The sequence below is a fragment of the Canis lupus genome, chromosome 9, assembly GCF_011100685.1.
Source record: "Canis lupus familiaris isolate Mischka breed German Shepherd chromosome 9, alternate assembly UU_Cfam_GSD_1.0, whole genome shotgun sequence".
Taxonomy (NCBI): Eukaryota; Metazoa; Chordata; class Mammalia; order Carnivora; family Canidae; genus Canis; species Canis lupus.
Genome location: NC_049230.1, coordinates 21488421 through 21630656, shown reverse-complemented (window position 1 = coordinate 21630656; position 142236 = coordinate 21488421). Strand labels below are relative to the sequence as shown.

The following is a 142236-nucleotide window of genomic DNA, read 5'->3' as shown; positions in this document are numbered from 1 at the left end:
TCAGATTTACTTTCAGTATTAAAAATAAAATCTAAATATTTAACCCTTACAAACATATATGAAAATGTCAAAATTCTTTGCTTATGACTAAAAAAAGGAAACTTGGGCATATTAATCCTAAAATTCTCACCAATGCTTATGAATGTATTTATGAACAAACATGAAGGAAGAAATGGGTTATTTTACAAAGGTATGTGGAAAAAATAATATTTTTCAAAGAATAAGAGGATGCCTTTTGGTGCGAAAGCTGGGAACCATTATGTGGCAGTAATGGCGAGTGTCTGTCACCATTTAGAATGGGGCTGTTGACATGTTGGGTCATCTGAGTCTCACAATAATCCTGAGGCCAGGATACAGGCAGGGGTGGGAGTATTATTTCTGCTGTGATGACGAGAAAACTAAGGTTGAGAGAAAAGTGAATGGCCCAAAGTCCCAAGACAAGTCCAAGAAAATAGATGAGATTGTTCTTTGGATACTTCCTGTAAAAACCTTATACATTTGGAATTTTCCAGGACAACTGAGGAGATGAATTAATGGTCATCATAAAAGTTCTATTCTAACAGGAACTGTGTTTTTGCTTCCAGAATTGTGTGCCATTTCTGGTGGATGGATAATACTGTGCTATAGCCTGGCATTTTCAGCTTATTTCAACACCATGATACTATATGTTACTTGGACTACTAAACTTCTTTGTTCTTTTAAAGATTTTATTTATTTATTAATGAGCGACACACAGAGAGAGACATAGACAGAGGGAGAAGCAGGCTCCCTGTGGGGAACCTGATGTGGTACTTGATCCTAGGACCCCAGGATCATGCCCTGAGCCAAAGGCAGACACTCAACCACTGAGTCACCCAGGTGTCCCTGGACTAGTAAACTTCTAAAGATAATTCTTACAAGTAAAACAAGCCTCATTTGAGGGTGCAAGGAATAGCCAATAAATATGAATATTTTTTCGGAATTGACTTTTCTAGACAGCATATATCAAGTAATGGGTATATGTTCTTCCCCAAATTACGTTTGCATTTTGAGCTTGGAATTTCACCAATGATTATAACTAAAGCAATCAAAATTGTTTCTACATGACAGCAAAGTGATCAATTTGTTTAGCCAGGTAAGGAAGAAAGAAAAATCAATTTCAGGGACAATGGAAATTAAATTAAGTAAAACATTTAAAAAACATTATATTAATCTCCAGGTTCCAGCAAAGGGCTTGGCATAGTAGTTGTCTTCAAAAAATACCTATTGAGTAAAAAGATTCTACAAAATGGCATAGTGAATTTTTTAGTTTTCAACCCATCACAAAGAGCTAGTATGTAATTTTTCAGTGATTCCACCACAAATGTGCTCCTTCTGCTGGGGATAAATCTTAGATATGATGACCTGCTATTCAGGTTTAGATAGGCATTCCACTTTCGCCAAGAAGAAACATGAGAACAAATCATCACAAGGCCAAATTTGCTAAGCCAGAATAAAGTTTATTAAGGAATAGTCAAAATGGTTATATCTCAAAGAGCAGTAAAATGGCCTAAAAGACAGAAAGAAGGTCTCCAACTCCACTCAAAAGAGGAGAGGAGAAGTTGGGTGAATTCATGAAAACATGGCCCAGGGGCTTGGGATTGATTGAGCCTGAGACAGGTAGTAGTGGGTGTTGAAGGCCAGATGGTGAGCAGCATCCCACACCTGTGCATGGCTGCTTAGCAGGGCTCACAGGGATTCTGACAGCCAGACTGAACATAGGTGGTCAGGTTGATCCCACTCAGTCCAGGAGTTGGGTGGGAAGAATTGAGCAGCCAGCAAGTTGGCACATAGGTGTCAGGCTCACAGCAGGGTGGAGGGCAGGTGTCGCAGCAGGTGGGCTGAAGGAGGCTGATGTCATGGGGGCAGGTGCTGGGCAGGCAGACTCCGCACCGACAGCATTTGTCAGAGGAACAGATGGTGGTGGCAGGGCCGGTGGGGACGCTGCAGCAGCAGGGAACACAGAAAGCCATGATGTCAGGAGTTGGGTTTTCGTTGGGTTGAGAAGAGGAGTCTGTTGGTGTCTCAATGCTTCTCTCTTCTGCCCTGGCTCTTATATACCCACCTCCCTGGGTGTCAGCCTATTACCAAGACTTTTTTCCTTGTGTTTCAGTTTATAGCTATCTCCATTAAAACCAGCTAATTACTTAAGTGTTTATTACCTGGGACACACTCTTTACCTCATAAAAGGGGTTTAGGTTGTTTTGTTGTCAAATTAGGACTCTTCATGTTGGCTCTTTGTCACCTCAAGGACATTTCATTTCAGTCTTCAAAGGCACCGAGTCATTATTCTCTAATCATTATACATCGTTAGTGATGGCCTGGTATGCCAGGTATCTGCAAATCATCTCCACATTTCTTTGCCTGCTTTTCAGATGAAGAGATAAGTAGGCTTTTTGATTGCTATTCTAACAGCAACCAAAGATTCTATGTGATAATTTAGGTCTTCTGGCTGAAAAAGTGCTAAAAGTCTTAGATTTATTTTTCATGGCCCTAAGAAGCTGAATTAAGATGAATGGATGGGATCTATAGAGAAGGAGATTCTGATCCAGTGTAAAGAAACACTTTCTTAGATGTAAAAATCATTTACTTTCCGTTCCCTCCATGCATACAGTAAACAATAACTTGTCAGGGACAGGTAGATGGGAGTCAGGAATTGTACAGTGACAGTGGCAGATGCCATTCAAAACTCAGACCAACGATGTTATAGATTAAGATTGTTGATGACCCCAGAAAACAGTTTTGTGGGGCCATTTAGAGACTAAACTCTGCAATATTTCCTAAAATGAGTTCCATGAACACCTGTTTGATGGAACATTAAAAGGTTATCTGGTAAATACATTTGAGAAATAGAGTTCTTCATTGGTGGACCTTTCAGAGCCTTTAATATGCTAAAATGCTCTCTGACTTTCCAATTAAGAGATATAACAGGTATTTTTCTCCAAAATTACTTGGCCATGGAATCATTTTGTTTGTTAGTTTCCATAGGTTAGCTTCATAGATTAGTGTTCTATAGAGCACAGGTGGGGAGATTACTAAGTTAATATCTAAACTACTAAAATCTGGGGTACCTGGGTGGCTCAATGGCTGAGCATCTGCCTTTGGCTCAGGGTGTGATCCCGGGGTCCTGGGATCAAGTCCCACATTATGTCCCTGCAGGGCGCCTCCTTCTCTCTCTGCCTATGTCTTTGCCTCTCTCTCTGTGTCTCTCATGAATAAATAAATAAAATCTTCAAAAAAAAAAAAACCCTACTAAAACCCTAATGATAGAATTATTTAAATACATAAAGATGTAAAACTTACTATGATGTTTTAGAATTGCTTTAGAGTAGGAAAAACATTAAACTAGTAGAACTTTAGAAATATTTTACTTTGAACATCTTAAAGAATATGTTTCCTTGACCCATTTTCATGTAAAATGGCTTAGGCTTTAAAAAATAAGTAGAAAATTATGCAACAAAAAGGAATCAGAAGCCAAAATCACAAGAAGATGGATCGAAAGGGTGCTTAACTGAGTGGGGCACTTGACAGGATGAGCATTGACTGTTATGCTATATGTTGGCAAATTGAACTCCAATAAAAAAATAATAAAAGAAAAAGAAAAAAAAAGAAAGCATGCTTAACATGAAATTGCTTTCATTTTAGCCATTTTAGCCACTACTAGAATGATTTTGTGGTTTTGGTTCCTCTGCTAAAATTTTGCTTGTTGTCCACATTCCTTCCATAGATATCTCTTAGTCCAGTCAAAACCTCATTCATGGAACACCTGCTATAAGTCAGACATTACACAAAAAAAAGAAGCAAAGAGGTGCCTGACCTTGAGGAGGTTGTAGAGAAGAGACACAGAGACGTGAACTGGCAAATGACAACACAGGGTTGTACATTCAGGTTTTCTAGATGATTGGGAGCTTAGAAGTAGGTACCACAGACTTTACCTGGAAGGTTCGGGAAGTACTTCATGAGAAGGTAGCAGTTGTGTAGGTAGAGAACCATGATTAGGAGCTTAGCAGGTAGAAAGGAATAGTCAGAGAATTTCAACAGGTGAAGCAGGGAAACAAAATGCCACAGTACGTTCATGGGATGACAAAAGCATTGCTTGGGAGAAGCACAAAACATGGATTCTGGATTTCCCTTACTTGGGGAGGCTGTGGAGAACAGTGGGAGATGGAGTTGGAAAGTGGGTGAGTGACACAGTAGGAAGAATTTGCACTGTGCCTAGTATGCTACACTCAGGACTTTGAACTTCATCCTCTTGGCAAGGAACATTAATGAAAGGTTTTGAACAGATATGGGACATGATTGGATTTGTTTTTAGAAAGACAACTAGTTTTTGAGTAAAGGCTCAGCTGCATCATTACTTACTAAATATTAGGCCTTGTGCTGAGTGCTTTATGTGTGTTACATAGTTCTTACCACAAGCTTATGATGTACGCAATGTTGCTATCCTTGCCATTTTACAGATGAGGAACCTGGGGCATAGACAAACTAACTAGTAAATGAGTAAGTTATGGAGCTAGCATTTGAAGCCAAGCAGTCTGGCTCCAGATTCTGCACTCTCAACCACTATGCCATACTATGCCCTTTTATGCCATACTATGCCCTTTTACTTGGTATCAGGGTGGTGGTGGGGATGGTGGTGGAGGGACTGTTCTGACTAGAGTGAAAACAACCCTCAAGATGAGTTGGTAGAAGGGTAGGATCAGGTTATTGAAAGTCTTGAGACCATAAAAGGGGAGCTGATTTTAGAGCCTGTTTTCTTAACTAAAATGCTAGCAGTAGAAAGGAAATAATTTGAAGGCAGGGACAGTGGTTCTATGGGGGGTGTTGAGGAGGGTATGATTTCTGTCTTAGAGAAGAAGGGATATATCTGGGATTTCTCATCACGCTATGCAATTTCTTGGGGACCACTGGTGGCACATCAGTTTCCACAATAAAACTCATTTGTGTTTTTAAGATGACTAGAATATGGTCATCTTATCCTCTGCTAATAGGTAGCATTTATTGAATACATATACCAAGTGCTAAGCATAGTGCTGAGTATTTTGTGAACATTTTCTTTTTTTTGCCAGCAAATGCCAAATTTATTATTGAATATATATATTACTGGTTATTATTTTAAATCCTCCATAATCAATTACAAATTATTATTATTTTTTAATAAATTTATTTTTTATTGGTGTTCAATTTGCCAACATATAGAATAACACCCAGTGCTCATCCCATCAAGTGCCCCCTCAGTGCCCATCACCCAGTCACCCCCACCCCCCGCCCACCTCCCCTTCCACCACCCCTAGTTTGTTTCCCAGCATTAGGAGTCTCTCATGTTCTGTCTCCCTCTCTGATATTTCCCACTCATTTTTTCTCCCTTCCCCTTCATTCCCTTTCACTATTTTTTATATTCCTCAAATGAATAAGACCATATAATGTTTGTCCTTTTCCGATTGACTTATTTCACTCAGTGTAATACCCTCAGTTCCATCCACGTCGAAGCAAATGGTGGGTATTTGTTGTTTCTAATGGCTGAGTAATATTCCATTGTATACATAAACCACATCTTCTTTATCCATTCATCTTTCGATGGACACTGAGGCTCCTTCCACAGTTTGGCTATTGTGGACATTGCTGCTATAAACATCGGGGTTTTGTGCACATTTTCTTCTTTATTTCTTATAACCCTATAAGATCAGGACTATTAATACACCTAATTCTCAGAAGACAAAACTGAGAGTAAGGATAATAAATAATGATTTAAAGTCATACACCTAGTGAATGACAGCTTGTCTAACAGCAATTCTTCATATTTATAGTAAAAATTAGCATTTTTCTGGGATTAAATTTTACACAACTGTAAACTGTATTCATTCATTTTTTAAAATTAGTTAATTCATTCAGCAAAATACCCAGCACCATGGTAGGTGCTATGCATATAGAAGTTAACAGGTCGGATAAGAGCCTTGTGGTCAGGGTATTCATTCTAGTAGGGGAAGATAGGCAATAAAAAAAAATAAAGAAATGACAATGAGAAGTAACAGGTGCCAGAAGAAAATAAAATGGTGAAGTGACAGAGTGGTGGGAGGTGATGCAGGGAGTGCACTCCATTGGCCAGGGCAGTTGGCAACTTCTCTTGCCAGGTGGCTGGAGTGTGGCAAATGAGGAGTGTGAAAGTAGATGAAGTTCATGGAGGTAGGTAGGTGCCGGGCCATGTAGGATTTTGTAGGCTCAATAGAGTTTAGGTTTTATTCTAAAGGCACTGAGAATGCACTGGATGCTTTGGAGCAGGGGGCGATAACATGTTATGTTCTGCAGAAAGTGAGATGCAGCAGGGTCAAAGTGGAAACAGACAGAACAATCAGTGGTCCAGGTGAGAGGATGAACAGTGATGCCAGTGATTGATAAACCAGTAAGAGTTGGAAGAGTTGGGGATATGTTTTTGAAAGTAGAGATGATAGGTTGTGCTGATTAAGAAGACATGTGGAGAGAGAAACAAAGGATCATATTTAGGTCTCAGATTTACTCGTAGGTAAGAGGGGGCTTGAGCCACAGAGCTGCCATCTGGAGTGGTGGGAAGCGGGGGATGGTGAGGTCATTGTAGGACCTGCAGGATGAGCAGCCTGAAGCCCATGAGAGGTAGCAGGGCTGAAGACACAGGAGGCTCCAACACCCAGACACAGAATGTGCTTACTACTAAGTTCCTGGCCTAGGATGAAAGGTCACTTTTATGTGTGTTAGTCACAGTTTGTTGTGTGCCTTACCAACATCCTGGATTTCTAGGGTGCTGTTGGGAAAACCCTCCCATGACGGCACCTCCCGAGTCAGCAAGAATGTCAGTGTGGGGAGATTTCACACTTCGAGGCAACTCAATTTTCTTTAAGCCTGATGGAGCACTTCATTCCTTCACACAAGCAGGTATTAGGAGCCTTTTCAGTTTGTCATCCTAATAAAAATGCCTGTAAGTAAAAACATTCAGTCTTTGTTTTCTGAATTGCATGATCTTTTCTATTTCTGGTGAACTCCTTAATAATAGCAGTTGGAAGAAAAAAGTATCTGGCTTCAGGACTGCTATTGGCATCAGTCCTTTCATTGTATAATGTCCGCTTTATTCTTTGCTGAGCAGGCAGGGAGAGGATTCTGGGTTTGGGTTAAATGGTGTACTTTTGGGGCCTTTTCCAGATATTTTCTAGTGTGTCGTTATAGCCAAGACAGATAAGTGCTTGCCAGCTTATTAGCCTGTGCTGATTGGGTTTCTTTTAAATGGAAGTAATGTTTTGCGACTTGAAGACAGCTGATACTGACTTAAAAGGGATGAGCCCTTCCACTCTATCTCATGTGGACATGTATGATCTCAATGCAACATGCCAGGGCAGCTAGCCCCCTCACAGTACTCTGGCACACGGCACACACAAGCTTAGCCCAGCTTATGCTGGCTGGCAGTGTTGCCTATTTTTCTCGGGGGGTTAATTCTCATTCATTATTGTGGGCTATGGAATGTGCAGATAGTCATAGGATATTATACACAGTTAAGGAAAGTATAAAGTATATGTGCTAAGTAAAATTAACCTGATTGGGAAATAGATTTCCAGTAAAATTTGAATATATTTGAATATATGCAGGCACTGGGAAAATAAAATTTCCAGCTCTTCATTGTGTGAAATTGAAGATTGAGATAGTTAAATACAATTATTCTAGAGTAAAAGTCGGGCTTTTTATCCTTGGAATTATTTGATAACAAATAATTATTTGTTATCAAATCAAAAACATCTAATTCAAAATAAAATTATAGCCATTGTTACCAAATAATTAGTTACCAAATAACTATTGTTACCAAATAGTTATAATTTTATTTTGAATTAAATATTTTTGTCCATTGGTTAGACAAATCTGATTACTGGATTGAATCAAATAGCTACTGGATTTCCAAACAGCTCCTGTAAGTAGTTGAAATTTTTAAAAATTAAGATAATTAAATGTTTATGTATTTAAATATTAGCTGACATGATAACTTTAAAACATATCTTCAGTTGTTAGTTTACTATAACATACAGCTGATTTTATGATAACAGCAAAGGCTTACTAGTATTTAATTGATAAGGTTCTGTGCTTTACATGTATTATGTCATTTAATTCTTACAACAGTCCAAAGCTTGGTATTGAAGGTATCCTCTGTTTTACAGATGAGGGAAACTGAGACACAGAGAGAATAAGTTGTTCAGGGTCAGCCACTGGTAAATAGTGGAGTGGGATTTGAACCCCAGCCACTGGTAAATAGTGGAGTTGGGATTTGAACCCCAGCTCTCTGGCTCCAAGGTCTGTGTTCTTAATCAGTGTATACTAATCCATAATCACTCCATTATTGATTATTATATTTTTCAAGAGAAAATTAGAAATTTTCAAATTTCAAATAATTGAATTATTTGGCTTATTTCAGCCAATCTTTGTTGAGCCCCTGCTATTTGCTTTGCACTGTACTAGGGGATTTAGGGGACTTAGGGATGGGCAGGACACAGGTGTACTTTGTGTGTGTGTGTGTGTGTGTGTGTCTTTTTTTTTTAATTTATTTTTTATTGGTGTTCAATTTACTAACATACAGAATAACCCCCAGTGCCCGTCACCCATTCACTCCCACCCCCCGCCCTCCTCCCCTTCTACCACCCCTAGTTCGTTTCCCAGAGTTAGCAGTCTTTACGTTCTGTCTCCCTTTCTGATATTTCCCACACATTTCTTCTCCCTTCCCTTATATTCCCTTTCACTATTATTTATATTCCCCAAATGAATGAGAACATATTTGCAAATGACATATCAGATAAAGGGCTAGTTTCCAAGATCTATAAAGAACTTATTAAACTCAACACCAAAGAAACAAACAATCCAATCATGAAATGGGCAAAAGACATGAACAGAAATCTCACAGAGGAAGACATAGACATGGCCAACATGCATATGAGAAAATGCTCTGCATCACTTGCCATCAGGGAAATACAAATCAAAACCACAATGAGATACCACCTCACACCAGTGAGAATGGGGCAAATTCACAAGGCAGGAAACAACAAATGTTGGAGAGGATGCGGAGAAAAGGGAACCCTCTTACACTGTTGGTGGGAATGTGAACTGGTGCAGCCACTCTGGAAAACTGTGTGGAGGTTCCTCAAACAGTTAAAAATATACCTGCCCTACGACCCAGCAATTGTACTTTCAAGTAGTTTAGTCTCTTGTTTTTGTTTTTTAAGATTTTATTTATTTATTAATGAGGGACGCAGAGAGAGAGGCAGAGACACAGGCAGAGGGAGAAGCAGGCTCCAATGCGGGACTTGATCCCAGGACTCTGGGATCACGACCTGAGCTGAAGGCAGACGCTCAACCTCTGAGCCACCAAGGCACCCCAGGAGTTTGGCTCTTGATGGGTTGGGAAGAAGTATGTGAAGAAAGAAAAAGAACAGAATGGTGAGGAACATCACATGTGGAAAAAAATTCCTACAAATATTAAGAGTGTTTTGATTTTTGAGAGTGCAGATGTGTTAGATAAAGAAGGAGCAACCACCCAAATGGAGTAAAACATCATCCTGGGCAGCCTTCTTCCTAGTTTTCTCAGCTTTATTCCTGACTCTTGTGTATCTGGGCATTGTTAGTCCCCTAACAGTCAACAGGGTTTTGTGCTTACCCAAGATAAAATTGGGTAAATTTGGGATTTTCACTTAGGTCTTCTGATTCCTTTTTTTGTCCCTTCCTACAGTTAAAAAATGTCTTTCAAGTGATCAGAGTGTACAATCTGTACTCAAATACAATATAACAATATATTTGTTTGGCTTACTTCCAGTCTCAGCCCCTGGTCCATACTAATTTCTATTCCTAACCTTTGTGTACTTCTCTCTCATTTTTGTCTCTTCTGTTCAATTAAACTGTAAATATTGGAATGAAGGTTCAAAATACTAACTTCAGAGTTTCCTGAATTCTATCTTCAGGATTCATTGTATTGTTTCCTGTTTCCCCAGGGATGCCCCCTAAGGGGAGAACCATGAATTTCTCCTGCATCAAGATCTTCCTGGCTGTTATTCTAGATAAACATCTGTCATCTTGACTCTTCTTGAACTTTCTCATGGTTGACAACTTCAGTGGTTCTGAAAATCCTGAGTTCCTTCACTTCTCCATCCCACAGTGTTATAAGCCTACTGGCATCTTTTCTGCAGGTTTACAGATCTTATCTTTTGAACAAAACAATACTATCTTTACTTTATTCTGGCTCCCTTCAGACCAAGATTCCTCTCATCCTTTTGGGAAAAGATTTAGTTTGTCTCTTCCACTGAAGATCAATACTATATTGAAAAACTAAGAGACAAAAGTCTTGAAATTTTGTGTTTTCAATGTTATTCTAGTAAAAGCCAGCATTTTTGATTTTGAGGTCATGTAGTATATATTTTTTTTAAGATTTTATTTATTTATTCATGAGAGACACAGACTGAGAGAGAGAGGCAGAGACACAGGCAGAGGGAGAAGCAGGCTCCATGCAGGGAACCCGATGTGGACTTGATCCCGGGACTCCAGGATCACGCTCTGCGCTGAAGGCAGATGCTCAACTGCTGAGCCACTCAGGGATCCCCACATAGTATATCAATTCTTTTACTCTGTATTGTATTTGTGATGTAGGAATCAAGAAGAGAAAAAAAGAATGTTTTTAGAAATGAATAGCCCCAGGGTGCCTGGGGGGCTCTGTCAGTTAAGTGTCCAGCTCTTGGTTTTGGCTCAAGTCATAATCTCGGGGTCCTGAGATGGAGCCCTGTGTCAGGCTCTGAGCTCATCATGGAGTCTGCTTGGCATTCTCTGTCTCCCTCTCCCTGTGCCCCTCCCCCTGCTCATACAAAATCTACCCCCCAAAATAAATAAATAAATCTTTAAAAAAGAGAAAGAAATGAAAATCCCCAATATGAACAAATAGTTAGTGCTTGGATTAGTCTCTCCGAACCTTATTAGAACAAAATTACTTAATTCTCAATCCCCAGGCTCACTTAAGGCTTTCATGCTTCAGTTGATGTGATGACTCAACATTTTCTCCCTTGAAGTTTCTCAAAATCCCTTTGTATTCTTGGGCTTTTAAAACTAAGTTTGCCTATTAGCATTTATAGAATAATCATGTTGGAAAGCAGGTTTCTCAAGTCAGAGTTATGGTTTTGGGGATAAGTCAGTCAGTAATTAACAAAGGGCTACCTGCTGTCAGGTCTCCATGGCACAGCCCACTTTACAGAGAAGGTTTTTAATAGAAATGATAGAGATTTGTTTGTTTGTTTGTTTATTCATTCATTCATGAATGAGAGAGAGAGAGAGAGAGAGAGAGAGGCAGAGACACAGGCAGAGGAAGAAAAAGGCTCCATGTAGGGAGCCGGAGGTGGGACTCGATTCTGGGTCTCCAGGATCACGCCCTGGGCTGAAGGTGGCGCCAAACCACCTAGCCACCGGGCTGCCCAGAAATGGTAGAGCTTTCTTAACTGCAGAGCTAAGTGGTGCCAAGTAATCTTTCCAGTTCTTCAATCAGATTCTTGTCAGACCTATAATGTAATTCTCTGGTTGCCACTTCCAAAGCTCAGAGACTAATTTTTTTTTCAGTCAGTTTCCAAGATTAATCAAAGTAAGTGGGAAGTCTGAACAAATGGTTCAGTAAATAATCTGAATTTTTAAAGGCAACAAGAGTATAACAGTAAGGGTTCCTTCAGGAAACAAGAATCACACCCATTATTTGAATCAAGTGAATTTTATATGGAGAATTTTAAACTAAGTTGTTAGATAACTAAAAGGGTTAGAAGGGGATACTGAGATGTTACAGATGTAGGAGCTGTAGCAAACCCTTGGAAATGATACTTTTTTTTTCTGAGGGAAGTGGGAGGGAATTAACACTTAGAAATTTAGGGAGGGGGTTATCCTGTAGAGCTGAACTCAGATGTTTCAGGAAAACTGGTTGGCTGGTGACTCTGAGTGGGGTGTGCAATGAAGCAGGTTCTACACGTGTTGAGAAAACTGCAGGCTGGGTTTAGATGCTTCTCTGGATGGGCTCTGCAGCTGCTGGAGCAAACAGTGTTACTAGGAGGTAATCCTGGGAATTGCCAGCATACAAAAAGTCCCAATGAAGCAGAAGGAAACAAAAAGGAAGGAGCAGGAGCCTTCTTCCTCTTCAGCTTTGCAGTTTTCCTCTGTCACTCCCTAGTGGTGAATCCCGACAGAGTGGTTTGCAGAGCATCACTAACCCAACTGAACAGCAGGGAGGGTATGAAGGGAGACAGGAACAACACCTGGCACAGAGGAGCTTACTCTGAAAGCCCACAGCTTCCCAAATAGACATCTTTAAATCAGTTGAACCCATGAAATCAGAAAGGGAGGCAAACCATAAAAGACTTTTAGCTATAGGAAACAAACTGAGGGTTGCTGGAGGGGAGGGGGTAAAGGGATGGGGTAACTGGGTCATGGGCATTAAGGAAGGTATGTGATGTGATCAGCACTGGGTGTTATATGCAACTGATGAATCACTGACCTCTACCTCTGAAATTAATACACTCTATGTTAATAATTTATTTTAAATAAAATAAAAATAAATCACCATTCTTTATTTCCAGTTCCTTAATTTCATTGTTTTGTTCTGAGTTTTGGAGCCTGAGTTGGGTTCATATTTTGGTTTTTACGTATAAGCTATGTGGCTATAATAACTCAGTGAATTTGGAGATAAGTATAAACCTGTGAAATAGCACAATCAATGCCATGAAATCCCAAAGTTTCCTCTCCTTTTTTTGTGTGTGATAAGAATGCTTAATATATATCTTTTAAACAAATCTTTAAGTATATAATACACTATTGTTAACCATAGACCCTATGGTACATAGTAGATCTCTAAGACTTATTTGTCTTATATAACTGAAGCTTTATACCCTTTGACCATTACCTCCTCAATCCTCCCCACTCTGAACTATAACTGATGTGAAATGTTGGGGTTTGGGAGCAAACAGTCAAGAAAGAATTCTTGAGACATCTTTGGTGCAAAAAACAGTGGCTTTATTAAAGCACAGGGACAGGACCCATGGGCAGAAAGAGCTGTACTGGGGTTGTGAAGAGTGGCTGACTATATACTTTCAAATTGGAGGGGGTTAGGGATTCCATTACTTAAGGAATTTGAAAGCAAGATTTCCAGGACCTCAAGGGACTAGCAGTTGTTAGGAAAAGGCCATTTACTACTGTCTAGTAAAACCTTAATTATGATATCCTTCAGTTGTATTATCAGTGGCCATATGCTTGGAGGATGATTGCTAACATATATCTAGGATAAAGGAAGTTTCCAAAGGGAATTTTACAGGATCCTGGAGGTCTGGCTAATGTCAAGCAAAGGTTGCCTTTTGTTTCTAGTATTAACAGTATTAACATCAAGGCAGTTGAGTTCCAGGAGGAGGGTCACTCTGCCCGTCTCAAGTACTTATCAATGGGATGTAAGTTATAAGGAAATTAAATTTTTTGTTTTTTGCCTTTTTCTCCACATCAGTAACCACCATTCTACTCTCTGCTTCTATGAATTTGACTATTTTAGATCCTTATATAAGTGGTGTCATATAGGATTTGTTCTGTGTCTGGCTTATTGATGTTATCATAATGTCCTACAGGTACATCCATGTTGTTTCAAGTAGCACTATTTCCTTCTTTTTTAAAGCTGGATAATATTCCATTGTATATAAATACCACATTTTCTTCATCCATAGTTCATTGTTGAATACTTGCTTTGCTTTCAGGTCTTGGATATTGTGAATAATGTTGCAGTGAACATAGGAGTACACATATCTCTTTGAAATCTTGATTTCAGTTTGTTTAAGCTCTTTTAAATTTAAGATACTCTTCTTACAAAACCAAGATAACAGTATCGATTTTACAGAACTGATGGAATATTAAATGAAATTGGGTTCATTTGAAGTTTAGTCAGTCTGGGTATAGCAAATGGCACTAAACAAGGGAAGGAGAAAGGAGAAGAAAAATAAAAAGGAAGAAATACACATGGTTTCTATAATCCTTCTAATTGGTCACAAGACTGTAATTGATATTTATAACTCTTCCTTCACTACTCATTTCATGGTAGGGTTTTTTTTTTTTTTTTTTTTTTTTTTTTTTTTTTTTTTTATGCTCAATAAGGACTTCAGCTGGTTGAGGTTCTTTACCTGATAGGGGGTGATTTAAATCTTCATTTCTGAAACACCTTGAATGCATAGTTGTCCTGTCTCTTTCACGTTGTCAGTAGGTGGATTATACTAGCACATTCAAACGTATATTGAATTCAGAATCCAAAAAAGTCCACTAAGGGTTGTGCTTTTCCTAGCTGAAGATAGTTCAAAGGACAACAATTTTTCTTTTACCTTGGAGAGATCTCAACATGTTCTAGACAATTTGACTCCAAGAAATTTCACTGAGGTGGTGACCTCCTTAATTTTTGTGGGGTTTATCTCCAACCTGGATGTTCTCATATGTTTACAAAGACATCTAAAGTACTCGCTACTTCCTGCTCATCAGAAACAATTAGCATGATGTCATCAATGTGTAGTGGACTGATACGATGTGTGGAATGTCAAGATGATTAAGGTTGCTGCTGAGTATATTATGACAGAAAGCAGGAGAGTTGACACAGCCCTGAGACAATACTTGTAAATTTACTGTTAGTCATACCAGTTAAAAGCAAACTATTTCTGATTGTTCTTGCAAACTGATAATAGAGGAAAAGGTATTTTCATGTCAAAAGCTGCATACTTCCAGTTGCCAGGGACTATGTTGATTTGTTCTATGAAAGACACTCCATCTGGAACATCAGCTCCAATTGGGGCCATTTCTTAAATTGGTTTAAAATAATAGTAGAGGGCAGCCCAGGTGGCTCAGTGGTTTAGCGCCGCCTTCAGCCCAGGGCGTGATCCTGGAGACCCGGGATGGAGTCCCACATCGGGCTCCCTGCATGGAGCCTGCTTCTCCCTCTGCCTGTGTCTCTGCCTCTCTCTCTCTCTCTCTCTGTGTGTGTGTGTGTCTCTCATGAATAAATAAATAAAATTTTAAAACATAATAGTAGATAATTACTTTCTCATACTCTAAGGTTTGCCTGCTTTTTCCATAGGACAAACAAGAGAGTCAGTGGGGAGATGCTAGGTATCACCCTCAGGCTTTTTTCAAGTCTCTAAAAATGGCACTCATCTTCACAATTCCTCCAGGGATATGGTATCATTTTGTATTTACTACCCTTGTAATGAGGGGAACTTCCAGTGGCTTCTACTTGGTTCTTGCTACCACATGAGCTTCATTTCTCAAGCCAGAGTGCTTAACGTGAGGATTTTGCTAATTGTCAGTCAGATCATCCCAGTTATAGACTCACAAATTGAGGAATTGATCTCTAGATCTACTGGGTCTGCTGTGATTAAAATGGGTGGTAAGACTGGCCACCATGATCCACCATAAGCCACCACTTTCATCGGTGGACTGAGTGATATTTTGGGTCTTTAGGAATTAGTGTCAACACAGTGTCTGATAATCCCTGGGGTAGGCAGAATTTGAGGCCCTGTGACCTCTGAGCCCTAGTGTCATGCCCATGAATATGTTATGTTACAGGACAAAAGGAACTTTGCAGATGTAGTTAAAGTTACTACTCAGGTGACTCTAAAATGCAGAGATTATCCTGGACTATGCAGGTAGGCTGAAAGATAATAACAACTGAGAAAAGAGGAACTTATTCCACAGCTTCTAAACAGCCATTCTTAAATCTCCTGAACCTCCCCATACCTCCTTCAAATATAATTCCTTAATTTCATTCTCTGAGTTTTGGAGTCAGATTTTAGTTTTGGGTTCAGATTTTAGTTTTTTGTTTACTTAAAAGAATATGTGACTTAAGCAAGCTATTTAGTTTCATTTAGATTTATTTTCCTTATCTACAAGCCAGGATAATAATATTTATCTCAAGGATTGATGTAAGTGTTAAATGATAAAGCGCGCAAAGTATAATTAGCGTATGGCACAGTGTCTGGCACTAAACAAGGTCATGTTGGTTTTCATCTCTCTCCTTCATGCCCCTCTCCCCCGTCATTTTCCCCTTTTCTTTTTTGCCTCTAGTCCCTAGTCGTCTCTCTCTCTCTTTTTTTTTAAAGATTTTATTTACTTATTCATGAGAGATGCAGAGAGAGAGGCAGATACATAAACAGAGGGAGAAGTAAATTCCCCGAGGGGAATCTGATGTGGGACTCCATCCCAGGACCCCCGGATCACGACCTGAGCCTAAAGGTAGACACTCAACCACTGAGCCACCCAGGTGTCCCCCTCGTCATCTTCAATCTGTCTTCTGTCTTTTCTCCTCTGTTTTGTGCTTTTCCTTTTCATTCTTTTCTCCATTTCTTACCTTAATCTGCCCCCCTGATTTTCTTCTATCCCTCTTATTATCCATCTACTCACATTATGATCAATGAACCTCAATTAAAAGTACTCCCCATTCTTGCTTTAGAATTTGCAGTTAATGTGCTTTTCCTATCACTGAACTGTTTATGCATCTCAAATGCTCTTAGGTATCATATATAGGAAGTTTCCATTTTGAGAGCTTACTGCAGTCTACTGCATAGTGTAGTGGTTAGGAACACTCTAGGTTTCTAATTTTGGAAAAGCCAATAGATATTGGCTTGATCAAAGGACTTCTTCTTCCCACAGGTAGGCAGCTGCTAGCAATGGTGCAGAGGCTCAGCTATGTCAGGACCAGTGTCCCTTCCATTATCTTGGTATTCTGTAGCTCCAGGAGTCGTATCTGTGTTTAAAGTGAAAAGAATAGTCTGGACAAAGAGGAAATAGAAGCACCAACAGTGTGTGGTCCTTTAATCAATAAAAGAAAGCTCTCTTAAAAGCCCATAATTGGCTTCTGTTTAGATTTTACAGGCTAGTCCTGTGTCTATTTCTATAACTTTATTTTTTTAGTTTATAAGCCTGTTATTTTAGTGTTGGACTACAGGCATCTCTGCGGCATAGTAGGCAGAACGTTTGGGCAACATTTTAATGTTTCTGTGTTTTTGCCTTTTTCAGCATGTTATACAGTTGGAATCATATAGCATGTAGCCTTTTCACATTAGCTTCTTTCATTTAGTAATATGCATTTAATCTTTTCACACCTTGATAAATCATTTCTTTTTATCACAGAATAGTATTCCATTCCATAAATGTAATTCAATTTGTTTTTCCATTCACCTATTGAGGGACATCTTTGTTGCTGCCAATTCTTGGTAATTATGAATAAAGCTGCTATAAACATTCATGCGCAGGTTTTTGTGTGGATGTAAGTTTTTTTTCAGAGTTTATTTTATTTATTTATTTTTATATGTATAGTATTTCATTGGAGTTCGATTTGCCAACATATGGTAAAACACCCAGTGTTCATCCCGTAAAGTGCCCCCCTCAGTGCCCGTCACCAAGTCACCCCATATCCCCTTCCACCTCCCCTTTCACTACCCCTTGTTTGTTTTCCAGAGTTAGGAGACTCTCACGTTCTGTCACCGTCTCTGATTTTTCTCACTCATTTTCTCTCCTTTCCCCTATAATCCCTTTCACTACTTTTTATATTCCCCATATGAGTGAAACCATATAATGTTTGTCCTTCTCCAATTGACTTACTTCACTCAGCATAATACCCTCCAGTTCTATCCATGTTGAAGCAAACGGTGGGTATTTGTTGTTTCTAATGGCTGAGTAGGGACGCCTGGATGGCTCAGCAGTTAAGCGTCTGCTTTTGGCTCAGGTCCTGATCCCAGGATCAGGATTGAGTCCTACATTAGGCTCCTAGTGGGGAGCCCGCTTCTCCCTCTGTCTCTGCCTCTCTCTCTCTCTCTCTCTGTCTCTCATGAATAAATAAATAAAATCTTAAAAAAATAAATTTGCTGTGAATCTAATGGCTGAGTAATATTCAATTGTATATATGTATACACCACGTCTTCCTTATCCATTCATCTTTTGATGGACACCGAGGCTCCTTCCACAGTTTGGCTATTGTGGACATTGCTGCTAGAAACATCGGGGTGCAGGTATCTCAGCTTTTCACTGCATATGTATCTTTGGAGTAAATCCCCAGTAGTGCAATTGCTGGGTCATAGGGTAGTTCTATTTTTAACTCTTTGAGGAACCTCCACACAGATTTCCAGAGTGGCTGTACCAGTTTACATTCCCACCAACAGGGCAGGAGGGTTCCTCTTTCGACACATCCCCTCCAACATTTGTTGTTTCCTGTCTTGTTAATTTTCACCATTCTCACTGGTGTGAGGTGGTATCTCATTGTGGTTTTGATTGGTATTTCCCTGAGGGCAAGTGATGCGGAACATTTTCTCATGTGCTTGTTGACCATGTCTATGTCTTCCTCTGTGAGATTTTTGTTCATGTCTTTTGCCCATTTCATGATTGGATTGTTTGTTTCTTTGGTGTTGGGTTTAATAAGTTCTTTATAGATCTTGGATACTAGCCCTTTATCTGATATGTCATTTGCAAATATCTTCTCCCATTCTGTAAGTTGTTTTTCAGTGTTGTCGACTCTTTCTTTTGCTGTACAGAAGCTTTTTATCCTAATAAATCCCAATAGTTCATTTTTGCTTTTGTTTCCCTTGCCTTGATAGATGTATCTTGCATCTTGGTGTGGCCAAGTTCAAAAAGGGTGTTGCCTGTGTTCTCCTCTAGGATTTTGATGGATTCTTGTCTCACATTTAGATCTTTCATCCATTTTGAGTTTATCTTTGTGTATGGTGCAAGAGAGTGGTCTAGTTTTCTTCTGCTGCATGTGGCTGTCCAATTTTCCCAAAACCATTTATTGAAGAGACTATCCTTTTTCCAGTGGATAATCTTTCCTGATCTGTCAAATATTAGTTGACCATAGAGTTGAGGGCCCATTTCTGGATTCTCTATTCTGTTCCATTGATCTGTGTATCTGTTTTTGTGCCAGTACCATGCTGTCATGATGATCACAGCTTTGTAGTACAACCTGAAATCTGGCATTGTGATGCCCCCAGCTCTGGTTTTCTTTTTCAATATTCCTCTAAATATTGGGGGGGTCTTTTCTGATTCCACACAAATCTTGAAATGATTTGTTACAATTCTCTGAAGAAAGTCCATGGTATTTTAACAGGGATTGCATTAAATGTGTGAATTGCCATGGGTAGCATGGACATTTTCATAATATTAATTCTTCCAATCCATGAGCATGGAATATTTTTCCATCTCTTTGTGTCTTCCTCAATTTCTTTCAGAAGTGTTCTGTAGTTTTTAGAGTATAGATCCTTTACCTCTTTGGTTAGGTTTATTCCTAGGTATCTTATGCTTTTGGGTACAATTGTAAGTGGGATTGACTCCTTAATTTCTCTTTCTTCAGTCTCATTGTTAGTGTATAGAAATGCCACTGATTTCTGGGCATTGATTTTGTATCCTGCCGCATTGCTGAATTGCTGTATGAGTTCTAGCAATCTTGGGGTGGAGTCTCTTGGGGTTTCTATGTACAGTATCATGTCATCTGCAAAGAGGGAGAGTTTGACTTCTTCTTTGCCAATTTGAATGCCTTTTATTTCTTTTTGTTGCCTGATTGCTGAGCTAGGACTTCTAGTACTATATTGAATAGCAGTGGTGAGAGTGGATATCCCTGTCATATTCCTGATCTTAGGGGAAAGGCTCTCAGTGTTTCCCCATTGAGAATGATATTTGCTGTGGGCTTTTTGTAAATGGCTTTTAAGATGCTGAGGAATGTTCCCTCTATCCTTACCTTCTGAAGAGTTTTGATCAGGAATGGATGCTGTATTTTGTCAAATGCTTTCTCTGCATCTATTGAGAAGATCATATGATTCTTGTTTCTTTCTCTAGTTGATGTGATCACGTTGATTGTTTAATAAATGGTAAACCAACCTTGCATCCTGGGGATACATCCCACTTGGTCATGGTGAATAATATTCTTAATGTACTGTTGAGCCCCATTGGCTGTATCTTATTGAGAATTTTTGCATCTGTGTTCATCAGGGATATTGGCCTATAATTCTTCTTTTTGGTGGGGTCTTTGGTTTTGGAATTAAGGTGATGCTGGCCTTATAAAACGAGTTTGGAAGTATTCCATCCTTTTATATCCTTCAGAACAGCTTTAGTATAATAGGAATTGGTCCTTTCTTAAACATTTGATAGAATTCCCCAGGGAAGCCATCTGGCCCTGGACTTTGGTGTCTTGGGTGGTTTTTGATGACTGCTTCAATTTCCTCCCTGGTTATTGGCCTGTTTGGGTTTTCTATTTCTTCTTGTTCCAGTTTTGGTAATTTGTGGTTTTCCAGAAATACATCCATTTCTTCTAGATTGCCTTATTTATTGGCATATAGCTGCTCATAATATATTTTTTTATTTTTTATTTATTTGTTTATTCATGACAGACACAGAGAAAGAGGTAGAGACACAGGCAGAGGGAGAAGCAGGCTCCATGCAGGGAGCCTGACGTGGGACTCAATCCCGGGTCTCCAGGATCACAACCTGGGCTGAAGGTGGTGTAAACCGCTGGGCCACCGGGGCTGCCCTCATAATACATTTTTGAAATCGTTTGTATTTTCTTGGTATTGGTTGTGATCTCTTCTCTTTCATTCATGGTTTTATTAATTTGAGTCTTTTCTCTTTTTAATAAGGCTGGCTAATGGTTTATCTAGCTTATTAATTTTTAATAGATAGATAACAGTTCTTCTGGTTTTATTTTATTTAGTTCTGCTCAGATCTTTATTATCTCTCTTCTTCTGCTTGGTGTAGTTTTTATTTCTTATTTCTGTTCTTTCTCCAATTCCTTTAGGTGTGAGGTTAGCTTGTGTATTTGAGTTTTCTCCAATTTTTTGAGGGATGCTTGTATTGTGATTTATTTCCCTCTTAGGATTGTTTTTGCTGTATCCTAAAGATTTTGAATGGTTTTATCTTCATTTTCATTAGTTTCCATAAATCTTTTTAATTTTCTAATTTCCTGGTTGACCCATTCATCTTTTAGCAGGATACTCTTTAACCTCCATGTGTTTGAGTTTCTTAAAAATTTCGTCTTGTGATTGAGTTCTAGTTTCAAAGCATTGTGGTCTGAAAATATGCAGGGGACAACCCAATCTTTTGGTATGTATTGAGACCTGATTTGTGACCCAGTATGTGGTCTGTTCTGGAGAAAGTTCCATGTGCACTTGAGAAGAATGTGTATTCAGTTGCGTTTGGATGCAAAGTTCTGTATATATCTGTGAAATCCATCTGGTCCAGTGTATCATTTAAAGCCCTTGTTTCTTTGGTGATGTTGTGCTTAGAAAATCTGTCATTTGCAGAAAGTGCCATGTATAAGTATGTCTTTACTTTGGTTATTAATTGATATACTTGACAGCTCCCACATTAGGGGCATAAATATTCATGACTGTTAGGTCCTCTTGTTAGATAAATCCTTTAAGTATGATATAGTGTCTCTCTTCATCTCTTACTACAGTTTTTGGGATAAACTTTAATTTATGTGATATGAGGATTGCTACCCCAGTTTTATTTTGAGGACCATTTGAATGATAAATGGTTCTCCAGCCTTTCATTTTCAGGCTGGCAGTGTCATTAGATCTAAAATGAGTCTCTTGTAAACAGCAAATGGAAGGGTCTTGCTTTTTTATCCAGTCGGAAACCGTGCGTCTTTCTATGGGATTATTTAGCCCATTCACATTCAGAGTAACTATTGAAATATATGAATTTAGTGTCATTGTAATACCTATTCAATCCCTGTTTTTGTGGATTATTTCTTTGCGCTTCCTCTTTTTCTTTTACCTGGCCCCTCTTAATATTTTTTGCAGAGCTGGTTTGGTGGTCACATATTCTTTCAGTTTCTGCCTATCTTGGGAGCTCTTTATCTCTCCTTCAATTCTGAATGAGAGCCTTACTGGATAAAGTATTCTTGGCTGCATGTTCTTCTCATTTAGTACCCTGAATACATCCTACTAACCCTTTCTGGCCTGGCAGGTCTTTGTGCAGAGGTCTGGTGATAATCTAATATTTCTTCCCATATAAGTTAGGGATCTCTTATCTCTTGCTGCTTTAAGGATTTTCTCTTTATCTTTGAAATTTGCAAGTTTCACTATTAAATATCAAGGTGTTGAATGGTCTTTATTGATTTGGGGGCGGGAACCTCTCTATCTCCTGGATCTGAATGCCTGTTTCCCTCCCCAAATTAAGGAAGTTCTCAGCTCTGATTTGTTCAAATATGCTTTCTGTCCCTCTCAGCCTTTTCTGGAACCCCTATTATGTGCAGATTCTTCCTTCTGAGGCTATCATTTATTTCTCTTAACTTTTCCTCATGATCTTTAATTATTTTTCTCTTTTTTCCTCAGCTTCCTTCCTTGCCATCAACTTGTCTTCTATGTCACTCACTCTTTCTTCCACCTCATTAACGCTCATCGTTAGGACATCCAGTTTGGATTGCATCTCATTTAATTGATTTTTAACTTTGGCCTGATTAGATCTAAATTCTGCAGTCATGAAGTCTCTTGAATCCTTTATGCTTTTTTCCAGAGTGACCAGTAGCTTTATAATTGTGCTTCTGAGTTGGCTTTCTGACATCGAATTGTAATCCAAATTCTGTAACTCTGTGGCAGAGAGTACTGTTTCTGATTCTTTCTTTTGTGGTAAGTTCTTCCTTCTAGTCATCTTGCTCAGTGCAGAGTGGCTGTATGAGCAGGCTGAGTCAAGAATAGCAACCACGACCTAAGTAAATTTCACCCTAGATGAATCTGCCGAGGTCAGAGACAAGAAAATGAAAACAAAGATCAGAAAAAAATAAAACAAAAGGACCAACAATGTGAAAAACAAATTTTAAAACAAAGTAGTAAAAAATAAAAGGCCAAGAATCCCAGAGTCAAGAAAATAGAAAAAAACAAAAGTAAAGAGGAAAAAAAGAAAAAAGTAAAAAAAGATAAAACAAAGGGGAGGACTGGAAGATGGTGGTGTTGACGAAATTGTAGTGGAGGGAGAATGTAGTCTACCTGAGGAGTCCTAGATGGTGATCCTCTTGGTTCTTAGTGTATTAAGTTCTGTATGTTAGAAGATGCTTAGTCCCAAATTCATATAAACCAGCAATACTTATAGAAAGCCCCACCACTGACCACCAAAACATAAATGATATAAAAGAGGGGGCAGAATGGGAATGAAGAGAGAATATAATCTTACAGAATGAATGAGCATGGTATACCACTTGGTTCTGGCTGCATGCTGGTCATGTTTTAGAAGGTATTAACTTCCGCCATAGTAGAACAAAATGAGGCAGAGAAAACAAAAAACACAAAACAAAAAAACATATCTCATATATCTCCCAAAATTAAATTGAGTACGTTGAAGGGAATCTAGAAGTGGAAAATATATCTAAGACATGTAATTGTAGAAATATGAAAGTCAAAAAGGAAGAAACTTAAAAATGAAGAGGTGGTAAAATATTATAATTTAAGGCGGGAAAAGAGAAAAAATATTGGAAATTTTTAGTTTGATATAAAAATGAGTTGTACTGGAAAAAGGGGATGGGGGTTACCCTCTAGTTCTAATACTATAAATCCCTCGACTTCCCCTGGAGCTCTCCAGTGCTGTTTGGTCCAGAACTTGCTCTTCCCCTGTCCTTCCAGCTGGTCTTCTGGGGGAGGGGCTGCTGTGCTGATTCTCAGGTGTGTGTGCCTGAGTGGAGATGCCCCATCCCCTGCGTGGAGATGCCCCATCCCCTGCGGGCTCAGTGGGAGCTGCTTACCCCGTGAGTCCTCTGTTCCCTGGCAGCCCCACCTTTCCAGGCACAAGGTGACACAAGAAGGAACAACAACACTGGCGGCGGCCAGAAGTCCAGCTCTGGAGTCAGCTCTCCACCAGTAACTAATGCAGTCTCCTAGTTTGCACTGGCATAGATGCTTCCGGACAGCACAGGTGCATTGATCTGCACATCTTGGGGCTCCCAGTGGCAGGAGAGTCTTCGCTGTCTTGTGCCGTCCCCGCTTCTGCCTGTCTCAGGGGGAGCACAGGATCATGGGCTGTGTCTGCCTGGCGCCCTGGGATCCGGGAGCCCTGTGGTGCTAGAATCGCGCTGGAGGGGGTGGGTAGCGGCTCCCAAAGGCAGCAGGGCACAGACACCTCTGTCCACAGCCCCCGCCTGACCCACCAGCTTCTCCTAGATGCCCCAAAGACTGCGCGCTCCAGCCCTTTACCGAGATGCGCTCACAGTTTGTGCTGCGCTCTCCCCCCACGCACTTCCTCTTTTAGCGACTCTGAGAAATTGGAGGCCTCATTGCCCCTCCTGCAATTCTGCCCGATTTCCCTGGTGAGCACTTTCCATCCAGGGAGAATCCGGTGTGGATTTTTAAAGTTCCTGCTTCTCCCGTGCTGGGCTTTCCTGTCCCCAAGGTTTTCGATGCCAGGTTTAGCCTGGTGCCTTGCGGTGCCCCTTCCCCACTTGATTCTTTTTTTATTTTATTTTTTTCCACCTTCCTACCTTGCTAGAAGCAAAAATCCTTCTCTCTGTAGCGTTCCAGCTGTCCTCTCTTTAATCTCACTTCAAATTCGTAGGTGTTCAGGATGATTTGAAAGTTATCTAGGTGAGTTGGTGGGACCAGGGGAGTTGAGTTGCCATCTTGCCCCCTATCTTCTGGACTTAACTTTTCAGCTTATTTGGATAAATACATGGGCACCCAATTGCTAGGTTGTATGATGAGCCTGTGTTTAGCTTGGTAAGAAACAGCCCAAGTGTCTTCCAAAGTTGTACCATTGTGCATTCCCACCAGCACTGAGAGAGAATTCTTTTTGCTCCAGCAGCATTTCACCACCATTGTGTGTTGTCTGTGCTTTGGATTTTTGCCACTCTTATAGGTGGGGAGGTTAAACTCTTTTCCTTCCATTTAGAACAATCATCAGGGCCCCAAAAGATTACCTCCCTTGTGAAGCCTTTCCAGATGTTGCTCCCAACATAGCTCCTGCTAGTCCCAAAGTGATTTTTTCCTTTTTGAAATCCTGTTTCTGGCCCTTCTGTCTTCTTTGTGGTCTACATAACCAAGATATTACTTTCCACAGCAATGGCCATCCAGAGCCTTTCCAATTTCTGAGCATTCCCGAGGCATTACTTTCTTATAGATCCCCCCCTGCTCTGTCTGCATCCTGGGTTGTTTCCAACGCCTTTTGCAGCAACCCACACATGAAATCCAGCTCTTCCACTGATATTCATAGGGAAGCTGACCTATTCTAAGTATTGTGTGAGTTTGGTAACTTAATGGGGATAAGTCATAGGGTAATATTCATGACCTCCTGACTGGGTCTCTCCTCTCTTCTTTATTATCCTCACTCCCTTTCTGAAGTAAAAAAAAAAATCCTTCTGTCTTATGTCTACTTATTTACATCCTTCTCATGGGGTTTTGGGTTTGCCAATGTGTATGTCACATGTGATGTACCTGTTATAAGTTGGATCATCAGAGCTTGGTGGCCACAAAAGCATCTCCCTAAGACAGGGAGATTTTTTTCTACCAACTAAGGAGAATATAGTTTATCTTGTTACATTTTTGTGGCTATTTTCCCACATATACTTTTTCTTAATGCATAGCAAAGTCCTCAAGGATAAGAATTAATTCTTCATCTTCCTGATCTCCATAGTCCTTGCTTTAGAAGTGATGGTCAATAAATATTTATAGAATGAATAAATGAATGCACTATATATGATTTCAGTTTCTTTTAAAAAGAAACAAATGTATTTATTCCAAGTAGGCACTCACAAATTATCACAGTTAACCCATTCTATGTACAAGTAGAAACACAGACTAAGGTTTATTTGCCCAGTTATAATATTTATTAAGAAATGACAGAAAACACTGTATCACAGGTGTAATTGAAACAGCCAACAGGCAAGATCATTATGATCCCCACCCCCTGCAAAAAAAGGGTTGGAATCAGATGTTGAATTATGAAAAAGTTTAGCCTACTTCTTAGAAGGTGAATTTTGGGTGAAGAGCTTCCATTTTTTCTGATGACACCTGAGGAAAGTCACTTGACTCTACTCTGGTGCCTTTGATGTTAGAAAAAATGTTAGGTAAATAGAACTAAAAAAAAAAGATTATAAAGCAGGGAAAAGAATTAGACTTGTGGATAGTTCTCAAAGATTAATTCCACAGAATATTAATAGTTTTCAACCCTACAGAAAAATCAGAAATAGTATATCCAAAGCATTTTGATAACCAACTGGTAGGTTTGCAGCTTTTCTGTGACCACAGTGGATAGCCAAGGTATTCAGTGCAGGATGAAATCAGATAAAACTCATATACTTAGAACTCCATAACTTAAACCTAAATGGAAGTCTAAGAACTTCTGATGGCCCAAGGGTGATTGAGGAGATCTGCTATCCAGAGATATTGTGTCCTGGGCAATTGGAAATGACAACCTGGCTTTTAGCAGGTGGGCTCACAACAGGTGGGCTGGCAGCAGGTGGGCTGGCAGCAGTAGGAGCAGCAGGCTGGGCGGCAGCAGGACTGTCCACAGTAGGATGGGCGGCAGCAGGAGGCCTGGGCATGGTGCAGCTGGCAGCAGGTTGGGGGTGTGCAGCTCACCACACAGCAGGGGGGCAGGCAGGTGTCCTCCACGCGGCAGTCAGGGCGGCACCACCTGACTCGGCAGCTCATAGCTCCACTGCCACCCTCCTGGCCACCACCAATGCCACAGCCAGTCCCACAGCTGGGCTGGCAGCAGCTGGTCTGACAGCAAGTTGGCTGGCAGCAGCTGGTCTGGCAGCTGGTTGGCTGGCAGCAGCTCGGCTGGCAGCAGCTGGTCTGGCAGCTGGTTGGCTGGCAGCAGCTGGTCTGACAGCAGCTAGGCTGGCAGCAGCTGGAGCCACAGTTCCCACTGGTGGAGCAGGTGGGAAATCCACAGAAGCTAGTGGAGCAGCAGGCCATGGTCAGGAGCTGGGTTGAGAGTTGGGTTGCTTGGAGGTGTTTTGGTGGTAAGGTCTATGTCAGGCCTTTTATATATCTGAGCCAGCTTCTATTTATAAAATTCTTAACATATCTTCCTTGTTTTTGTTTAAATTTGTTCCTCATTGGTCCTCTGATTGGCTTACATTGAAATACTTATGACCCATTATGAGCAGCAGTTTAGAAATTACTTCGTTTTATAGTTTCATTTGAACTCCTCATATTGGTCCTTTGCCCTTTGGAATACATTTGTGGTTTTCCATGTTCAAAGAGTCTGTCCATTTTACTCCATGTCAACACCCTCATTTTGTAGAGGTGGTTATTCCACGTGACACTCTATTCATATCTCTAAGGCTAAGGATAATTGTGCTTTTATTTTCAACTATTATTTTTTTCCTTCTGGCTGTATAGACTGAATTCTGTTGAGTTTAGGACATTGGGACTTCCTCTGAATAGAAGAGTACCTTTGGTTATACGTAACTAAAAGCTTCTAGTTTACTCCAACATCACATCAAATTACTGTTATAATTTCTTTGATTTCAATCAGTTTGAAATATGTAAATATTGTTCATGTTCTAGATGAGAAATCTTTTCTTGTGAACCAAGTGACATAGTTTATATAAAGGTATCTAGCAGAGTGCTAAGCCTCAGGTAGAACTTCAGTAAATGCTCACTGAATCTGATTTTGAATAGGTGGAGTAAAAGGCATGATTCATGGACACATGGACCACTTACAAATGATTTAATAGAACTTTCAAGCTGTAGCGCCGTCCATGGAGGAGTCCCTGTCATTGTCAAAAGAGACTAGGAAGTGCTGAAATATTTTTCTACATTGAATAGTTGAACCAAGTCTCAGGGAAAACCATCTGGGATTTATGATGTTTTGAAGAATGCATCGCCATTTATTATATTCTTTGAAATTCATTTGATCTATCATTGCTGCCAATTAAATGATAGAGGTAAGTGCTGGGATCTTGTAAATAACTTGGAAAATATTTTACATAAAGTGTCCTATATTTTGTCCTATTTTATTTTGGATGTTGCATTAAAATACTTAATGAGGAATTAAAAATTAAATGGTAAAATGTATTTTTTGTTCTAGATTTGTGTTAACTTCCTAAGAGAACATCTTTCAAATTGGATTACAAAGTGCAACATATATAGTTTGAGATATCTAATGCATGTGTCTGACCATTGGTGTTGGTAGAACTCACAGAGAATCTCCCTGGCTTTTTGTTCTACCCTCATTTAGATCAGATACACTTTATACACACTTACAGTAAATGGAGGTGAGTGTTGGGAGTTGAAATTTGAAGAGTAATTTGGGGATCAGTGGGAAGAATATAATAGGCTAAGACATAGGAATTAAACCTAAATGCTCTTGGAAAATGCCATCTAATAGATAGTATCTGGTAGATATTTTAAAATCTATTTAGTAAGTAATATAATCTTTAGATATTAGGCATGCATAAAGGAGAACCATCTGGTGTATAAACTAACTGCAAGGAGATTAAAATGGTAGAGGTATATCTAGGTGGAAATCCCATAGATTTGAGCAACCTAAAATTTTTAGCCAAAAGTGGCTTTAGGTCTATTGTCTAGACCTAATCATAATAGGTTAGAGCATTTTAAGTATTTTTTTAAAGATTTTATTTATTTATTCATGAGAGACACAGAGAGAGGCAGAGACATAGGCAGAGGGGGAAGCAGACTCCATGCAGGAGCTCGATGCAAGACTCCCTGGGCTGAAGGCAGGCGCTAAACCACTGAGCCACCCAGGCATTTTAAGTATTTGAATAACTATAAAGATTATTTAACGCATGGAACATTTTACTTACTGATGGATTCATGCATAATGTAATTAATATTTAATCTTTCCAGTTTAGATTTTGTTTATGCTTTAAGATTATTATCAAAATGCAAATCCAACTAAACTAACTTGAATTCCAACTAAAGATGGATAAGCTTAGAGGTAGAAAAAAGAAAATAACTCAGTTTGCTTTACACATTTAAACATTTTATTTGAAATTAATGGTATATTCAAGGAGAAAGCAAATCTAAAAATATGCAGGGATCAAAAGATAGGGAGGAGACGGGAGATGTCACTGAAATAAAGAAATACCCTACCCTGATGCCTTCTCTAACAAGGCAGGATATCTAGATACTCTGATTGATACATGTATTCCCTGTGCTAATTCAGCACATCCAAGAGGGGCCTGATTAAGATTCATTATTTCTGATTGGCTTAGAAACATCATGATGGGAATAAAATTGAACACTTCTTCAGAGATCAGAGCAGCTGATTTAGCTTCCCATTTCATTCTTGATTAATCAGCAGCCTTGCTTTTAGCAGGTGGGCCCACAACAGGTGGGCTGGCAGCAGGTGGGCTGGCAGCAGTAGGAGCAGCAGGCTGGGCGGCAGCAGGACTGTCCACAGTAGGATGGGCGGCAGCAGGAGGCCTGGGCATGGTGCAGCTGGCAGCAGGTTGGGGGTGTGCAGCTCACCACGCAGCAGGGGGGCAGGCAGGTGTCCTCCACGCGGCAGTCAGGGCGGCACCACCTGACTCGGCAGCTCATAGCTCCACTGCCACCCTCCTGGCCACCACCAATGCCACAGCCAGTCCCACAGCTGGGCTGGCAGCAGCTGGTCTGACAGCAAGTTGGCTGGCAGCAGCTGGTCTGGCAGCTGGTTGGCTGGCAGCAGCTCGGCTGGCAGCAGCTGGTCTGGCAGCTGGTTGGCTGGCAGCAGCTGGTCTGACAGCAGCTAGGCTGGCAGCAGCTGGAGCCACAGTTCCCACTGGTGGAGCAGGTGGGAAATCCACAGAAGCTAGTGGAGCAGCAGGCCATGGTCAGAACTTAGGTTAAGAGCTGGGTTGTTAAAGAGAAGTTTTTGAGTTTTGGCTGCGCCTTCTACATCTGGCCTTTTATATATTTCCTAGAGCTGCCTATTTCCCTAACATTCAGCATTGTTCCTTGATACCATTTGCAAAGTAAGTCTCTGATTGGCTGATACTTGAGTTGTTTAGAAAGTTATAAATAGCATTTCAATAGACTGCTTGGTCATTATTCAATTAGATCTCATTATGTTTTGTCTTTGCTCTCTGGATCATTATGGAAGCCAATCAGAGCAACACCTCTTTATGCAAATCACATGACAGACTAGAGTTGGGCTAACCCTGGTTTGCTTTATCATACCTATCCTTTGTTAACCTTGAGACCGAGTTTATCTAAACTGAACATTTTCTTCCTAAGTGATCATTAAATTAGGGATCAGGACTTCATAAAAAGAATTTGTTCAGATTTGGAATGGCTGATATTAGGGTCATCAAAACATGAACTATCCAAATTAATCAACATCCAAAAGAACTATGCCTTCCTAGGATCTGTTTGTGCAAGTTATAGGACACTAAGAGCTCTAACCAGTATTTTTGCCTTCAACCATCAGTGTACATATTCCCAGTTGAAACCTTTAATGACTTTTGCTAGTAGATTGTTTTCTGACTCTACTAAATTAAAAATAAAATTCAGTGATGAATACGTGTTTTAACAAGTCAAACAGTACACAGGTGCATAAAAAAATTATTATTTTTCCTCTCTTTCCCAAAACATCCATCTGATCCAAAACTAGTACTTCAGAAATAATAAATATTCAGTTTGGTGCATATTCTTTGACACTTCTCCCTGCTTTTGCAGACATAAACCATAAATATATTTAGTTAAGTAAATAATGGGGTCTATATGTACTTATTTTTTAAAAATTGTACTTATAGTGGGGCAGCCCGGGTGGCTCAGCGGTTTAGTGCCGCCTTCAGCCCAGGGCGTGATCCTGGAGATCCGAGATCGAGTCCCACTTCAGGCTCCCTGCATGGAGCCTGCTTCTCCCTCTGCCTGTGTCTCTGCCTCTCTCTCTCTCCTCTCTGTGTTTCTCATGAATAAATAAATAAAATCTTTTAAAAAATTGTACTTATAATAAAATACATATAATATGAAATTTAACATAGTAACCATTTAAGTGCACTGTTCACTAGGCTGAAGCACATTCACTTTGGTGTGCAATCTCTAGAAGTCTTTTTAACCTCCAAAACTGAAACTGTCCATTAAAGAACAACTTTTCCATTCTTTTCTCCCTAGGCCTCTGGTAACCACTTTTTCACTTTCCGTATTGATGAATTTGACCAACATAGGTGCCTCATATAAGTGGAATCATACACAATATGTCTTTTTTATGAATGGCTTATTTCACTTAGCATAATGTCCTCAAGATTCACCCATGTTATAGAATATATCAGGATTTCCTTCCTTTTTAAGTCTGAATAATGTTCCATTGGATGTATATACTACAGTTTGTTTATCTATTTATCCATTGATGGACATTTGGGCTGCTTCCAACCTTTTGGCTGTTATGATTAATATAACCATGAACTTGGGTGTACAAATATACTCTTCAAGATCATACTCTAAATTCTTTGGGTATATACTTAGAAGTGGAATTGCTGGGTTACATGGTAATTTTATTTTTAGTTTTTTTGGTAACTGCCATACTGTTTCCCATAGTAGCTGCACTATTTTACATTTCTACCAACAGTACACAAGGGTTCCAATTTCTCCACATCCTTGCTAGCACTTTTTTTTTTTGAGACTATACAGTCTTGTGGGTATGAGGTTGTTTATCAGTTGTGGTTTTGATTTGCATTTCTGTAATGACTAGTGACGTGAAATGTCTTTTCAAATGTTTGTTGGCTATTTGTATATCTTCTTTGGAGAAGTGTCCATTCATTCATGTCCTTTGCCCAATTTTCAATTGCTGTTGAGTTGTAGGAGTTTTTTATATAGTCTAAATATTGGTTTCTTATCATATATATGATTCACAAATCTTTCTCCTAATCTGTAGATTGAATTTTCATTTTGTTCATTGATCCTTTGATGCACAGAAGTTTTAAATTTTGATATAGTTTAATTTATGTGTTTTTTACTTTTGTTGTATATGCTTTTGGTGTCATATCCAAGAAATCACTGCCAAATCTAATGTCATGAGGCTTTCCCCTTATTTTTTCTTCTAAGAGTTTTACAGTTTTAGCTCCTAACTCTAGGTTTTTTATCCATCTTCACTTAATTTTTGTGTATGATGTAAGGATCCACATTCATTCTTTTGCATGTGGATATCTGCTTTTCCCAGCATCATTTGTTGAAAAGAGTCTCCTTCCCTATTGAATGGTCTTGATACTCTCATTAAAAATTATTTGACCTTATATAGAGGTTTCTTTCTGGACTTTTCTTCTATTTCACTAGTCTATATTACTGCCTTATGTGAGTATCATACTATTTTGATTAATGTAGCTGTATAATGTAATTTGAAATCAGGAAGTATTATGCCTCCAGCTCTGTTCCTTTTTTTCAAGATTGATTTACTATTCAGAACCTTTTATGGTTTCATACAAATTTTAGGATGTTTTTTTTCTATTTCTGTGAAAAATACCATTAGAATTTTGATAGAGATCACATTGAATCTGTAAATTGCTTTGAGTAGTATGGGCATTTTAATAGTACTGATTCTCCTAACTTATACATATGGAATACTTTTCCATATATTTGTGCCTTCTTTAATTTCTTTCATCAATGCCTTCTAGTCTTCAGTACACAGATCTTTCATCTCTTTGTTTAAATTTATTCCTAAGTATTTTATTCTTCTTGATGCTATTATAAATGGAATTGCTTTCTTAATTTCTTTCTTTTTTAAAAAATTTATCTTTATTTACTTTTACGTTTTTATTTTAGAGAGAGAGCAAGAGAGAGAGCAGGGAGGAGGGGCAGAGGGAGAAGGAGAGAGAGATAATCTTAACAGGCTCCATGCCTAGTGCAGAGCCCAATGTGGGGCTCCATCTCACCACCCTGAGATCATGACCTAAGCTGAAATCAGGAGTCTGATGCTTAACTGACAGAACCACCCAGGCCCCTTAATTTCTCTTTCTTTTTTTCTTTTTTTCTTTTTTAATTTTTTTAATTAATTTCTCTTTCTGATAGATTGTTGTTAGTATATAAAAATGTAGCTGATTTTGTATATTGATTTTTTATCCTGCAACTCTACTAAATTTGTTGATGAGTTCTAATCATTTTCTTCTAATTTTTTTCTTTTGGTGGAATCTTTAGGGTGTTCTATATATCATATCATGTCATCTGCAAGTAGAGACAGTTTTACTTTTTTCTTTCTTATTTGGAAGCTTTTTGCCTCTTTTTCTTGTCTAATTGCTCTAGCTGGAACTTCTAGTACTATGATAAATAGAATAAATAAAAGTGGGCACCCTTCTCTTTTTTACTAATCTTTTTTTAAAAGATTTTATTCATTCATTCATAAGAGACACACAGAGAGAGGCAGAGACATATGCGGAGGGAGAAGCAGGCTCTCTGTGGGGAGCCTGATGTGGGATTTGATCCCAAGACCCTGGGATCAAGCCCTGAACTGAGGGTAGATGCTTGACCACTAAGCCACCCAGGTGTCCCTCTTTTTCCTGATATAGAGGAAAAGCTTTCTAGTCTTTTACCACTGAGTATGATGTTAGTGTGGGCTTTCATATATGGCTTTTATTAGGCTGATGTAGTTCCCTTCCACTCCTAGTTTGTTGAGTGGTTTTGTTTTCTGTTTTTTTTTTTTATTATTATTATGAAAGTGTTATATTCCATCAAATCCTTTTTTTCCATCTATTGAGATAACCATGTGTTTTCTCCTCTTTGTTCTGTTATGTGATGTATTACATTCATTGATTTTTGTCTGTTGAACCATCCTTACATTCTAAGATAAAATCCCACTAGGTCATGGTGTATATAATCCTTTTACTATACTGTTGAATTCTGTTTGATAGTATTTTGTTGAGGAATATTGCATCAATATTCATCAGGGATACTGGTTTCTAGTTTTCTCATAGTGTTTTTGGCTTTGGTATCAGGGTAATGCTAACCTCATAGAGTGAGTCTGGAAGTGTTCCCTCCTATTTATTTTGTTGGGAGAGTTGGAGGATGATTGGTTGTAACTCTTCTTTAAGTATTTGGTAGTATTTGCCAGTGAAGCTTCTGGTACTTGGATTTTATTTGTTGGGAGGTTTTTTATTACTAATTTAATCTCCTTGTTAGTTACAGATCTGTACAGATTTTTCTAGATTTTTCATGATTCATAGATAGATTTAAGATTTTTCTGTTTCTTTATGATTCATGATGGATTATGTGATTCTAGGAATTTATCCATTTTATCTAGGTTATCTAATTTTTTTTGCATATCTCATATGTATTAGTCATTCTTTTAAACAGCTATGCAATATTCCAGACTATGATCATACCACACTTTATTCAATCATCCCCCTGTTGATAAATCCTCAATTGTTTTTAGTTGGTGCTTTTGAATAAAAAAAAATCATAGAATTTTAAGCTAATAGGGGACTTTAAAGGAGTCCAGCTTTAGGTGATTATGAGAACTAAATTGAACTAATTAAACTAAGCAGGCTTCTCAAACTAGTTCTACCATTAAGTGATTCTGTGACCTCAGAAAAGTCACTTAATCCCTCTGAACATTGGTTTATTCATCTGCAAAATGAGATGATCTCTCAGACACCCCTGGGCTAAAATTGTGTAATTGCTCTACCATATCCTTCATTCCTTAAGGGCATGATCTGCCATGTCTGATCCATTTTAGTATTCTAGGTAGTGCCTTCTGCACCATCCTGAATGTGAGCACTCAGTAAATGCTTGTTGAATCAAGGAAGGAATGAATGATGGGCAGTGTATTGTAGTGATAAACAGCCAAATTTGCATTCTACCCAACTCACTTGTCATTTTACTTTATACTTTTTTCTCAAAAGGAGCTCTTAGGTAGTGCTACCTGAAAATGGTCAGTAGCTAAAATCAAAGGAACAAGAAGACAAAACATTTCCATTTTTGTTCTGTTGTTAAAGGGTGTCTTCTGGGTTGGATCAGATCTCTAGAGGAAATGTTGGGAAAACTGATTCTCTGATTACACGTTATCCTTTTTCATGCTTTCCAAACTTGATTTCCATTAACCCTTGAAAGAATAAAGCATTGTAATCTTAACCAAAGTATCCATTCATCTTTTGAGGGACCCTGAGGCTCCTTCCACAGTTTGGCTATTGTGGACATTGCTGCTATAAACATTGGGGTGCAGGTGTCTCAGCTTTTCACTGCATCTGTATCTTTGGGGTAAATCCCCAGTAGTGCAATTGCTGGGTCATAGGGCAGTGCTATTTTTAACTCTTTGAGGAACCTCCACACAGATTACCAGAGTGGCTTGTACCAGTTCACATTCCCATCAACAGTGCAAGAGGATTCCTCTTTCTCCACGTCTTCTCCAACATTTGTTGTTTCCTGTCTTATTAATTTTCACTGAACATGAGAGACTCCTGACTCTGGGAAACGAACAAGGGGTAGTGGAGGGGGAGGTGGGCAGGGGGATAGGATGACTGGGTGACGGGCACTGAGGGATGCACTTGACAGGATGAGCACTGGGTGTTATACTATATGTTGGCAAATCAAATTCCAATAAAAAATATTTTAAAAAAATCTTAACTAAAGTATTTTTAATAGAAAAGAATTAACTTCAGTTCCCTCCAGTTCTTTTTAAAAAAGGATTTATTTATTTATTTTAGAGGGGGAGAGAGACAGACAGACAGACAGACACAGAGCAGGAGGGAGGAGCAGAAAGAGAAGGAGAGAGTCCCAGTCAGACTCTGAGTTAAGCCCAGAGCCCAGTGCAGGGCTTGATCCCCTGACCCAGAGATCACAACATGAGCTGAAACCAAGAGTCAGTCGCCTAACTGACTGAGCCACCCAGGAGCCCCTGGCTTCCTCCAGTTCTAATTTCAAGAAACCACAAATTAATCCTAATCATTGTCTAAAATCTGCCCAGATTTATTAAGCATTTCCTGATGCTGTATTTAAATATGTGTACATTCATTGTATGTTAAACTTACATTTGTTGTGTAGTATGTATAAATGCATGTGTATGTATAATAAATGTATGTATTTCTAAGTGAAAATTTTATTTTATTTTTTATTTTTTGAAAATTTTAAACCAAATTCGTTACGTTATTATCTTCACTTTCAGTTTAGAAACTGGAAAAAGAAAAGTAAAATTTTCTATCTAACCAAAAGTATATTTCCTCAGAGAGTCTTCCCTAACTTATAGCTCTCTTGCTTTACTCTTCAAGGCTACATATAAATGGAAGAGTGTAATATACTAGTTTATGTTACCACAGTTTGAAGATAGCCTGAAAGAGCATTCCTCTAATAGACTTGAAAAAAATACATCATATTCTGGCTCTGGATTCAGAGTTCCCGATTTCTGTAACTCTATGGAAACATTTTGTGAGGTCAAGATTTGGAAATAGAGCCTGTGCCACTTCTGAGGCCCTATATAACTGCCTTTGCTTTATCTTTCTATGGGGATTAACATCCATTGGATCTGATTAAATTTCCTAGACAGCAATGTGGGATATCCAAAACAGACTAAAATCTTTAGTGACTTTTTATGAAATACATATAAAGAACACACTCAATGAAGAAGAATAGGTATGTTTGTTGCACCAAATAAAATTTAATAGACCTTGGTATATTAATTCCCTTTCATAAAAACTGCAGCTTGCAGAATGGTGGCATAGAGGAGGTGTACATATCTGAGAAGGACAGATGGTTCTTCTGTGGCATCGGTGGCACTGAGTCATAGAGAGTAAATTCACATGCGTCCTGAAGGCAATTTCTTGAGTTAAATTTATATTTTGGCAACCTCAGTGGGGAGAATGAGGTCTTTCCAGAATTGAATGGAATCAGATAGATCTGTGAGGCCCAAATGTGTGGTATCCCCCACAACAAAATCCAAATAAAAGTTCAAGAATTTGTTAGTGGTCCATGATTAGTGGAAGAGAAAATTAGTTCATGAATTGATTTGGAAGTTGAAACTTCAAATCAAAAATCAACAACCTGGCTTTTAGCAGGTGGGCTCACAACAGGTGGGCTGGCAGCAGGTGGGCTGGCAGCAGTAGGAGCAGCAGGCTGGGCGGCAGCAGGACTGTCCACAGTAGGATGGGCGGCAGCAGGAGGCCTGGGCATGGTGCAGCTGGCAGCAGGTTGGGGGTGTGCAGCTCACCACGCAGCAGGGGGGCAGGCAGGTGTCCTCCACGCGGCAGTCAGGGCGGCACCACCTGACTCGGCAGCTCATAGCTCCACTGCCACCCTCCTGGCCACCACCAATGCCACAGCCAGTCCCACAGCTGGGCTGGCAGCAGCTGGTCTGACAGCAAGTTGGCTGGCAGCAGCTGGTCTGGCAGCTGGTTGGCTGGCAGCAGCTGGTCTGACAGCAGCTAGGCTGGCAGCAGCTGGAGCCACAGTTCCCACTGGTGGAGCAGGTGGGAAATCCACAGAAGCTAGTGGAGCAGCAGGCCATGGTCAGAACTTAGGTTGAGAGCTGGGTTGCTAAGAGAAGTTTTTGAGATTTGGTAGTGACTTCCATGCTGGGCCTTTTATAAGGCTTGGCTAGCTATGATTTACATAATTCTCAAAATCTCTTTCTTGTCTGTGTATAAATAATCTGTCTCTGAATAATAATTTCCCTGTTCCTGAGTTATTTTTCAACCTCTAAAAGGCTTTTAAAGTTCATTTTATTTGGTCTACAATTAGTATTCTTTACCACAGTCAAGTAATCATTGGCATTCATTGGCTACACATCCCACAGTCCCTCATATTTGTTAAAATTTGGTCATTGCCCTAAGAATAATGGGCAATGACCAATAATGCCTCATCTTTAAGGAGTGTCAGTATTACTCAATGTTGATCCTAATAATCGAGCTCTTGGGCCTCACATGACAGTTTAATTCCCAGCAACATGGCCCTGATGTCAACTACTGCCCATTTATCTTTCTTATCTTCAATTTGACCATGAAACAAAGTGATCCAGCTGGCCAGAAAGGGATGCTTTTTGGGTGACTGAGAAATGTGGATGAATTGTTACTGATCACAGTTTCTGGAGCACTTGGGTGCCCAAATGGTTCTGACTACTTTGCCTGTATCAGTTCATTTAATTTTTACTGCGATCCCATGAGCCACGCCTATAGCTACTCCCATCATCCATGTAATGAAACTGAGCCTCAAACAGATTTACATCTCTTGCCTAGTTTCACAGCAAGAAGTGGTGAATCTGAATTTTTTTAAAGATTTTATTTATTCATTCATGAGAGACAGAGAGAGAGAGAAAGAGGCAGAGACACAGGCAGAAGGAGAAGCAGGCTCCATGCAGGGAGCCCGATGTGGGACTTGATCCCGGGTGTCCAGGATCATGCCCTGGGCCGAAGGCAGCGCTAAACCGTTGAGCCACCTGGGCTGCCCTGAATCTGAGATTTGAACCCACATCATCTGACTCCAGACTAAACTCTTTCAACCACTATAGTCAATACTTTTTTCCAGGGTGCCTGGGTGGCTCAGTCGGTTAAGTTTCTGCCTTCTGCTCAGGTCATGATCCCAGTGTCCTAGGATGGACACTGAACTCCCTGCTCAGTGGAGAGTCTGCTTCTCCCTCTGTCTCTGCCCTCCTCCCTGCTTGTGATCTCTCCCTCTCTCTCTCTCTCTTTCTCTCTCTCTCACACACATGCACACACTCTCTCTCTTAAATAAATAAAATCTTAAAAAATGCTCTGTTTTCCAAATGTAAGCAATTGTTGTAGAGAAAATCAAAGGGTAAGAAAAGATGTAAAAATGTGGCCCACTTTCAAACTTTTTTTAGAGTCAAAGGAAGAAAGGCAGCATTTAGGGTAAGTAACAACACAATTAGAGGCTTCTCTGAAAATTTTATTTTTTTAACTATATAATAAGCACATTTCAAGAAAATCTCAAGTGCTAAAAAGGTTATTAACCTATTTGACTTGTGACTTTATCTAAATTTTGATATTAGAATGTCCTATAGTTTAAATGTCCTTAACTGCATAAAAATCACACTCAGTGTATTAACACTGGAGCATGTGTGTTAGATCTGCAATATGCAGTTTACTGTACATATTAGAAACTAGTCCAACTCACTGAAAGCTAATATAATTGAATTTGTGCAGGTGCAATGAAAGGTGACCTGGTCTCTGTTGAGTATGGATTCTATTATAGGGAAATGAATTTTAAAATGCTACTTATACAGGTTGAATCAGAATACCAGGTGTTCAGTCCTGCTTCTCCAGAAATGACAGTTTTGAGTTAAGATCATAATTCTTCCCAAGTCAAAATTAAGACACTTTCAAATCCCACATCAAATTTTGAGTTAAAAGGTATGTGAATTTTTTGCCTCCTCTCCTTAAGCAAATCTACATCACAGATTCTTTGATTAGCTAATTTTTCCACCTTGGATGTTTGGAATATGTAGGTTTGTCACCATTACAATCTCAGGAGCTATTTAATTCATATTTAAATTCAGTAGAATCTCTGATACTAAAAACATTTATCTCCCCTTGCAAACAATTCAGATGTTTGAGGAGTTGAAATACCTCCTGATAAAGGCACTGGAGATAGTAATGTTGTTGGTTAAATCTCTATTTCTGTACTTTTCTGGTGTGGCACTGTTTTTAGCATCTAACATTGGTGCAAAACTTAACTCAGTTTTCATGTTTCTGGGCTTTAATTGCCTTCAGAGAATTATTAAGAATAAGATGTTCTAGTAAGTGTTCTCCAGAGAAACAGAACTAATAGGATGTGTGTGTGTGTGTGTGTGTGTGTGTGTGTGTGTGTGTGTGTGTGTGTATTTATTGTGAGGGATTGGCTCACACAGATATGGAGCCTGAGAAGTCCCACCAGGAGCAGTGAAGTCTAAAGGCAGAAAATGGATGTCCCAGCTTGAGCTATAGAACAGTTCACCCTTTCTCTGCCTTTTTGTTCTATTCCGGGTCTCAATGGAGTAGATGATACCCACCCACATTGGTGAAGACAATCTTCTTTACTCATTCTGCAGACTCATATGTGAATTCCTTCTGTGAACACCTTCACAGACATACCCAGGAATCATGTTTTACCAGCTCTCTTTTAAACCATATCTCCTTTAAACCAGTCAAGTTGATACATAAGATTAACCATCACATAAGGTATGACACTTAAAATTTGAGAATTCTACTCCTCTGCCACAGACAAATCTGAACATTCCCTTACCTTCCCAAATAAATTAAGAAAATAAAATTATTTTCTCCTACCGCTTAAATCCATTTCTTCTTGATTGGTTCTCATACAAATAGAGTAAGAAGTTATAATCATTCATGATGTTTCTGTGTAGATTTTATGTCCTGTTTAAATGCTGGATATCTCTATCTGTGGTCTTCTTTGAGAAAAGAATGCCAGTCATTTTACATTTAAAACTATTTTATTACTTTGCTTATTCTCTTTGGTTTTCATTACTTCATTTAAGTGATGGGGCCCAGACACAGTAGTACCAAAAGAAGAAAGGATGTGTTTGTTTGTTTTTTTCTGTTTTTTTTCTTTTTTAATTTATTTTTTATTGGTGTTCAATTTACTAACATACAGAATAACCCCCAGTGCCCGTCACCCATTCACTCCCACCCCCCGCCCTCCTCCCCTTCTACCACCCCTAGTTCGTTTCCCAGAGTTAGCAGTCTTTACGTTCTGTCTCCCTTTCTGATATTTCCCACACATTTCTTCTCCCTTCCCTTATGTTTTTATTATTGAATGTTTACCTTCTGTTTATAGATACTTATATATTGAGTTATTTTTCTTTAAGAGATCAAGGTTCTGAGTTTCTTATTGTAAATTTTGGGGCTTCTCTCAATTCCTTAAAGTCCATTTTACTAGTTCTCTAATTCAGTTGCCTCTGCCTTACTTTCCTGAGTGATAAGATATGGTTGATATGCCAACCAGTTGAACATCCCCCATTTTTTATTCTATATCAAGTAATAAGATCTTCTTCTCTTCTGCATGTCCACTTGGCTCTTTTGGTGCTTCAAGCTGAAGCCCTTCTAAGTAAAAGGTGCATCCAACCTAAGTCTTCCTAATCTGTTGGAAGCTAAGAGAGTGGTATATGAGGGACGTAGAGTGTTGAACATGTTTTAGACACATTGTGTATGAATGTGTAGGTTGTGCCCTGATGGGAGGCTCTGTCCTCTCAGAGGAGGGAGAGCCTTTTTCACACAAAGATCCTATAGGCTCAGTAAGCTGTATATTCTATAGACTGTGTCTACCTAAAGGTGGTGCTTTTTTTCTAATGCTGGTAAGTCGTGTTAGTGGAAACCCCATGCCTTTGACTTAGTTTTTTAAGTTGAAGTGAAATTCACATAATGTATACTAAACCATTTTAAAATGTACAATTGAATGACTTTTAGTGCATCCATAATGTTTTGCAACCGCCATTCCTTTCTCTAGCTTAAAAACTTTTTCATCAGCTAATAATCTTTAGTAATCATTCCCCATTTCCCTTTATCTCCTGCCACTCATTTACCACTTTGATTTTATCCATTAAAATGGAAGGTCTTACTATGTGTTTTTTTATTTCATCCATGCTTCATTCTAGACCTCTCTCTCTGGAGATTAGAATAAGACTGGACATAGTGAATGCCAGTATCATGCTTGCTTAAACCCTTCCTGTAATGAATATTTGTTTTCTACTTAACAATACATGAAAGAACTGTATAGATGTTAGAGAAACATTAGTTGAAATTCCCTTTCATCATTTTCCAAAGTATATTTTGAAGAATACTAGTGTTACAGGATGTTAGTTAATAATAAATAAATGGAAGATTCCCTGATTAAATCAACTTGGGAATAATAGTTTTAGAGCTTTCTTTAATATTCTATTGTGCTTTATATAAACCTTAAAATGGTGAAAATGCATGCAACATTATTTGACCACTGAATACTTTTTCCCTATTGGGTATCTGAAGAGACTAATTGTCAGTGCATTATTACCTGTTTAGGAAATAATCTATCCTCTGCCTGAGAGGGATGTTGTAAGCAATGAAAGTCAATTCTCTTATTTTCCAGGCTTTCAACTGGTGCCCAGGCAGGCAAAAGGCCTTGCTCAAGAATCCATAGATTCTTAGTTACCAAGTAGTGACAAGAACTCAGGATGCCTTTACATCTTATGCTAGTAATTTGAAATCTTATGTTTACTGTCTTTCCAATTATGTATTACCCTTTTATACCCTTGATAATTGAAAGAATTGTACACTGAGTCATGTGACTGAAATAAAAAGATTTAGTAACACCTCAAGAAGCTAAATGACATAAAAATTCCTTTTTGTAAAATTGATCTTCTGGAACACCTAGCCCATCAGTTTGCATATGTGAGGACCTTGGGGAATAATTCTTAAATACTGATAGATTCTTTTTTTTTTCTGATAGATTCTTTTAATCATAGATTTTGGCTGCAGATATTAGACTATTTAATGGTAAAACAAAGAAAAACCATCTTTCAAAGACCTTTATAACAGGACAAAAATTAAGAAAAACCATACTGTCATAGCATAGTTATTGAGATTTTGAAAAATCCAAGTACCCCAATAGCAATAAAAAATTCCAAAGAAAAGAAAGCTCCAACAATGACTACATCACTGAAGAATAAAAATTTTATTAAATCCCAACTCCAAAGAGCTGTTGAGCTGCTTCAGACATTTATAGTAAAATTTTACATATTTCTCTTAAACTTGTAGGACTTCTGTTCATATCGACGTTTATGAAATATTTTTGGTCTTCGATTATAAATTAATTCACATCTTAGGAAAATTATGTAGCCATGTGATAAGAGTTTGCAAGCTGGATTTTGAGTATTAGAGCTCAGATGTTGTTGGGACTCTACATTGGCTCATTTTGAAGTACCGGTTTCTCAGGATTCCTTTAGAATGAGGTTTTCAACAAGTAGACTGGCAGCAGGTGGGCTGGCAGCAGGTGGGCTGGCAGCAGTAGGAGCAGTAGGCTGGGCGGCAGCAGGACTGTCCACAGTAGGATGGGCGGCAGCAGGAGGCCTGGGCATGGTGCAGCTGGCAGCAGGTTGGGGGTGTGCAGCTCACCACGCAGCAGGGGGGCAGGCAGGTGTCCTCCACGCGGCAGTCAGGGCGGCACCACCTGACTCGGCAGCTCATAGCTCCACTGCCACCCTCCTGGCCACCACCAATGCCACAGCCAGTCCCACAGCTGGGCTGGCAGCAGCTGGTCTGACAGCAAGTTGGCTGGCAGCAGCTGGTCTGGCAGCTGGTTGGCTGGCAGCAACTGGTCTGACAGCAGCTAGGCTGGCAGCAGCTGGAGCCACAGTTCCCACTGGTGGAGCAGGTGGGAAATCCACAGAAGCTAGTGGAGCAGCAGGCCATGGTCAGGAGCTGGGTTGAGAGTTGGGTTGCTTAGTGGAGTTTCTGAGTGAGAGCTGCTTATTCCACTTGGGCCTTTTATAGGTCTTGGCCAGTTCCTTTGTTTGTGGTGGACAGCATTTTTATCTTGTTACTCTTTAAACAAGCTTTTCCAGAGTCCTTTGATTGTTCAAATATTGAGTTATTTTAAATGCATCCTCAGATTGGTTTTTCCTTATTGCTCAGCTAATATTCACTAAATGTTTCATCCTTAATAGAAATGTTATTGTTTCATTTCCAAACAATGCTGTAATTTCTCCTTAAGTCTCAGCTTCCATTCTGCATCACCTGACAAAGTGACTCTCACTCATAAGATGATGTGATTTTAGGGTCATATTCACCAAACTCAAGTCTCCAGAAAAAATTAGTAACAATTGACTTTCTTATGTAAGACATTTTGAGTGATGTTTTCTCAAGTCTGAAGTGTGAGATTCAGGAGAGATCATGGAAATTGACTATAATTAAGATTATAGTCTTTACAGTTAGTCAGATAGAAACTCTGATAAACTTCACATTGATAGAAATCCATAGATTTTTCCAGAAATTGAATCTCTCCCAATTTCCATGATCTCTCCTGAATCTCACACTTCAGACTTGAGAAAACATCACTCAGGAAGATGTAGAGAACAAAAACTGTTCCATTCCAATTTACTATGGATATTTTATTAGCCAAAATTTAAAAGAAAGCCTAAAATTCATAGCCATTAATGAGGAAAATACTACACAGAAATGTAAGTGTAATTTATATTTTTCTATGAATGATAAAAATCACTGCTATATAGATTATCTAGATAGTATTTATTTCTCATAAGTGGGATTTATTTTCAATTTATGTAATCACCATGTGTCCTGTGAAAGGATATTAGACCAAAGAGCACAACAATTGAATTTATGAAGGGGAACCACTAAAAGGAAAAGCAGAAGTTAGGAAATAACCTTTCTGGATTACAGTGCATATAAGGCAGGGTAGGAAATGAATGATCAAATATCATTCAATAGGTATAAGTGGAAAAGGATTGATCTTTTGATATAGACCACTTTTAATTTCCCCTCACCACCAGCCAATGTTAGAATACTGTTGAATCTAGGAATGACTATAATTTGGAGAGGTAAGTGACTAGCTGCTCCATTTACACAGTACATAGCCAGAAAGCTGGATATACATTCAGGAAAATAAATTTGAAACAGTTTTGGTGGTTACCAAAAGAAAGAACATGTTGTCAAAAGAAGAATGTGTAGTGTTTACATGGGGGGAAATGAAAAAAGAAGTGGTGGCCAAAAGAGCATATTATTGCTATTTGTGGTAGGTTTATTCTTTCCTTCCAATCTTGAATAGAAGCACATAGTTAGCTTTTTATGAGGTGGAAGTATTGGTTTGAACAGTGATAGAATTACATTAGAATGTGATTCATGCCAGTATCAAGAAAGATATTCATGTCATATGATAACCATGACCACATGTATGAAGTTGAAAAGTGGTTGAAGGAATCATCAAGTATCAGAGATCAAAAACAATAAATTGTTTTGTCCAAACATTTGATTGTATAGTTATAGAAACTGACATTTTTTAAAAGAAACTGACATCATTGTTTTTATAAGTATCAAATGTTTATTAAATCATCATATTATGCACAGAGCACTAAAGGGTTGTGCAGAAGGGAGGTTCAATCTGTCTGCCTCATATCTTGCTCTAGTGTACAAATCATTGTAGTACTGATAGGAGGGATGAATCGAGGAAAAGATTCAAATATACTAACATCCATCCTTATAGTTTTAAGTTGGAACACTGATTTTTTGGTATAGACTGCTTTTAATTTCCTCTTGGCATCAGATGATGTTAGAATACTACTGAGTCTAGGAGTGGCTGCATTTTGGAGAGATTAGTGACTTGGTTAATTCACACAATAGACAGCCAGAAGAGCTGGGTATAAAACTTCTATCTCTCCCTCCTACATCAATTCATTTTATTTTATACCATGCTGTTTTCCAGGATCAATTAAGTATTAAAACTCTTTGTCTCCTTATTTTTAAAAAATACTTTAGAATAGCTCAAGAAGAGAAATACTAGTAGTGGGCAGAAATGCTATGGAGTAGTAAACATACAGTAAATAAGCATGAATATGTTAAGATTCTTTTAGGTGTCTTCTCACAAAAGAGTTTTACCTAAAGCTGCAATAACACATTTGATTTTTTAAAAGATTTTATTTATTTATTAATGAGAGACAGAGAGAGAGACAGAGACATAGGCAGAGGGAGAAGCAGGCTCCCTGCAGGGAGACTGTTAAGGGACTTGATCCCAGGACCTCAGGATCACACCCTCAGCTGAAGGCAGATGCTCAACTGCTGAGCCACCTAGGCATTCCAACACATTTCATTCTTAACTATTTGTTTCCCACAATTAGGTAATATATCTTCTGAGTTTCTATGTCTGCCCTACTCTTTGTGTCTTCTTTATTCCATGGCTATCATTGTAGGTCAGTTCTTACTGTATATCACTTGGACCAGTACAATGGCCTCTTGAATTGTTTCTGTATAGCTATTATATGTCTAGCCTTTGGCCTTATTTTTGATAAGCAGCTACCATAAGAATACCCTTTGTGCCATTCACTTGCCCCAAGACTTTCAACAGCTCCCTAGTACTTACTGCACTAAGGGCATACTCCTTTGGTTAGTATTCAAAGCATACACATTTTCCAAATTTATTTTCCACTATCATTCTACATATATCCAGTGTTCCCAGCCAAACTATCCTCTGAACAGTCCCTCTCTCCATACCTTCATGTGTATTATTACCAGTGTTGAGAATGCTATCATCTTTTATACCTGCATGTCAAAATGTTAACCTATACAAAATGCTAGCTCCCTTCTCAGTTTTCCTTGTTCTCCCTCCCTAGTCAATACCGATTTCTCTGTTGACATCAATGTATGTCGTACTTTTTTTTTTCATTTTATAATTTTTAGTTGCATCATTGTGAATTTCATTTATCTCCCTAGAAGTTTCTTGAAGAGGGGAGCATTTTCAACTCAATTTTAATTTTATCATATACCATCTAGCCTGTGACTTGCAGATGTAGGCAATCAGTATATTTTATATGTTGGCAAATTGATTTAAGTAAAATAAAAAATAAACTTAATGAAAAAAATTAGAATGAACAAGTAAAACCAAAAATGTATTTTCTAGGCCAAAGATGAGAAGTTTATTAGAAAAGAAGCATGCCACAAGATCTAAGATCTACAGTGGGAAGAAGGGAGTTGATAGTGTTACAAAGACTTGAGAACAGCCCAAGTCTTAATAAGTGAGCCTGTATTTCCATTCAACCTCTGGTTGACTTGGGGTCTTGATAGTTCAGGGCAGGAGGTTTGTTAGGCAGAGATGGGAGTACTACGTTTTCAGAAAGTTGATAGCTTGTTCTAGACAGTCGGTACACTTCTTAGCAGCAGGGGGAGGTCCTGCAGGTGGTGCGGCAGGGGGCAGGCTGGCAGCAGGAGGGGCGGCAGCAGGGCGCCTGCACAGAGATGGGCTGGCAGCAGGTGGAGGCCCAGCAGCAGGGGCGGCAGACCACGGCAGTGCAGGACGTGGGGCAGCAGCTGATGGGGCGGCAGCAGCCCTCCTGCAGGGAGCAGGGGTCACAGCACACAGGGCGGCGGCAGGGCTCACAGATGGGGCGCGTGCAGCGGCAGGTGCAGGTCACGGGGCGGCACACGGTGGTCTGGCAGCTCACGGGGCGACAGCAGCAGGGGTCGCGGCAGCAGCAGGGCTGGCAGCATTCTGTGCCACAGCCCTGGGAGGAGCAGATGGAACCACAGCAGGAGCCGGACATGGTGATATGTGGGGCTGTTTAGGTTTGGACTGGTGAGAGGATTTGGATGTTGTCAGGTGAGAATGTCTTTGTCCTGCTTTGGGCCCTTTATATATCCTGCCCAGGTGCTGATGACACCCCCCCCCATTTATCTTTTGGCCAATTAAGTAGGATTTTGTTTTGACTAAATGATTGCATTGCTTGTGACATACTCATGATCTCATTAAAGAACTCTTGTTGCATTCCTAAATATGGATATATACATGCTGTTCATCATCAAAATCTAAGCACTCACAGTCATTTTAGGTGAGAGCAGCTCTTGATGCATATTTTGGGTAGATAAGCACCTGATGAATCTTGGAGAAAATGATCCTAAAAGAACTGCAAGTTTTAAAATAAATCAAATATATAGGGGTTTCTAGAGTACTGACTGGATCTTGTATTTGACTCTTAGGAGATGCCCTGAGAAACCTGTATGTGAATCAGACAGGTATTAGACATGTCCTTGGGTGTAGACTCCTTAGGACTTTATTGACCTATCACTTGATAATGGAATGCATGTACCTTGAATAAGACTGCAGCTCAGATAACTTGTTGGGAAAGATAAAAGGTTATTTTTGTAAAACAGCTAAGAATTGGAATAAAATATCCACAGCTGCCCTCCATTGTTTTTCTTTTCTTTTCTTCTGTTCAGGCTTGAGCAACTGTGGTCCTTCTGGCTACAGAATGTTGATTTTTATCTCTGAGACATGACATTTTTTTTTATATTTGCCTTTCTTGTGTATATGATAAAGAATCATGTAATGGGGATCCCTGGGTGGCGCAACGGTTTGGCACCTGCCTTTGGCCCAGGGCGCGATCCTGGAGACCCGGGATCGAGTCCCACGTCGGGCTCCCGGTGCATGGAGCCTGCTTCTCCCTCTGCCTGTGTCTCTGCCTCTCTCTCTCTCTCTCTCTCTCTCTCTGTGACTATCATAAATAAATAAAAAAAAAAATTTTTTTTAAAAAAAAAAAGAATCATGTAATGGGAAATTTTTTCTTAATATATTTGACATGGGCACTATGACTGACAAGATGGAGGGTTTCCAACCAGCATTGCTGACGTAGACAATACATTGATCAGAAAACTTATGTAGGGGACTGCATAGCTGTTCTGTGACAGTACTGCTAGAAGTGTGGTAGACATGCTTCTTAGGGAAGGGTCATCAGAGGCTCTTGGAGAATTGCATGGTGGGGAAGAAGTCTCGTTACTTTTCAGCTTTTCCCTCTTATTATTCACCAGGCAGGGTTTTGAGTCACTTTAGGATCATTCCCATCATTCAAAAGAATGTACCTCAAGCCCCAGGAACTAAAGCTCCCCAAATGGAATTTTAAACATAATTTTAAAAGTTTAAAAGGAATGTAAACTGACTGAGTGTATAGTCATAACTGAGGAGACAGAAGAGGGAGAAATGAAGCATGGTCTCATCAATGAAGACCTTCAACTCTCTCATATTTCATGTTCTATCTCTTATCCAGGGACCCACATGACTTTTTTTTAAAAGCAGTAACCAGAACCAAGATAAAAACTTGTATATTCTGCTCTTTTTTTGTTGTTCTTCTTTTTCTTTGTCCCAGCTTTATTGAGATATAAGTGACATACAACATTGTGTAAGCTTGAAGTGTACATTGTGATGATTTGGTGCATGTATATATTGCAAGATGCTTACTGCAATAAGGTTAGTCAACACATTCTTCACCGTACCCCACGTAATTATCTTTTGTTATTATTGTTTTTATGGTGAGAAGATTAAAGCTTTACTCTCATAGCAACTTTCAAATGTACAATATAGTATTGTTAACTAGTCACCATGCTGTACATAAGATCCCTGATACTCGTAACTGAAAATTTGTATCATTTGACCAAAATCTTCCCATTTCTTCTACCTCTCAGCCTCTGACAACCACCTTTATGCTCTGTTTCTATGAATTTGATGTTTTTTATTCTACCTGTGAGATTATATTTGTCTTTCTCTGACTTACTTCACTTAGCATAGTGCCCTCAAAGTCCATCCATGTTGTTACAAATGGTAAGGTTTCATTCTTTTTTTATGGCTGAATAATACTTCATTACGCATGTACAAAACACAGTTATCCCAAGGCTTCTCTTGGAATATACACACACACCACATATATATTATTCATATATTTATGCCATGTATCTGTGTGTGTATACATATGTCTCATGTTTTCCCATTTTCTTTATTCATCTATCATTGCTTTCATGCCTTGGCTTTTGTGAACAATGCTGTAATGAACATGGGAAGGCAGATACTTCTTTGACACCGTAATTTTGTCTCCTTCAGATATATACCCAGAAGTGGGATTGCCTAGCTCATATGGTAGTTCTATTTTTAATTTTTTGAGGAGTGTCCATGCCATTTTCCACAGTGATTATACCAGTCTACATTCTTACCAAGGTTCCCTTTTCTCTACATCTTCACTAGCATTTGTTGTATCTTATCTTGTTATACTAGTCTTTCTAACAGGTGTGAGGTGATATCTCATTGTGGTTTTGATTTGCAGTTCCTTGATGATTACTGATATTGAGCACCTTGTTGGCATTTGTATGTCTTTTTTGGGAAAATGTCTATTCAGATCCTTTGCCCATTTTTCAATCAAATTGGTTTTTTTTTGTTTGTTTTGCTTTTTGCTTTTGTTTGTTTTTTTTTTTTTTGCTATTTGTCAAGCATGAAGAACAGTGCCTGGCTTATCAACTGTCTTATGTTTCTTAGGTAAATTAATATATTTTAAAAAGCCATGTTATGTGGGTGCCTTATAAACTCTAAATTTTGAGTTTAGAATTAGATGAACATATCTGATATGGCAAATGGCCAGCTGTTTGCCCAGTCACCACAGAAAATATTCTAAATAATATTATCTATTGGAGAGTTTCATTAATAGCATGACATAAAATAAAAATGCCTAGAAGGAAGATATGAAGCTCCCTCTTTTTAACACTAGTTTCTGGAAAGGGGAGTTAGGTTATTGTTGCAGAATTTACAAGAAGCATATATGTCGGAATTGTGGATAGTGTCTTGAACCCGACTGAGAACCCCACAGTCCATGCAAACACAGAGTGAACTCTTAGAAAAACATCGTTTAAAAAAAGACTTAAAAGTAATACAGGCAGATTCCTGAGGGTGATGGGCAACATATTTTGTATTACTAATGGTAGAGCTTTATTTAACACTACCATTCAACAATAGCATTATGAACAAATTTTAACATGGAAAATATTGTCTTGTGTTCTTAATTCTCAGTCGTCTATACAAATGGACAAAAATAATTATACCTGTAATTTGAAACTGCTAACAATTTTAAAAAGTTCTTAATTGGAACATATCAAATTGCACTTCTTATTTTATGCAACTGAGATGATCTTGAAAAGTTAAAATACGAATGACTGTTTAATAATTTGATCAGTTTAAAGATATCAGAAAAGTCCACCCTACATAACATAATGGTATTCTTTTCAATATATACCCACCATTTGCTTCAATGTGGATGGAACTGGAGGGTATTATGCTGAGTGAAGTAAGTCAATCGGAGAAGGACAAACATTATATGTTCTCATTCATTTGGGGAATAAAAATAATAAAGTACTTCTTAAAAGTACAGATAGCTACTATCTAATTATCTGCTTTAAATCCATTTAGACTCTGATAGGTAGGTTTCTAAAAGCATAGCATAGGGGCACCTGGGTGGCTCTTTCAGTTAAGTATCTGCCTTAGGCTCAGGTCATGATTCTGCTCAGTGTCCTGGGATGGAGCCCCGCCTCAGGATCTGTGCTGAGAGGGCAGGCTCCTCTGCTTCTCCCTGTTCCTCTGCCTCTCCCTCTCCTTGTGCTCTCTCTCTCTTTGTGTCAAATAAATAAGTAAAATCTTTAAAATAAATAAAAGCAGAGCATAATCATGAGAAAACTTTAAATATTTCTCCCCAAATAGATAGAGGTTTTAGACAGTACATTCAATTAAAAAGAAAATATATGTTCATTGAAATTATGTAATTAAGAAAAATATAAAGAAGATACTGAATATTATCTCCAATTACTCTTAGATTTTGTTACATAATATTTTAGGTAATTTTTAGGCATAAACATATATAGACATGCACACTACGGAGATCCCTGGTGGCTCAGCAATTTGGCACCTGCCTTTTGCCTAGAGTGAGATCCTGGGGTCCGTGGATTGAGTCTCATGTAGGGTTCCTTGCATGGAGCCTGCTTCTCCCTCTGCCTGTGTCTCTGCCTCTCTCTCTGGGTCTCTCATGAATAAATGAATAAAATCTTTAAAAAAAAAAGACATGCACAATACATTTTTCCTCACAAAATAGTTGAATATTTTACAGTTTATTTGCAATTTAAATATATGGCAATAAATATAAGTGCATCATGTTTCCTAGTAGGTTTACAATCTTCAACTATTTTAAAGTATTTGTGGCATATCTTCTATATTTATATTGCTTACATTATGTACTATTTGACTTTTTTTTTAAACTTTTTTCTTATTTATACCTCATCTCCCTAAATACATTATAACCTTTTTGAAGAAGAAGCCCTCTTTGCTCTTTCATATTCCCTCAGGATGGTCAACTCAGTGTCTTAATCATAGCAGATGCTCAACAAACATGTGTATGTTGACAGTGATTAATTCATTTTTTAAAAAAAAAACATTTTATTTGAGAGAGAGAGCGCAAGGAGGGGAGGGGCAGAGGGAGAGGAAGAAGCAGGCTCTGGCTAAGCATGGACCCTGATGCGGGCCTCCATCCCAGGACCTTGAACCCAAGGCAGATGCCTAACTGACTGAGCCACCCAGGTGCCCTGTAATTGATTAATTTGCTTGGAAAATGCCATCATTGCCCAGTTCCTGGGCACAAAAGTAAGCACCCTTGAGAGCCAGTATGGACTCAGTACCCTCAAGAGTTAACACTCAAAATAACATTCAAAATAACCACCAGATCTATAACATATAGAAGAGAATTATGTGAAGCCACAGTTATCCTTGGCCACAAAAGATCCAAGAATTTCTCTGGGCAGAAAAACGTGTCTCCTACCATACTAAGAGGAAGTGTTTGACTTAAAGGCTTAATGTCAGGGGGCTAACGTTCTCCTGGGTCTTTTCTGAACATCAGTGATTATAATCATATTATAGGAAACTTACTTAATCTTTCATTACTCATTGCTCTGCAACTTCATAAACTTGTTTTGCCAGATGTTGCCTAAGGGTCTTACCACCTCTAACATACTAGGTTTTCTAAGCTGTACTAACAGGTATCATTCAGTGAATGAAACTTGAGCCCAGGGATGTAATAGATGCAGCCTCCTTACCGAGTGTTGTTAAAGGACATCTCTCAGATGTTTGGCATGTCTGGATTGTGAGCACATGTGACTCTATATATGTGGTGAAGATACAGCTATGCCTACCTTTCTCACTTGGATATTGTGCCTTATAAATGCTCCTTACAAGAACAATGAGATTACCCAGACCTAAGTTATTTCAGTGAACAATTTGAGAGAATTATTCTGCATCCTGCTTTGAATATGTCTGAACAAAAAAAGAGAGAGACAAAACCTACTTAAAGGAAGTATCACAAAGACCACGATTTCTATGCTGGAAATACTAAGTTTATTAGAAAACAGAAGACATGATTGAGGAGTTAGACAGGGGTCCTGAGAGGACAGAGTACTCTCCCATCAGTAGTCGGTCTGAAAAGGGGGCCCCAATGCGTACTCTGAGTTAGTTTGAAGAAACGGGAAATGGGCTTCTCAGGAAAAGTCATGCTTTTCTGTCCTGAAGGGCAGGATGGATGGACTTCACCATCTACTAGCGACCCTCAATGATGATATACTTCTCAGCAGCAGGGGGAGGTCCTACAGGTGGTGCGGCAGGGGGCAGGCTGGCAGCAGGAGGGGCGGCAGCAGGGCGCCTGCACAGAGATGGGCTGGCAGCAGGTGGAGGCCCAGCAGCAGGGGCGGCAGACCACTGCAGTGCAGGACGTGGGGCAGCAGCTGATGGGGCGGCAGCAGCCCTCCTGCAGGGAGCAGGGGTCACAGCACACAGGGCGGCGACAGGGCTCACAGATGGGGCGCGTGCAGCGGCAGGTGCAGGTCACGGGGCGGCACACGGTGGTCTGGCAGCTCACGGGGCGACAGCAGCAGGGGTCGCGGCAGCAGCAGGGCTGGCAGCAGGAGGGCTGGCAGCATTCTGTGCCACAGCCCTGGGAGGAGCAGATGGAACCACAGCAGGAGCCTGACATGGTGATATGTGGGGCTGTTTAGGTTTGGACTGGTGAGAGGATTTGGGTGTTGTCAGGTGTGAATGTCTTTGTCCTGCTTTGGGCCCTTTATATACCCTGCCCAGGTGCTGATGATGTCTCCCATGGACACATGATCACTTCCTTGTTTATTGTTTATTCTTTCTGAAATGGCACTAGATAGGCTACCAATTTCCTCGACATTTTTTTAGGTGCTCACCTACTCATGAAACACCATTTGCTTTCCTTATTTAATAGAGACCCATTATATTTTGCTATTTATGGTTCAAATATGAATTTAATGACCCTAACTTCAAAGTTTCCAATTATCTTCATAATTCAGTGATGTTTTTGCCAATTGATGTTTTGATAGCACAAAGTAGCTGTCATGCTCTTAGGGTTACTTACTAATAGTGGAAGTAAATTCCCCAAGTTGTGAGTATCTGTTTCCACTGCTAAGGTTCCCTCCTTAGGGAAGGAAGCTTAAGCTTTCCCTAAGCTTAAGTTTAGGAAAAAAAAAAATAAGGGACTATTTTAAAAGTCATGGTCTCTCAGGAAAATAAGTTTTGCTGTGTACTTTTTGGAGCTACAGGAATGCACCTTATCATCTTCTCAGCAGTGGGATTTTTTCCCCAGTTTTTTTTTTATTATTATTTTGGCAAAATACACATAACATAAAACTTACTATCTGAGCCATTTTTAAGTGTACAGTTTAGTGGTATGAAGTACATTTGTATTATTGTGAACCATCAGCACCATCCATCACTAGAACTCTTTGGGGGAAAAATCAGAGATGGTGACAGTACATGAGAGACTCCTAACTCTGGGAAACAAACAATGGGTAGTGGAAGGGGAGGTGGATGGGGAGACAGGGTGACTGGGTGACGGGCACTGAGGGGAGCATTTGACAGGATGAGCACTGGGTGTTATATATTGGCAAATCGAACTCCAATTAAAAAATATACAAAAAATTTAAAATGAAAATATTTTATTTGTTTGTTTATTTAGAGTGGCAGGGGGAGGGCTGAGGGAGAGAAACCCAAGTGAACTCATACTGAACATGAGTCAGTATGGACTGACTGGACCATACAGGACCCTGAGATCATGATCAGAGATGAAATCAAGAGTCAGATGCTCAACCAACTTAGCCACCCAGATACCCCTAGAACTCTTCATCTTGGGTGACTTGGGTGACAAAAAATTTAAAATGAAAAGATTTTATTTGTTTGTTTATTTAGAGTGGCAGGGGGAGGGCTGAGGGAGAGAAACCCAAGTGAACTCATACTGAGCATGAGTCAGTATGGACTGACTGGATCATACAGGACCCTGAGATCATGATCAGAGATGAAATCAAGAGTCAGATGCTCAACCAACTTAGCCACCCAGATAACCCTAGAACTCTTCATCTTGCAACACTGAAATTCTGTGCCCATTAAACACTAACTCCCAATTGAACCCCTCTCCCCAGCCCCTGGCAACGACCACTGCAGTTTTTTTTTTCTTATTTATCTCCTTTCCCCCCATACCCCATAAATATTGCCTCCAACACTACTCGGTGTAAGACTTTAGGCAAGTCATATCTGGTTCTTTATGTTCAGAATGTAGAATATAAACCCAGCCTCTGGTAACCACTGTTCTACTCTCTGTTACTGTGAGTTTGGCTGTTTTTTTTGTTTGTTTGGTTTTTTTTTTTTTTGGTCTTAAATATGTGCTCATTATTTTCCATAGTTGTGGTTTTCCAAACCATGGTGAATTTCATTTTTTAATCTTCATGATAGCTAGTATCATTGACTTCTAATAACTGTATTCTAAATATTGTGCTAAAAGAAATAAATGTATTAATTTATTCTTCATAATAATCCTATGAGGTAAGTATTGGATTCCTCATTTTACACATGTATGACTTTGTCTAAGGTCATATGCCTACTAGTGTTGGAGCCAGGACTTATTGCAAAAACATCTGTGGGAACATAATTCATAAGGCCAAGTTGCTGAAGAATGGAATGTGGTTACTGTATTCCCTGGCATTAAGGAATGTCTTTTATGTAGGAATTTTAACAGTGAATATATTTTTAAAATAGTTGGTATTCATAAAATGTCTAATTTTTAGAGCTATCTGAAAGGACTCTGTCTTCCCAATATTCTCAACAATTCAAATAATTATCTCCCACAAAGCTTTCTAAAATTCCAAACATATCCTAAGGAGATAGCATCAAAGTTGGACATCACTAAAGGGTTACAGGGCACTATGAACAAAGCCATTGATGAGAAGAAAGAATTTCCTCTACCTCCAAGGTCCTTCTAGCTGGACTAAGATGCAAATTGATATGAGACAGATCAATAGGAGAAAATAAAATTTAATAGCATACTTATGGGGAATCCACAAAGCCATGGAAATTCCGAAGACAGTGAAAGCAACTTGATATTTATATGAGCTAAGGAGAGGGGTAGGCTTCTGAGGATACAGAGGGGAGAGAGACCATCAGCAGAAAGATAAGAAGAGATGTTTGGAAAACAAGTTGCCCTATTATGCAGATAAGTGTCTTAGATAAAAAGGAATCTTATTAATAGCTTTCTTCCTGGTAAAAGCAGGTAGTTGAGGGAGAGGTAAAGAGCATTTCCTGAATCTGCTGGGTTTGAATGCTTTTAATTCAAAAAAATGTTCATGCCTAGGTGGCCCATTTGGGGGCAGCCTGCCCTTCGCCCCTACACTGCCATCTAGATGAAGGCTGCAGTCTGCCAGCACAACAGAGCTCCCAGGTAGTGATCCCCACCAAAGGTGGTCTCCAGGCCTGCTTTGCCCATACCTCTGTCTTGCTCCAGTGTCTCCCCATGCACTATGCTTGAGCATATTCCTGCTTACAGAGCCAATTGTGATTCTCAATTGTTTGGGACTGTAGGAAAATCATTTCACACAGCCATTTTGTAGACTCTGGATTTGCTGGTTCTGACCTTTTGCTTTATAACTAAGTCTGTTCTAGATCTGTGGCTGAGGACTGTGGTGTCAGCCTCCTTTCTGATCATTCTGCTTGCATAGCCTCTGGCAGGTTTACTCAGAATCACACCAACCACTGTTGCTCACCATGGCATGGATTTACTGTGGAAACAAACACAATCCAAAAATAACAATGAGCTTGGGAGTACACAAAGAATTCTACATCTGAGAAAATATTAAGACAAGGAATTCCCTAGAAGGCTAACAAGGAAAAATCCTGAGAGGAGAAAACTGTAGTTAGAGAACTTTTAAAATGGTGTTCAAAATATGTAGAAAGAAACTGGACTTGTCATCCTGTCTACAGTAAACCATTAAACTCTTACTAAAGAGAAAACTCCATTGTGTATGTAAATGTTTTGATTCTAATGGACTTCCTGTTGAGAAGTTTTTACCATATTTCAAGAAAAATGCTTTCCATCGTGAGGTGGCTAATTTATTTTATTGTAAGAATGCACATATCCAGCATGAGGAGAGAATCAGTGAGGGATAAAGATGTTTCTCTCTCCTCCAATGCTGTAGAACTTATTCATTCCCTCATTCACCAAATTCTGATTATATCCTATGTGCCAAATATGGTGCAGATCAGTAGGAGTCCAGCAGTGAACAAAGTCAATCAAGTTCCAACCCTTCACAAAGCTTACCTGGCCTGCCTCCTCTCTCTGGGTAGGTAGATGCCCAAGCAGACAAGCAGCACATTCCAAAAAACTCTTTTAGAGCATATGTTGGGAACTCAATGCATATTTCTCAGGAAAACAATAGTAGTTAGTTTCCTAGTCAGCTTAAAAATGTTTAACAACCACAAAATCATATCCAGTGTGGATTAGTGTTTTACTATTTCAACATATTGGCATTGTTTTAATGGTAAAATAATCATTTGGGGTTCTAAATTAGAATGGTTCCAGCCAAACTACAAATCTCCTTTTCCCAGCAGCAGTGACTCCATTAGAATCAGCCACAGTGGTGGGGGAGGAGAGTCATGGAAAAGATATGATAGTGGTTCTTCCAGCCTACGCCTTCAGTGGTTCGGGATTCCCAGGTACCAATTATATTAATCGCAGCACAGTTTTCTAAATCAGGATATAAACGCGGGTCTAACTTAGGCTTTTCCTCTTTTCACATGTGTGGGGATGGTTCATGGGTCAGGTGCATGCTCAGAGAAACCTGCTGTAGTCTCTCCATTTCCTCAGCTTTACCATAAAACCTATGGCTTGAACTATGAGGTGCCTCACATGAGATGTTTTGCATTATTTGACTGCCATTAAAATTATAGACCTTGAACCTGATTTGTTCCTAAAGCTTAAAAATGGCCCTTGAAAAAAAAATGGCCCTTGAAAAATCCTTTTTTCTCTGGTTTTTCTGATTCTGCCTATCATACCATAAACTAAAAATAAGCTTTTGAAGATTAATAAACAATAAAGAGAAACATTTTTGATAACCAGAAATAAAATTTTTATTATTTTGCCATGTAAAAACCTAGCATAAATATAATGATATCCTCAAAATATGTCCCGTCATGTAACAGCAGAGATGTGATGATGAGTCAGCAGGATAGAGCTCCATTCAAGAGGAATTTTGATCTTTGTTCACTCATTTTTTCAAGCCAGGAATTCAAATGATGAAAGTTGGGATGTTTCTAAAGGTTATAGAAGAGGCCGATATTAACTGGGTAATTATGTGGGAAAGTGGATAGACAGATACTGTTGAGTTAGTTACTGAAGAGCAGGTAAGTTGCAAAGGAGGTATCTCTCATAGGATCCTCTGGGGTGGGAAGTGTTTTTGCATGTTTCTGAACACTGGGAATATTTCTCAATGGGCGGTTCAGCAGCAGGGGGAGGTCCTGCAGGTGGTGCGGCAGGGGGCAGGCTGGCAGCAGGAGGGGCGGCAGCAGGGCGCCTGCACAGAGATGGGCTGGCAGCAGGTGGAGGCCCAGCAGCAGGGGCGGCAGACCACTGCAGTGCAGGACGTGGGGCAGCAGCTGATGGGGCGGCAGCAGCCCTCCTGCAGGGAGCAGGGGTCACAGCACACAGGGCGGCGACAGGGCTCACAGATGGGGCGCGTGCAGCGGCAGGTGCAGGTCACGGGGCGGCACACAGTGGTCTGGCAGCTCACGGGGCGGCAGCAGCAGGGGTCGCGGCAGCAGCAGGGCTGGCAGCAGGAGGGCTGGCAGCATTCTGTGCCACAGCCCTGGGAGGAACAGATGGAACCACAGCAGGAGCCGGACATGGTGATATGTGGGGCTGTTTAGGTTTGGACTGGTGAGAGGATTTGGGTGTTGTCAGGTGTGAATGTCTTTGTCCTGCTTTGGGCCCTTTATATATCCTGCCCAGGTGCTGATGACCCCCCCAGGACACATGATCATTTCCTGGAGTTGTGGTTGCCCATTGACCTCTAGATTGGTGGATTCAATTGCTGAAGCAGCAACTCCAACATCATGGAAGGATGCTTTCCTTTCTGCCTGTCTGCTTTCTTCCTCCTTGAAATGAATACTTGATGATTTATATCATCCAAAAAATTACTCGTGGAATAACCAGCCCTTCCAGACCATGTCACATGACAAGTTGAAAGTTTGACGATCCCAGTGTTGCTACCATCATACTTTCCTCTTGTTCGTCTTGTTCACCATCCATGACTAAGTGTGAGATTGTAAGTTCATGAGGTCACAGGCCTGGTTTCTGAATGACATTGAAATGAAGCAAGAATTTCTAAAAAAAAAAAAAAAAAAAGCCAAAATTACTCATAGAAGGAGACGTGTACTGATACTGCTAAGGGAAGAATTGCCCAGTGCTTCTGGAAAACAACATAGTGCTTCACCTTGTTTATAAGGAAATAATTACCAGAGCCGCTGGAGTGATATTTTTTAGTAACCATAGTTGGCCTATAAATCACAGTCACTTCTGAGACTCTTACTGTATAAACAGCACCACATTATTTGGGAGTGAAGAGGGAAAGGAAGAAAATTAAGTTCTAAGAAGTTTCTTATCACACGGTAATTACAAATGTTAGGATGGCAAGACAATGGTAAATTAAGTGATTGAAGGAGAAGGCTTTTCATGGAACAATAAAGTCAAACTAAGTGAAAACTTTATTCATATTATGCATTTTGAATGCCCCTCCCTGAGTATGGTCTTAGAAATATAATTGAAATTGAGGTTGCTCTTTCTTTACAGGTGTGACCATAAACACTTGTACTGAGTTCTTCAAAACATATTGAAAATATTTATAAAGAAATCAATTATCTTTCTCTAGTAGATGCTTCAGTCTGTTGGCTAAGGGTTTGGTTGCTTATGAAGTGCGAAATTGGCTTCAGAGAAAACAAGGGTAACCAGGTGTACTGATGACTGATAAAATAGCTTTTGTCTGTCTCAAACACAGCTAAAGAAAGTGGGAGTATAAATAATAAATGTAGAGTTAGAAGGTAGATTAAGGATGACATTGTCCAAGTCTTGCTGATTGACTCTCAGACCAAATTTGCCTCCACAAAATGTTTTATTTGATATGACCACATATATATACATTCATTCGTCTGCCACAGGCCAGGTCCTTGAAGGTCTTTGAGTTTGTGACCCATAATAGTCCTTCACAGGTTCTGAGGGGCTTGATTTGTGAAATGATTTCTCTAAAGTCATGCAGATAAAAGCATGGTAAATAGTTGACGACAGTGTGGTCTTCTCTTGACTATAAACACCGATGAATGACCTCTAGACTTTTCCAACTCTCAGTTACTTCAGACTAGTGAACAGGTAATCATAGTTATCAAATCAAGTTTCTCATCTATTGAAATAAAATGGAAACTTGCTTGATTTACAGTTTAGTGTACTGTTTTTTTTATTAGAATATATACAGCAATTCAAATATTAGGAATAGATAGATGTCTATAAACTAACTGCATTTGTTAACTAACAGAAAAGACTGAATACTAAGAAATTCTGGGTCCTGAAATCATAGACTGTCAGAAACTTTGCTCTTTCAAGCCATATCAGTAAGAATGGAAGAGCCCACTATTTCTAGGAAAAGATCTGAGTCGCCTTAACACAGAATGGTAGCCTCAATATTCCAACACAAAGGCAGAGTTTCAGAAAAGAGATTTTCAGATACAGCATTGCTCATTTATCTTAACTATGCAGTTTTCAAAGAAAGGAGACCTAAGTCCTATCACAACCCAGTCCTGATGTTAATTCCTTTGCGCAAACCCCTCTTTTGCTTTGAACCCATTAAAACACCATTTTGTGTAATTTTAGATAAATCTACCATTCTTCAAAATCCTATAAAAAAAACTTTTCCTTTTTTGGGTGGGATGCCCCTGGTCCTTTCCTGTACAGTCTTCTTTGCTGTAGCACATGAATAAGCCTAAGCTTGTTGGACAAGAGATTGTCCCCATTCTTTACCATTTGGCTTTTTTTAGTCCTAGTATTTGAATTCCAGATGTCCTGCAAGAGCATAATCACCAGAGTGGGAACAAGTAAATGTTAACCATGATGGCAATATATTGTGGAATTTTTGTGGTTGGATTGAAAAAGTATGGAATGTTGGTGACCTTCTGATGGTGAACCATGCCCCCTTCTTCAAAGTTTCATGACTTGTGTTTTGTTAGGAACTAGTTTGAAAACCACTAGATGTTAGGAAGATTTTTAAATTCTGATAACAGAATATGCATTCCCTGTTCTCCAAAATGATCTTTGAAATATCCTCCAATCATAGGAGGCAGAGATGGATATGGGGAAGAATGAGGGAGAAAGGGCAGAAGAAGGATTGGGAAGACAAGTAGGGCTTCAGATCCTTCCTCTCTTACCTCAAAGTTGTGTGTGGCTTACAGCTGATCCCTGTCCCCTGCCAGCATGTGTCCTCAGTTGTGTAAAAGGGGAAGAGTCTTCTATTCCTGATGTTGTTCACAGGCCAGGTTTATCATGAAATCTGTACAATGCGGAAGACAAAAGAAATGGATATCATTCATTTAAAAGAGAATGTTTTAGATAGAAAAATTCTAGATGATTCGGGAGTGGGTGGGATTTTTTTTCCCCCTGGAATTTAACAAATCAATATCCATTCTGCTTAGGGTCACCTGGGTGGCTCAGTCAGTCAAGTGTCTGAGTCTTGATCTCAGGGTCATGAATTCAAGCCCCATGTCGGGCTCCACACTGGGTGTGGAGCTTACTTAAAAAAAAAGATCTTTTCTGCCTAATAAGTACCATTTGCCTGAAGCCCAGGGAAGACTAACCCAAGTAATCTTTCAGAGTTTCTTACAGTTTGAGTTGTTTAATTCCTTTGGGTGGTTCAGAGTAGAAAGAAAAGTCCATCAGATGCATGTATTATTTCCCAGCTCTCTTTGTTCCCGACACTAAACCCTTATTCATAAATCTTGTAACCTAGGGCTCTTTCCTATGGATTAGCATAGCAACTTTTATTTTATTTATTTTAAAGATTTTATTTATTAATGAGACACACACACACACAGAGAGAGAGAGAGAGAGAGAGAGAGAGAGAGAGAGAGGCAGAGACACAGGCAGAGGGACAAGCAGGCTTCATGCAGGGAGCCCAACGTGGGACTTGATCCCGGGACTCCAGGATCACACCCTGGGCCAGAGGCAGGTGCTCAACAGCTGAGCCACCCAGGGATCCCACCTAGCAACTTTTAAAGGACACTTTCAGTCTGAGTTGGCCTCAATATGATGATGAATTTTTTTTCCTCCTTTCTTATACTTAGGAAATCTTAGGAATATGCTTTGTTATATTAGGAAATCTGTTTCTGCCAGTGGATGTGGACTATCTTGAAAAAACAAAAAGCCTTCCCCTCAGCCTTCTCCCATTCTCGGTGACATAATATGTAATGAATAGAACATCTTTTGAGCCCCTTTGATACAGTGATGTTCAAATGTGCAGCAAGGAATATCAGTGAATGGTACTGGGTGAATACTGTGTGCCAGGCACTTTACATACATAAGGTCATTTAACTTTCCCAGCAATCTACATTGGTAAGTATTAACTTTCCCATTTGGCAAATGAGGAAACCTGAATGTCAAAGAAGTTAAGTTATGCTAATGATGCTGAAGATTCTGTTTTAAGTAAAATATTTACCTTTTATAATTCTTGTAAAGAAGATAATTACTTTCTTGTTTTGTTTGACATAACAAATAGAAATCAGGTACCAACCATATTCTAAACATTGAGCTCAGTACTAAAAGTCAGAATAAATTGTGGCCCCTTCATTGGAGACAGAGAAATAGATCATTTCAAGATAATGCCTTATGGGGAGGGAGGTAAACATAGGATGCTATTGGCACATATTAGGGCTACCTAACCTCTGTGTGTGTGCACATGCATGTACACATGCACACACATGTTCATGTGTTTATGTGATACAGGGGTTAGGATAGGACAATTACAGAAGGCTGAGCTGAATCTTTGAAATGACTCCGTGTTAGTGGAGGGAAGTGGTAGGTGAAAAAAAGACTCCAGATAAATGAAAGAACATGATAAGAGCAAGGACATATGGGACTGCAGGGCATGTGCCAGTTACTGTGAGCTGTGTTATTTGCAGTGACTTAGTGGGGCATGCTGAGATATGAACCTGGACATGTGGATGAAGGGAAGAGACCGAAGAACCCCATATGACAGATTTTCTACCCATGTAAGCAGTCAGAGGACTAGCCTGGCCATCCTGTACCACCTTCCAAGACTCATACCACTATTCTTAGCACCTCTCCCTTTCCTCTCCTGTTTTCCTCATCTTCTCTGTCATGTCATCCTTCTTCCTATTCCTTGTCTGCTCAGCCATGTACACTAATAAACATGCACTGCTGAATGAATCAGAGAGCAGGGAAGTTTACAGGAAAAATTAATTTATTGAAAACAAGCAAACAGCACATTGCAAAAGGTGGCAGGGAGGGTTTGAGCTGCCTTCGGAATTCAGGATGGGTTTGCAGAGTCCACTCTGAGGACTTCTGAAGAAAGATTTACCATCCATGGTGTTTTCTGCTTATGGAGGCACTTGGTAATTTGGCTGAGGGTGGCAATGGATATCTGCTTGTGTATCCAAATGGTGGGATGTAAAAATGACTATTGTTGCTTTATGAAAAATATCTATTTTTCTTTCCACTTTCTTTTTTTTTTTCCACTTTCTTAAAATGCAGAATAGGTGCTTAGGCTCCAGTGAGTTGCTCTTTGGAGATGGTGGGGGTTTCAGCAGCAGGGGGAGGTCCTGCAGGTGGTGCGGCAGGGGGCAGGCTGGCAGCAGGAGGGGCGGCAGCAGGGCGCCTGCACAGAGATGGGCTGGCAGCAGGTGGAGGCCCAGCAGCAGGGGCGGCAGACCACGGCAGTGCAGGACGTGGGGCAGCAGCTGATGGGGCGGCAGCAGCCCTCCTGCAGGGAGCAGGGGTCACAGCACACAGGGCGGCGGCAGGGCTCACAGATGGGGCGCGTGCAGCGGCAGGTGCAGGTCACGGGGCGGCACACGGTGGTCTGGCAGCTCACGGGGCGGCAGCAGCAGGGGTCGCGGCAGCAGCAGGGCTGGCAGCAGGAGGGCTGGCAGGAGGGCTGGCAGCAGGAGGGCTGGCAGCATTCTGTGCCACAGCCCTGGGAGGAGCAGATGGAACCACAACAGGAGCCAGACATGGTGATGTGTGGGGCTGTTTAGGTCTGGACTGGTGAGAGGATTTGGGTGTTGTCAGGTGTGAATGTCTTTGTCCTGCTTTGGCCCCTTTATATACCCTGCCCAGGTGCTGATGACCCCCTCTGGATACATGATCATTTCTTAATCTTCTATCCAATTAAGTGAGGAGTTAGCATTGAGCAAATGATATTTTTTAACTCTTTACCTTGTACACATCCATGCATACAACCACAAACATTCCTTTGTCTTCTATATTGTTTATTCTAACCAAATCTACACATTGGATTCAATTCTGATGAATTTTTATTGAAATATTCCTAACTCATACAAGAGAAAAGAATGTGTTTCTAAACTAGGATAGTATCTAATCACTCTGACCTTTGGCTTTGAAGTCAGCATTTTATTCCTGGACTTCAAAGACTCACATAATTACCACCCAAACAGTGACTTGCCTTATTTACACCCATGCCCCTAATAGTAATAGGTTAATAGCAACACTCTCGTGCAGGCCAGTAGACTTCTGCTTCCCAGATGTCTCCTTCCACGACTCACTAAGAGGCAGATTTGTGGTTTTCAGATGAGGCGGGACCACATGATATCCTAGACTCCTGCCACCTTGGTTTAGTCACTTTTCCCCAGTGGGGCCTGGTTGTTGTCTCCCCATTCATCTGGAATGCCCTCCTCTTCCTTCCAAACCAAACTCAACCTCTACCTAGACTGTAAAATTTTCATCAAGGATCTGTTGCAATTTTTATCTTTGTAATTTATTCAGGATTAATATCACATGTGTAGATTTTAGGAAAGGACTATAGAGAATATATAGGCTTATCCCCTCATCTTACAGGAGACGTCATGTGGGTTCACCACAGTTACACAAAGGGGTCTAGGTCTCCTCACTCCTTAGTAAGCAGCCTCTACTATGAGCTTTATGTTTATCAGGTTCAGTAGACCATACTCTTCAGGCAGGAAAGAGAACATCTCAAGTATTCCCCCCATTTTTATCTCAAGTCTTTAAGTAAGCATCATTAAAAGTGATGGTGAGAAAGTCAGAGAAATGTCTTCTTCCAATGAGAGATAATCTGAAAGGGCCTCAGGACTTGTCTGCTGGGTCAGATCTATGCACCAGTGCAGAGGTTTCTTTCTGGGGCGTGATCAACAGAGCTTGGTTTGTTAGCGGATGGAGGTGTGGGGTTGCCTGTTATGGAATGTTCAAAGTGTAGTCCGGTTCAGTTTGATAACACTTTGTGGCACTGTGAGATAATGTGCTTGTCTAATTCCTTTAATTGTTTTTATTTATACTTCACCCCATACCTTACCCTTTGTGATGAGTTCCAGAAATTTAATTCTTACTTATAAAATAGAGATATATTTTTCCTTTGGATTTGAAGGGAAAAAGTTTCATCAACCCCACTTACTTTCTGTAATGAAAGAAAGGACCTGGAGCTTACAAACCATCAATCAAATGTCCTAAAATTACTACCTTGAGTTTAAATGGAGAGACTTTTTATTGTTTTCATGGAGGAATTAATTTTATTTCTGCTTCATTGATATCATGGAAGATATCATAGATGTGAATTATATCAAATTCATTCTCTAATCTCTTCATCTCACAATTCTCTCTTTTCTTCTTCTACAAAATTAGTTGATTTTTAGTGTGTAGACTAAATAATTGTCTGAGATAATATGGCTAGAAATACATGCAGGCTAGTTTCTCTTTGCCGCCATGGTTGACTTAGTCAGCTGTAATGCATAACAAGCAACCACAAACTCTCAGAATATACAATAACAGATATTTTTTCTTGGTCATGTGTCTGCAGGTCATTTGGGTTTTGGCTGATTAAGGTTGGTCTGGCTTCTGGTAGTGGGTTAGTTTGGGACTTACTTCTGAATTAGAGTTACCAGATTTAGTAAATAAAAATACAGGTGCCCAGTTAAAATTGGATTTCAGATAAACAAATAAATCTTTAGTATAAGTTTGAATATGCAAGGGTCATACTTTTATCACAATTTTATTTGTTATTTATCTGAAATTAAAATTTAGTGAGGTGTCCTGTATTTTAATTGACAGAGCCTTGGTTCTGATGGCATAGCATGAGGCAGCAATGCAGTCATGCAGACATATTTCAAGTCTTTAATGGATCATGTCCTCTAACATCCCATTGGCCAAAGCAAGTCACATGGTGAAGTCAAAGTCACAGGGTGGGAGAGTGGGTGAGGATACTTCTAGAGGGGTGGGAAGGGGAAGAGAGTAACCACTAATGAAGAATAATCTAATCTACCAGAGCAATGCATCAATTATTTTAGGAATCTTTGTTGTGAAGCTTGGACAAAGACTTCTAAAAAGTCAAATTAGATGTTCACTGCATTTCCATTCATTTGCATAACTTTTATTTCTCTTCTTCCTTCTCTTCCTGGTCAACCAGGGAATGTCATTGATTTAAAAAGGGACTTCCTGATCTACACATTTAAAGCAATCCCTATCAAAATACCGACAGCATTTTTTACAGAACTAGAACAAACAATCCCAAAATTTGTTTGGAACCACAAGAGACCTCAAATAGCCAAAAGCAGTCTTAAAAAAGAAAAGCAAATCTGGAGACAACACAATTCCAGACTTCAAGTTATATCACAAAGCTACAGTAATTAATACACAATGGTACTGGTGTACAATAGACACATCAGTCAATGGAACAGAAAAGAAAATCCAGAAATATATCCACACCTATATGGTCAATTAATCTTCAAAAAAACAGGAAGGAATAACCAATGGGGAAAAGACAGTCTCTTCAACAAATGGTGTTGGAAAAACTGGACAGCAACATGCAAAACAATAAAACTAGGCCACTTTCTTATACCAAAAACAAAAATAAATTCAAAATGGATATAAGACCTAAATGTGAGACTTGAAACCATAAAAATCCTAGAAGACAGCACAGGGAGTAATATCACATTTGCTATAGCAAATTTTTTCTAGATAGGTCTCATGAGGTAGGTGCAATAAAGCAAAAATAATCTATCAGGACTACATCAAAATAAAAAGTGTCTGCATAGCCAAGGAAACAAAAAATTAAAAGGCAACCTACAGAATAGAAGATATTTGCAAGTTACATATCCTCTAAAGGTTAGTATCCAAAATATAGGAAGAACTTATGAAGTTCAACACTCCAAAAACAAATAACCCAATTAATAAATGGGTAGAAGAACCAAACAGACATTTCTCCAAAGAAAACATACAGGTAGCCAACAGACATATAAAAAAATGTTCATCAGCACTTATCACCAAGGAAATGCAAATTAAAACTATAATGAGATCACCTCACACCTATCAGAAAGGCTACAATCAACAGTAGAAAAAACAATAGGTGTTGGTGAGGATACGGAGAAAAAGGAACACTTTGCAAACTTGTGCAACCACTATGGAAAACATTATGGAAGTTCCTCAGAAAGTTAAAAATAAAGGTATCTTATGATCCAGGATTTGGACTATTGAGTATTTACCCAATAAATACAAGAACAATAATTCAAAGGGGTACATGCTATAATATTAGATGTGGAAGCAGCCCAAGTGTCCATGGATTGATGATTGGATAAAGATGTGGTATATATCTCCAATGGAAAAGTATTCAGCCACAAAAAAGAATGAAACCTTGCCATTGACAATGACATGGATGGAGTTACAGAGTGTAATGCTAAGTGAAATAAGTGAGTCAGAGAAAGACAAATGCCATATGTGGAATTTAAAAACAAAACAAATGAGCAAAAGGCAAAAATAGTGAGAGAGAGATAAATCAAGAAATAAACTCTTAATTATAGAGAACAAACTGATGGTTATCAGAGGGTGTGGGGATGGAGGGATAGGTGAACTAGGTAATGGAGGTTAAGGAATGAACTTGTCACAATGTGCACTGGGTGATGTATGGAAGTGTTGAATCCCTATATCATACACCTGAAACTAGTATAACACTGTATGTTAACTAACTAGAATTAAAATAAAAAGTTAAAAAATAAAATGAGACTGCCTGATTTCTCTATTATAAATTTACATTGTTGATATCTTATTAGATATTCAAAAGCAAAAGAAAATATTCAAAAGAATCTAGGAATAGCACTGATTTTATGAAAGTAGCTATTGATTTAATCAAACATTTCATTAGATATTACATTTCACTGCCTACTATAATTATTCCAATGCCTAATAGGTGAAATTTTATCTTTGAAAAAATTAAATTAAGAGGCTTCAGCAACACAGATACTAAGCTAATATGAATTCTTCCTCTTATTACATATATATAGGGATTCTGAATACAATTTTTAAAGTAATAAATTTCTGAGCTCAAAAGAAAGACAATAAAAACCTGAAGGTATAGAATGAAGAAGAAACTCAAGATCAGATTGTTCGGGGTGCCTGGGTGGCTCAGTGGTTGAGCGCCTGCCTTTGACTCAGGTGGTGATCCCGGGGTCCTGGGATCAAGTCCCATATCAGGCTTCCCGTGGTGAGCCTGCTTCTCCCTCTACCTATGTCTCTGCCTCTCTCTCTGTCTCTCATGAATAAATAAATAAAATATTTTAAAAAGAGCAGATTTTTCCATTTGTGAGCTAATGCTGCAGTTTCTTGTGTGCATGCCTATCTCCAAATTTCCCCTTATTATGACACCACTTATATTGGATTAAGGCCCATACTAATGACCTCATTTTAACTTGATTACCTCTGTAAAGACCTTATCTCCAAATAAGGTCACGTTTTGAGACCTTGGGATTTAGACTTTCAACAGCAAGAATTTTGAGAGACACAATTCAACCTGTAACAACAGTTATACCAACTTAAACATTCATACAAGCCATAAATGAGATATCTTTTTTCTTTGCATGTTCACTAATATTTGGTTTTATTAATATTAAATTTTTAGGGATCCCTGGGTGGCGCAGCGGTTTGGCGCCTGTCTTTGGCCCAGGGCGCGATCCTGGAGACCCGGGATCGAATCCCACCTCGGGCTCCCGGTGCATGGAGCCTGCTTCTCCATCTGCCTGTGTCTCTGCCTCTCTCTCTCTCTCTCTCTCTCTGTGACTATCATAAATAAATAAAAATTAAAAAAAATATTAAATTTTTACCAGCCTAATAGGTGTGAATTTGTTTCATTATTGTTTTAAATAGAATTTCCCTGTTCATTAATGAGGTTAAGTACATTTCATAAACTTTTTGGCCTTTTGTGTTTCCTTCTTTGTGAATTGTCTTATGCATGCTTTGCCCATATATATTTTTTATCTTTTCTTATTGAATTTTAGGATTTTTATGTTTATTATGGGTAATATTAATTTATCTGTTTTATATGCCATACAAGCTCTCCAATTTAGCACAGGGTATTACAGACATTTTGAATTTTATTGAAATCCAATCTATAGATCTTTTCTTTTATGGTTTTCTCTTTCATGTGTCTTTTTTTTCATGTGTCTTAAAGTACCCTTAATACTGAAGTTAATAGATTTTGTTCATATGTATTTTTAATAGCTTTAAGTTCTTATTTAACAACTAAATATTTGACCCATTTGGATTTTTTAAACATGATAAGAGGGGACAGATTTTTTTCCATATTGAATATCATACCCAGTGCTATTTGTTCAATTTTCTATAATCTTTCCACTGATTTTTAATGCCTCCTATCACAAATTCTAAGGTTCCATATAACTTTGGGTCTGTTTCAGATCTCTTTGTCATATTGCACTGATCTATTTGTGCATTACTGCACCAATATAACTGCCTCAAATGTTATAGCTCTGTAAGTTTTAATGTCTGATAGAGAAAAATCCCTTCTAATTATTCAGCATTCCTTTGGCTAATTTTGGACTTTTTCTTTCCTAAATGCATTTTAGAAACAGTTAATCATACTCTTAAAAAATATCAATGGAATTTTGATGAGAATGGCATTAAATTTATTGATTCAACTAGGAAGAATTGACATATTTGTGATAGTAAATCTTCCCAGTAATAAACCTGACATTAACTCTTTATTTAAATACAGATTTCCAAATAATATTTGGAGCTTTTCTTCATAAATATTGCAGTTATTTTGAAGCACTTTATAATATTTGTACCTACTCTGAATGAAATCTTCCTTTCTAGTAAATTAGAATTGCTAATTGACTCTTACAGGTTATAAGGATGGTTACTGGGTTTTTTGTTTGTCAGTACTCTATATAGTGACTTCTCTAAACCCCCTTTTCAGCACAAGTTTGCGGGTTTTCTTGGATTTCCTGTTTTGACAACTATATTGTCTACAAATATCAGCAATTTTGGGGTTTTTTTCTGTAACACTTTTTTCTTATCAGATTACATTGGCTAGGATCTCAAATATAACAATGAACAACAGGGAGTGATATCAGTTATTCTTGTCTTAGTCTAAAGTTTAGTAGGCATACTTCTAAAGTTTGTTAAGTATTATGTTTGCTATGAAGTTTTAATAAATAGCATTCATTAGGATGTCCTCTTTTAGCCCTATTTTGCTTAGAATGTTTTATTTTTTATTTTTTTAATTTTTTTAATAATAAATTTATTTTTTACTGGTGTTCAATTTGCCAACATACAGAATAACACCCAATGCTCATCCCATCAAGTGCCCCCCTCAGTGCTCGTCACCCATTCACCCCCACCCCCGCCCTCCTCCCCTTCCACCACCCCTAGTTCGTTTCCCAGAGTTAGGAGTCTTTATGTTCTGTCTCCCTTTCTGATATTTCCTACCCATTTCTTCTCCCTTCCCTTCTATTCCCTTTCACTATTATTTATATTCCCCAAATGAAGGAGAACATATAATGTTTGTCCTTCTCCGATTGACTTATTTCACTCAGCATAATACCCTCCAGGTCCATCCACGTCGAAGCAAATGGCGGGTATTTGTCATTTCTAATGGCTGAGTAATATTCCATTGTATACATAAACCACATCTTCTTTATCCATTCATCTTTCGATGGACACCGAGGTTCTTTCCACAGTTTGGCTATTGTGGACATTGCTGCTATAAACATTGGGATGCAGATGTTCCGGTGTTTCAGTGCATCTGTATCTTTGGGGTAAATTCCCAACAGTGCAATTGCTGGGTCGTAGGGCAGGTCTATTTTTAACACTTTGAGGAACCTCAGTTCCTCAGTTTTCCAGAGTGGCTGCATCAGTTCACATTCCCACCAACAGTGCAAGAGGGTCCCCTTTTCTCCACATCCTCTCCAACATTTGTTGTTTCCTGCCTTGTTAATTTTCCCCATTCTCACTGGTGTGAGGTGGTATCTCATTGTGGTTTTGATTTGTATTTCCCTGATGGCAAGTGATGCAGAGCATTTTCTCATATGCATGTTGGCCAGGTCTATGTCTTCCTCTGTGAGAGTTCTCTTCATGTCTTTTGCCCATTTCATGATGGATTGTTTGTTTCTTTTCTGTTGAGTTTAATAAGTTCTTTATAGATCTTGGAAACTAGCCCTTTATCTGATATGTCATTTGAAAATATCTTCTCCCATTCTGTAGGTTGTCTTTTAGTTTTGTTGACTGTATCCTTTGCTGTGCAAAAGCTTCTTATCTTGATGGAGTCCCAATAGTTCATTTTTGCTTTTGTTTCTTTTGTCTTCGTGGATGTATCTTGCAAGAAGTTACTGTGGCGAAGTTCAAAAAAGGTGTTGCCTGTGTTCTCCTCTAGGATTTTGATGGAATCTTGTCTCACATATAGATCTTTCATCCATTTTGAGTTTATCTTTGTGTATGGTGAAAGAGAGTGGTCTAGTTTCATTCTTCTGCATGTGGATGTCCAATTTTCCCAGCACCATTTATTGAAGAGACTGTCTTTCTTCCAGTGGATAGTCTTTCCTCCTTTATTGAATATTAGTTGACCATAAAGTTGAGGGTCCACTTCTGGATTCTCTATTCTGTTCCATTGATGTATGTGTCTATTTTTGTGCCAGTACCACACTGTCTTGATGACCACAGCTTTGTAGTACAACCTGAAATCTGGCATTGTGATGCCCCTGGCTATGGTTTTCTTTTTTAAAATTCCCCTGGCTATTCGGGGTCTTTTCTGATTCCACACAAATCTTAATAGTAAATGGCTGTTGTGATGGGCAATTTTATGTGTCAATTTGACTGGGCCATAGAATGCCCAGGCATTTGGACAAACATTATTCTGGGTATGTCTGTGAGAGTGTTTCAGGGTAAGATTAACATTCAAATAAGTAAGCTGAGTAAAGCAGATTGCTGTCTCCAATGTGGGTAGGCCTCTTCTAATCAATCAAAAGTCTGAACAGAACAAAAAAGGCTGGTGTCCCCAACCTTGCTTAAAAAGGAACTCCTGTCTGACTCTCTTAACATCAGTCTTCTCCTGAAACTTTGGGTCTTCTTGGGTCTTGAGCCTGCTGGCTTTTTTTTTTTTTTTTTCCTGCTGGCTTTTGAACTGGAATTTAGACTGTCAACTCTTCCGGATCTTTAGCTATTGAGTGCAGATCTTGGGACTTCTCAAATTCTGTAATCACATAAGCCAATTCCTTAAAATAAATGTGTCTCTCTCTCTCTTTATGTATATGAATGTGTGTTTATATTTATATCTATTTCCTGTTCTGTTTCTCTGGAGAACCCTGACTAATATATATTATTGAATTATGTTCCCACAGCTATTGATATAATCCTGTAGTTATTCACCTTTAATGTGCTAGTACCAACAAGCTTATTTAAATATTTTCTAATTTTGAAGCATTCCTGAATATCTGGGACAAACTCTAGTTGGTTGTGATGTGTTATTCCTTTTATATATTGCTGAATTTCACTTACTAGTATTTATGGGAATTTTGCATCTATGACCTTCAATAATATAGGCTTATAGTTTTCTTTTATCACACTGTTCTTCTATATTTTTAATATTATTGTTTTACTAAAAATGAACTGGAAAGATTTTCCTTTCTTCTGTTCTTTTTCCCAGTTGGTATGGGAGAGAGCTTTAAAGTTTAGTAAACTTACTCATAAATCAACATGGGTCTGGCTTTTTAATATCAGTATATATAAAGGATAGATTTTGTGTCATAGGTATAGTTTCTTTAATGGTTATTGGCTTATTTATGTTTTGTATATCCTCTGGAATTCATTTATTAATTTATATCTTACAGTCAATTCAATCATAATTTTCATACATATTGGAATAAACTTATACATAATGTTCTAATATGTTCTTTAAAAGTTTCTACTCTTTTAGGAGCTGATTATTTCCCCTTTAAATATAATGTTATTTGTCATTCTTTAAGTTCATTCTTCTTTTTCTCTCTCTCTCTTTGATTAGTTTTACGAGACTTTCTATTTCATTAGTTTTTAAATCTTTGTTTATATAATTGCTTTTATTAAACTTCTTGTTTTTATTGTATTTATGTAATTTTGTTAAGATTTTCACTTAAAAATATGTTATTAATGTTTAAATCTGTCATTATAACTTTTCTACATAGGGTTTATGGGAATGTAATAGAAGGAGGGATTTCCCAAAAGTGTGATTCCAAAGCATAGCTTCAAGAAGAACCCTGTGCATTGTTGATGGGGATGTAAATTGCTGCAGCCATTCAGGAAGAGAATATGGAGATTCCTCAAAAAATTAAAAATAGTACTGCTATATTATATTATCCAGCAATTCTACTTCTGGGTATTCATCCAAATAAAATGAAAACATTAATTTAAAAAGATATATGCATATGCATCCCTATGTTCATTGCAGGATTATTTACAATAGTCGATACAGAAACAACCTAAATATCCATCACTGGATGAATAGATAAAAAAAGATGTGATATATATATATATATATATATATATATATATATATATATAATATATTTATATATTTATTTATATATAAATATAAATATATATAATAAAATTTTACTCAGCCATAAAAAAGAATGAAATCTTGCCATTTGCAACAACATGGATGGATCTTGAGGACATTATGCTAAGTGAAATAAGTCAAAGAAAAATACTGAGATCATTTCACATGTGGAATCTGAGCAAACAAACAAATGAACAAAACAAAACTTATAGATACAGAGAACAGATTGGCAGTTGCCAGAGGGGAGTGGGGTTAGAGGGTGGGCTGGGTGAAGATGGCCAAGAGATGTATACTTCCAGTTATAAAATAAATAAGTAATGGGTTGCAATGTTAGCATGATGTTAGTATAGTCAATACTATTGTATCACATGCTTGAAAGTTGCTAAAAGAGTAAATCTTAAAAGTTTTCATTACAAGAAAAAGAATTTTTATAACTTTCTATGGTGACAGTAACTAGACTTAGTGTGGTCATTCAAATGTAAAAATATCAAATTATTATGGTGTACACTTGAAACTAATATAATGTTATATGTCAATTATATCTCAGTAAAAATTAAAATTGAATAATAAATAGAGCTAAAGACATGAATTAAGTCTGTCCCAGTTTAGGATATTAAGACATATGCATGTACACATACACATATACATGTGCTGCTTTGTTCCAATATCCTAAATTATCTATATTTGATAAAGCACTTAGTCTCGAAGTGATTTCTTTTTTTGTTTTTTAAAAATATTTTATTATTTATTTATTCATGAGAGACACACAGAGAGAGGCAGAGACATAGGCAGAAGGAGAAGCAGGCTCCCTGCAGGGAGCCTAATGCGGGACTCGACCCCAGGATCCTGGGATCACGACTTGAGCCAAAGGTTGATGCTCAATCACTGAGCCACCCAGGTGCCCCTTGAAGTGGTTTCAACATGAGTTGTATCATCATGTAAATATAGTTGTCTAGTTATTGAGAAAAATGATCATGAAAACAATAGAGAACAAGGCCAGTGAATTTTTATGTGTAGAAAAGTTTATTAAAAGCAGAGAAGCAACAAGACATAAGAAATTCACTCCTTCAGAAAATACATAATTGGACCCCCAGGTCTTAGGGTATAACTGAACCTCAGATCAGAGAGTGTCAAATCAGTATGGCACAGGAGTTGCAGATAATCATTTTGTTAGGAAGGATAATCTAGAGCCCCAAAGTGATAAGGAAGAATGACAAATTTAGAGGAATGGGATAATTTTTTAGCTGATAGGTTACAAATTAATATACATATTTGGTGCCAATACTGAAAGGAAAAGATAATAATGGAAGGAGCTTAACATAAACCAGAATGTACTGAGTCAATGGGATGGTGGTGGGATCCCTGGAATCATGAGGCTCAACTGTTCAATGATGTTAACCAGACTCCATGTGTCCTAACACTCAGCGCAAAAGAAGGGTCTTTATCTGTGGGGCAGAGGTAAATGGAAATAGTGGTCACAGGACAGGGGGCTCAGCAGGAAGAGGAGGCACAGCACATGGGGCGGGGGCAGGTGGAGATGACACAGGTGGGGCGATAGCAGGTAGTGTGGCAGGAGACCCGGCCACAGACTGGGCGCAGGCAGCAGGAGGGGCAGCAGCAGGAGGGGCGGCAGCAGCTGGAGCCACAGGAGCTGGAGCCACAGCAGGAGGGGCGGCAGCAGCTAGAGATGCAGCAGCTGGGCCTGCAGCAGCTGGAGCCACAGCAGCTGGAACTGGAGCAGGAGGGGCGGCAGCAGCTAGAGATGCAGCAGCTGGGCCTGCAGCAGCTGGAGCCACAGCAGCTGGAACTGGAGCAGGAGGGGCGGCAGCAGCTGGACACACAGCAGCTGGGGCGGCAGCAGGTGGTCTGGCAACAGGTGGGGCGGCAGCAGCTAGAGATGCAGCAGCTGGGCCTGCAGCAGCTGGAGCCACAGCAGCTGGAACCGGAGCAGGAGGGGCGGCAGCAGCTGGACACACAGCAGCTGGGGCGGCAGCAGGTGGTCCTGCAGCAGGTGGTCTGGCAGCAGGAGGGGCGGCAGCAGGTCTCCTGGCCACAGCCCTGGTCAGAGCAGACCGATCCACAACAGGAGTTGACCATGGTGTCAGAGGGTGGGGGCTCTGGGTGGGTTTCCAGAAGAATGAAGTTCTCAAGTGTGATCTCCCCTGCCATCTGTCACTTTTATACCCTGCTGAGGGCCACTAGGACCATGGGCAGGACAACTCTTCTTGTTGTTTATCCTAATAGAAAATCATGTAGTTTTAGTAAATTAGATAATTATGTTTATCTGGTAAATATACCTATATATAGAAAAGGCTCCATTTCCTTCTCCTGTTGTATTGTGAGCTATCTGATTTGGTTAAAACCAAGTGAATCAGCTTCCATATTTTTTTCCTTGTCTGATGTGTCTTCCAAAGTACACTCTCCTATGACATTATTTCTTTGGATTTTACAAGTGTTAAATCCTCATTTATGTATTTAACTCCAGGATAATATGTTGAGAATGGATTTTATGTCAACTAAATCTTCTAGCCAAGAGGTTAACAAGTCATATGAAAGGCTGGTAGGAAAATAGGGTGAAAGAGCCATCTTGGGGGGCGGGGGCGGGCAATCACTTATGTTCAGTGGGGAATACTGTGATTCCTTTGGATTTTATGATGGTCAGTGAGGTATAAAAAATCCTAGCAAAGTACCTATCTCTTTTGTCTTATTGAATCTATTCGATTTGAAAGTTATAATGTAATGATTCACTACTTTTACACAGTAAAAAAACTCATTGGCATGAATAGGTTCTTTTAAAAATTATTAAATTATTATGAACATGTTCTTCAGAGAGGGTATCATAAAGGAGTGTTTTTTCTCTTATTTTGGTAGATGAATATACCCAATTGAATATGTGTGTTGAATATTTATATTCTGAGCTTTTGTCTCTCAAAAAGTTATGTTTGAGGTATTTTGCTTGATATAAATGAGATCTAAGGAGTTAAGCTTTAATTTGTGTCCTATAGGCACTTCAATAAGACAAAGAACACATATGTAGGGGTTTGGAAAGCATGTAGAACATTGTGTGATAAATAACAATTATGTATTTAAATGTATACACTTATGAAATATGAGATAATGCTAAAAATTACTATTTTTGAGTGCCTGTTGTGTGTCAGGAATTATCTGAGTCTTCTGTAATTGTTACCTTATTTATACTTCACAGGGGCTTCTAAGAGGTGGTCAGGATTTTTCTTAATTCTTCAGACATGAGGTAACTGAGGCTTAGATAGATTGAAATCATGTAGTCAATAAGGAAGATGGTTCTTTCCTAGAATATTCAAAGACTTATGAGGAGTAATAATCCCATGTCCTTCCTCATACTGTTTCATTTGTGTTAATGTGCTTTCTCCCTTGTCAATTTAACTAACTCTTGCTCATATATAAATGTCTAGTCTGGATATCAACTCATTTCTAATGTCTTTCTTGACATCTACCCCATTCAAAATGAATCTTTCTTTCCCTTTTGCTCCAAGATACCTGTGATATAAGGTATCACACTCTAACATAATTGGCTTATATCTTTTTTCCTCCAGTCCTTCTATATACTCCATGAGGCCAGACTGTCTTATTCATATATACAAACATGGTGCCTAGCAATTACTCTGAATGAATGTTAATTAAATGAATGTGGGATTTATTGAAAACATAGTGCATTTACTCACCCTTTATCATACTATAGATAATATATATGGATGGAGAAAAGAAAAAAGAATATTCAGACAATGGTGATATGATTGAATGGGGGTTTATTTTTGGCCTCTGATGGAGTAAATGACTTGTTCGGATGGTATGTGTAGGAGGGTAAAGAAAAATAATAGTCTACTGCTAAAATGATATTCTTGAATTTATGCAAAGAAAGTAGATACTGTATCATCACATAATTGGGATAAAGGTGGGAGAGAATAGGCTTTTAAAATATTATTTGCCTGGCGGTGGGTAGAGTGACAGGAAGCAGGAAGAAAGTTTAGAAAGTGGTTGTAGGCTAGGGATGAGAGAGGAATGCATGTCTAGGTTGGTGGCAATGGGAGCAGTAAGGATAGTGATGCAATAGCACTTCAAAGAGAGTCAACCAAGATCACTTACAAAATGGGCAGGAGAGGTAACAGGAGATCTTGTTGTTAGAGAGGACTCATAATTTAATATTTTTTCAATTGTATACAAATACATTTTGCAATTAAATTCTGATAGTAAAAAGATAATTATTTGTAATAAAAAATGTATTTTAAAATATCACCAGAAACAAAGTAAAAAGACAAATGACTGCAAAAAACCTTGTAATTTATACCAAAGAGTCAATGACTTTAATATATAAAACACTTCTAAAATTAGACTGGAGAAGAAGAAAACCTAATGGAAAAATAAGATGCACATCTTTCTTCATCATATAAAGATGTCCAGTCTCCCACATAGGAATAGAAATGAAGTTATACAGGATACCACTTCTCACCTATGAGACTGTGAAAAACTCATAATTTGACTACATTCTTTAATAGTGAGATTATGTGGAAATAGTCATGCTCATATCTTTCCTATGAAGATTTGACAATAATTAGTGGCATTATTCTTTGACTCTGCTATCCCAATTTTATAAATTAACCAAGGTACTCAGACAAAATTATGAAAAGATGTTATGCAAAATTATTCATGGCAGTGCTATTTGTAAATACAACAACAAGAGCTAGACACAACCTAGGTGTCCTTCAGTAGGATAGTGGTGAATAAGCTATGGTACATCCCCATGATGGAGTTCTATTCAGCTATAAAAAGGAATAAGGAATATCTCTATATGCCACTATGAAGTAATCACCAGGATATATTATTAAAAGATGATAAAACAGATGGAATAAAGTGCCTATAGTGTTCTACAATGTGTCAAAACAAATAAAGGAGGGATGTGGGTGTGGGATGGGCTAGATGGGTGATGGGGATTAAGGAGGGCACTTGTTATGATTAGCACTGAGTATTATATGTAAGTGATGAATCACTAAATTGTACTCCTGAAACTAATATTATACTATATGTTAATTGACTAGAATTTAAATGAAAATTTGGAAAAATAAAGACACTATGATGGATAGAAAAAAATAAGGGAATACGTATAGGAAATATATTTGCTTATATTACATTAAATTTTTAAATACTGGAAGTATAGAGAAAGAGGAGAGAAAACAAAACTAAAAAGGGACTTACATTTCCTGCTGAGAAGGAATCGTAGGGACTGGATTTATCCTTTCGCCTGAAGCAACTAAAAAAACAGACAAATGAAACGATGGCTTTTAGACATTGGTAGTCAAGTCAAAACACTGTTGCCTTAGAGAGGGGAAACAAATGAGGAGATCGCTAGAGTTGCCTCAGTTTATTTCTTGAAGAGAGTTTCTGGGGATGCAGCTCTGGGAGAGAGGACCAGGTAGAGCCTGGTGGTCCTCCTGACTTGAGGAGACAGAGCCAGGATGAAGGTAAGGTCAAGAAAGCTGCAATTCACATGGTAGAGTACCAGAAGAAAAAAAAGAACTGCACAGAGAACCCCAGAGATCTGCAGGAAGTCCACCTGCATCTTCAGCTGAGTACTTATAAGTGCATATGCATGAAGAAACTACCCAAGGGCAGAAAAAGAGACCCTCTGCCCCACTCTACCTTGATAAAAGACAAAGGGAACAATCCTTGGAGGTGACACAAGGCCTGAAACAGTACATGGTCCCATGAACCAGAGTGAAAAACCTTGTAATTCATGGGTCATTGGTTAGAGTATTTAGAATAATATTGCCTCAGGAGTGGGACACACTTTTCCTTAGAATAAAAGCTGTTCTGATCCTCACACAGCTTATAAGCAAGTTTTGAAAGGCTCAAACTGTTAAATCAACCTAATTGCATCCCAGAACAATCAATTAATTGGATTCCATCAAAATAAAAAAATTCTTTTCAGAAGAGAATGTTTAGGCAGTAACCTCTTTGATATTGGTTATAACAGCTTTTTTTCCCATAGATTTGTCTCCTGAGGCAAGGGAAACAAAAGCAACTATGGAACTATTGAGATTACATCAAAATAAAAAGCTTGTGCACGGTGAAGGAAATAATCAACAAAACTAAAAAGCAATTTCCTGGATAGGAGAAGATATTTGCAAATGATAATGTCTGATATAGAATTGGTATCCAAAATATATGAAGAGCTTATAAAACTCAACACCCAAAAAGCAAATAAACTAATTAAAATGGGCAGAGGATATGAACAGATATTTCTCCAAAGAAGACAGCCAACAGACACATGAAAAGGTGTTCATTATTACTTACCATCAGGGAAATGCAAGTCAAAATTATAATGAGAGAACACCTCACTCACATCTGTCAGAATGGCTACCATCAACAACAGAAGAAACAACAGGTGTTGGTGAGGAAGGAGAGAAAGGGGAAGGCTCCCATGTTATTGATGGGAATGCAAACTGGTGTATCCATTGTGGAAAACTCTATGGAGTTTCCTTAAAAAGTTAAAAATAGAATTACTCTACCACCAAGTAATCGCATTACTGGGTATTTCCCCAAAAATACTAAAACATTAATTCAAAGTGATACATGCACCCCTATGTTTATAGCAGTGCTATTGACAGTAGCCAAAATATGGTAGCAGCCCAAGTGTACATTGATAAATGAACGGATAAAGCAGATGTGGTATATATCTCCAATGGAAAAGTATTCAGCCACAAAAAAGAATGAAACCTTGCCATTGGCAATGACATGGATGGAGCTCAAGAGTTTAATGCTAAGTGAAATAAGTCATCAGAGAAAAACGAATACCATGTGATTTCACTCATAACTGGAATTTAAGAAGCAAAACAAATAAGCAAAGGGAAGAAAAAGAGGGAGAGAGAAACCAATAAAAAAAATAGACTCTTAATTATAGAGAACAAACTGATGGTTACCAGAGGGTAGAGGATGGATGAAATAGGTGAAGAGGATTAAGGAATGCACTTGTTGTGATGAGCACAGGATGGTGTATAGAATTTTAAATCACTATTGTATACCTGAAGCTAATATAACACTATGTTAACCACCTGGAATTAAAATAATAACTTTAAAAAAGATACAGTTTAGGAAATTAAAGGTAAGCCACGCACTGGAGAAAATGCTTAACAGAACATATATCCCACAAGGGATTTGTATGCAGAACATATAAAGAACTGTTACCACTCAGAAATAAGAAGTAAAACAACTCGACAAAAAATGAGCAAAAGGTTTGAATAGACCCTTACCAGAGAAAATATGTAGATGGAAAGTCAACCAATGAAAAGATGTTTAACATCATTAATCCGTAGGAAAATTCCCCTTAAAACCATAATAAGATTAACACCATATATACTCTAGAGTGGTTGACATTAACAAGACTGACCTTATGGAGTATTGGTGATGATATGAAGCCATTGGAACTTTCATACAATGAAGGAACATAAAATGTCACACTTTGTAAAAACAGTTTGATGTTTTTTAAAAGAGTTAAAGATATATCTACTATATGACTTAGCCATTCCACCCCAAAGTATTTAGCTGAGATAAAAAAAAATCATAAGAACAAAGAGGGAGGCAGAGAAACATACAAACAAACAAACAAACAAACAAACAAAAAAAGACTTAACTATAGAGAACAGATAGTTACCAGAGAAGAGGTGGTAGGTGGATGGGTGAAATAAGTGAAGGGGATTAAGAGTACACTTATCTTGATGAGCACTGAGTAATATATGGAATTGCTGAGTTACGTATTATATACCTGATGCTGATACAATACTGTATGTTAACTACACTGGAATTAAAATTTTAAAAATAAAGATAAAACGTTACGTCACTATAAAGATTTGTTCACAAATATTCATGGAGACTTTATTTGAATCCAAAAAGTCTGAGAACAACCCACATGTTCACCAACAGGTCGGTAGATAAACAAATGTCATGTCTCTATACTATGAAAATCTTCTCAGTCATAAAAAGAAATGAACTAGTGCTCACTTGGGTAGCACATATACTAAAATTGGAACAGCACAAAGAAGATTAGTGTGGCTCCTGTGCAAGGATGACACGCAAATTCATGAAGCGTTTCATATTTTTGAAAGAGCACACACTCACATGCATGGGAGAGAGATGGACACAGAGGAATGGACTAAAGTAAAATATGAACTTGGAAAATACAAAAAAAATAAACTGAAAAAAAAAAGACATGAACTAGTATACACACAACATGAATTTCAATATTATTATGCTGAATGAAAAGCCAGGCAAGATAGAGTACACAATGGTAGTATTCCATAAAATTCTAGAAAATGGAAACAAATTTATGGTGACAGTGGATTGGTAGTTGCCTGGGAACAGGGGATGGGAAGAAATTACAATGTGGGTGATAGATGTTCATTACTTTGATGGTGGTATTGATTTAATCAGTAAAAACTCATGACATGGTTTACCATATAAATATATATTTTCTAGTTGTGAATGTTAAAAAGCTAAAAGAAAGTGATTTAGTAGTAATGAACATCCACATATTTCAATTCATGGTCTCATATACTGTATCCTCCGGAAAGGAACTGGAGCTCCTTGGAGAAATGGTTGATTAGAAGTCTGGGGAAGGAAATGTACAGACAAGTCTGCAATATCCGGTTATATGAAAAACCAAGGAATTTTCAAAGATTACTAGATTCATGTTGAAAGGACTTGGAGGCCAACTTGAAATTGCTTATTTGAGCATCAATGGAGGGATATGAGCTTCAATGGATTGTTTCACAATCAAGTGTATTAAAATCCATGAGTTCATATTAATGCAAATTAAAAAAAAACTTATCACCCTTGGAGGATGCAAACTGGTAAATAAAAGGAAAGAATAAAACATATATTTTGCTTTTCCTGTATATACTATTCCTCTGGATTACTAAATGCTGATGAGGAGAAGTTTTGCCTTATGGAATTATCCCAGCTAATAAGTGGCAGGCAGAGGAATAATAGAATTGCAATATCATGATTTTGCTATGCCTAAATGAAATAATAGTTCTAGGCAATGATCATCAATAGCTGATAACATCAAAAAAGGGGAAACAACTGGACACTATGAGCCTCTTGATGGAAAAGCACATCACAATCTATGAAGCAGTCTTTGGGTCCTACAGATCTTTTGGGATATAGTCTCCCATTGAGCTCAGTTCAGGGCCAGATGGATTCCCAGGGGAATTCTATCAAACGTTTATAAAAGAAACCATACCTATTCTACTAAAGCTGTTCGGAAAGATAGAAAGAGATGGAATACTTCCAAACTCATTCTATGAGTCCAGCATCACCTTAATTCCAAAACCAGACAAAGTCCCCACCAAAAAGGAGAATTACAGACCAATATCCCTGATGAATACAGAGGCAAACATTCTCAACAAGATACTAGCCAATAGGATCCAACAATACATGAAGAAGATTATTCAAAAAAAAAAAAAAAAGATTATTCACCATGACCAAGTGGGATTTATCCCTGGGATGCAAGGCTACTTCAACACTTGTAAAACAATCAATGTGATTCATCATATCAGCAAGAGAAAAAACAAGATCCATATGATCCTCTCAACAGATGCAGAGAAAGCATTGAACAAAATACAGCATCCATTCCTGATTAAAACTCTTCAGAGTGTCGGGATAGAAAGAACATTCCTCAGCATCTTAAAAGCCATCTACGAAAAGCCCACAGCAAATATCATTCTCAATGGGGAAACACTAGGAGCCTTTTCCCTAAGATCAGGAACACGAAAGGGAAGTCCACTCTCACCACTGCTAATCAATATAGTACTAGAAGTCCTAGCTCAGCAATCAGGCAACAATAAACATATTTCTTTATGAAAGAAATAAAAGGCATTCAAATTGGCAAAAAAGAAGTCAAACCCTTCCTCTTTGCAGATGACATGATACTCTACATAGAAAACCCAAAAGACTCCACCCCAAGATTGCTAGAACTCATACAGCAATTTGGCAGTGTGGCAGGATACAAAATCAATGCCCAGATTTCAGGGCATTTCTATACACTAACAATAACACTGAGAAGAAAGAGAAATTAAGGAGTCAATCCCATTTACAATTGCACCCAAAAGCATAAGATACCTAGGAATAAACCTAACCAAAGAGGTAAGGGATCTCTACCCTAAAAACTACAGAACACTTCTGAAAGAAATTGAGGAAGACACAAAGAGATGGAAAAAGATTCCAGGCTCATGGATTGGAAGAACTAATATTGTGAAAATGTCAATGCTACCCAGGGCAATTTACACATTTAATGCAATCCCTATCAAAATACCATGGACTTTCTTCAGAGAGTTGGAACAAATTATTTTAAGATTTGTGTGGAATCAGAAAAGACCCCGAATAGCCAGGGGGATTTTAAAAAAGAAAACCATAGCTGGGAGCATCACAATGCCGGATTTCAGGTTGTACTGCAAAGCTGTGGTCCTCAAGACAGTGTGGTACTGGCACAAAAACAGACACATAGATCAATGGAACAGAATAGAGAATCCAGAAGTGGACCCTCAACTTTATGGTCAGCTAATATTCGGCAAAGCAGGAAAGACTATCCACTGGAAAAAAAAAAAGACAGTCTCTTCAATAAATGGTGCTGGGAAAATTGGACAGCCACATGCAGAAGAATGAAACTAGACCATTTTCTTACACCATACACAAAGATAAACTCAAAATGGATGAAAGATCTATATGTGAGACAAGACTCCATCAAAATCCTAAAGGAGAACACAGACAACACCCTTTTTGAACTGGCCACAGCAACTTCTTGCAAGATACATCCATGAAGGCAAGAGAAACAAAAGCAAAAATGAATTATTGGGACTTCATCAAGATAAGAGGCTCTGCACAGCAAAAGATACAGTCAACAAAACTAAAAGACAACCTACAGAATGGGAGAAGATATTTGCAAATGACATATCAGATAAAGGGCTAGTTTCCAAGATCTATAAAGAACTTATTAAACTCAACAGAAAAGAAACAAACAATCCACTCATGAAATGGGCAAAAGACATGAACAGAAATCTCACAGAGGAAGACATAGACATGGCCAACAAGCACATGAGAAAATGCTCCACATCGCTGGCCATCAGGGAAATACAAATCAAAACCACAATGAGACACCACCTCACACCAGTGAGAATGGTGAAAATTAACAAGACAGGAAACAACAAATGTTGGAGAGGATGTGGAGAAAGGGGGACCCTCTTGCACTGTTGGTGGGAATGTGAACTGGTGCAGCCACTCTGGAAAACTGAGGAACTGAGGTTCCTCGAAGTGTTTAAAAAATAGACCTGCCCTACGACCCAGCAATTGCACTGCTGGGGATTTACCCCAAAGATACAGATGCAGTGAAACGCCGGGACACCTGCAACCCTGATGTTTATAGCAGCAATGTCCACAATAGCCAAACTTTGGAAGGAGCCTCGGTGTCCATTGAAAGATGAATGGATAAAGAAAATGTGGTTTATGTATACAATGGAATATTACTCAGCCATTAGAAACGACAAATACCCACCATTTGCTTCAATGTGAGTAGAACTGGAGGGTATTATGCTGAGTGAAATAAGTCAATCAGAGAAGGACAAACATTATATGGTCTCATTCATTTGGGGAATATAAAAAATAGTGAAAGGGAATAAAGGGGAAAGGAGAGAAAATGAGTGGGAAATATCAGAGAGGCAGACAGAACATGAGAGACTCCTAACTCTGGGAAACGAACAAGGAGTGGTGGAAAGGGAGGTGGGTGGGGGTGGGGGTGACTGGGTGACGGGCACTGAGGGGGCACTTGATGGGATGAGCACTGGGTGTTATGCTATATGTTGGCAAATTGAACTCCAATAAAAAATAAAATAAAATAAAATATTAAAAAAAAACAAGCTCAGCCATTCTCTGGGTGAGTTGTGTAACTTAATTGTAGTTATTGGTCTATGACAAAGAGAGGTGGGAGAAAGTAGTGAGGGGAGCTTGTGTTATTTGTCTTTCAAGACTGAAGTTCTGCATCATCCTTAAGAATGGAGGTGGCGCTATATGACAAGAAAGAAATTGGATCACTTCTGCAAGCACAGAGTGTTTAAGGGAATTTAGGGGACTCAAGATCTACAAGTGCACCACTTCAGATGTCGCCATCTCATATCTCAGGGTCCCTGTCTCTCCAGTTAGGGCCCAGATCTTAGCATGGCTAGGTTGAATGATCGATCACCTCTGGAGCTCTGCTCCTCCCCTGATGAAGTCCTAGCCTTGGTCCTCAGCTCTATTTGCCCTCTATGAGAGTCAATTTATATGTTGCCAGTGAAACCTTTGGCTTTTAGAGCTGTCCTTTAAACTCTGATTTATGACCCTTAGCTTTTCATTATGTTTTCCCAAATCATCAGTTGTTCCCAGCTACATTCAATTTTATTTTCCTTATAACTACTATTAGCTGCTTTCACAGATACATAATATGGAAAAAAATGCCCCAGGGAGCGTTAATTGCTTGCAGGTTTTCCAAAAAAGATTTTTTCTGATTTTGATATGTGGATTCCCAAGAATATCTGTTTTATCTAAGAACTCAAGAGACTGCCAGTGAAACTGAAGCTATGACTAAGGTGGACTCTCCCTCTATTGTAAAATTGACAAAACCATTTTGTCTGTCCATGTGTAGGTAAAATATAGTTGTCCAGACTGTATTGAAAATCTTAAAGAAGAGTACTGTCACACTGAATTTTCATACAGGAAAGTGGTGGTTTATTTTGACATAGAGTTATAACATAGGACAATTTGGAGAATAAGAATTATAAAAAAGAATCCATTGGACAATTAAGAGAGAGGCTATAAATATCTGTAATGTAGAAATACTGAAATTAAACTTTAGCTCCTTGAACTTGATGAGTTGGTGCCCCACAGTTAAGGAGAATTTAGGAAGAATTAGTCAATACAACAGTTGGTATATTGTAAGGAAATTCATACTTGAATGAAAGGGAAAGATCCAGAAGTAGAATTTGGACTGAGGCCAGAATATGCTTACAGAGTCAGTGGGACAGTGATGGGCTCGTTGGAATCGTGAGACCCAACTCAGTGGAGCATTACTAACCCCACTTCATGTGTCCTAATGGTGAGCACCAAAAAGAGTCTATGTCTGTGGGGCAGAGGTAAACAGAGGTGGTGGTCACAGGGCAGGGGGCTCAGCAGCAAGAGGAGGCACAGCACATGGGACGGGGGCAGGTGGAGATGACACAGGTGGGGCGATAGCAGGTAGTGTGGCAGGAGACCCGGCCACAGACTGGGCGCAGGCAGCAGGAGGGGCAGCAGGAGGGGCGGCAGCAGCTAGAGCCACAGGAGCTGGAGCCACAGCAGCTGGAACTGGAGCAGGAGGGGCGGCAGCAGCTGGACACACAGCAGCTGGGGCGGCAGCAGGTGGTCCTGCAGCAGGTGGTCTGGCAGCAGGTGGGGCGGCAGCAGCTAGAGATGCAGCAGCTGGGCCTGCAGCAGCTGGAGCCACAGTAGCTGGAACTAGAGCAGGAGGGGCGGCAGCAGCTGGACACACAGCAGCTGGGGCGGCAGCAGGTGGTCCTGCAGCAGGTGGTCTGGCAGCAGGAGGGGCGGCAGCAGCTAGAGATGCAGCAGCTGGGCCTGCAGCAGCTGGAGCCACAGCAGCTGGAACTAGAGCAGGAGGGGCGGCAGCAGCTGGACACACAGCAGCTGGGGCGGCAGCAGGTGGTCCTGCAGCAGGTGGTCTGGCAGCAGGAGGGGCGGCAGCAGCTAGAGATGCAGCAGCTGGGCCTGCAGCAGCTGGAGCCACAGCCGCTGGAACCACAGCATGTGGGACGGCAGCAGGTCTCTTGGCCACAGCTCTGGTCAGAGCAGACGGAGCCACAACAGGAGTTGACCATGGTGTCAGTGAAAGGAGTTGGGTTCCACAGGTGGATTTGAGTGGGTTTCCACTAGGGTGGTTTCTTGACTTTGAATGTTTCCTTACCTCTGTCCCCTTTTATACTCTGCTGAGTAGTTGATGTTACTATGAGCAACATTCTTGTTGTTTTTCCTACCAGGAAACAATTAGTGTTACTAATAATCGTGTTTATCAGGTTAAATATGCCAATATCTAAGTAAAGCATAATTTACCCTTTTCTGCAGTGTTAAGATTCATTGAACCACTTTTGAATTTTTCTCTAATGTATCTTCTAAATTGGAGCTGTCACATGATATTCAGTTACTGGGTTTTTCCATGTGTCCCACTTTTGTGTACTACTCCATGATCATATTTTATTTTATTTTAATTCCATTATAGTTAATATACAGTATCATATTAGTTTCAGGTGTACAATGTAGCAATTCAACAATTCCATACATCACCCAGTACTCATCAAGGCAGTGCACTCCTTAATCCCCATCACCTATTTCACCCAGTGATGAGTCTTTCCTCCTATTTCCTTTTTTGTAAAAAAAAAAAAAAAAAAAAAAAGTATCGTATTTATTTGACAGGGAAGAGAGAGAGAGAAAGCAGGGGGAGTGGCAGAGGGAGAGGGAGAAGCAGGACCCTGGGATCATGACCTGAGCCAAAGGCAGATGCATAACTGACTGAGCCACCAAGGCACCCCTCCTATTTCCTTATCAGCACTCCACCTGACAGTAGCATGCATTTTTCTACTTTGACAAAAAAAGAGAAAGAGTTTGACATTGTGATAACCATCCTCAAAATATGATCATGGATTTCATTCTTTTTTTCCATAATCGTATTTTTAGGATGGCTATCTCAGTGCCAACTCTCTCTCTTTTTTTGTCAAAGTAGGAAAATGCATGCTACTGTCAGGTGAAGTGCTGATAAGGAAATAGAAGGATTCATCACTGGGGTTACTTGTGTACAATGGATGGGGAGGACTGGACTGTGTTTCCTGGATGATTGCAGAGTTAGGGGGCACAAAAGGCATTCCAAACTCATTGTAATGACTGTGCCTCAAGATATAGCTTTGACTCATTCTTTTTCAATGAAAGAACCATTTTCAGAAATGATTTTTTTCCTTCAGGAACCTTCTCCACATATAGTATGCTAAAGATGAATGGGTTTGACCTTTCTTTTGGCTGGCCAACATATGTAATAGATTCTGCATTACATGGAAGGTTTTATTTAAAGCATCTGTTTCTTGTGCTCTTTCAATAATTCAAATTCAAGTCATTCTGCTTAAGAAGATGTAAACAGATAAGTCTTGCTGTTTGTATAGGCACTTAAATATAGTATATTGAAAGGCAAGATTCTGGAAAATATTCAAAGCATCAAAGAATTGGTGTCCAAATAAGCATTATGTATTTAAGATTCATGTACTTACAATGAAAAGCGAGGTATTGCAGAGGTTCTCACCTCTGTAATACCTGTTTTGAGTTTGTGAGTGCTTGCCATGTGCCAAATAGTCTGCTGAATGCTTTGTAATTACTGTGTTGATTTTTTCCCTCAAAAAGCACATGAGGTACTTACTATTCTTGAACAGTTCACATAGAGGTGTATTCGGTTGCTAAATCCTATGAAGTGCATACCTTTGATTGTACTGTTACATCTCCTTAGAAAGTTCATCCTCCCACATCAACTCAGCAATTCTTTATTCTCTAAGTTCCAGCCCAGATGGCTCCCTCCTCCCTTATGTTTTCCTTGACATTTCTTCTTCTTTTTTTAAAGCCTCATCTCTACTCCTTTAGATTTTTTTTAATTTTTTTTTTTATTTATTCATGATAGTCACACACACAGAGAGAGAGAGAGGCAGAGACACAGGCAGAGGGAGAAGCAGGCTCCATGCACTGGGAGCCCGACGTGGGATTCGATCCCGGGTCTCCAGGATCGCGCCCTGGGCCAAAGGCAGGCGCCAAACTGCTGCGCCACCCAGGGATCCCTACTCCTTTAGATTTGATATCACATTGTGAAACACTCAAACTCTGCACATCTACTGTGACCTGAATGTGATTGTCTCCAGCTGGATGGAGACACCTGAAGTAAACATTTGAAACTTACAGTATTTTCATCATGCATGGGATAGAGCATATCACCAGGGGCTTTTTAAAAAAATAATTTCTGGGAATCACCTTTTAAATTTAAATGTTGTTTCACAATTATGCAAATTATTTATGGTTCCAAAGTAAATTCTACAAAGTGAGGCATATTTAAGGAAGTCTTGCTATTTCTATTCCTTCTGTCCCCCACAGAGAATCATTTTTATATCTAAGGTTTTCCCTTTCATTGCTTTTAAAAATATAAGTGTGTTTGCATTTGCATAGCGTGTCTCCTTTGTTTCTTAGATAATGATTTTACACTAGATATAATTTGCTTCAACTTGCTTTGCTTCACTTAACAATTTATACCAGAGTTATGTTATTTCACAGTAGTATAGTTCAGGTATTCTTCATTTCATTTTCAGCCACAAAATGTCCTATTCTGTTGCCATAATATGCTTTAGTTAGTCAGCCCCCTATTGATGGACATTTGGGTTGTTTTCAGACTTTCACTATTAAAATAATATCGTGCACTTGAAAACAAGAAGTATATTTTTTATCTTGGGGATTGTGAATTTGATGCATATCTATAAGATCTACCTTATGTGTAGTTATTTCATATTATTATTAATTTTTTTCACAGGTTCTGTAAGTACAATGTGTTAGTCTTTAATTTTGGCTTGTGTATTTTTATTCTTGCATCACCTTCTGTTTCTGAAGTTTAGCTTTGTAGCTGTATTTTCACTGTAGCCTTTACCATAATAAAGTGTACCACTTTGTGTCCTGTAAAGTCTTTCAGCATAAATCTAATCTGTTTGGTGTAAAAATTGTGACTTCTGCTTTCTTTTATTTACATTTTCTATGATATGTCTTTATTCTTTTTTTATAAATTTATTTTTTATTGGTGTTCAATTTGCCAACATATAGAATAACACCCAGTGCTCATCCCGTCAAGTGCCCACCTCAGTGCCCATCACCCAGTCACCCCCACCCCCCGCCCACCTCCCCTTCCATCACCCCTAGTTTGTTTCCCAGAGTTAGGAGTCTTTCATGTTCTGTCTCCCTTTCTGTCTTTATTCTTTTACTTTTAACCTTCTGGAACATGTTGTTTTATAGTATCTATTGTATACAGCAGTGTTGGGGTTTTTATATTTTAGCCAATCTGAAAATACTTTTCTTTTTATAGGTGGGTTGAGCCTATTACATGTACTGATATGATCAATATGTTTGGCTTTAGGTATGTAGTTTTTATTATATATGTAGTTTGGTTTTTTTTAAAGATTTATTTATTTATTCATTAGAGACACACACACAGAGAGGCAGAGACATAGGCAGAGAGAGAAACAGGCTCCTTGCAGGGAGCCCAATGTAGGACTCAATCCCAGATCCCAGGATCACGCCCTGAGCCAAAGGCAGACACTCAACTGCTAAGCCACCCAGGCATCCCTATATATGTAGTTTGGTGTATATATATATGTATATTTTATACATATATATGAGATATATACATATATATATCTCATAGGGAATAGTGATGAATAATATATAATGAAGACTGACATACAACATATAGTGAGTTATGCATATGTAATATATATGTTAAATACCTACATCTTTACCTCTATTTTTCTGTCTTTATGTATAATCCTTCATTGCTTTATTCTCTCTTTCTCACTACATCTTTGATATTTAGGAAGGTTTATATTTTGTACTAACAGCTACCTTTAAATAAACATTCATATATGATACTTCACGAGACTGATTTTCTGGCAACTGTCACTTGATTCCCTATTTTATGGAATATTGAAATTCCTTAGTTACTTCTTCATTCCCCACTGCTTCAACATCAGATCTTTTAATACTTGTAGGCAATTAGCAAAATTTTTCTACTTTATTCTCTTTCCTTTTCCTCTGTTTTTTTTGTAAATTGTACTATATCTACGTGGTCAATGTGTAGTCATCACATACCATACTGCCTCTTGCCTGTTCATCATTCATTCTTAGATCTACAGATAATAATAATGTATTTCTTATGTATATTCAGCCCATAATATATTTATATATCTCCTTCTGCTAGTCCTTATGTAGATGTCCCTCCAATATCTTTAGTCATCTTGGTTGTTTGAAGCTCATTCACTAATAAATTCTTTAGGATAGCCCACAAGGAGAATATTCCCTGAGGTCTCTCATGTTCACAGTAATTTATTTGTGGCATGGAGTTTGGTTTGGCTGGATATAAAATTCTGGAATCACATTTTCTTTCCTTGAATGTCTCAAGAATGTTACTTTACTTTTTTCTGACATGAAGTGTCACCATTAAAAAGTGTGAACAGTGTCCTGTTTCCTTTCCTTTTAACTGACATGAATATTTTGCCTAGATATTCAAATGATTTTTTCTTTTTCTTTAAAATTCAGTTGTTTTATATTATCATGATATAATGTAATATATTATATATTATACATGTTATTTCTCAGTTTTTATTTGTTTTTTAAATAAATTTATATTTTATTTGTGTTCAGTTTGTCAACATACAGAATAACACCCAGTGCTCATCCCGTCAAGTGCCCACCTCAGTACTCGCCACCCAGTCACCCCCACTCCCCGCCCACCTCCCCTTCCACCACCCCTAGTTCGTTTCCCAGAGTTAGGAGTCTCTCATGTTCTGTCTCCCTTTCTGATATTTCCCACTTATTTTTTCACCTTTCCCCTTTATTCCCTTTCACTATTTTTTATATTCCCCAAATGAATGAGACCATATAATGTTTGTCCTTCTCCAATTGACTTATTTCACTCAGCATAATACCCTCCAGTTCCACCCACATCGAAGTAAATGGTGGGTATTTGTCGTTTCTAATGGCTGAGTAATATTCCACTGTATACATAAACCACAACTTCTTTATGCATTCATCTTTTGATGGACCACCATGGGCTGATTTTTCCAGGTGTTTATAACTGTCCCTTTATTTGAATTATGGTTCTTAGTATGTTTCATTGATTAGTTTTTCCCTTTGAGATATCTATTACATATACTCTCTACCTATTTTCTATGTCACTTTTTCCTGCAGAACCCTTTTATATCTTTCTTTGTTTCTTTTTTTAAGATTGTTCTAGCAATTCTGGGTTCTTTGCTGCTAAGCATCTACTAAAAAAGTATTCTAAGATTTTTGATTGGGGTGCATTGAATTTTTAGATAGACTGCAGGAGAACTGACATTTTAACCACATTAAACCTCCTTCCAATCCAGAGACATAGCATATATCTCCATTTATCTAGACCTTCTCTAATTTCTCTGTAAAGTTTTGCAGCTGTAGGGGCAGAACTCTTTCACGTTTTTGTCACTTTTTTCTTCAGCATCTTCTGTTTTTGGTGCTTTTGAAAACTGCACTGCTTTTATTTATTTTTTAATATCTTTTTTTTATTGGTGTTCAATTTACCAACATACAGAATAACCCTCAGTGCCCATCACCCAATCACTCCCACCCCCCGCCCTCCTCCCCTTCTACCACCCCTAGTTCGTTTCCCAGAGTTAGCAGTCTTTACATTATGTCTCCCTTTCTGATATTTCCCACACATTTCTTCTCCCTTCCCTTATATTCCCTTTCACTATTATTTATATTCCCCACATGAATGAGAACATATAATGTTTGTCCTTCTCCGACTGAATTACATAATTTTTGATAGTATAGAAAATACAATTAATAAATAAAATTAATTTATACTGATATAAATCTCAAGTCCTTGTCAAGTTCGCTTACTAGTTTTAGGAGTTGTAGTGTAGGAGCCCAGGATTCTGTTAGTTTCTACCCCAAGTGAGTAACTGACAACTTAGCTCCATTCTGTTCCTCATCAGTGAACATGTCCCTCTACCTCCCTTTCCTAACTCAGCAACTTTAGTGTGGCTCTAGGGTTGAAGGGTGGGGTACATCATTAGTAAAACTGAACTTCTGGGAACCATGTCCCTATTTATATCATAGATACTTTAATCTAAAGAGGGGCTTCAAAGCTCAGTCTTACACAAGTTAAAGCACAGAGAAAAAAATACTGTGTAGAAACCTGAGTGGACAAATGTATAGAAAAATACTTAAAAGTAAATACTTCAACTCTACTAGAATATCTGCTCCATTACTGTAGAGAACTTTCTCTGTATTGGTCTCTGCCATTTCTTCAGTACCTTTAACAGTGCCTCCCATTTAGTAAATGTTCAGTAAATACTATTTGGATGAATGTTTGAAGAAATTGGCATTTGGGAGAGTCAATGAAAGAAGACCCACTTTACAGTGAAAACACTGGCTCCCCATTTCCCCATGGAAGCAATTGATAGAAACTTAGGAATACTCTCTTATCTGGTCATGCAGTCTGCAGTTTGCACCAGTTTCCACCAAATGCATCATCTTATCAAGGGCATGCTTTACTTATCCAGGCTACTTGCCTGTCCCTTGAATGCATGAAGATCTGAAACTTCTCTATCAAAAGAAAAAAAATGAGACATGACTGAGGTCCTATTGCAAATAGAGTCAGAATTAGTGCACATTTGATTTGCTACAAGGATGACACCAGTGTCATTGAGTACAAGTCTGAATACAAACTTGCAGACTGTGCTGAACAATACATTGCATAGATACAGTGGCTGGTGTGATGCATGAAACATATATTGTGTTCTTTATATACCTACAGTCTTCCAAACTTCTAGTTTTCACTTTTTTGTTTCTTTTCCAAGAACGGGTTCATAGTGTTAGGTGATTAGCCCATGAAATAAGAAGGCATGTAGGAAAGAATCAGGCAGTGAATAATAGAACCTGACTTTTATTGAGAAGTGACATGTGTATATCCTGCAGGTGTAAGTTAAATATACTTGCCTACAAGCTGAAGACAAAATCTTAAGGGAGCAACAATCACACTGAATTGTTAATGCAAGGAAGTGTAACTTTATTTTGGTACAAAAATATATCAGGTTACAGAAAAGGCCTAGGAAAGGGAAGTTGGGAGAATGAGTTCACCAATTGTCAGGTTGAAGGGTAAAATCTGTTTCTGGATAAGTGCTCTGGACCATATCCATCTTGTTTGACAGCATGACTGGTTCCTCAATGGAATCAGGGCTCAATTCAGTTGAGGAACATCTTTTCTGCTCCATGTGTCCTAATAGCACAAAAGAATGGTCTACATCTGTGGGGCAGAGGTAAACAGAGGTGGTGGTCACAGGGCAGGGGGCTCAGCAGCAAGAGGAGGCACAGCACATGGGACGGGGGCAGGTGGAGATGACACAGGTGGGGCGATAGCAGGTAGTGTGGCAGGAGACCCGGCCACAGACTGGGCGCAGGCAGCAGGAGGGGCAGCAGGAGGGGCGGCAGCAGCTAGAGCCACAGGAGCTGGAGCCACAGCAGGAGGGGCGGCAGCAGCTAGAGATGCAGCAGCTGGGCCTGCAGCAGCTGGAGCCACAGCAGCTGGAACTGGAGCAGGAGGGGCGGCAGCAGCTGGACACACAGCAGCTGGGGCGGCAGCAGGTGGTCCTGCAGCAGGTGGTCTGGCAGCAGGAGGGGCGGCAGCAGCTAGAGATGCAGCAGCTGGGCCTGCAGCAGCTGGAGCCACAGCAGCTGGAACTAGAGCAGGAGGGGCGGCAGCAGCTGGACACACAGCAGCTGGGGCGGCAGCAGGTGGTCCTGCAGCAGGTGGTCTGGCAGCAGGAGGGGCGGCAGCAGGTCTCCTCGCCACAGCCCTGGTCAGAGCAGACGGAGCCACAACAGGAGTTGACCATGGTGTCAGAGGGTGGAGGTTCTGATACTAGTAAGAGAGTGAGCTTAGTGAATTTGAAAATCCCTCTATGGCTTGTCCTCTTTTATACTCTGTTGAGGCTATTATGTCCTTATTCTGGGCCATTTCCTACTTGTTGTTTTTTCCTTTTCCTAAAGAAATATTAGTCATTAAATTAGATCACTGTGTTTTTCTAGTTAATTATTTTTAAATAAAGAAAAATGAGATTTCCTTTTTCTGGTGTGTTAAGATTTCCAATTTGGCCTTTCTCAGAATTGTCTTTTCTATTTTCTTTATCAAAAGGACCCATCACATGGGTTCAATCATTGATGTTTTCCTATGATCTGTATATCCTACCATGATGTTGTTTGGACAAATTATTCACATGATATCAAAGTCTCTTTTGATGTCAAAAGAGAGGTATAATTATAGTAGGGAATAGAGAAAAGTTCATTTTTATGAGTTACCTGTGGGCTATGAGGAAGACAGACCCTATGTGTGAGTCACAAATACTCATTAGGGAATACAATCTGGCTGTCTCAAAGTATGTGCTAAGTATCACTTCCTGTGTTCAGTTTGGAACCGTTACCAATGACTCATTGTTTGTAAATATTGAAAGGGATCTGGTGCCTCTTTGAAGGGATTCTCACTGGCCCCACATGGGACAACTTGAATAGCAAAACAAATAATGGTAGTGATGGATTTTAACCCATTAAAAAAAAGAATCCATGAGTCCATATTGAGACTAATTAAAGAAATGAAAAAGAAAGATGAGAAAGTTATCTATGGTAGTAGAATGTCAACCAATTAATGTAGAAGGAAAACTGAGTTTCAAAATCACCATTTACAAACCTCATAATAAAACTTACATTCAAGTAAATATCATCAATGGATGCTACAACTAATAGGTGAAAGTTTGTTGGGGGGCAGGATATTTGCACACTTTTAAAGTATTTTCTAATCAGTTATTTATTTCAAAGGGAAAAATGCTAACTTTACTCTGAAGAAACTTGAGAACAAAACCTTAACCATGAGATCAAAGTTAGCATCATTAATAATGGGACCAATGGACATGTATCTCCCTAAGTGACACACTGAAAGGACACATCACTTATGTAGTATTCCTGTCAACATGCATCACCCAAATCAAATTATGAGGGAATTTAGACAAACAAATACTAAGGAATATACTACGTTATGACTTCTCTTTAAAAATGTCAAAATCAACAAATATAAAGACAAACCAAGGAAGTGTTTCAGATTTAAGGAGACTAAAGAGACATAATATCTAAATACAATTCATGAATATGGATAAAAATTTCTCTATCAGACTGTCTTGATATGAATGGAAACATGCAGATATTAATTGTATGTTAGAGGATAGTAATGCATCAACATTTAATTTAATTGGTATGTGTACTTACTCTAGTTATGCAGGAAAATGTCCTTAGTCTAAGTTTATGTATCTATATTTAAATTTTTGTGTCTCTATCTGTATTTTGTCATATCTACTAACCTACCTACCTATACCTGTCTATTGGAGAGAAACAAAATGTGGCAAAATATTGAATCTAGATGAAGGCTATATGGTATAAGTGAGTTCTTCATATTACTATTCTGTAAGTTTGACATTTTTTTCAAAAATAAAAGTTAAAAAATACCAGAAAGGATTAGGATTGAAAGAATCTATCAGCAGTGATAGTATATTAAAAGGGAGTCATTCATGCATATTTCTAACTATTGTAGTAAATCTTTCATTTTCTCGGGGACCTGAAAATATGTAACTTTTGGCGACATGGCTGATAGAGTGGTACAAACAAATAGAAATAATTGAAAAATATTTTAATGACCTGGCTGAGCTTGAAAAAAGAAAAGAAAAACTCTCATTTTCTAGAAATGAAGAGAGAACTCAAATTGTTAACAGTAGCTGATGTTCTAGGGCCTTTGGAGTTTGTTGGTGTCTAGTTATAGGCTCTCGGAATTGGACACTGGTAGTTAAAACCCAGACAGGTGCAAGAAATGGAACCTCAAGCTGTCACAATGCAGGATCCAAGAAGGGAGAAGTTTTTAAAAGAGTTTGCATGTCTAAAGTGGCACCCAATAAGGTGCCAATAAGGCAAACCTCAGTCTGCCCCTAAGGGATTGTACATGATAATCAAGGCTCCTGGGAGCAAATAAGCCACAGCAACACTGGTAAGCTTTCTAAAATTTCTTTCTAAAATTTATGCTATATGCATACTGAAGGAATTTCAAGGTGTGAAATCATTAGAAAATAGCGAATGTCCTTGGAATCATCAGAGACAAAAGCAAAAATCAGAGTATACAGAAATAACTCCTATAAAAGGAAAACTCAAAGAAGCACTAGCAACAAGGAAAATAAACCACACATAGGTTACGGGTTTACATGTCCACAGGGGAAAATGCTATAAAATAAATGAGAGAATAATCTACCATGAGTGGCAGAGTAGATACAAGAAAAGAAAATGTAACCTCAAGAACTGAGGTAATAGAAAATTCTGAAGATTATAAATAAGTTGGAGTTCAAAGAGGCTCTTGAATCTGTGGCTTGAAATTTCCATCACTTTTGTTTAAATTGCCCATCAAGTATCTCTCTCTCTTTTTTTTTTTTTAAGATTTTATTTATTTATTCATGAGAGGCAGAGAGAGAGGCAAAGACATAGGCAGAAGGAGAAACAGGCTCCTCACAGGGAGCCCAATGCAGGACTCAATCCTGGAACCCCAGGATCATGCCCTGAGCCAAAGGCAGATGCTCAACCCCTGAGCCACCCAGGCATCCCAGGTATCTCTTTGTTTATAGCTCCTGCCATGTTCTCTTTTCCTGGGACTCAAATTTGTATGTACATTTCATCTTTTTTTTTTTTTAAGATTTATTTATTTGACAGAGAGAGACAGTGTGTGAGCACAAGCAGGGAGAGTGTCAGGCAGAGGGTGAAGCAGGCTCCCTGGATGTGGGGCTTGATCCCAGGACCCTGGGATCATTACCTGAGCTGAAGGCAGAGGCTCATCTGACTGAGCCACCCAGGCGCCCCAACATTTGATCTTTCAGTTTGTTCCATGTGTGTGTCACGCTCTTGTCTATATATATATATTTTTTTTTTAACTTTGTGGCTATTTTCTACTTCCAATGTGCTCTTTCTATCTTCTGTCCAATCCGCTAAACCCATTTATTGAGTTCTGAATTTCAGGTTTTGAGTTTTTCAGTTCTAGGATCTTCACTAGACTTCTGTTTTCATTTTTGTTTTTACATATTCTGGTTCTCTGATGAAATTTGCCATTTTTCATCGATTACTTTAAACATAATTAATAGTAGTTATTTTAAAGTTTGGGGGATCCCTGGAAGGCTCAGCGGTTTAGTGCCTGCCTTCGGCCCAGGGCGTGGTCCTGGAGTCCCGGGATGGAGTCCCACATCGGGCTCCCTGCATGGAGCCTGCCTCTCTCTGCCTGTGTCTCTGCCTCTCTCTCTCTCTCTTTGTATCTCTCATGAATAAATAAATAAAATCTTTAAAAAAATAAAGTTAGTTTCAATACTTTTATATGGAACATCTTTGAATCAATTTCTACTGTCTTTTCCTTGTTTTTAGTGATTTGGTCCTTCTTTTTCTTCTGGTGTATCCTGTAATTTTGTAAATTGAATATCATACATTATATATTAAAAAAACTAGGGAAGCTCGAGGTGATTTTATCTTCCACCTTAAATGTTTTAATTTTCTTCTTAGACTATGGGACACTCAATCCTGATTCATAGATCAATTCCCAGTGCTTAAAATCAATTGTTCTCTTAATTTTATCAAGTCCTTACCGTTATCCCCCTTGAGAGGTTGGTCTGATACCAGCTACTTTGTCATAGCTGGATGTGGAATTCTGCCCTTTGATTTTTTTCAACTTTGTTTCAAGTTGCCACTCTCTTTTGGACACTGCACTCTGTTCCTTGCCTCTTCTCTGACTATTCCTTGCTAGTGCCTGTGCTAGTGCCTGCGCTTGCTCTTGCTCTTCCTTGAAATTTCCCATAGCTCAGGTCATAGATGTCTTCTATGTAGATACTTAACTTCCTATGACTCAGGAAAACACCTACAGCTCTACAGCATTGAAACCCATTTTGGATTTGTAAGCACCTGTTTTACATACTGTAGTTGGGGATCCCTGGGTGGCTCAGTGGTTTAGCATCTGCCTTCAGCTCAGGGCGTGATCCTGGAGTCCCAGGATCAAATCCCACATCAGGCTCCCTGCATGGAGCCTGCTTATCCCTCTTTCTCTCTCTCTCTCTTTCTCTCTCTCTCTCTCTTTCTCTCTCTCTCTCTCTCTGTCTCTCATGAACAAATAAATAAAATCTTAAAAAAAAAAAGAATACATACTGGATTTGGCAGCCTCTATGATGACTGCTGGTGATCTCTGTCTCCTGGCACTCATGTCCTTATGTAATTCCTGTCCCTTGAGTATGAGCCATACATGGTGATTCATTTGGAAAATAATAAAATACAGTAGTACTGAGAATATGTCACTTTCAAGATTAGGTTATTATAAGATGTGGCTTTCATCATGTGTTTTCTTTCTACTTCTCTCACCTTCTTAGATTACTTGGTCTGAAGGGAGCCAGATGGCGTGTTGCATGAATAGCCCATATGGTAAGAAACTGAAGCTTCCTGCCAGCAGCCACGTGAGTGAACTTGGAAGTGGCTTTTTATACCCTCACATGAATGTAGCCTTGTCAACAGACTTACAGGCAATCTCAGGAGAGACCCTGACTTGCCACTTTTGGATTGCTAACCCTCAGAAGGTGTGTGAGATAATAAATGGTTGTTGTTTTAAGCTGCCAAATTTTGGGATAACTTGTTACACAACAAGTGTAGATAATATGCATACCAATTCCATGTGTATGAAATTCTCCTAGATTTTCCTTAAAGACAATCATTTGCAAATAATGACAGGATTGTTTTGTTGTTGTTATTGCTTTCTTTCCAATTCTTCCACTTATATTCTTTTTCTTTAAATTTTTATTATGAAAGAAAAGGTACTGATAGAGCTTCTCCCCCTCAAAAAAAAAAAAAAAAACCAAAAGTTTTTATACTCAAGCCAACTGAGGGTGCAACTAATTCTTATCTACCATCTTAGATCTATCAGGAGTTGTGTGCTTTAACTGGGGTTGAGAAATAATGTCCCTAGGCAAGTTAAATTAATTGATGGAGTTAAATACAATCATGAGTCAGTACCACTGTATTACCTATTAGCTCTGCAACTCTCAGAATATGCATTTAGTAAAAAGCTTGCTAAATGTTTCTCCTACTTTCACTAGCATGAATTCATCAGAAATTTATTTGTACTTTTTTACTGCGAGAGAATCCATAGGGACTTGGGAGTATTCTGGGCTTACTAAGAACCAAACTAGTGCATTAATTGGTTTCTTGTCAGTCCCACACTCCTCATAGAATTTGTTGACAAAGTGCTCCTAAACATGGCTGTAAGTATACATCCCAGAAAAAATCATTAAGATAGAGAAATATTAAAATTTGAGTACTTTCCATTTTCTTTTTTTTTAATAATAAATTTATTTTTTATTGGTGTTCAATTTGCCAACATACAGAATAACACCCAGTGCTCATCCCGTCAAGTGCCCCCCTCAGTGCCCGTCACCCATTCACCCCCACCCCCCGCCCTCCTCCCCTTCCACCACCCCTAGTTCGTTTCCCAGAGTTAGGAGTTATCCCCCAGTTACTCAGGGAGATTGATTTTCCCAAAAGATCATTGTTTTGTTATTAATGGATGAAGATGAAGTTAGAGAAGCTGAGAAAGCAATAACTTGGATTACATGGCAGATGGATAGACCATAAGGAGGACCCCCTGGTTTTTTATGAAAACCAGACAAGGGAAGAACACTGGAGATGGGGCAAGGAAGGGAGGAAGAGAGAAGAAAGGAACAGAGGGAGGAGACATCTCAGAGGAGTGGAATTGTAGGGCAAAGTAGGTTCTCAGAAATATTGAAGAAAGGCTTGCTGTGGCATATAACCCTTCTCCATGGCCCTAAATTTTTTACATAAAAATCTTTATGATTCTTCAGTCTTTTGGACATCCTAAATATTGTTATTTCTGGGTTGGCTGGTTTGTTTTTCTTTTTTTTATTTATTTATTTTTTAATTTTTATTTATGATAGTCACAGAGAGAGAGAGAGAGAGGCAGAGACACAGGCAGAGGGAGAAGCAGGCTCCATGCACCGGGAGCCCGATGTGGGATTCGATCCCGGGTCTCCAGGATCGCGCCCTGGGCCAAAGGCAGGCGCCAAACTGCTGCGCCACCCAGGGATCCCGGCTGGTTTGCTTTTAATGTCATACTCCATATTGGGATTTTTCTGAATGTGAGAGCAGGGACTTGAAAGCCTGATTCAGTGGCATTTTGGCTATACTTTCTCAGGAAATGAGGACAATCAGTGCAAAGCAGCAGACACAAGAGCATGGTATTTCTAGGCCAGGAAAGTGGAACTTTATTCAGAAGCAGCAACAAGATTCAGAAACATTCCTGTAACAGGAAATACAGACTTTTGGATCTGAGGCTGTAACAGCAGTGTCCCTGTGGGCCCTGCAGGAATTTCTGTGTTTGGGACAGAGTGACTTGGCACCCAGAAATCAAAAGGTCAGATGTAGAATTTGGGCAATTCTAGTAATTTCTTCTATGAATATCATCTAATTTCATACTCTGAGTCCACCTGAGGAAATGGTCAACAAAGGTGAGAGTTTGGCCTGAGGCTGGGGTGTGGGCATACAGTTGTTGGGAATGGCCACCCCTAAGGCATCCACATGGTATATAGAGTCTGCTGCTATGATGAACCCAATGAAGGGGAGAGGGTAGGTTCAGGGAAAGGTCTCAGCAGCAGGAAGAAGCACAGCACATGGGACGGGGGCAGGTGGAGATAACACAGGTGGGGCGATAGCAAGTGGTGTGGCAGGAGACCTGGCCACAGATTGGGCGCAGACAGCAGGAGGGGCAGCAGCAGGAGGGGCGGCAGCAGCTAGAGCCACAGGAGCTGGAGCCACAGCAGGAGGGGCGGCAGCAGCTAGAGATGCAGCAGCTGGGCCTGCAGCAGCTGGAGCCACAGCAGCTGGAACTAGAGCAGGAGGGGCGGCAGCAGCTGGACACACAGCAGCTGGGGCGGCAGCAAGTGGTCCTGCAGCAGGTGGTCTGGCAGCAAGTGGGGCGGCAGCAGCTGGACACACAGCAGCTGGGCCTGCAGCAGCTAGAGCCACAGCAGCTGGAACTAGAGCAGGAGGGGCGGCAGCAACTGGAGATGCAGCAGCTGGGACGGCAGCAGGTGGTCTGGCAGCAGCTGGGGCGGCAACAGCTGGAGCCAGAGCAGGAGGGGCAGCAGCAGGTCTCCTGGCAGAGGCCATGGCCGCAGCCCTGGTCAGAGCAGACAGAGCCACAAGAACTAACCATGGTGTCAGAGAGTGGAAGTCGTGGATGGGTTTCCAAGAGAGTGAGGGTCTTGAGTTTGGAAGTCTCCTTGCCACAATGGCCCCTTTATACCCTGCTGAAGGATTTCTGTTTCCTTCTTTTTGTTTATATGACTACAAATGCAATTAGTAAATCATTATGTTTTTCTAATAAAAACTCCCAATGTATAGAAAATAGTTATTTCCTCTTTCTCAAGTTCCCCAGGGTTCTCATGTGAATCACTTCTTATTTCTTCCTTTGTTTGCAGTGTCACAAGACTTTAAATCTCAGCGTATCATGTGACACAAGCAAATCCCTGTCTCTTCTGTTTCTCACCCTGACATGATTCTGGAAGAGCTTCTGACGGAGTAGGATCTCTCATGGAAAATTCATGTTTCAATAGATGGAATGCTGGTAGGAAAAAAAGAAAGTAAGCTCCTTCTTTTTGAGTTTAAGAAGTGAGGAGACTTATGATTCATTGTGTGTATTGTGATGGTCATTGGGTTAATGAAATTCCTACAGCATTCCAAGCTGTGCTATTTCTCATCACTCTGTTGTACTTTGAAACAGTTAGTAGCAACTCAGAGTTTTTAAATAGCAAAGAGTCATCTGGGACTGATCGCTATTGATCTTTAGAAATGTCCTCTGGGTTGGGCTAAACGGGCTGATAGTTTTTGATCTGTCTTTTGAAATATAATATACCGTGGTTATACTTTATGGCCATTTTATTAAAATTTTTTTCAAATATTCTAAGCTGAAATATTTGCCAGTTTTTTTTTGTGGTTATGATTTATGTTTAAGATTTTCTTGGAAGCAAAAAAAAAAGATTTTCGTGGAAGCATTATGGGGAATATAAATGATATTTATGACCTTATATGTACTTACATAGTAATTATATCCACAAAGAGTTTTATAATCAAGGCCACATCTGGTTATGATCCTAAGTAAGGGGTATTCTTCAGAGCCACAGGTGTTCAGAGAAAAAGAATATTCAAGGCAAAAACAAGTTACATTCATGATAGTCTCTCTTCCTGCAAAGTCTCTGATGAGCTCAAGGTTCTCCTTTTTTTCCCATTGAGTTATCTTATCCATAGATATTTGGACAAGATATCTTTTCACATTGAGTTCAAATGCTACCTTCCTCCTATATCTTCCTTGGCACAACACCAAGTAAAGTCTTTTCTCCATTACACTTCCATTTATGCTTTGTACATGCATTGGTTCCATCATATCATTTTCTACCAGAAATGCATTTATGAATCTGGTTCCCTCTAGAATATAAACCCCATTAGGGCAAGGACTATGCTTTACTCATCTTTGCATCCCTAGGACCTGCAATTGAATGATTTTTGATAAAGGAGATCTATGTTTAATGAGTGCAGATGTTGCCTCAGCCATCAAAGGAGACACATTGACCTTTTGTTGTTCAAGAGAAAGGACAACAGTTGAGATTGGGCATAACTATGGCTTGTGATGATGAATGGGAAATGTCTGGAAGGTTTACTTTAAGAAGTAGTGAAAGATAGGGATGCCTGGGTGGCTCAGCAGTTGAATGTCTGTCTGCCTTTGGCTCAGGTTGTGATCCTGGGGTCCTGGGATCGAGTTCTACTACCAGCAGGGAGCCTGCTTCTCCCTCTGCCCATGTCTCTCTCTCTTTGTCTCTCACGAATAAATAAGTAAAATCTTAAAAAAAAAAAAAAAGAAATGAGAGATAAATTGAAATTGCTAGAATGAGAGAGAGGTTGTGTATATCCTTAAACTTCAGAAGAAATGGTGGGATCTATTAAAAGCTATTAGGCAGGAATGTAATATATATGCCATATATAATTTATTTTAACTTTTGATTTGCCTTTAGAAATGCCAAAATACACTTGGCTTTCTCGAGAGAGACACTGTTTCAATGTTGAAGTGGAGCAAGGTGATAGATGTCTTCATAGCATCACGTGATGGTAATGAGTATAACAGAGTTACTTCAAAGAAAGAATCCACAAATGCTTGAACCAAATTGAAAATAGAGGTATAAGGGAGATTTTTCATAAAATCTATAAAACATACTCCTTCCATATTTATGTATTTTATAATTCTCCTTGTATATAATTTATGCCCTTTCCTCCTAAAAGCCAGTAATATAAAGTTTTAAGAGATAAGTAAATCAGAAAGGATTTATGTGCTAGATAAAAGAAGAACTGAAGCCATTTAGAAATAAAGAAGAGATATTTGGCATAATTATGCACTAAATATACCTGTTCTTTTCAGCACCCTACACAAAATGAAAACACCATAGATTATGAAATTCCTGTGCTTCCTTCCTTCCTCCTCCAAGCTCTGAGTATTGCCTGCTGAGCACTTTGCTGGATACTCCAATAACAACAAGCATGTCATGCAGTTTTTCCAGTGCTTTACATAGATAAGCACATTTGCCAGTCCCAACAACCCAGTGCAATAAGTTTCACTATAATCTCCCCCTTATAGATGAGGAGACTAAGACACAGGGAGAATTAAAACCAATAAATAGGAAGCAGTGATTTGTTTCCAGCCAACCCAGCACTGGAGTCTACATTGTACATACTGACTGTCTCTCTGAAAAGTCAGATGGGAAAGAAATTGTCTTACCCTCATGTTGCTCTAGGTTATTAATGCACTCTGCATTATAACATATAAATAAGCATGAAACATAGATAGAATCATTCGAAACCCCATTGTCAGCAAATATCTAGGGACATGTATTTTGGGGAATTCCAAATTTCTTTTCATGGTCCTAAGAGCTCCCTGATGTTCACTATTCATATAATATTTTTCTATTTGTTTTTGGAGTTAGCTATGACCATTGTATATTTTTCTTAAATAATCAAACTAAAATCTGTAGTTCCTTCCAAGTGATGTTATTTATATTGTAATAAAGGTGAACATATAATACTTAAACAATTCTCTTAGAATTTACCTTTATGCCCCAAACATGCTTGCTTATTATTTAATTATTCTTTTAGACAGTAGAAAAGTGCATACCCAGGAAAGCTGCCTCAAACAAGGTAGCTGAACTATGATTTGATGCCACTGTGGTACTTACCATTTTCACCAAGGGGCTGGAAAACTTCCCTATCCCCAGGTCTTCCCACTGTTTGAATCAGTCCTCTAGTCATACCCACTGAGCTGGGCTGTGGGTTGCAGCTCTGCATCCACCCCTCTATCCATATGAGCTTTGACAAGACCAGCATTACTAAGACATGAAAAAAACCCCACATTTCTCCTTTGGAAAGAGTGTAGGAAAAGTTAAATGTTGCCTAGCATTGCCTTGGATATGGAAGAAGTCGAGGGTGAAAACAAAATAAAAGTCTCTGGTGAACGTTTTTATATTTTAAAGTTTAATTTAAACATTTTGGATACATTTTTTTACATGTATTCCTCCCAACTTTCTTCATAGTCATTAGATTCCCCACTTGAAGGAAACCAGAGCTTCCAGTTTTTGTTACTCATTCTGAAAATATTTAACACATAAGAAACAAATAAGAATATTTATTCATTTATTTATTTCATTTATATAAATGGTAGTGCACCAGTCTTGGTTCTCCTGCTTTGCTTTTTCATATGAAGCATTCAGATAGTATATACACCACTTTGCCATTCTTTTTCTTCTACAGTAGCATTGTATTCCATTTATGAAGGTATCATAATTTATTGAACCAGTCTTCTGCTATTGGATATTTAGTTTGCTTTTTAGTCTTTTGAGATTATGTACAATGCTGCAGTGAATAAGCCTGCTCTTACATAATTTCACATGTGTGGGTGTTTTATGTAGAATAAATTCCTAGGGAAATAGAATAGTGGATCAAAGAGTATACACTTGTTTATAATATTTGTTAGATAATGCCAACTACACTTTTCATAGAGATTTACCAATTCACACATCTACCAGCAATGTGTGAATGTTTTGTCTTTACCCATTTTTATTAATACAATGATACATAAGATACACAAATACATAGATACATATATAGAGAGATCTATATTTATGTATGTGGACATCTGTCTATCTCTCATCAACTTGGTCCGTATGATAGGTGAAAAAGTTTCTCTAGGTCAATTTTTTTCTTTTTCAAATTTTTATTAAAATTCCAGTTAGCTAATATATAGTTAATATTGGTTTCAGGAATAGACTTTAGTGATTCATCACTTACATATAAAACTCAGTGCTCATCACAATAAGTGCCCTCCTAAATACCCATCACCTATTTTAGCCCACCCTGCATCCATCACCTCACTCTTTGTGATTTTAATTTGCATTTCCCTTATTATAAGTCAGATTGAGCAGCTCTTCAGATGTTTAAGGCTATTGGTATTTCCTTTTCTATAAGTAAAATTATAGGAATTATATAGAAAAAAATTATAGAAAATTTTCTATATTGTCTATAATTCATGTTTTTCTACTATGTTCAGCCTTTATATGTTGTTTTTTGCAGGAACTCTTTATATAAACATAATAGACTAAAAGTTAGCCTTTTTATGTAATATGAATTTCAGATATTTTTCCTAGTTTCTCTTTCTTCTTTGACTTCACTTATGTGATTTTTTTCTCATACAAATGTTTAATATAGCCAAATTTATTAATCTTTTCTTTTATGACTTCTGGGTTGGTATCATACTTTGAAAGACCTTTCCAGTCCTTTCCAGTTGTGATTTTGCATAAACATTGTTTCAGAATTTCTTCTGTTCAGAGTTTCAAGTTTTATATTTTCAATATTTCAAATATTTAATCAATCAGGATTACAAGATGTGAGGTTTAAATGCTTTTGAATCTGATGTGACCCTAACAATACATTCCTCCCTACTGATTTAAGATGCCGCCTTTTCATATACTAAATTTTCTTATGTATTCGAGTCTATTTCTGGACTTGCTTTTTCAAATTCATTGATGATTTTCCACTCTTGAATGCCACGATTATCAATGTAAAGTATTAACTTGTTTTTAATGGTTATCAAGTCCGAGCCAACCTCACTAGATAATGGCAATATGATAATGAACTCAAATATCCATGTAGCCAAACAGTAAATATATACTTGTTTCCCTGCCATGAGGATATAAATTACGCCTGAGAGAACCCTGAAACTGGCACAGAAAAGAACGCGTTAGACAAGTCTGGGATGGCATACCAGTCCTGCTAGGCTTGTTGTGCCTCCTATAAAGTTCTTATATATTAGTTATAACTGAAGCAACCAGAGGAAAAAGCTATTTAATTATCAGGATTCTGCTGTTAACCTCCAGGAACTGTCTCCCCACATACCAGCCAGACAGGACTGTTAAAAGTATTTGTGGGGATTACAAGTCTCCCTTCAGCTGTCTCCTTCATCAGAACAGTCATTTCTTATTGTTCTTCTGGAATTCTATATTGCTTAGAGCTTACTACCTAGGAAGGCTTGAGCAATTTCAGTGGTACCTATTTAGTAAGGCTAAATAAAACTGGATGAAGGGTAGACTTAATCCATTCTCTATTCACTGAAAATCATCCCAATTCTGTGTTTAGGTATACTCAGTGGGATCACAGAATAATCACTCAGCCATATTTTCCCATTCATAATTGTTTATACCTTGGTTTTCTCTGCCACAATATCTCTGGTATCACTTTTGAATCTTTTGGAGCACTGTAACTTTCCCTGATGGAAATTACTGTACACTGAGTGCTTGTATGTAGTAATCCTAAGAAGTTTGGCATGCTGCCCTTTGACTACTTCACCCAAATCTTTGCATAGATCTTCAGGCATTGGGTAACTGCTCCTTGCTATTATGAGCCATAGATATAGAGCTATTCCTTGTTGCTTTCCCTAAGCTCTGTCCACACTTTTATAAATAGTCCTTTTAATTCACAGATTCAGAGTTCTATCTTATTCCTACTGTGATTCAGTTCTTGTTATAAAAATAGGAAATTACAAGCCTCATATACTTCAATACTGAAAAAAAAATAGTATAAAACCTACATTCTTTGATTCAGCTCTAGCTAATAAAGCATAACGTTGAAACGGGAACCTGCATCCTATAATTAGTAGTTATTAAAGAGGAACATATGAGAGGATGAAAGATATGTTAATTCTAGTGTGTGAATAGGCAGGGCTATATTCTGCAGAACATTTCAGGGTAAGTTGAAAAGGTGAAGCTGGAAATGTCTACCAGACATTTCTCTGATATGCTAAGAATATGGTATCCAACCTGTGTTGAAATGAACCCCCTTTTATATCAACTCCTATCTGGTTTGTCTCTTATACCTTATAACTTTTTTAAAAAAATTTTTAGAAATAACCCTTAATTACATTTGTTAAATTTTGGGGAAATATAACACAGCTAATTGATAAAACTGATGTATGCACAATTTGAATTTAAAATGTTTTTACTATACAGATTATGAATCAAAACATACAGACCTTTATATTTGTATAAGCATCATAATATTATGTATATTGTGACACATTTTCTCAGCTGAGGAAGATTATTCTTACCTCAGTCTGGCTGCTGAGAAAACTGAGTCTCAAAGAAATATCCTGTGCATATTCTCTTAGGTAAAACCAGGCAAGGTGACAAAAGCCCAAAGTGAAAAAAAATCAAGAGGATGAGAAACTTCAGTAACATGAGGGTTTTCATGAGATGAAAAAATAAGAAGTTTCAGTCTAGAAATACTAAAATTTTGAGCATCTATTAATGAAAAGTTTTACATTTTGTATTGAAAAGTTGCCATGGAGTTCATAGATTTCCAGAAATCTGGGTTAGAAGGTATACTTAGTATTCTAAAAGAGAGTTTTTATCCTTAGTAAAGGAAGGAGAAAGAGGGAGGAAGGAAGGAGGAGAAAGTACTTGAGCTACAAAGAATACCTGATATTTGCACAACCAATAATGGAACATACTTGAAGTAGAAATATATCAAGTGAAATTTAGATGACTTTATGGTGTTCAACTCACTAGTGTTTTTAAAAGGGACTTTTGAGACATATACTAAAACTTAATTTTGAGTTATAGAGGACAGTGAAACAATAATGTAAACTTTCTTTGCTGTTCTAGCAAAGACAAAACTATGCTAAGATACTAACTATTCTAGTCCAGAGTAGTGTTCCAAGACAAATAACCAAAAAAAATAAAAATAAAAATAAAAAAAGAAAAGAAAGAACGAAAGAAAAAAAGAAAAGATATTTCTTGAGAGCTTACATTATGTACCCCATCCTGTGCTAACTATATTACATTATATTACACAGATTATGTCTTTGAACCTTTGAAGAACATGGTGTATTGTCCCCATTTCTCAGAGAAAGCAGACTGAGGCTTGGAGAGGTTAAGCCATTTTGTCCATGTCATACAATGAATGCCTAGTGGAGTCTTGATTCCAATATAAGTGGAACATACTCTTGAACATGTTCACTTGCATTTGAAGCAAGATGGCCTTTGGTATGAGGTGACAGACACACGTAAAGACACAGTAAAGACACGAGTGCGTGCACACACACACACATATGTTCATGCAAATCATTAACGAATCAGGAGATTTTAATATCAGGGGGAATGGCTCTTTATTGAGAATATATGAAAACAATGTCACGTAAGATCATCACAGTCAGTGTATACATAGGATGAAGATATTGCTGGCCTGAAAATAGATACATTTGGGCCTGGGTTAAAAATCATTTGACAGTTGTTTTATTAAACCTGTCATTTCCTAGAACTCAACACCAACTCTGAATGCCCAAATCAGAAGATGAGGAGTTGGCAGCTAAGAGTCCATTCCACAGTCACTGGCTGGCTTTAACGCATTTTATGTGACTTGTGAAGACATCCATATGTCAAAAAGATTATAGTCAGAGATACTCAGCAGCAGGAAGAGGCACAGCACATGGGGCGGGGGCAGGTGGAGATAACACAGGTGGGGCGATAGCAAGTGGTGTGGCAGGAGACCCGGCCACAGACTGGGCGCAGACAGCAGGAGGGGCAGCAGCAGGAGGGGCGGCAGCAGCTAGAGCCACAGGAGCTGGAGTCACAGCAGGAGGGGTGGCAGCAGCTAGAGATGCAGCAGCTGGGCCTGCAGCAGCTGGAGCCACAGCCGCTGGAACCACAGCGGGAGGGGTGGCAGCAGCTGGACACACAGCAGCTGGGGCGGCAGCAGGTGGTCCTGCAGCAGGTGGTCTGGCAGCAGGTGGGTTGGCAGCAGGTGGGGCGGCAGCAGCTGGAGCCACAGCAGCTGGAACTAGAGCAGGAGGGGCGGCAGCAGCTAGAGATGCAGCAGGAGGGGCGGCAGCAGCTGGAGCCACAGCAGCTGGAACTAGAGCAGGAGGGGCGGCAGCAGCTAGAGATGCAGCAGCTGGGCCTGCAGCAGCTGGAGCCACAGGAGCTGGAACCACAGCAGGAGGGGCGGCAGCAGCTGGACACACAGCAGCTGGGGCGGCAGCAGGTGGTCCTGCAGCAGGTGGTCTGGCAGCAGGTGGGGCGGCAGCAGGTCTCCTGGCCACAGCCCTGCTCAGAGCAGATGGAGCCACAACAGGAGTTGACCATGGTGTCAGAGGGTGGAGGTTTCTGGTGTGTTTCTAGGAGATTGAAGGTCTTGAGTTTGGAAGTCTCATCATGCCATGGCTTCTTATATACTGCCCGAACATGGTAACTTGCCAACACGTCTTCCTTATTTTTGTTTTACTAATGGTTAAGTAATTGCCAGATTATACAATAATATTTGTTTATGTAATGGTTTAAACTCATGGAACTAATTTTCTTTTCTAGATGTGATTTTATCTGGTCTGCTTTTCCTCCTGACTCACACCCCCTGGCATCTTCTGGACCAGTCTCTCCTCATGTTCCTCCACAGAGGGCTGTCATGTGATAGGTGACATTTGCAATTGCATTTTTTTTCCTGTCCCCTTCTACATCTCCTAGCAGGATGGGATTAGGGCAGTTATATTTCTGGTCATGCATTTCTTCCAATGATCAGTGGAGAAGAAATTCCATCTGCATAGTGTGGCATGTGGCATGAGACAAGAAGAAAAGGCCCTTTTTGTGGGTTATTATTGAGCAATGAGGAAGGAGACAGCTCTATATGATATGACATTGCTGATTTCTACGGCACTGGAATGGGTTTTCTTGGATGTTTCAAACTTTGGATCATGTTCTCTACTCTAAAAGCATGTCAGGCAATTATCTGTATAGTTCCTGTCACTACCATGTTCAATTGCTCATTAAGTTGTTGCTTTAATATCATATATTTATGTTGTTTTCTCCAGCTTGTCATTAGGTTCTGGAAGGCATAGCTTCATTTTTATCCCTCATCTGATTCTTAATTTAAAATATTCTTCAACGGAGCAAAAAAAAAAATGTTGAATAATCAGAATATACCTCTCCTCAGAACTTACCGCCATAGCTGGGAAATCTGTAGCACATGTTTTTTGGATCCATTTGAAATGTGAATGGATTTTAGTCAATTTAACTTCATTTAGTTACTATTTTTACTTTTCGTTTATTTAGTGATAATCTAATGTGAGCAGGCATTAAATCATCCAAAGGGCTTATTAAATATGATTGGGACAATCCTCAGAGGTTTTGACTGCAGAGTGGAGTCTGAGATTTGGCTTTTTTAAAAAAAAATTTTTGTTTATCCTTCTCCAATTAACTTACTTCACTCAGCATAATACCCTCCAGTTCTATCCACGTTGAAGCAAATGGTGGGTATTTGTCCTTTCTAATGGCTGAGTAATATTCCATTGTATATATAGACCACATCTTCTTTATCATCATATGGTTTCATTCATATGGGGAATATAAGAAATAGTGGTAGGAATTATAAGGGAAAGGAGGGAAAATGAGTGGAAAAAATTAGAGACGGTGACAAAACATGAGAGACTGCTAACTCTGGGAAACAAACAAGGAGTAGTGGAAGGGGAGGTGGGCGGGGGGGATGGGGTGACTGGGTGACGGGCACTGAGGAAGGCACTTGATGGGATGAGCACTGGGTGTTATACTATATGTTGGCAAATTGAACTTCAATTAAAAATATGTATATAAAAAATAAAGATTCTATTTATTTATTCAGGAGAGACAGAAAGAGAGAGGCAGAGACATAGACAGAGGGAGAAGCAGGCTCCCTGTGTGGAGCCTGATGTGGGACTTGATCCCAGGACCCCTGGGATAACAACCTGAACCAAAGGCAAAGAAGCTCAACCACTGAGCCACCTTAGATGCCCCAAGGTTTGGCATTTCTGACACGTATCCAGATGATGTTGATGCTGAAGGCCCAAGGACCACACTTACAGACCTGCTCCTTAAATTTCTGTTCATTCAAGCTTTGAGGAAGTACCTCTATCAGGTTCCTGCCTGTTTATAAAGCAGATTGTTGAGTGGATAATCTGAGATACACATGTTGCCAGTTATTGAGCAGTTACAGAGTTTCCTCCCCAGGAATTTACAGATTACTGTGAGGATCACATACACGCATGTGTGTGTGCATATGCTAACACACACACACACAATTGTGCAACATCAAAGGAGCTCATAGTAGTATAATTTAACTAAAAGAATGGTGTCTAAGACAAATTAGCCAAGATTACAATTTGGTAAAGACATAGATTTATTTTTAAATAAATAATTCTAGTTACTGTTTCTTATTTACTTTTTATGATTTGTTTTACGTTTTAGGTAAATTTTACATACTGTGAAATGTACATATCTTAAGCATACTATTTGATGAGTTTTGATTAACAGATGCACATCAATATAACCACCATACCTATCCAGATAGAGAATATTTTCCATTATACCAGAAAATTCCCACATGGAACTTCAGTAAAACTCCCCACCATCATAGGGGCAGCCATTGTTTTAATATTTTTTTCACTGTAGGTTTGTTTTGATCTAGAGCTTCAAAAAGATGATATATAGCATAATTTCTTTTCTGTCTTTGGGCCCATTAGCTTGGCATATGCCTGTGAGAATTGCTAATGTTGATCCATGTATCACTAGTTCTGAATGAAGAAGCTGTAGGAACAAAGTACAAAGGCTTATTGTAACTACTATCAGCCATTCCTGTTTGCCTGGGACTGAGGGGGTCCCAGAACTCAAGACTGGGTGAAAACAGAGAGGCATTGATTACCATTGGATGAGATTCTTAAATACCTTAATTAGGACCATTTGAAGACCAAGCCCCTTGCCATATTTTTGTCACAATAACTTTCTTAGCAAACACTTGATTTTCAGAGCTAGAGAACCTGAGGCATTAAACAATTCTATTGTGAGGCAACATGTCCCAAGGGGAGAGATTTTCACTTGATTTGCTGTATAGGAGATGCTGAGGGAAGAAAAATCATTAAAAAAATGTTCTTATTACCAGGGGAGAGTTTTCCATGTAAATAGAGGGAGACTAAGAAAGCCTGTTTTGCAATAGTTGCAAAGGCAGAGTACATTCTCATTATAGAGAAATATGCAGAGAATCCGTCCCTAGGCCAGTGGTTCACAAAGTTGCCTACATATTGGGATCACCGAGGAGAGATGAAAAGTCTTGATGCCTGACTTCTGCCCTCAAAAATTCTGATTTTTAACTGATCTGGTGTATGGCCTGGGCATGTGAATTTTTTTTTTCACTCCTGAGGTAATCTTAATGCATGGTTTTAGATCCAGCTCCTTAAACTGTTTTAGATCCAGCTCCTTAAACTGTCTATATGACATTAATTTGTGTAATATTAGACAATTGGGAACAGAAGTAGATGCAATATTAAAATTGGTAACATCTAATTAATAGAAAAAAATGATACTGATTTTGAACCACTAAACTTTGAGCAATTTCAGACTGAAACCTTGATAATTCTCTTTACTCTTTTAGATCTCTCATTCCAAACAAAAGTTTTACATGGATGAGAATAGGACAATGGGGCACGGGAAATTGCTAGTGATAGCACACTGGATTTTTAAAAAATGAAAAACAAAACCAACAGAGACAACACCCTATGTACTCCTTGCTAAAATTTTTACCCATTGTCTGGAGAAGTAGAATTGATAATAATTAATTTCAGGACCATACCCATAAATTATGTATGGTCTACCTAAACTGTAACTCTTTTATTACAATAGATTAGATGGAGTGCAATTTTTTTCTTTTGTGTACTTTAAAAAAATGTTAATATGTGTTATATAATATATTATATATGTTAAATGTTATATATGTGGCCATACAGAATATAAAAAATACTTAAAAATTTTTTTGTTTTCTTTTTAGAATTTGACAACAATATACATTAGTTAGGTAAACATCAAGGAAAGTTGAACAAAGTGGACCTAACTGATGTTTGCAACACCATTGAGGAACCTGTGTTGTGTTTCTCAGGGAAACTGAACATACCATGTTAATATAACCTTTATAGAATGGCATGCAAAAAAAATTTTTTCCCTTATCAGGTAAGACATATGTTATGTTAGTACTCATTATTTTAAAAAATATCTGGGATATACTTAGTCTGTAGCTAAAATGTGCTACTATTAGGTAACTATAGAGACTTAATTTGTAGAATTATTATCTAAATAGAGACCCCCTACACTAGGCATTGCTAAATGATAAGGAAATTAATATATTTCAAGTCAATTAAGTTATTTCATAATAAAAATTAAGCACTATTAAAATGTTTATTTATTTATTTTAGGTTTTTTTTTAATTGGAGTTCCATTTGCAAACATATACTGAACAACCAATGCTCATCCTGTCAAGTGCCCTCCTCAGTGCCCTTCAACAAGTCACCCCGTCCCCCCACCCACCTCCTCTTCCACTACCCCTTGTTCGTTTCCCAGAGTTAGGAGTCTCTCATGTTCTGTCACCCTCACTGATATCTCCCACTCATTTTCTCTCCTTTCCCCTATAATCCCTTTCACTATTTTTAATATTCCCTGAATGAATGAAACCATATGTTTGTCTTCTCTGATTGACTTACTTCACTCAGCATAATACCCTCCAGTTCTATCTATGTAGAAGCAAATGGTGGGTATTCCTCGTTTCTAATGGCTGAGTAATATTCCATTACATATATAGACCACATCTTCTTTATCCATTCATCTTTCGATAGACACTGAAGCTCCTTCCACAGTTTGGTTATTGTGGACATTGCTGCTATCTATAAACATTGGGGTGCAGGTGTCTCGGCTTTTCACTGCATCTGTACCTTTGGGGTAAATCCCCAGTAGTGCAATTGCTGGGTCATAGGGTAGCTCTATTTTTAACTGTTTGAGGAACCTCCACACAGATTTCCAGAGTGGCTGTACCAGTTCACATTCCCACCAACAGTGCAGGAGGTTTCCCCTTTCTCTACATCCTCTCCAAAATTTGTTGTTTTCTGTCTTGTTAATTTTCACCATTCTCACTGGTGTGAGATAGTATCTCATTATGGTTTTGATTGGTATTTCCCTGAGGGCAAGTGATGCGGAGCATTTTCTCATGTGCTTGTTGGCCATGTCTATGTCTCCTTTGCTGAAATTTCTGTTCATGTCTTTTGCCCATTTCATGAGTGGATTCTTTGTTTCTTGGGTGTTGAGTTTAATAAGTTCTTTATAGATCTTGGATACTAGCCCTTTATCTGGTAGGTCATTTGCAAATATCTTCTTCCATTCTGTAGGATGTCTTTCAGTTTTGTTGACTGTTTCTTTAGCTGTGCAGAAGCTTTTTAACCTGATGAAGTCCCAATAATTCATTTTTGTTTTTGTTTCCCTTGCCTTCATAGATGATATCTTGCAAGAAGTTGGTGTGGCCAAGTTCAAAAAGGATGTTGCCCATATTCTCCTCTAGGATTTTGATCGATTCTTGTCTCACATTTAGATCTTTCATCCATTTTGAGTTTATCTTTGTGTATGGTGTAAGAGAATGGTCTAGTTTCATTCCTCTGCACATTGTTGTTCAATTTTGCCAGCACCATTTATTGAAAAGGCTATCCTTTTTCCAGTGGATAGTCTTTCCTCCTTTGACAAATATTAGTTGACCATAGAGTTGAGGGCGCATTTCTGGGTTCTTTATTCTGTTCCATTGACCTATGTGTCTGTTTTAGTGCCAGTACTACACTGTCTTGATGATCACAGCTTTGTAGTACAACTTGAAATTCAGCATTGTGATGCCCCGGTTCTGGTTTTCTTTTCAATATTCCTCTATTCGGGATCTTTTCTGATTCCACACAAATCAAGATTATTTGTTCCAACTCTCTGAAGAAAGTCCATGGTGTTTTGATAGAGATTGCATTCAACGTGTTAATTGCCCTGAGTACCATGGACATTTTCACAATATTGATTCTTCCAATCCATGAGCATGGAATATTTCTCCATCTCTTTGTGTCTTCGTCAATTTCTTTCAGAAATGTTCTATAGTTTTTAGCGTAGAGATCCTTTACCTCTTTGGTTAGGTTTATTCCTAGCTTATGCTTTTGGGTGTAATTGTAAATGGAATTGACTCCTTAATTTCTCTTTCTTCAGTTTCATTGTTAGTGTATAGAAATGCCACTGACTTCTGGGCATTGATTTTGTATCCTACCACGCTGCCAAATTGCTGTTTGAGTTCTAGCAATCTTGGGGTGGAGTCTTTTGGGTTTTCTAGGTACAGTATCATGCCATCTGAGAAGAGGGAGAGTTTGACTTCTTCTTTGTCAATTTGAATGCCTTTTATTTCTTTTTGTCACCTGATTGCTGAGGCTAGGACTTCTAGTACTATGTTGAATAGCAGCGGTGAGAGTGGACATCTTGTCATGTTCCTGCTCTTAGGGGAAAGGCTCCCAGTGTTTCCTCATTGAGAATGATATTTGCGGTGGGCATTTTGTAGATGGCTTTTAAGAAACTGAGTTATGTTCCCTCTATCCCTACACTCTGAAGAGTGCCTGGGGGGCACGGCTATCTGACCCACCAGCTTCTCCCAGATGCCCCAAGGGCGAGCGCTCCAGTCCTTTACCAAGATCGACCCACAGTTTGTGGTGGGCTTTCCCCAGGGCATACCTCCTCTATTAGTGACTCCGGAAAATTGGAGGCCTCACTGCCCCTCCTATGATTCTGCCCAATTTCCCTGCTAAGCACTTTTCCATCTGGGAAGAATGTGGTGCCAATTTTTTAAAGTTCTTGCTTCTCTGGAGCTGAGGCTTTTGCACTGGCCTTAGCCCTACTCTTGCGGAGCCCCTCCCTACTTGATTCTTTTATTTTATTTTTTTCCACCTTTCTACCTTGTTAGAAGTGAAAACCCTTCTCTCTGTAGCGTTCTGACAGTTCTCTCTTTAAATCTCAGGTCAAATTTATAGGTGTTCAGTTTGAAAATTATCTAGGTAAGTTGGTGGGGCCAGGTGAGCCCCTACTCCTCCACCATCTTGCCCCGCCTCTTGAGCTCTATTAAAACATATAAAGATACACATTAACAATATTATCAGTTTTGATAGTAGTAGTATATATAATTAAAGCAATATTTTAGCCATATAAATGCCCATATACCACTGGTGAACTTTCCTTCAGTTCTTTAATGACAGTTGACCCTTGACCAACACAGGGGTTAGAGGTGCCATCCCTTGTGGAGTTGAAAATCCCCACTTAACTTTTGACTCCCTAAAATCAGAACTATTAATGGCCTACTCTTGACGGTAAGTTTACCAATAACATAGTCAAATAACACACATTTTGTGTGTTATGTGTCTTGTATACTGAACTCCCTTTTTTTATAAATCTTTTTTTTTAATTTTTATTTATTTATGATAGTCACACACACACACAGAGAGAGAGAGAGAGAGAGAGAGGCAGAAACATAGGCAGAGGGAGAAGCAGGCTCCATGCACCGGGAGCCCGACGTGGGATTCGATCCCAGGTCTCCAGGATCGTGCCCTGGGCCAAAGGCAGGCGCTAAACCACTGCGCCACCCAGGGATCCCTGAACTCTTATAATAAAGTAAGCTAGTGAGAAGAAAATGTTATTAAGAAAGTCATAAGGAAGAGAAAATATATTAGACTACTGCACTGTATTTATTTTAAAAATCCACCTATAAATGGGTTCAGGCAGTTCAAACCTGTATCATTCAATGGTCAACTGTAGGTTCAATCAGTGCATAATTGAATATTCCTTTTTAACTGTAAATAGAGCAACTATTTCAGTCTACACTGAATTTATAAAAACTCTTATGAAAAACACATATACTGCATAGTGTATAAAATATACATGTGTAATATAATAATTTTGGCACAAATACTATATACCCAATTCCCAAGTCATGAAATAAAATGTTGTCTTCACCAAAATAGCCCATGATATGACTTCTGGACCACATCCCCCTCTTTCCACTATATAGATTATCACTAACTAGATTTTTAATGATCTTTTCATTAATTTTCTTCATGATTTAACCACCTGGTTATACATCCCTAAACGATATAGTTTAGTTTTACATGTTTTCAAATTTTGTATAAAGGAATCTTATATGTCTTTTGATTCTTTCAATATTATGTGCCAGTTCTGAGGTAGACTCCAGGAAGGCTCAAAGCTTTCCACCTCTTGGTGTTCATGGTTTTACATATTTCCTTCCCCTTAAATAATTTGCTTCTAAACATCATATGGCAACATTAAAGGACTGAGTTATGAAAGACTGTGACTTTCATCTGAAAGACAACTCTTTCTCTCTCTCACTAGCTTAGTTGAAGCCAAGCGCTATGTGGGAGAGATCCTTGTAGCCCTACAAGGCTACAATAACTGAGCACAGTCTCCATTCACCAACCAGCAAGGAAGAGAGGTCCTTGCTCCAGTGGCCCTCAAGGAACTGAATCCCACCAAGGATCACATGAGTGAAACTGAAAGTGGATTCTTCCCCAATCGAGACCTCAGATGAGACTTAATGCCAGGTAATCAGTTGAGGAACCCTTGTGAGAACCCAAATGAACAACAGGGAATTCCTGATCCACAGAAACTGTGAGGTAATAAGTTTGTGTCATTTTAAGAGGCTAAAAAGTGAGGTAATGTTACATAACAATGCATATCCAGTACAGATTTATCTAGCACACACCACACACAGATGAGGAAAAGGGATCAAAAGGTGCAGAGAGGTGGATATGTTAGAATACAGTAGTCACAAGCTCAGAAAGGGCAACTGGCTGAATATGATCCCTAGTAGGTCTCAAAGGCACTCTCTTTACTGAGGTAATAAGGCATTATCAGGCATGGGAGTCAGTGGCATCACTGAGAAAATAGTGTCTATTATTCTGAATTCAGAGGTTGTAGTAGGGAATACTATCAGAGAACTGATCTCCCTAGGAATAATGGGCATGATATATCTCAGAATAGTGGAGGTCAGGTGGCAGCATTTAACTCTAGGAAGTAACAGGAGTATAATGATGTAATGGCCAACAAGGTTGGAATGACAAAGGGGACAGAATGATATGTGAACCTCAAGGATCTACCTATCAATATGGATAATAGAACATGGTGTCCCCAGAATAGGATATAGGCAACCAAATAGGTTATAGGTATACTGTACCTTAAGCTCTATACCTTAAGTTTTTTAGCTTAACCTCTATAGAACTAGGGAGTACATGAACAAAAAGCTGATGTCAGTGGTCCCCCAAAACATGTGATCCCTCATGCAGTTTTCAGACCTGAGCCAGTTCTCAGACCTAGAATGCATTGACCCATCAATAGAGGCCAGTCACCCAGGCTAAAGAACAACAACAAGTATTTATAGTAGAAATTTCTTTAAAACTTTCCAAATAAATATATAACCATATACAGGGGAAGCTGCAGTATTCATATATCTGGATGCTGTGGGATATGGGATATGAGATGACCATGAGTGCTAAATATACAAAATGCCAATATACCCCCACTAGAATACAATAATCCATACCGGGATATAGGAGTTACCTACTCATCTTCACTCCCAGTACTCATTTGTGGAATTGTACCTCATTATCCCATAATTATAGGCTTTGTGCACCAACGGGTCTCAGCTATAAGAGAAGAGTGCTATCTCCGGGGACATGGTAAAGTTCTTATTGGAATAAAAGTTCTGGATGTCACCTTATCCCCTTGGGTTTCTAGTGCCAGGAGATCAGCAAGCAGAGAAAGGAGCTATGGAGACCAGGAGGTGATCTAAAAGTAAATCCTTGGTATACATATTTCCAGGATTAACTATAGATGTGCAAGTAATGTAGCCTGAAGAAGATATAGGAACAAGGGACTCAGGGTTCTCAGGGATGGGGATCTAGGTCAATTCCCTGGACAAGTCAGCTAAAGGAGCAGAGGAACCACATACTTCACTCTCCTCTTCCAGGTTTTTCTCAAAATTGACACAAACCACAAGAAGTGAGATTAATGAAAGAAATTCATAGACATGAGCGGACCTAGAGGTAGATACATAATATCCCATAAGATTCCTTCCAAAAATGCCCTGAACCACAAGATACTGCCAGTATAGAATACTATAGGCACACACTATTTACCCACACTCTTCTGTAGGTATAAATGTTAAACTAGGTCAAACAGCCACTGAAAGTCAGCCTCCTCTCTCCTTTCTCTACTTCAAAAGTTGTCCAAAGGTAGTAATAAGTGATGGAGGACTACAAGGTCCCAACTCCCTTGCTCCTAAGAGAAGCAGGTTTGTAAACAGTCCATACCCCTCCTCTCTGGGGTCACAATATGAGGGTAGAATTGAACTGGAACCACATTTTGCATTAGATTCTTTTAGACTCCTATTTTGTTTCCCTCAGTTTCTTACTGATTCCTCCTGGAACTCTTCCTTATACACCAGTCATGCAAGATTCTCTTTTTCAGCCTCTGTTTATTGTAATGCCATGTCATAATCACAGCTTGGGACAGTTCCCCCTAAAGAAGCCTCCTTTAGGGAGAAGGTTGTGAAGATGGTGAGCTGTATCACTCATGGGAGTGTGTCCTATCCCTCAGCATATATGATAACATTTAAAACGTTGGAGACTAATAGTCTAAAAACAAGTGTACAAAAAACTGTCAGAAGAAGCAGCCCACCATGAAAAGCTTTCATGCTTCAGTGAAAAATTAGTTCAGGAGTTGACTGTCGCCATTGGTACCACTCATATGGTATGGAAATGTTTTGAAGGGACTGCTACTGAGATTGGGACCACTGGTGTTAGGGTGACCTCAGGAGCAGACTCCGACACAGAGGTTTGAGGACAAGTAGTTTGTTTGGGAGAGCATCTCAGTAAGTGTCACAGGGAATCTGAGAAGTGACCAGGAAAGAGATGGATGTCAATCCAGAATGGTTTCAAGAGCAGATGACACCCAGAGGTGGCTGGGGTTCAGTCCCACCGAGGACGTGTGGTCTCCTATGCTCCACTTAGAGGAAAGAGGCTAGAGCGCCTAGCCAACTGCTGCCCATTGGTTGAGGACTTCTCTTGGACACTTGCTTTGCCTACCTCTGGCCTGCTGAGAGCTTGCTCCTTCATCTAGACAAAGCCCTCAGCAGAGAGTTCCAGGTACTTGCTGTAAACAACCTCCTTCCAATGTCCTCATGGAGAGTCCTGAGGGGATAGAGGTGGAAATCCTAAAGTCAACTGCCGTGGACCCCTCTTCCTGCAGGGAACACCAGAACAGTTGACAGCTAAGGATAACAATTCAGGAAGGAAAAATAATGAGACGCGAAGGCTTTTGATGTGTATGCCTGGAAAATTAAGATTTATTCAAGATATAGGAACATCTCCATATGAGACAATCTGGCCAGAAACAAAAATGTGATTGGGATGACATGTTGGTTGACAGATTTCAGAGAAAACTCAAGCTTTGTATTCCTTTGGGAGGGAGCTAGTAAGAAGGGAGGTGAGGAGGAGGGCATTGGTGATGGGGGAGTGAGTATATTTGGAGGCCAACTCAGTTGAAAAGTCCCTCGGAACGGAGGATTGAGGGTTGGCCTCTCATGCTTCAGCTCTTAGTTGGACTATATCAAGAAGACTGGTTGATGAAAGACAGTGGGATGCTGGCCAAGATACTCAGCAGCAAGAACCCCCAGAGTAGGTTGGGCAGCAGCAGGTGGTCTAGTAACAGCTGGGGCGGCAGCAGCTGGACACGCAGCAGCTGGGGCGGCAGCAGGTGGTCCTGCAGCAGGTGGTCTGGCAGCAGGTGGGGCGGCAGCAGCTAGAGATGCAGCAGCTGGGCCTGCAGCAGCTGGAGCCACAGCCACTGGAACCACAGCAGGAGGGGCGGCAGCAGCTGGACACACAGCAGCTGGGGCGGCAGCAGGTGGTCCTGCAGCAGGTGGTCTGGCAGCAGGTGGGGCGACAGCAGCTGGACACACAGCAGCTGGGCCTGCAGCAGCTAGAGCCACAGCAGCTGGAACTAGAGCAGGAGGGGCGGCAGCAGCTAGAGATGCAGCAGGAGGGGCGGCAACAGCTGGAGCCACAGCAGCTGGAACTGGAGCAGGAGGGGCGGCAGCAGCTAGACACACAGCAGCTGGGGCGGCAGCAGGTGGTCCTGCAGCAGGTGGTCTGGCAGCAGGTGGGGCGGCAGCAGCTAGAGATGCAGCAGCTGGGCCTGCAGCAGCTGGAGCCACAGCCACTGGAACCACAGCAGGAGGGGCGGCAGCAGCTGGACACACAGCAGCTTGGGCGGCAGCAGGTGGTCCTGCAGCAGGTGGTCTGGCAGCAGGTGGGGCGGCAGCAGGTCTCCTGGCCACAGCCCTGCTCAGAGCAGACGGAGCCACAACAGGAGTTGACCATGGTGTCAGAGAGTGGAGGTTCTGGGTGTGTTTTCCAGGGGAGTGAAGGTGTGAAGTTTGGGAGTCTCATTCTGCCATGGCCTCTTATATACTGCCTGAAGACAGTGACTTGCCAACACGTCTTCCTTATTTTTGTTTTCCTACTATTTAAGTAATTGTCAGATTATACAATAATGTTTGTCTGCATTTGTTGTATTCATGGAAACTAATTTTCTTTTCTAGATGTGATACATTAAACTGGTCTACTTTTCCTCCTGACTCACACCCTTGGCATCTCCTGAACCACTCTCGTCTTCCTCCACAGAGGGCTGTCAAGTGATAGGTGGCATTTGCAATTTTATTTCTTTCTGTCCCCTCCTGTATCCTATAGCAGGATGGGATTAGGGCCAACAGATTTCTGGTCATGCATTTCTTCCAATGACCAGTGGGGAGGACATCCCATGTGCATAGTGTGGCATGTGGGAAGTGGCAGGAGACAAGAGGAAAAGACCCTATATTGTGGGTCATTTTTGGGCAATGGGGAAGGAGACAGTTGTGTGTGTGTGTGTGTGTGTGTGTGTGTGTGTGTGTGTGTGTTTGTGTGATGCGATGCTGCTCATCTCTGCCACTGGAATGGGTTTTCCTCAACGTTTCTAACCCCCGGTCATGTTCTCTACCCTTGAACCGTGGCAGGCATATTACCTATATGGTTCCTGTCACTGTGCTGATTTAGGGTTTAGTGGCTGTTAGTTTTGCTGTCATATATTTTTGTATTGCATGTCTCTGGATGGCCTTTTGATCCTGAAAATTTTAGTCTCTTTCTTTTTTTCTTGCCTCATTCTTAATTAAAAATACTCTTCAATGGAGCAAAAAGAAAATGTTGAATAATCAGAATGTGCCTCTCTTTAGAACTTACCTCCAGAGCTGGGAAATTAATAGCACATGGGTTATTTTTTAAATGTTTATTTTTTACTGGTGTTCAATTTGCCAACATATAGAAAATACCTAGTGCTCATCCTTCAAGTGCCCACCTCAGTGCCCATCACACAGTCACCCCCACACCCCGCCCACCTCCCCTTCTACCACCCCTAGTTCGTTTCCCAGAGTTAGGAGTCTCTCATGTTCTGTCATCCTCTCTGATATTTCCCACTCATTTTTCTCCTTTCCCCTTTTTTCCCTTTCACTATTTTTTATGTTCCCCAAATGAATGAGACCATATAATGTTTGTCCTTCTCTGATTGACTTATTTCACTCAGCATAATACCCTCCAGTTCCATCCACGTCAAAGCAAATGGTGGGTATTTGTCATTTGTAATGGCTGAGTAATATTCCATTGTATACATAAACCACATCTTCTTTATCCATTCATCTTTCGATGGACACCGAGGCTCCTTCCACAGTTTGGCTATTGTGGACATTGCTGCTAGAAACATCAGGGTGCAGGTGTCCCGGCATTTCATTGCATCTGTATCTTTGGGGTAATTCCCAAGCAGTGCAACTGCTGGGTTATAGGGAAGGTCTATTTTTAACTCTTTGAGGAACCTCCACACAGATTTCCAGAGTGGCTGCACCAGTTCACATTCCCACCAACTGCGCAGGAGGGGTCCCCTTTCTCCACATCCTCTCCAACATTTGTGGTTTCCTGCTTTGTTAATTTTCCCCATTCTCACTGGTGTGAGGTGGTATCTCATTGTGGTTTTGATTTGTATTTCCCTGATGGCAAGTGATGCGGAGCATTTTCTCATGTGCTTGTTGGCTATGTCTGTGTCTTCCTCTGTGAGATTTCTGTTCATGTCTTTTGCCCATTTCATGATTGGATTGTTTGTTTCTTTGGTGTTGAGTGTAATAAGTTCTTTATAGATTTGGAAACTAGCCTTTTATCTGATACGTCATTTGCAAATATCTTCTCCCATTCTGTAGGTTGTCTTTTAGTTTTGTTGATGGTATCTTTTGCTGTGCAAAAGCTTCTTATCTTGATGAAGTCTCAATAGTTCATTTTTGCTTTTGTTTCTTTTGCCTTCATGGATGTATCTTGCAAGAAGTTACTGTGGCCAAGTTCAAAAAGGGTGTTGGCTTTGTTCTCCTCTAGGATTTTGATGGATTCTTGTCTCACATTTAGATCTTTCATCCATTTTGAGTTTATCTTTGTGTATGGTGCAAGAGAGTGATCTAGTTTCATTCTTCTGCATGTGGATGTCCAATTTTCCCAGCACCATTTATTGAAGAGACTTTTTCCCAGTGGATAGTCTTTCCTGCTTTGTCGAATATTAGTTGACCATAAAGTTGGGCGTCCACTTCTGGATTCTCTATTCTGTTCCATTGATGTATGTGTCTGTTTTTGTGCCAGTACCACACTGTCTTGATGACCACAGCTTTGTGGTACAACCTGAAATCTGGCATTGTGATGTCCCCGCTATGGTTTTGTGTTTTAAAATTCGGGGTTTGTGTTTTAAAATCTGGCTATTCAGGTTCTTTTCTGATTCCATACAAATCTTAAAATAATTTGTTCCAACTCTCTGAAGAAAGTCCATGGTTTTTTTATAAGGATTGCATTAAACGTGTAAATTGCCCTGGGTAGCATTGACATTTTCACTATATTAATTCTTCCAATCCATGAGCATGGAATATTTTTCCATCTCTTTGTGTCTTTCTCAAATTCTTTAAGAAGTGTTCTGTAACATAAAGACTGCTAACTCTGGGAAACGAACTAGGGGTGGTGGAAGGGGAGGAGGGCGGGGGGTGGGAGTGAATGGGTGACGGGCACTGGGTGTTATTCTGTATGTTAGTAAATTGAACACCAATAAAAAAAAAAAAAAAAAAAAAAGAAGTGTTCTGTAGTTTTTAGGGTAGAGATCCTTTACCTCTTTGGTTAGGTTTATTCTTAAGTATCTTATGCTTTTGGGTGTAATTGTAAATGGGATTGACTCCTTAATTTCTCTTTCTTCAGTCTCATTGTTAGTGTATAGACTGCCACTGACTTCTGGGCATTGATTTTGTGTTCTGCCACACTGCCAAATTGCTGTATGAGTTCTAGCAATCTTGGGGTGGAGTCTTTAGGGTTTTCTATATAGAGTATCATGTCATCGGTGAAGAGGGAGAGTTTGACTTCTTCTTTGCCAATTTGAATGCCTTTTATTTCTGTTTTTTGATCCCTTTGAAATGTGAATGGCTCTTAGTCAATATAAGTTCTTTTAGTTGCCATTTCTCCACATTCTCCACTCATGATAGTGCAAGTTAAGCATTCAGCAAATCATCCAAAGGGCTTGTTAAATATGTTTGGGACAAATCTTAGAGGTTCTGATTACACGAGGAGCCTGAGGTTTGGCATTTCTAGCAAGTATCCTGATGATGTTGATACTGAAGGCCCAAGGCTTAGAGACCTGCTCCTTTATTCTGTTCATTCAAGCTTTGAGGAACTGCCTCTGTCAAGTTCCTCCATGTTCTTTCAGGTTACTGGAAGCACCCGTGCCACACACACAGATATACAAACAATGGCAACATGCTATGGAAAGAATCATCAAAGGAGCTCACGGTAGTGTAATTTATTTTTTATTTTTATTTTTTAATGAATTTAATTTTTACTGGTGTTCAATTTGCCACCATATAGAATAACCCCCAGTGCTCATCCCGTCAAGTGCCCCCCTCAGTGCCCGTCACCCAGTCACCCCCACTCCTTGCCCACCTCCCCTTCCACCACCCCTAATTCGTTTCCCAGAGTTAGGAGTCTCTCATGTTCTGTCTCCCTCTCTGACATTTCCCACTCTTTTTTTTCCTTTCCACTTATTCCCTTCCACTATTTTTTATATTCCCCAAATGAATGAGACCAAACGCCGGGACACCTGCACCCCGATGTTTCTAGCAGCAATGTCCACAATAGCCAAACTGTGGAAGGAGCCTCGGTGTCCATCAAAAGATGAATGGATAAAAAAGATGTGGTTTATGTATACAATGGAATATTACTCAGCCATTACAAATGACAAATACCCACCATTTGCTTCAACGTGGATGGAACTGGAGGGTATTATGCTGAGTGAAGTAAGTCAATCGGAGAAGGACAAACATTATATGTTCTCATTCATTTGAGGAATATAAATAATAGTGAAAGGGAATATAAGGGAAGGGAGAAGAAATGTGTGGGAAATATCAGTTAGGGAGACAGAACATAAAGACTCCTAACTCTGGGAAACAAACTAGGGGAGGTGGAAGGGGAGGAGGGCGGAGGGTGGGGGTGAATGGGTGACGGGCTCTGAGGGGGGCACTTGACAGGATGAGCATTGGGTGTTATTCTGTATGTTGGCAAATTGAATACCAATAAAAATAAATTTATTATAAAAAAACATATACCATATATGTAGGCATATGTGTTAGTCTGATTTTGCTTAGCGCATCATGTGTAGCCTTGGTTGATACTGGTTCTTATGGGTCCAGATTCTTTTTGGTGACCTGGAAATGTAAGGGGGCATTTCATTCTGGCAGCTCATTTATTTGGGTTATTTGGGCAGGGACGTTTTGAATGTGAAATAAGGGATATACTTGTGTGAGAATAATACTATTAGGACACACGCCCTCCCCAATGTGATTCATAACCCACTATCTAGACTTTTTGATGGGAAACAAATAACAGTTCTTAGGAGTAAAACTAGGTCACAAATTTTTATATATTTTGTTTTCCTTCATGTTTACTGAAAATACAAAAAAAAAAGCACATAGAAAAAAAAAGCACATAGATTTAATATATATATTTTGTGGAGTTTGGATATATGCATACACCCATTATAGCAACACCACAATTGGGGTAATAAATATTACCGTCATCTCCAAAATATTTTTTGTCCTCTTGTTCTCTGTGTTGTATGTGGTAAGAACACTTAGCAGAAGATGTACCCTGTTAAGTTTTTTAATGCACCATATTGTGTTCTTAACTATAGGTGCTTTGTTGTTCTGTAGATCTCTAAAATTTACTGATCCTGTATAACTCTTTATTTATTGAGCAACTACCCATTTTCTCCTTCCCCCTGGAAGCCACAATTTTATTCTCTGCTCCTATGAACTTGACTATTTTAGATATCTCACAGAAGTGCAGCTATGTAGTATTTATTGTCCTTCTGTGATTTACTTCACTTAGCCTAGTGCTTCTAAGTCCATCCATATTGTTGCCAATCATAGGACTTCCTTCACTTTTAAAGCTCTGCAATATTTCATTGTGTGGATATATCACATTTTAAAAATCTACTTGTCAGTCGACATGTAGGTTGTTTCCATATTGCAGCTATTGTGAATAATGTTGTAATAAACATGAGAGTGCAGCTATCTACTTAAGATCCTGATTTCATTTCTTTTTTTTTTACATTTATCATTTTTTTTATTTATTTTTTATTGGTGTTCAATTTACTAACATACAGAATAACCCCCAGTGCCCGTCACCCATTCACTCCCACCCCCCGCCCTCCTCCCCTTCTACCACCCCTAGTTCGTTTCCCAGAGTTAGCAGTCTTTACGTTCTGTCTCCCTTTCTGATATTTCCCACACATTTCTTCCCCCTTCCCTTATATTCCCTTTCACTATTATTTATATTCCCCAAATGAATGAGAACATATAATGTTTGTCCTTCTCCGACTGGCTTACTTCACTCAGCATAATACCCTCCAGTTCCATCCACGTTGATGCATCACTTGCCATCAGGGAAATACAAATCAAAACCACAATGAGATACCACCTCACACCAGTGAGAATGGGGAAAATTAACAAGGCAGGAAACAACAAATGTTGGAGAGGATGCGGAGAAAAGGGAACCCTCATACACTGTTGGTGGGAATGTGAACTGGTGCAGCCACTCTGGAAAACTGTGTGGAGGTTCCTCAAACAGTTAAAAATATACCTGCCCTACGACCCAGCAATTGCACTATTGGGGATTTACCCCAAAGATACAAATGCAATGAAACGCCGGGACACCTGCACCCCGATGTTTATAGCAGCAATGGCCACGATAGCCAAACTGTGGAAGGAGCCTCGGTGTCCAACGAAAGATGAATGGATAAAGAAGATGTGGTTTATGTATACAATGGAATATTACTCAGCTATTAGAAATGACAAATACCCACCATTTGCTTCAACGTGGATTTCATTTCTTTTAGCTATATACACAAAATAGGATTGCTGGCTTGTACAGTAGGTCTATTTTTCATTTTTTAGGGACTTTCCTACTGTTTTCCATTGTAGCTGCATCATTTTACACCTCTGCCAACAGTGTACAAGGATTGCAATTTCTCCACATCCTTGCCAGTACTTGCTGTTTTGTGGGATTTTATTGATGTGAGGTGGTATTTCATTTTTCTCCAGAAACAAACCTCCAGAACTCAGCTTTAGGGCTTTTGGGGGGAAGTTGGCTGCAGAGATAGTTAGAAACTCTCTATCCAGCTGTATCATAAGGTTTAGGTCCCTCATGTCTGCTCTGTTGGGCTGACTTTCCTTCTCACTTTGAGTTCTTGTCTTTCTGGCTTTATCAGGGCATATTGACTCATTTTTATTTCCAATATTTACCTGTCAACCCAAGTTAAATTGCCTAGTGTCTTTGCGTTTTACTCTAGTTTACACCTTACCATCTTGCTGTCTCTTTAAATTGTTGGGCTCTGAAGATGCCGGATGTTCTTCTGCTTCATTATTCAAGTTGTTGATCAGATTTCACTCTCTAGGTCTTTATTTCCAAGAAAGGAGACAGAAGATGAATATACAGGTTAAACAACATCAGCCTTTATATAGTGGAGTTGGAGTAAAACTTGAAAGAGTAAAAATTTCTCAACCAAAAGATTAGCCAACTAGTGTTTCAAAAAAAATGAGCTGGTACTGCCAATTCACCAATTGACTCTTTAAATACATTTTCCCCTTGGGGATCATGGGAGCCCAGGGAAGGATGAGAACCCTGGAAAATCCTATTTTTGAATTATGTTCTTCCAAATATGTGTCATTTTCAACTTTAGGATGGTTTTTGAGTAGTCATTACTTTCCTTGGACTAGTCTTTCTGAAAACAGAACCATGGACATGTCAACTTTGTTGAGAGTCTTTACATATAGTATGTTCATCAAAACATTGGGAGCCTATTTGGGGGAGATTGTATATATTTAATGCTAGAATCATGGTTCCAAATGATTTAGACATCCTTTCACAAGAAACTAATCTAACAAGGTGAAATCTCAGAACTTTTCTTAGATCTCAAAGAGTAGGTACCAATGCAACATGGCACATGAGATTGGGGAGGAGTAGGTATAGCTAAACTTCTTGAGAGATTTATTTGAACTATCTACGCATCCTAAGGTTGTATTTACCCTCAGTACCTCTTCCCTGGGTATAATATTATTACCAAAATGAGCTATGTTACTCCTGGTGTTTGGCGGTAAAAGAGATTAAGAACTGCTGGTTTACAGATAGCCACCAGACAGCTATAAGAATAGATTGAAGCAGTTTGTAATGAAAAAGACGTAGGAGTTTACATAATAGTAACCTCAGTACAAGTCCACACTTAGTGCCATTAATTTCTGAGTGCAAACATTGATACATTAACACAAGTATGGTATTTAAAAAGGAAGAAGACAGCACTGGATGTTATTCTATATGTTGGCAAATTGAACACCAATAAAAAACAAATTTATAAAAAATAAATAAAAATTAAACAAATAAAAAGGAAGAAGACACCATTTCACTCTTCTCTGAGCATTCAGAACACATCTCAAAATGTGTTCAATTCTGGACTACATTAGAAGAATATAGACAAGCTGCAGTATATTAAAAGCAAAACTGCTAGGATGGTGACATCCTGATCAATGAAGAACAGATGAAAAAACTTGAGAAAATTAACCTAAAGGAAAATTGAGCAAAGCCATGGCTATGCAACATGGAGAAGCTGTATGTCAGAGATTGGATTTGCCCCAAATGGATGTCATGGCCTGATACAGGATAAGTGTATGGCTCATAGGGAAAAAAAATTTTTTTTACTCACCATCAAGTTTTATGGAATGGCTTCCTCCATACATAGTGGAGAGACTTAAGTGTAAGCTGGTATTGTAGAGGAAGACTCATGAACCAAATGGAAGAAGTTGGATGAAATGATTTCAAGGATTCCTTTCTACCATAAAGGACTTATAAATCTGATCAGATTCCTTATAATGCTTCTTTGTTCCTAGCCATTATGTTCTGGCCCTAATTTCCAGGTTGACACAGCCAAGATAAGAGCCTAGGCTCCTGATTCAACCTCTACTTAAAGGTTTGAGTGGTGTTCTGAGTCAACATCTTATATAACTCAGATGATCCCAGACACAATCTTCTATTGGAAAGATCCTTAGCCTTTTCTTTCTTCACAGGAAGGTGAGGGAACACAAGCAGTTTCCAAGTTGTTGTGGAGGCAAAGGCCCTAGAGGGTTTCGTTATGGAGTATGAGAAGAACCCTAGGATTTCCATAAGAGCTTGTATTTTGGGAAAAGAATGTCCCTGAGAAACTCTGATGACTGGGGCCTACTGATAACTCAGTAGAGATCATTTTTATTTATATAAATTGGTTTATTTTTTCCCTTTATTGTGTGTGTTCTTAGCATAAGCTTAAACTTATGTTTGAAAAATCCCTCATTGAAAATCCCTCTAGTACTTTAACAGTTTCCTTATACTGAGTTTTTCATTCAAATGAAATTTTAGTTTAATAAATGAAGTTGTGGGCAGCCTGAGTGGCTCAGCGGTTTAGCACCACCTTCAGCCCAGGGCATGATCCTGGAGACCCAGGATAGAGTCCCACATCGGGCTCCCTGCATGGAACCTGCTTCTTCCTCTGCCTGCGTCTCTGCTTCTCTCTGTCTCTCTCTGTGTCTCTCATGAATAAATAAATAAAACCTTTTTTAAAAAAATGAAGTTGTATCTTTTTCTCTTATTCTTTCTTTATTCAGAAATTGACTAGCTGTCCTATACCAAAAGAAGGATCTTTTCCTTTCAACTGAGACATAAACTGTCCAAAAAAGATGATGTTGAAATTCTCAGAAGAGTGATTCTCTTGCAAAAACACTAGAATATCAGAACCCTTTAGTCCTAGAAAATGGGTATATGATGCAAGTTTTAAAACATATAAGGAATGAGAGATAAAGAAAATAAATAAAGACAAATTTACTAAATCCAAGAGTATTAGAATTAGTATGTCTTACAACTGAAAAGTGGCAGTGTTTGCCTGCAAGCAGGAAACCTCAATAAATTTCTTCAAATACATGGATACGTACATCTGAACTTGAAACATCGCAATGTCCTTCAACAGGTGAGTAACTGAACCAATCAACCTGTGATACATCCATACTGTGGAATACTACTCAGCAATAAAAAGAATCAGTTATTGATACACTGAACAACTCGCATGATTTCAAGAGAATGATGATGAGTGTAAAAAGCCAATCACCAAAGGTTATACACTGTAAGATTCCATTTGTTGAAATACTTGAAATAAAATTATAGAGCTGGAGAACAGAATAGTGGTTGCCATGGGTTATGGAGGCTGAGTTAGAGGGAGTGAGTGTGGCTATAAAGGCATAATATGTAAAAAAAAAAAAAAGGGGGGGGTAATATGAAGAACGTTTATGAAGACAGAACAGTTTTGCTTCTTGACAGCAATGCTGGTAACACAAATCTATACTCATGATAAAAATGCATAGAACTACACACATACACAAGTACACAAAATATTGGTAAAATCTGAACAAGTTCCATAGGTTGTACTACTGTCCATTTCTGAGTTTTGATATGTACCGTAATTTTTAAAGATTATTTATTTATTTATTTATTTATTTATTTATTTATTTATTCATGAGAGACATAGAAGGAGAGAGAGACAGAGACACAGGCAGAGGGAGAAGCAGGTTCCAAGCAGGGAGCCCGACGTGGGACTCAACCCCGGGGTCTCCAGGATCACGCCCCAGGCTGATTGCGGCGCTAAACTGCGGAGCCACCGGGGCTGCCCAATATGTATTGTAATTATATTAGAAATGACCATTGGAGGAAATTGGGTGGAAGGTATCCAGGACTTTGCTGTACTCTTTTTTCAACTTCCCGTGAATCTATAGTTATTTCAAAATAAAATATAAAATAAGGCCAACTGGAGGTAAAGGGAAACATGCTTTTATTTGTTTACCATGCACCTTTATCTCAATGAATCATTATCACAACTTTATTTTCCACTTCAATCAAATTTGTATTTGAGAAATGAAGAGATCATTGTAGATATGAGGTAAAATTGGAAGATTCTAGTCTGTTGCGTTGAAGTCAGACACATACAAGTTTTAAAAATGTATTTTTATTTTTTTGTAAAGTGTAAGAACATTTAACATAAGATATACTTTTTTAGGAAATTTAAAGTATATAAAACAGTATTGTTAGCTCCAAATACTACACTATATATTAGATCTCCAGAACTTATTTATCTTGCATGACTGAAACTGTACTCTTTGACCAATATCTTCCTGTTTCCTCCTTCCCTTAACTCCTGGCATCACCATTCCACTCCCTGTTTCTATGAGTTTGATTATTTTAGATTCTACATGTAAGTAAGATCATGCAGTATTCGTTTTTCTGTGTCTAGCTTATTTCACTTAAGGTCCTCCAAGTCCATCCATAATGCAAATGGCAGAATCTTTCTTTTTAAAGTCTATCATATTCCATTGTATATATATACCACATTTTCTTTATCCATTCATCTGGCAATAAACACTTTGTTTCTGTATCTGGGCTATTAGTAATGTTGCCATAAACGTGGGAGTGCAGGTATCCTTTGAGATCCTGATTTCAATTACTTTGGATAAATACCCAGAAACGGATGCTATGGTAGTTCTATCTTTAATGTTTGAGGAACCTTAATACTGTTTTCCATTATAGCTGTACCAATTTAACATTCCCGCCAACAATATACCAGAGTTCCCTTTTCTCAACATGCCCATCAACATTAGTCTTTTTTTAAAATAACAGCCATACTAATTAAGTATCAGGTGATATCTCATTATGATTTTGATTTGCATTTCCCTGATGATTAATAGTGTATGTCAATTTTAATAGGTGTATATTGTGATCCTTTCTTTAGAGAAAAACAATCCTCGGTTGTGAGTTTAAGTAACATGTCCAAGATCACAGCTGGTATGTGGGTGGTATAGTCAGAATTCAGACCTAAGTCTAATTCTTAAGTTTATGGGCTATCCTCTACACTGAACTCCCTTTATTTAAATTGGTTTAAGGGCAGTCCCAGTGGCTCAGCAGTTTAGTGCCACCTTCAGCCCAGGGTGTGATCCTGGAGACCCAGGATCGAGTCCCACGTCCAGCTCCCTGCATGGAGCCTGCTTCTCCCTCTGCCTGTGTCTCTGTCTCTGTGTCTCTCATGAATAAATAAATAAAATCTTTTTAAATTTTTTTAAAAAAATAAAATAAATTGGTTTAAGTCAATTCAATTGGATTATAGTTTACTAAGGGCTCTCTTTTTTGGTAGCAGCTGTAATCTATAACTCTCATATTATACATTTTAGGGTCAGAAATACCTCCCTTTAAGCCTTTTCTTGTTTCTGCTGAGACTGAATTATGGTCTAGATAAAAATCTCATTGGTAAGTGCCAATTTAATTTTTCTGTTGTAGGGTTCCCTGAGAACATGTACTAATGTGTTGCATGAAAAAGACAGCAATATGCATTGAACATTTCATTAATAAGAAATAATGAGAGATGAGCAATATTAGCACCTTCCAATGCTAAAAAGTTTTATTTGGGAATCTCAAGAAATTCCACACAATGGGTGCTTGGGTAGTTCAGATACACAAAAATCTCAGAAAAATGGAATCTTAACCTGGGAATTATGATCAGTTGTTGGCAAAAATGATTGTGGGCACAGACGGAATCCTCAAGACACTCAGACTGTGTTCCCATCCCATTACCTGGACTTGAAAATATTGGTAGATTTCCTGTTTTTAAAGAACAAACATATATCTGGAATGGATATAGACCTTCAGGAATCACCACTGGAATTGATAACAGAGCTTTACATGTAAAAAATTTATACTTATATACAAAAAGAATATACAGTGTAGCCCCAATTATGTAAAAAAAAATGAAATAGGGCAGCCCGGCAGTTTAGCGCCACCTTCAGCCCAGAGCCTGATCCTGGAGACCTAGAATCGAGTCTCACATCAAGTTCCCTACATGAAGCCTGCTTCTCCCTCTGCCTTGTCTCTGCCTCTCTCTGTGTCCCTAATGAATAAATAAATAAAATCTTTTAAAAATGAAATAATTACAAATATTATATTGACATTTAATTATAAAAATTAAAAATATTGACATATTAATAATAATTATTTCTGTTTGATGAACTTATATAAACTGTTATTTTTCTTTTTAACACTTTTATCTTCTCTTTCTTGATGACTTGTTTTTCTTTTGTAAACAAACAAAAAAAAGAAATAACGAAAACTTTGTCATATAACTACACCACTATTTAGAAATCTCTAAATGTGACCCTTTGGGGCTGGGGGCTGGAAGGTAGCAGACCAGGATGGCGCTGTCAGTGAGAAAGAATTTCCTTTTCCCTTTAAGGTCCTTCTAGCTGGAATTGGAAACAAATTGATGTGAAACAGATTAACAGAAGAAAATAAATTTTAGTAGCATACATTGGGGGAATCCACACACACATTGAAATTCCAAAGACCATAAAACAACGTGATGTTTATGTGAGCTAAGGAGAAGGGTGGGGGTCTGAAGACCATAAGGAGAGACAGACCACTAGCAGGAAGGTGAGAGGAGATGTTTAGAAAACAAAGGTTGCCCTATTATGTAGATAAATTTCTTAGGTGAAGAGGAATCACCATTAAAAGCTTTCTTTCTGGTACAAGCAGACAATTGAAAGGAAGATAAAGAACTTTTCCCAAATTTGCTGGGTTTTGATTGCCTTTAACTGAAACTAATGTTCATGCCAAAATGGCCCATTTTGGGGCAGCTGACCCTTAGCATCTGTACTTCTCAGCATTGTCCAAGTCTCAGCTCAAATCATCTCCTCCACAGAAGCCACCCCCAACCTCACAGTCTCAAGAATGTCCCAATCTCTTCTCTCTTACCATACTGTACTCTTTGTTTTTTAATTGTCTTCCTATCAGTTATTTTTATTTGAAATCACCATGTTCATTCTTGTGCATATTGTGTTATCCTTTTAGAATGTCAGCTCTTGGTGTTACATGCTCATTTGTTTGAACAGTACATGGTATATAGTAAGCCTTCAGTAAGTACTTATTGAGTGAATGAATAAATTTAGCACATGATTACATGGGAATGGGGCCATGGTATGTTTGTATACATATTCAGACATAGAAATATTCGTGTAAACATGGGAAAAGGTCAGGAACAATATCTATTAATTTAATTTAGGGATAGGAGGAAAGTCATTAGGGAGACTTTTACTTAGTACTTTATAATATTTTTGAATGTTGGGGTTATTGTAGATACTTTTGTCTTCTTCCTAATATGTTTCAAATAAAATCAAGTTTTAAAACAAACAGGAGATTTGGCTTAGCCAAGAAACATAGCTTATGAACTATGGTATATTGTTATGACCTCTGCCAGATTTTGTATGACACTGCCAGGCTTGGGGCAAGGCCTCACAATAAAAGGCTGTTGACTCCCTGGTACCCTTAGGATGTATGGCAAACTTCTTAACATGGCTTCAACACCCTTCACATACCTACTTCTCCAAACCCATCTCTAGTCACTCTATCATTGTCCTCATTGCCCTAAGCTCTAGTCCACAGTTTTCAGATTCCACCCTTTGCAGTTCTATCCAACGCCCTGGAAAACCTACTCTTTATTTTCTACCTAGCAAGAACCTAGATCAGATGCCACTCTCTGATACCTTCTCTTATTCCTTCAAACAGTTATTTGATGTTAGTCCCCTGCATTCCCATAGAGCACCATACATCTGGGCTATGAAGCTACAACCATGTTGTTCTTTGAATCCTCCACATCTGGCAAAGTCCTTGGCACATAGTAGATACTCAATAAAAGTGTCTGGAGCTTAAGAAAATGTTTAAATAATGTTAGAAATCTTTAAAAGATTTAAAAGTATATTATGATACTAAGTTATAAAATGTCTCCATAGAAAAAAATATAATGAAATTTCACTAATTCAAAAACAAGAAGGTGAACTGGCCTAATTTGTTTGGCTACGCCTTTTAAAAATATTGCCTTTTAGCTTCTTTCCAACACATTTAAAGCATAATTAAGAATCATAACTAAAGAATGCTTCTAAGTGATAACTTCAAGGCATAGGTACAGAATAATACCTGATTCACTTGCAATTAGCGTTAAGTAGGTCCACTTTGAGTTAAATATAACTTCTGTAATTATATTCACCATCTCAATTTGCCTTACAAACAATAATTTTATTGAAGATGCCAAATTTCATGTGGGTGCAGGCCAGGAAAAATTACCCTACACATGTCCCTGATGGAATGTGTCCAAATTAATGATATTTTATTGTGCAAATGTCATAGCAAGAGATCTAAAGGATGTAGGAGACATTCAGGACATTGTCCTAATCCTTTTCTGAGGGATGGTTCAGGTAATGTGTCAGCCAACTGATGGATTATTGCCCCAATACATGACACTCCCAGGAATGTATAATGTCCTTAGAATTGAATTACTGTCCTGGGAGTGAAAGTGAGTCACTGATTTCACAGTCTTAAATGTTTAGAATATGCACAATATCATGTAGGGATTGTGTTGCAGCCTTAAAAGCCCCCAAGTGATTCACAGTTGGGATCATAATTAATAGGCCCATGTTTGCAGATAAGCTACATGTTAGTTAGAAATATTCTTCTTGAAAGGTCTTTATTGGGTTTGATAGAATCATAAAACTAGAGTCCTATAGAGTTGTAGATTGTCACTCATTGTTATATTTTCAAACAGCAGTTGAAAGCTTCCCTATTCTCTTGCAGGCTCTATGCATGAACCTCCATAGTACTTGTTCTTTAAGACTCTGGTGTTAATACCTCCTCCAACAAACCCTTCCTGATAGTCTCCACCCAAACTACCTCTCCCTCTTCTAATATTCTGGAGTATATTCCTTGTGTGTTTTACATTGTTTTATCAGCACTTTTCTTAAGCTTCTTAAGATACTAATGGGTCCTTTTTTATAACTCCCATGCCTAGCTCACAGCATGGCCAAGAGCTAGCTCCATATACATGTTTGTTAAATAAATCATATAGTCCCCACCTTTGATAAACCAGTGTTGTTAGAGAAAGAGATGCATAAACAGATAGTTATTGTACAAAGAAAATTTCCTTATGGAGAACCAAGTGCTATAGACTCTCTAATAGTAGAAGGAGTAATAATTGTTTAAGAGTGATCCAGAAAAGGGACATTAGACATGGACCTTAAGGTGAAAAGGAGGATACATGGAGAATGAATCTGAGCCAGAAATGCTGACATGTACAAAGGCATAAAGGCATGGGAGAACATGGTGTGTTTATGGAGAGGGAAGTGATTTTGGAGGGCTAGAGTTTACAAAGGTTCTCTACCATTCCTGTATTTCAAAATCACCTTAGAAACTTGATAATCATGCTATATTTCTACCCTGCCCCCCCCCAAAGATGTAGAAAATATTAGGCCACAGGATTTGCATCTTAAGTGAACAATTCCAGATCATTCTGATAACAGGTGGTCCCTGGACATTCATCATTTAGGATCTAGATAATAAAGTGGTATCAGAAAAATCAGATTACAATGAGTTTTAATGCTCACTTCAGTAGAATTAAATGAAAATCCATAAATTAAGGAAGAATTCGAGAATTTGCCAGTTCAGTGTTCTAGTACTTAATTTTTTTCTGAGATTTAATTTATTTATTCATGAGAGACACACAGATAGAGAGGCAGAGACACAGGCAGAGGGAGAAGCAGGCTTCGTGCAGGGAGGCCGCTGTGGGACTCCATGCCAGTACTCCGGGATCACACCTTGAGCCAAAGGCAGACGCTCAACCACTGAGCCATCCAGGCATCCCTAGTACGTTAAATATAACATTTCTGATCTACTTTTTCCCACTTATGCTGATTTCTTACTATTTTATTCATGTTATTCATACTGGTATGAATTTCTTGTTTTAATCTAATGATTTTCAAACCTTTTTTTTTAAAAAAGATTGATTTATTTTTTTAAAATATTTTATTTATTTACTCATGAGAGACACACAGAGAGAGGCAGAGACATAGGCAGAGAGTGAAACAGGCTCCTTGTGGGGAGCCCAATGCAGGACTCGATCCCTGGATCCCAGGATCATACCCTGAGCCGAAGGCAGATGCTCAACCACTGAGGCACCCAGGCATCCCAAAAGATTGATTTATTTATGAGAGAGTATGTATGATCATGTGCTTGTGTAGTGGGAGGAAGGAGGGAGAGAGAACCTCAAGTAGGCTCCCTGCTGACCTAAGAGTCCCCAACACAGGGCTTGATCCCAGGACCTTGAGATCATGACCTGAGCTGAAATCAAGTCAGACTCTTAACCTGCTGAGCCACCCAGGCACCCCAATTATTTTCAAACCTTTAAAGTTTTTTTTTTCCTTTAAAGTTTTTTAAAAGATGCTTTCTTACCTGGAAGTTCACTAACTATAAATCCGATAAAATGGAGCCACTTCAGTTTGACGGAGACAGTCCATCTCTCAGCCCACAGTCTGTCACTATATGAGACACTTCTGACAAAATCCAGGTAGCTCATTTGGAAAGCTACTGTTCTAGCCAAAAGAGCTAGGCATAGTAAATTACTGGGTACAGTAATTTATGTGAGCCTTTATTCCATGTTTCTGTGAAAAAAGAAGTGCCAGTAAGTTAGTTTGATGAATATCAGTTCCCCACATATACTGTTCTGAGGAAGGATTGCCTTTGTGAAGTGCAATATCTTGGGTTGGATGATCTCTATGAGAGAAAGTGCCTGTAGTGGGAATGGGCAAGGTGGAAAGAGTTGAGCCCAGCAAAAACTTCATTATCAAGAGTAATGGAAGACAAGTGAGTTTTCTTTTTGCCCCAAGTGATCTATGCCTTGGGAGATGTCACAGAGCAACACTGATGGGGCAGGAGATGTAGATTTTTCTCTTTACTTGAATCATGAAATGTGAATTAAATCTGCTTTTGGTAAATGAACGGAGAATAACTCTTGCAAAAAATTTTCTACAGCTCTTGTCCTTCTGGTTGCCATTCTCTTGAAGCTAGGAAGAGTAAAAAAATGGAGCATTGCTGGTTCACTAGAGAATCAAAGAGATGAGTTTGGTTTGTGTTATCTGGTGCCTTTTTGTTATCAAAATAAGTTGTAAATTCTGTTATGTAGTGGCACAGGTCTAAATTCCTGTCTGTATCTGTATATAAAATCATTTATTCAGGAACGAGTTATAAACACAGGAGAAGGAATGAATAAGTACATCTATTTTATTTCTATAGTGAAAAAAGTGAACATAAAATTTGAAAAATGGGATAATCAGTAGAAGGGAACAATCTGAGAAAATGTTATTAATAAAAACAGAATTCAGATGAGATACCCATAGTCATATAAGCCTGGCCAATGACTTCTTTCTTATTGAGTAATGGGAGACGAGTAATGGGAGACGATGTCAAATGCCTGGGAGGAAGGCAACAATCTGGGACTCTTATTTGTCACTTACAGAGTGACTCAGACAGAGTCTTAGGACCAATGTGGGAGAGAAATCAGGGACTAGACACACAACCATTGGGACTGATTTGAATAAACATCACCGAGAACTCTGTCACGGTGCCTTAAAGAAAATAAACTCTTGATTCTGTAAGAACGTTGATGGGGAAGATGGAAGTGTGGGATGAGGCACTCAACAACAAGAAGATTCATCGCAGTTGAGGCTTGATCTCAGCAGATAGCAGCAGGTAGTACAGAAACAAGTGATCTGGTGGCAGGTGGGGCTGCAACAGCTGGGTACTCAGCAGCTAGTGTGGCAGCAACTGGACATATCACATCTGGGCTGGTAGCAGCTGGGGCACCAACACATCTCCCAGCAGAGGCTGTGCCACAGCCCTGTTCAGAGTAGATGGAACAAGGACAGGAGCTGACCATGGGGTCAGATGGTGGAAGTTCTGGGTAGGTTTCCAGATGAATGAGTTCCTGAGTTTGGCTATCTCCTTCCATATTGTCCCTTTTGCACTCAGCCGAGATGGTGCTCTGCAAAAATGAAACGCAACCATAATCTCCAACTAACTTTCCTTCCCATAAACATGTGTCACCCACCGTACTAACTTATCTCCTACTGCATCTGTAGTTTCAACTGAGAATCTCTGGCTCTTGTCTTCTCATTGTTCCAATCTGTGAATTAATTATTGAAGTACTTCTACTCCTTAACTGGTTATTATGTTTTCTTGGTACTTTTTAAATAAAGATTGCCTTCACAAAAATATAAACACTCCACTTTACCCAATTCTCTCCTTCACTTTGTCTTATGTGTCTGTTAGCTGAATACCTACCCCTGAG

The 142236-nt window shown here is 39.0% G+C and overlaps 15 protein-coding genes and 1 non-coding gene across 16 annotated transcripts; 1 reads left to right on the top strand and 15 right to left on the bottom strand.

Annotated features, from left to right (window-relative positions):
* Positions 1 to 1457: 1457 nt before the first annotated feature.
* KRTAP3-1 (keratin associated protein 3-1) lies at positions 1458 to 2047 on the bottom strand. The gene has a single exon (XM_038546133.1). It carries the CDS (start codon positions 1989 to 1991, stop codon positions 1698 to 1700), a length of 294 nt encoding a protein of 97 aa, XP_038402061.1. The 5' UTR covers positions 1992 to 2047; the 3' UTR covers positions 1458 to 1697.
* Positions 2048 to 25820: 23773 nt separating this feature from the next.
* LOC102151268 (keratin-associated protein 1-3-like) lies at positions 25821 to 26970 on the bottom strand. Its single transcript, XM_038547364.1, has one exon. The coding sequence runs from the start codon at positions 26937 to 26939 to the stop codon at positions 26439 to 26441; it is 501 nt and encodes a 166-aa protein (XP_038403292.1). The 5' UTR covers positions 26940 to 26970; the 3' UTR covers positions 25821 to 26438.
* A 1987-nt stretch (positions 26971 to 28957) lies between these two features.
* Positions 28958 to 29838, bottom strand: LOC102151404 (keratin, high-sulfur matrix protein, B2A-like). Its single transcript, XM_038547363.1, has one exon. The coding sequence runs from the start codon at positions 29802 to 29804 to the stop codon at positions 29304 to 29306; it is 501 nt and encodes a 166-aa protein (XP_038403291.1). The 5' UTR covers positions 29805 to 29838; the 3' UTR covers positions 28958 to 29303.
* Positions 29839 to 36516: 6678 nt separating this feature from the next.
* Positions 36517 to 37431, bottom strand: LOC102151604 (keratin-associated protein 9-3-like). The gene has a single exon (XM_038547366.1). The coding sequence runs from the start codon at positions 37396 to 37398 to the stop codon at positions 36943 to 36945; it is 456 nt and encodes a 151-aa protein (XP_038403294.1). The 5' UTR covers positions 37399 to 37431; the 3' UTR covers positions 36517 to 36942.
* Positions 37432 to 42539: 5108 nt separating this feature from the next.
* LOC119873184 (keratin-associated protein 9-3-like) lies at positions 42540 to 43361 on the bottom strand. Its single transcript, XM_038547365.1, has one exon. The coding sequence runs from the start codon at positions 43289 to 43291 to the stop codon at positions 42836 to 42838; it is 456 nt and encodes a 151-aa protein (XP_038403293.1). The 5' UTR covers positions 43292 to 43361; the 3' UTR covers positions 42540 to 42835.
* Positions 43362 to 46498: 3137 nt separating this feature from the next.
* Positions 46499 to 47195, bottom strand: LOC102157302 (keratin-associated protein 2-3-like). The gene has a single exon (XM_038546132.1). It carries the CDS (start codon positions 47146 to 47148, stop codon positions 46759 to 46761), a length of 390 nt encoding a protein of 129 aa, XP_038402060.1. The 5' UTR covers positions 47149 to 47195; the 3' UTR covers positions 46499 to 46758.
* A 5575-nt stretch (positions 47196 to 52770) lies between these two features.
* Positions 52771 to 53473, bottom strand: LOC608045 (keratin-associated protein 2-3-like). The gene has a single exon (XM_038546130.1). It carries the CDS (start codon positions 53422 to 53424, stop codon positions 53020 to 53022), a length of 405 nt encoding a protein of 134 aa, XP_038402058.1. The 5' UTR covers positions 53425 to 53473; the 3' UTR covers positions 52771 to 53019.
* Positions 53474 to 57841: 4368 nt separating this feature from the next.
* Positions 57842 to 58685, bottom strand: LOC100685403 (keratin-associated protein 2-3-like). The gene has a single exon (XM_038546131.1). It carries the CDS (start codon positions 58637 to 58639, stop codon positions 58235 to 58237), a length of 405 nt encoding a protein of 134 aa, XP_038402059.1. The 5' UTR covers positions 58640 to 58685; the 3' UTR covers positions 57842 to 58234.
* A 4550-nt stretch (positions 58686 to 63235) lies between these two features.
* LOC100685322 (keratin-associated protein 2-3-like) lies at positions 63236 to 64070 on the bottom strand. The gene has a single exon (XM_038546129.1). It carries the CDS (start codon positions 64022 to 64024, stop codon positions 63593 to 63595), a length of 432 nt encoding a protein of 143 aa, XP_038402057.1. The 5' UTR covers positions 64025 to 64070; the 3' UTR covers positions 63236 to 63592.
* Positions 64071 to 74859: 10789 nt separating this feature from the next.
* On the bottom strand, positions 74860 to 75992 carry LOC100685165 (keratin-associated protein 4-6-like). Its single transcript, XM_038546128.1, has one exon. It carries the CDS (start codon positions 75950 to 75952, stop codon positions 75347 to 75349), a length of 606 nt encoding a protein of 201 aa, XP_038402056.1. The 5' UTR covers positions 75953 to 75992; the 3' UTR covers positions 74860 to 75346.
* A 5889-nt stretch (positions 75993 to 81881) lies between these two features.
* Positions 81882 to 81988, top strand: LOC119873449. Its single transcript, XR_005365048.1, has one exon. It is a non-coding gene; the product is annotated as a U6 spliceosomal RNA (small nuclear RNA).
* Positions 81989 to 86635: 4647 nt separating this feature from the next.
* LOC490996 (keratin-associated protein 4-6) lies at positions 86636 to 87848 on the bottom strand. The gene has a single exon (XM_038546126.1). It carries the CDS (start codon positions 87787 to 87789, stop codon positions 87082 to 87084), a length of 708 nt encoding a protein of 235 aa, XP_038402054.1. The 5' UTR covers positions 87790 to 87848; the 3' UTR covers positions 86636 to 87081.
* Positions 87849 to 94778: 6930 nt separating this feature from the next.
* Positions 94779 to 95666, bottom strand: LOC100686193 (keratin-associated protein 4-12-like). The gene has a single exon (XM_038546127.1). The coding sequence runs from the start codon at positions 95626 to 95628 to the stop codon at positions 95086 to 95088; it is 543 nt and encodes a 180-aa protein (XP_038402055.1). The 5' UTR covers positions 95629 to 95666; the 3' UTR covers positions 94779 to 95085.
* A 6427-nt stretch (positions 95667 to 102093) lies between these two features.
* On the bottom strand, positions 102094 to 103108 carry LOC100686048 (keratin-associated protein 4-11-like). Its single transcript, XM_038546125.1, has one exon. The coding sequence runs from the start codon at positions 103065 to 103067 to the stop codon at positions 102498 to 102500; it is 570 nt and encodes a 189-aa protein (XP_038402053.1). The 5' UTR covers positions 103068 to 103108; the 3' UTR covers positions 102094 to 102497.
* Positions 103109 to 110590: 7482 nt separating this feature from the next.
* Positions 110591 to 111626, bottom strand: LOC490994 (keratin associated protein 4-12-like). Its single transcript, XM_038546124.1, has one exon. The coding sequence runs from the start codon at positions 111583 to 111585 to the stop codon at positions 110905 to 110907; it is 681 nt and encodes a 226-aa protein (XP_038402052.1). The 5' UTR covers positions 111586 to 111626; the 3' UTR covers positions 110591 to 110904.
* Positions 111627 to 122679: 11053 nt separating this feature from the next.
* LOC119873272 (keratin-associated protein 4-12-like) lies at positions 122680 to 123779 on the bottom strand. The gene has a single exon (XM_038546123.1). It carries the CDS (start codon positions 123735 to 123737, stop codon positions 123057 to 123059), a length of 681 nt encoding a protein of 226 aa, XP_038402051.1. The 5' UTR covers positions 123738 to 123779; the 3' UTR covers positions 122680 to 123056.
* Between the last annotated feature and the right edge of the window lie 18457 nt (positions 123780 to 142236).

Coding starts and splice junctions, on each gene's coding strand:
- KRTAP3-1 (XM_038546133.1), bottom strand. CDS start 1,991: ATGGCTTTCTGTGTTCCCTGCTGCTGCAGCGTCCCCACCGGCCCTGCC.
- LOC102151268 (XM_038547364.1), bottom strand. CDS start 26,939: ATGGCCTGCTGCTCCACTAGCTTCTGTGGATTTCCCACCTGCTCCACC.
- LOC102151404 (XM_038547363.1), bottom strand. CDS start 29,804: ATGGCCTGCTGCTCCACTAGCTTCTGTGGATTTCCCACCTGCTCCACC.
- LOC102151604 (XM_038547366.1), bottom strand. CDS start 37,398: ATGGCCTGCTGCTCCACTAGCTTCTGTGGATTTCCCACCTGCTCCACC.
- LOC119873184 (XM_038547365.1), bottom strand. CDS start 43,291: ATGGCCTGCTGCTCCACTAGCTTCTGTGGATTTCCCACCTGCTCCACC.
- LOC102157302 (XM_038546132.1), bottom strand. CDS start 47,148: ATGTCCGGCTCCTGCTGTGGTTCCATCTGCTCCTCCCAGGGCTGTGGC.
- LOC608045 (XM_038546130.1), bottom strand. CDS start 53,424: ATGTCAGGCTCCTGCTGTGGTTCCATCTGCTCCTCCCAGGGCTGTGGC.
- LOC100685403 (XM_038546131.1), bottom strand. CDS start 58,639: ATGTCCGGCTCCTGCTGTGGTTCCATCTGTTCCTCCCAGGGCTGTGGC.
- LOC100685322 (XM_038546129.1), bottom strand. CDS start 64,024: ATGTCTGGCTCCTGTTGTGGTTCCATCTGCTCCTCCCAGGGCTGTGGC.
- LOC100685165 (XM_038546128.1), bottom strand. CDS start 75,952: ATGGTCAACTCCTGTTGTGGATCGGTCTGCTCTGACCAGGGCTGTGGC.
- LOC490996 (XM_038546126.1), bottom strand. CDS start 87,789: ATGGTCAACTCCTGTTGTGGCTCCGTCTGCTCTGACCAGAGCTGTGGC.
- LOC100686193 (XM_038546127.1), bottom strand. CDS start 95,628: ATGGTCAACTCCTGTTGTGGCTCCGTCTGCTCTGACCAGGGCTGTGGC.
- LOC100686048 (XM_038546125.1), bottom strand. CDS start 103,067: ATGGTTAGTTCTTGTGGCTCTGTCTGCTCTGACCAGGGCTGCGGCCAT.
- LOC490994 (XM_038546124.1), bottom strand. CDS start 111,585: ATGGTCAACTCCTGTTGTGGCTCCATCTGCTCTGAGCAGGGCTGTGGC.
- LOC119873272 (XM_038546123.1), bottom strand. CDS start 123,737: ATGGTCAACTCCTGTTGTGGCTCCGTCTGCTCTGAGCAGGGCTGTGGC.